This window comes from Leucoraja erinacea, chromosome 5 (genome assembly GCF_028641065.1).
Source record: "Leucoraja erinacea ecotype New England chromosome 5, Leri_hhj_1, whole genome shotgun sequence".
NCBI lineage: Eukaryota > Metazoa > Chordata > Chondrichthyes > Rajiformes > Rajidae > Leucoraja > Leucoraja erinaceus.
In genome coordinates, this window is record NC_073381.1 from 39,742,906 (window position 1) to 39,887,084 (window position 144,179).

A 144,179-nucleotide genomic window follows, 5' to 3' on the forward strand; every position below is an offset into this window, starting at 1 on the left:
ACACACAATACCCCATAATAAAAAAGCGAAAGGTGTTTAGAAATTTTTGCAATGTAATTAAAAAGAAATCACTGAAATATCACATTTACATAAGTATTCAGACCCTTTACTCAGTACTTTGTTGAGGCACCTTTGGCAGCGATTACGGTCTCAAGTCTTCTTGGGTATGACGCTACAAGCTTGGCACACCTGTATTTGGGTCATTTCTACCATTCTTCTCTGCAGATCCTCTCAAGCTCTGTCAGTTGGATGGGGAGCGTCGATGCACAGCTATTTTCAGGTCCCTCCAGAGATGTTCGATCGGGTTCAAGTCCGGGCTCTGGCAGGTCACAAAGCCACTCCTGCGTTGTCTTGGCTGTGTGCTTAGGGTCTTTGTCCTGTCGGAAGGTGAACCTCCGCCCCAGTCTGAGGTCAAGAATGTTCTGGAGCAGGTTTTCATCAAGGATCTCTCTGTACTTTGTTCCGTTCATATTTTCCTCGATCCTGACTAGTCTCCCAGTCCCTGCCACTGAAAAACATCTCCACAGCATGATGTTAACACCACCATGCTTCACCGTAGGGATGGTATTGGCCAGGTGATGAGCGGTGCCTGATTTCCTCCAGATGTGAGGCTTGGCATTCAGGCCGAAGAGTTCAATCTTGGTTTCATCAGACCAGAGAATCCGGTTTAGGTGCCTTTTGGCAAACTCCAAGTGGGCTGTCATGTGCCTTTTACTGAGGAGTGGCTTCCTTCTGGACATTCTACCACAAAGGCCTGATTGGTGGACTGCTGCGGATATAGTTGACCTTCTGGAAAGTTCCCCCATCTCCACAGAGGAACTCTGGAGCTCTGTCAGAGTGGCCGTCGGGTTCTTGGTCACCTCCCTGACCAAGGCCCTTCTCCCCCGATTGCTCAGTTTGACTGGAGGGCCAGCTCTATGAAGTCCTGGTGGTTCAAAGTTCTTAGATTTAAGAATGACGGAGGCCACTGTGCTCTTCGGGACCTGCAAGACGTGACCAAAAAGGTTGATGAGAGTAAAGCTGTAGATGTTGTGCACATGGATTTCAGTAAGGTATTCGACAAGGTTCCTCATGGTAGGCTGCTCTGGAAGGTTAGATCGCATGAGATCCAAGGAGAGATAGCTGAATGGATAGCAAATTGTCTCCATGGAAGGAAGCAGAGGGTGATGGTGGAAGGTTGCTTCTCGGACTGGAGGCCTGTGACAAGTGGTGTGCCGCAGGGTTCAGTGCTGGGCCCTTTACTGTTTGTCATCTACATCAATGATTTGGATGAGAACATACAGGGCAAGATTAGCAAGTTTGCTGATGATACAAAAGTGGATAGTTTTGCAGATAGTGAAGATGGTTGTGAACTATTGCAGCAGGATCTGGATCGATTGGCCAGGTGAGCGGAGGAATGGTTGATGGAATTTAATACAGAGAAGTACAGGACCTAAGTCAATGGTAGGCCTCTGGGTAGTGTTGTAGAACAGAGGGATCTAGGAGTACAAGTGCATTGTTCCTTGAAGGTCTAGTCACAGGTAAATAAGGTGGCCAAAAAGGCTTTTGGCATTTTAGCCTACATCAGAGTATTGAGTATAGACAGGGCTGTCAACTCTTACGCATTGAGCATGAGACTCACGCATTTGACAAAATTCTCACGCTCTCACGCTGATGACAGAAGTTCTCATGCTCAAATTTTAAAATATATATATAAATAAAGTCACACTCCTCCACACTCACCAATGAGAATAGTTTTCTGTTGGCGGGTTTTCAGTAAAGAACGAGCAATTTAATTGGCTTAAGCCCATCGCACACTATTTAAAATGGCAATGTAGACAAAAATGCTGGAGAAACTCAGCGGGTGAGGCAGCATCTAATTATGAGTTTGACCCTTCTTCAGACTCAAGCATTTCTCCAGCATTTTGTCTACCGCTCTAGATAGATGGGGGGGGGGGGGGGGGGGAGAGAGGGAAATGGGAAATCGCTCCCGGACATCGCCAAGTCTCCGCTCACTCCGGGTGTTGTCGCCGCTTCACTGACGCACTGACGCACACTCTCACACACAACCTAACACACACCCTTACACACACGCTGCCACACACAAGGTTTAAAGGGATATGGGCCAAATGCAGATAAATGGGACTAGTTTAGATGGGGCATCTTGATCTGCAAGGACAATTTGGGACGAAGGGCCTGTTTCCATGCTGTAAGACTATGACACACTGTAGAAAGGGTGCAATTGCTCTGCAGAGGATCCAGGGGCGATTTATGGACATATTGGCAAAGCTGGAATTTTTTTTTCACTTTGAAGAAAGATCTGATAACTGGGATTGTATTTTCTGCATCAATGGAGATGAAGAAAAAAGAATTAGTTGAGGTGAATAATATTATGAGAATAGGACCTGTTTCGCTTAACAAAGAGTGTAGGAAGGAACTGCAGATGGTGGTTTAAACTGAAGATAGACACTAAAAGCTGGAATAACTCAGCAGGACAGGCAGCATCTCTGGAGAGAAATAGGTGATGTTTTGGGTCAAGACCTTCAGACTGAAGGGGTTGAAAACCAACCATAAAACATGATGACTGGAGTTGTGTGTTATCCAACTAAAGGGGCTGTCCCACTGCGGCGATCTAATCCGCGAGTTCTGGCGAGTTTGCCCTCGACTCATACTCGCAGCATGGTCAACACGAGATCCTAGGAGGTCTTTGTAACTCTCCTTCTTGCTCGAGAGTAGTCCCCGCGTACTGGAGGCCTCAGCTAGGTCGTGGCGTATTTTTCAACATGTTGAAAAATGCCCACGAGTAAACAAAGATCGCCATGGAAAAAAATCGATACTTTTTTTACTCGTAGGTTTAGTCTTAGTAGGTCGTAGTAGGTCGGCATGTTATTCGTAGGTATTCGAGGGTAGTCGAAGGTGATCGAAGGTAGTCTAAGGTAGTCGTAGATAGTCTTCAACATAGTCGAAGGGAGGTCGAAGGGAGGTCGAAGGAGATCGAAAGAGGTCACCTTCATTCTCCACTATTCGGTATCCAATTTTCCCGAAGCATAGAAACATAGATAATAGGTGTAGGAGGAGGCCATTCGGCCCTTCGAGCCAGCACCGCCATTCATTGTGATCATGGCTGATCGTCTCCAATCAATAACCCGTGCCTGCCTTCTCCCCATATCCCTTGATTTCACTATCCCCTAAAGATCTATCTAACTCTCTCTTAAATCCATCTAGTGATTAGTGCTCCACTGCCCTGAGGCAGGGGATTCCACAAATTCACAACTCTCTACGTGAAAACGTTTTTTCTCATCTCAGTCTTAAATGGCCTCCCCTTTATTCTTAGACTTTGGCCCCTGGTTCTGGACTCACCCAACATTGGGAACATTTTTCCTGCATCTAGCTTGTCCATTCCTTTTATAATTTTATATGTTTCTATAGAATCTCCCCTCATCCTTCTAAACTCCAGTGAATACAAGCCTAGTCTTTTCAATCTTTCCTCATATGACAGTCCCGCCATCCCAGGGATCAAGCTCCCAGGAAACAAGTCAAAGCTAATCTTCAACATAGTCGAAGGAGGTCGAAGGCGTTCTTCTACATAGTCGAAGGTCTTTAACATTACATTTTTTCAAACCCTCCTAAACTCTTCTAAACTCACCAATTAGGTCGCCGCAGTGGGACAGCCCCTTATGGGCAGAAATGAGAATCATGTGTTCATCTTTATTGACATGACACCATAATAAATATATTACGGAAAAAAAAATTTAATGGGGTGGCACGGTGGCGCAGCGGTAGAGTTGATGTCTTGCAGCACCACAGACCCAGATTGGATCTTGACTATGGGTGCTGTCTGTACAGTATTTGTACATTCACCTTATGACCACATGTTTTTCTCTGGATACTCCGGTTTCCCCCACATCCGAAAGAAGTGCAGATTTGTAGGTTAATTGGTTTCTGTAGGTTAATTGTCCCTGGCATGTAACCATATAATATAACCCTATAACAATTACAGCATGGAAACAGGCCATCTCGGCCCTTCTAGTCCGTGCCGAACACTTAGTCTCACCTAGTCCCATCTACCTGCACTCAGACCATAAACCTCCATTCCTTTCCCGTCCATATACCTATCAAATTTATTTTTAAATGATAAAATCAAACCTGCCTCCACCACTTCCACTGGAAGTTCATTCCACACAGCTACCACTCTCTGAGTAAAGAAGTTTCCCCTCATGTTACCCCTAAATTTTTGTCCCTTAATTCTCAAATCATGTCCTCTTGTTTGAATCTTCCCTACTCTCAATGGAAAAAGCTTATTCACGTCAACTCTGTATCCATCTCATAATTTTAAAAACCTCTATCGTCCCCCTTAACCTTCTGCGCTCCAAAGAATAAAGACCTAACTTGTTCAACCTTTCTCTGTAACATAGGTGCTGAAACCCAGGCAACATTCTCGTAAATCTCCTCTGTAATCTCTCTATTTTGTTGACATCTTTCCTATAATTTGGCGACCAAAATTGTACACCATACTCCAGAATTGGCCTCACCAATGTCTTGTACAATTTTAACATTACATCCCAACTTCTATACTCAATGCTCCGATTTATAAAGGCCAGCACACCAAAAGCTTTCTTTACCACCCTATCTACATGAGATTCCACCTTCAGGGAACTATGCACAGTTATTCCCAGATTCCTCTGTTCAACTGCATTCCTCAATTCGCTACCATTTACGATGTACGTCCTATTTTGATTTGTCCTGCCAAGATGTAGCACTCACACTTATCAGCATTAAACTCCATCTGCCATCTTTCAGCCCACTCTTCCAAATGGCCTAAATCTCTCTGTAGGATACAACTGGTGTATGGTAGATTGCTGGTCGGTGTGGACTTGGTGGGCTGAAGGACCTGTTTCCATATATATGTTTTACATATATATCTTAATTTCATTGAACCATATACGGTAGAATATGTGGCATTATTTTTGTCTTGCTCCCTATAGTCAAAGGGTAAGGATGAATGATTTATTTGTGCAGAACAGTGATGGAAGTCTGACTCCTCTTGCCTTGTTTCTATGTTTTTATTTATCTCTCTATATATATATATATATATATATATATATATATATGCATAACAGCATGAATTATAATCTGATTTCCATACATGAATATACTAAGGTCATTCATGTGCTGCACCTGTTGATCAGAGCCTGGCTGTACTGTGGAATTTAATTAGGAATGTACTTTAGCCTAACCTTATTCATACCTAATCCAATTTGAAGCATAAATGTTGCATTCAAGTGTAAGTTAAAAGACTCACTACAGTATACACCAGATTGCACAATTTCAAGCTGAAAAATGGAAAAACCCCCTACCGTTATGCTCCCTCGCAATTTATCACCATCAACTCTCACCCCCAATGTTGGCAGCCCTGGTATAGAAGTTGGGAGGTAATGTTACAGTTGTATAAGACGTTGTTGAGACTGCATTTAGAATATTGTGTTCAGTACTCGGCACCATGTTATAGGAAAAATATCGTCAAACTTGAAAGGGTTCAGAAAAGACTTACAAGGATGTTGCCAGGACTAGAGGGTGTAAGCTATGGGGAGAGGCTGAGTAGGCTCCATTCCTTGGAGTGCAGGATGATGAGGGAAGATCTTATAGAGGTGTACAAAATCATGAGAGGAATAGATCGGGTAGATGCACAGTCTTTTGCCCAGAGTAAGGGAATTGAGGACCAGAGGACATACAGGGCTTGAAATTAACAGTTGCCCAGGTGCCACTGACCACTCAAAATGCAGCCGGGCAACCTAAACGGCAAGTCATTTTGCCCGGCTTGGCAACCTGGTTTATACCGTAGACCGAAGTGTGGTGCGACGGAGGGTCGGAGCGAATGACGGGCCCCGCGCAGCAGCAGCAGCGGCCGCGGCTCCATCTCCATCTCCACCCCCTCCTCCTGCTCCTGCACCCCGCCCGGCCTGTTAGCGGCCGCTGCTGTCACTCTGCTTTCAAAGCAAACCCTTGGAGGAGGGAGGTGTTGGTCAGAGGTGGAAGGGGAGGGAGCGGGGGGCTGAGGATAGAGCACGGTGATTGGAGGAGGGAGACGTGCCAAAACACTCTCAGCAGCCCTGCATTGCAGCCAGGACCGATCCGGCGCTGCAAACACTGCCGAACCGCCACTGGACCATCCCCGTTCCCACCCGCGGGTGGCCAGAGGCGTTGGGAGTCAGACGGGAGCGGTGCCCCTAGGCCCACAGCCAGCGCAGTGAAGCAGCGCTAAACCCAGCTCAACTGTGCCTGTCCTGCCAGCTTGAGACAGGGCTGTAGGCGAGACAGGCAGTTGAGCTGCATTTAGCGCTGGATTGAGCTGAATTAACAGTTCACGGGGCCTCCGAATCCTCACGTGTGAGTGTGCGCATGCGCTAAGATATTCTGTCCCCCCGTCCCCTCTATATTTTGATTGCGATTTCCGTGCCTGACAGATGTTGTCCAAGGAGCGCTGGCCTTCCCTCTCTCCATCCCGCACTGATCCCCATTACTGCCTCTATTCAGTCCTCACTGACATCCCCTGTGCTCCCCTCCTCATCTGCTCCCCCCCCCAATCTATTCATCCTGCACTGATCTCCCTATCCACCTCGCATTGATTCTCCTGCCAATCCCCATCAATCCTACCACTGGTCCCCCCAATTGATCCTGTACTAACCCCCCTTCCCATCCATCCTGCACTGCTCCTCCCCTTCATCCAGCACAGCTCCCCTATCCATCCTGCACAGATCTCCCCCCATTCAACCCACTGTCATCCCCGCGTTCTCCCCTCACAATTTTGCCTACTCCAACCAACACGCACTAATTCCCCTGCCTCAATCTATCCAATCCACACCGATCGAAGAAAGAGATTAGTTAAAACAAATGTAGGTCCCTTGCAGTCAGAAACAGGTGAGTTGATCATGGGGAACAAGGATATGGCGGACCAATTGAATAACTACTTTGGTTCCGTCTTCACTAAGGAAGACATAAATAATTTGCCGGAAATAGCAGGGGACCGCGGGTCAAAGGAGTTGGAGGAATTGAGTGAAATCCAGGTTAGCCGGGAAGTGGTGTTGGGTAAATTGAATGGATTAAAGGCCGATAAATCCCCAGGGCCAGATAGGCTGCATCCCAGAGTACTTAAGGAAGTAGCTCCAGAAATAGTGGATGCATTAGTAATAATCTTTCAAAACTCTTTAGATTCTGGAGTAGTTCCTGAAGATTGGCGGGTAGCAAACGTAACCCCACTTTTTAAGAAGGGAGGGAGAGAGAAAACGGGGAATTACAGACCAGTTAGTCTAACATCGGTAGTGGGGAAACTGCTAGAGTCAGTTATTAAAGATGGGATGGCAGCACATTTGGAAAGTGGTGAAATCATTGGACCAAGTCAGCATGGATTTACGAAAGGTAAATCATGTCTGATGAATCTTATAGAATTTTTCGAGGATGTAACTAGTAGCGTGGATAGGGGAGAACCAGTGGATGTGGTGTATCTGGACTTCCAGAAGGCTTTCAACAAGGTCCCACATAAGAGATTAGTATACAAACTTAAAGCACACGGCATTGGGGGTTCAGTATTGATGTGGATAGAGAACTGGCTGGCAAACAGGAAGCAAAGAGTATGAGTAAACGGGTCCTTTTCACAATGGCAGGCAGTGACTAATGGGGTACCGCAAGGCTCAGTGCTGGGACCCCAGCTATTTACAATATATATTAATGACCTGGATGAGGGAATTGAAGGCAATATCTCCAAGTTTGCAGATGACATTAAGCTAGGGGGCAGTGTTAGCTGTGAGGAGGATGCTAGGAGGCTGCAAGGTGACTTGGATAGGCTGGGTGAGTGGGCAAATGTTTGGCAGATGCAGTATAATGTGGATAAATGTGAGGTTATCCATTTTGGTGGCAAAAACGAGAAAGCAGACAATTATCTAAATGGTGGCCGATTGGGAAAGGGGGAGACCTGGGTGTCATGGTACACCAGTCATTGAAGGTAGGCATGCAGGTGCAGCAGGCAGTAAAGAAAGCAAATGGTATGTTAGCTTTCATTGTAAAAGATAATCCATGCCTTTGTTACCACCCGGCAGGATTACTGCAATGCACTGTATCTGGGGGTTAGTCGGTCCTCCATCGCCCGTCTCCAGATGGTACAGAATGCAGCTGTTCGTCTCTTGACTGGCACCTGAAAGCATGATCATGTTTCACACCTTTTGGCCTCTCTCCACTGGCTGCCTATTCAGTATAGGATTCGTTTTAAAATTCTTTTATTTACTTTTAAATCTCTAAGTGGTCTTGCCCCGTCCTACCTATCTGAGCTTCTTCACCCTTATTCGCCCTCCCGCTCTCTCAGGTCAGATGATCAGCTGCTCCTGATTGAGCCAAAGACTAAGCGGAAGCTCAGAGGGGACCGTGCCTTTGCTGTGTCGGCTCCGAGATTGTGGAATGAATTGCCTCTGCACGTTAAACAGGCCCCTTCTCTAGCTGTTTTTAAGTCACTCCTGAAGACATATCTATTCTCCATGGCCTTTGTAGACCAGTGAGGTGTTGAATTGTTTATTAACTTTATTTGCTTCGTTTTGCTGCGTTGTTCGTACTCGTGTTTTATGTTTTTTAATTTATTGTTTGGATTTTTGTATGTAATTTATGCGCCTCGTGTTAGTTGTATGTTCTGTTGTTCTGCCTGTTTTATGATGTCTTGCTTGTTTTCTTTTTTCTGTACAGCACTTTGGTCAGCTTTGGTTGTTTTTAAGGTGCTTAACAAATAAAGTTATTATTATTATTATTATTATTAAGGATTTGAGTATAGGAGCAGGGAGGTTCTACTGCAGTTGTACAGGGTCTTGGTGAGACCACACCTGGAGTATTGCGTACATTTTTGGTCTCCAAATCTGAGGAAGGACATTATTGCCATAGAGGGAGTGCAGAGACGGTTCACCAGACTGATTCCTGGGATGTCAGGACTGTCTTATGAAGAAAGACTGGATAGACTTGGTTTATACTCTCTAGAATTTAGGAGATTGAGAGGGGATCTTATAGAAACTTACAAAATTCTTAAGGGGTTGGACAGGCTAGATGCAGGAAGATTGTTCCCGATGTTAGGGAAGTCCAGGACAAGGGGTCACAGCTTAAGGATAAGGGGGAAATCCTTTAAAAAACCGAGATGAGAAGAACTTTTTTCACACAGAGAGTGGTGAATCTCTGGAACTCTCTGCCACAGAGGGTGGTTGAGGCCAGTTCATTGGCTATATTTAAGAGGGAGTTAGATGTGGCCCTTGTGGCTAAGGGGATCAGGGGTTATGGAGAGAAGGCAGGTACGGGATACTGAGTTGGATGATCAGCCATGATCATATTGAATGGCGGTGCAGGCTCGAAGGGCCGAATGGCCTACTCCTGCACCTAATTTCTATGTTTCTATGTTTCTATGATTGCTCTTAATATGGATTATCAGTGCTGTAGTTATTTATTGAGCAACATTCACTAACTATATGTTGGATTTATCCGGGTTTTACTTCTACAGTCAGTCATATACATCACAAATTTGGTCGGGAGATGTTTCAGTTGAAATGTTAAAGTTAATTCTGAAGTGGGAATGATGGAAAAAGCATTTATCAACAATTTAAAAAAAAATTGTTGCTTACAAACTGGGTATCTTCTTGCTGTTCACAACACATACATCTGATCTGAATGTCCGGTAATGTGGCATCTTGACACCTTTAAATATATTACCAAAAGAACATTTGCTGCATTTATGTCCTTTGGCCATCTCTTGTTAGTTGGTGTAATGTTTAACCTGTCAGATGGATATAGTCAGTTTTAACAGCTATTATCATAAAATGCCTTTAGAAAATTCCTGTATATTTTGTTGTGGATGAATTATGTGGGAAGCGAGAGTATTTCTGTACCAATAGCTATAACGACCCATGCTATGGCCATGTCATGATAATTTTCGGTCCTTCACAGAAAACATACTTGCACCAATCTGTAGCAATTATGGTTAAGCATATATGTTATCAAGGTCCAGGATTTATTGACACAGGTCAAGTCAAGTCAAGTCAAGTCAAGTTTATTTGTCACATACACATACGAGATGTGCAGTGAAATGAAAGTGGCAATGCTCGCGGACCTTTGTGCAGGTTGATCATACGCTGAATAATCCAACCACATTTTTGTTTGGAAGTGGAAAGAAATAATAAAAATTGCATTAATTGCAATGTGTAAAAAGAGTTGAGATACTGTATTATAATTTTGCCACATGTCATTGTGGTATATATCATGTCTTGATTGGTGAATTTGTTAGTTTGTGACTTTATTTGAAGCAGTAATAATATGTGAATGCTTCAGTGAGCATAATTCCGACTGGTGACTACGCACTTGGTCCGAGCACACGTCATGCAAGCCATCTTAAATGACCACCTAAACTGTAATTTGGCAACCTAAAAAGCTTGCAAGGTTGCCCGGCTGGCAACAGGGAAAAAAAGTTAAGCGAGAGCCCTGACATAGGTTCAAGGTGAAGGGGAAAAGATTTAATAGGAATCCGAAGCGTAACTTTTTCAGACAAAGGGTGGTGGGTGTATGGAACAAGCTGCCAGAGGAGGTAGTTGAAGCTGGGACTATCCCATCATTTAAGAAACATTTGGACATGTACATGGATAGGACAGGTTTGGAGGGATATGAACCAAGACCAGATGGGACTAGTGTAGCTGGGACATGTTGGCTGGCGTGGGCAAGTTGGGCTGAAGGGCCTGTATCCACACTGTATCACTCCATGACGAACCAATGCCACATGGAGTGATACAGTGTGGAAACAGGCCCTTCAGCCCATGGACAGAATGATGGCAACCATGCTGCCCGCCGGTTGGCCAGAAGCCTCCTACCTCCTCGTCCTTTGATTGGCTGGACAACAGCGAGCCGCTGGGCGGTGATTGGTCGGCCGTGGTTGCCAGGAGACGGGGCCTAGCGACGACAGGCGCGGCCGGTGATCGAGGAGCGCTACCATGTTTATCTATTTGTGCAAGAAGGTGAGGCTGCCGCCGCTGTCCTCCGACAGGCTAGATTGAAGCTGCGGGACGGGGCTGTTGCGGGACGCGGACACGGACAAGACGGGGCTGTTGCGGGACGCGGACACGGACAAGACGGGGCTGTTGCGGGACGCGGACAAAGCTGCGGCGGCGACAGTCCCGGGTGCGGGGAGAGCAGCGCATGCCCACTGCCGACACTCCGCCCACCCAGCCTGTTTCTCAGTCACCAAACTGTTTATGTTTTCGGAGTTACTTTGAAATGCAATTCATGAAACCGTGTAGGAAGGAACTCCAGATGCTGGTGTACACCGAAGATAGGCAGCATCTCTGGAGAGAAGGAATGTGTGACCCATTGCCTTCTCTCAGGAGATGCTCGCCTGTCCCGCTGAGTTAGTTACTCCAGGATTTTGTGTCTATTTTATGAATGGGTGACGTTTCGGATCGAAACCCTAAGACAGTCTTGGTCGTAGTATCCTTACCTCGAGAGTGGGCATTGTTCAAGTTTATAAACAACTCTCAAATTCAACAATATGAGACATTATCAGTAGATAATATGAGTTGAAATAAGGGTCTCATCCCAAACATCACCTATTCCTTTTCTCCAGAGATGCTGCCTGACCCGCTGAGTTCCATCCACAATTTTGTGATCTTTGGTTTAAACCAGCATCTGGAGTTCCTCCCTACACAATAGAATACATTATGATTGTTCCTCTTCATCTGTCGACCGATTTATCTTACCTCGCCCCGTTAAACTGACAAAATCTTGCTCGATTGGGTAGATGTTTACTGGGTATGAGCAGCCAAAGAAACTTAGAAATGTGCAGGAAGAAGTAAACACGGTTTGAAAAAGATGTACAATGTGTTGATGGCTTGCTGTGTATGTGGTTTTGGAGAAATGTTTTTTCTTTCATTGTAATTTTTATTTGCAAATGAAACCTGTAAGAGTCATAACATGAAGCAGTCCCTTTGGCCCAACTCACCCATGTCAACTACAATATCATGTTAGTTGGACTTCAGGCTTGAAGTGCAGTTAAGACGAAATAAATTCCAATCCCTTTCCTATAAATACTTGGCTGGATGTCCTGTTTTTGGCAGTACCAGTCAGAATCACAGCAATATTCTGAAGATCTCTCCTGGTCCGAGAACACTGATGCAATTATCAAGAAAGCATATCAGCGACTCTACTTCCTGAGTAGATTATGGAGAGTCGGTATGTCAAGGAGGACTCTCTCTAACTTCTACAGATGCACAGTAGAGAGCATGATGACCGGTTGCATTGTGGCTTGGTTCGGCAACTTGAGCGCCCAAGAGCGGAAAAGACTACAAAAAGTAGTAAACACTGCCCAGTCCATCATCGGCTCTGACCTCCCTACTATCGAAGGGATCTATCGCAGTCGCTGCCTCAAAAAGGCTGGCAGCATCATCAAGGACCCACACCATCCTGGCCGCACACTCATCTCCGCGCTACCTTGAGGTAGAAGGTACAGGAGCCTGAAGACTGCAACGTCCAGGTTCAGAAATAACTACTTTCCCACAGCCATCAGGCTATTAAACTCAACTGAAACAAATCTCTGAACATTAATAGACCATTATCTGTTTATTTGCACTTTACCTGCTTATTTATTGATGTGTATATATATTTATATAATAGTATATGGACTCACTGATATGTTCTGTATTCATGCCTACTATATTCTGTTGTGCTGAAGCAAAGCAAGAATTTCACTGTCCTATCTGGGACACATGACAATAAACTCTCTTGACTTGACTTTTGCTTGAATGTATATTCTGAATTTGTGTAGGAAAGAACTGCAGATGCTGGTTTAAATCAAAGGTAGACACAAAATGCTGGAGTAACTCAGGAGGACAGGCATCATCTCTGGAGAGAAGGAATGGGTGACATTTCGGGTCGAGACCCTTCTTCAGACTGATTCAGATTCTGAATTTATCGCTAAACCACAATGACAGACTTAAAAGAAGTGACTGAAAACTTTGGAAAATAACTTCTAAGAAGACTTTTAAAGACAAAGAAAGATAGATAATAGGATTTTGTTAAGTTTCGGAATATAGCACAAAACCTAATCCTCTCACATGAACACTATCCTACACACTAGGGACAATTTATACAATTATACCAAGCCAATTAACCTACAAACCTCTACGGCTTTGGAGTGTGGGTGGAAACCAGAGATCCCGGGGAAACCCACACGATCACAGAGAGAACATACAAACACTGTACAAACAACACCCGTAGTCAGGATCGAACCTGGGTCCCTAATGCTGCAGCAGCAACTCTACTACTGTGCCACCATGCCACCCTAAATTGGCAAAATTTGAGAAGAGTTTAAAACCATGTGACATTATTTGTCAGAAAGTTATTTTACTGACAGGTGAGTTGGAAAAGTAAACATTGCAGGAATGGATAAATGGCTGGGTAATGTTGAAAATCAAGGTTGATGTGAAGTGGAGACCAACATGAGTGTTTTAACTTCAGAGTTGGGGCAACAAAGAACCAAAGTAGGTCAGCAAGTGTAAAGATGCCCTGGTGCTCATCAGCATATGATGGCAGCACCTGCAGTAATTTGATTACTTTATTTAATCCATGCCAATCTAATTTATTGTACAATGTTCCACTTTTGTATTTCATTCAGATTGCCATTCCAAGTAACATTCAATTGAGATGTGTTTCCTGGAATAAAGACCAAGGATTTATTGCCTGTGGTGGTGAAGATGGTCTCTTAAAAGTGCTGAAGCTTGAAACACAGACAGGTAGGGAAAATTTGAACGCCAAGTAGCGTGCAATAACATTTTGAAAGAATCTTGTTATTCACAATCATTTTATGATCTCTTAAATGTGTGTGGGAAATGTGTCTAGAGACAAAACTAATTTGGTGTTCAAGTGATCTACCTTTTCAGCATGAAAAGAGTTGTTTCACTTAAAAGTCAAGGTTTGGATTGTAAGACAAGAAATTGGGCTCGAAATAAATATAGGAAATGTTGGAAATACTCAGCAGTTTATGAAAAGAGAAATTAAGGAAGCTTTCAGCGCAATTACCTTTCATTTCAACATTCATTTTGATTCTTGACAGTTTGGATGAAAGATCACCAAGTTGAAATTGTAGTATTGTTTTTCTTCATGGGTGCTGCCTGTTTTGCTGAGTATTTCTGGTACTTCCTGTTTTATTTTAGATTTCCAGAATCTGCAGTTATTTGCTTTTGGAAAATTGAGGCAGTTTCGTATATTTTTGGGTGCAATGAACATCTACTAGAATATACACTCCCAGCATTGGTTGCATTATGACTATGTATGTGTTATATACACAGTACGAATTTAGTGGCTGCTTTGGATCATTGTTGATTAGGGTATCTGTCAATATTATACACAGAAAATCTGTGTAATGTGGGAGAGTGGATCTGGGAACAGAATAATTTTTAGGTCTAATTTTCAGTTTGACTCCAAAGAGGAAATCACAGACAATTGTGGTTCGGAGAGAAATAAAAGGAGAGAGAATGCACTTGGCACTTTTGATCCATTTGAATGCTTCTAGTCTGCTCTTGATTTTCATAGTCTACTCCTATTATCTCATTGTATAACTCCATTTACAGCCACCTAAAATAGTAGTATGAAATGGCATTTGGTTTCTAATTTAGCCATTATGGGTTTCTGTAGATGATACAAGACTAAAAGGATTGGCAGCACCTAGCAACCTTTCTATGAATCAGGCATTAGAAGGACACAGTGGTAAGTTTTCTTTTCATTCCATATATTTGGTGAAAAATGAAAGCTTGGTATAGAATGTATAGTTCTCACTTGTTGGCTGTTTATAAAATAACATTTTAAGTTCTGCAAAACTGTTAGAATGTAAAACCAAAATTAATTGATTTGCTAGTGTTGATGCCAATTTTAAACTATTGTTTTATTTTGTAGTACACTCCAAACTGCTGCACTAATGGACATTATAGGTTTATAACTGTTGCAGTTGTTTATATTGGTCAGCAGCAATAAAGTGGACATAAAAAAGTAATGGGTATACTTTTTAAGATATTTGGCACATCATTCCTAACTTAGTTCTAATTCAATTCCATATAAATGATCACGTTACTTGTTACTTTATTGTTGTAATGAGAAAATAATGTTTTTTAAAATTTGACGGGTACAATCGATAGTTTGCTTGTAGTATTGAGTCTTTCTCTGGTAGATTTTTTGACTTAATTATGAAATATGGCTTTTAGTTTTAGACACCCCTACCCTGAGAAAGAGGCTGTATCTCTCCACCTTATCAACACCCCTCAGGATTTATGCACTCTAGAAGGTTGTTCCTCAATCACCCATGTTCCAGGGGAAAAGTTCCCAGCTTACCCACTCTCTCTCCTTATAACACACACCATCCAGTCTGGGTAACATCCTTATGCACCTTTACTGCACCCTTTCCAACTTAATTATATTCTTATAATTAGGCGACCAGAAAAATGCACACAATACTACAATACTCCAAATGTGACATTGCTATTGACTTGTATAGTTGCAACATCCGGTAGGCGGCGCGACTCTGGTCAGCGGCGGCCTCTGCAGCCTGTCCGCGTTTTTATTATTTTTTGTCTGTGTTTTTATGTAGTTTTTGTTATTTTATGTTGGGGTGTGTGTGTGGGGGGGCGGGGGGAAACTTTTGAATCTCTCCCTGCACTGGAGACCCGACCTTTTCTCGTCGGGTCTCAGTTGTCGTTGGGGCCGCAACGAGGAGCGGCCTCCAACAGGAAGAAGCCGGGGACTCTGGTGCCGACGACTCACCGTCGCCGTCGCGGGGCTGGCCGAGTCCGGAGCGGGTGGAGCGGTGGAGGAGCGCTGCCGCTGCCGCTGCTGCTGCTGCTGCTGCTGCTACTGCAGCTGCTGCTGCTGCTGCTGCCGGCCGCCTGCTGCTGGTGCGGGGACTGCTGCTGCAGGTCTGCGGACGGCGGCACCGGGAGCCCGCGGATCCCTGGAGGGAGACCGCTTTTCGGGGCTCCTGCAACGGCGACTTCTCCCGCCCGAGATGTGGGGTCGAAGAGCTCCTGGAGCGGGGCCTAACACCACTGCCCCGCGCGGCTTGGAGTGGCTGCGGGACTCTGCGGGCGCGCACCGGGGTCTTTAACGCCGGGGCCCGGTGTGCGGCCTCGCGCCACCCGGCGTGGCTTTGATGGCCGCGGGACAATCGCCATCGCCAGCCGGGGGCTTTGACTTTGGCTCTGACATCGGGGGGGGGGGGGTGGAGAGTGCAGTGGAGAGATAAGTTTTTTTGGCCTTCCATCACAGCTATGTGATGGATGTTTATGTAAAATGTAATTATGTTGTGTCTGGGGTCTATTTGTGTGTAATGTATGGCTGCAGAAACGGCATTTCATTTGGACCTCCAGGGGTCCAAATGACAATTAAATAGACTATTGACTATTGACTATTGACTATTGACATGACGTCCCAACTCCTGTAGTCAAGCGTCTGATTGATGAAGGCAAACCTGCCAAATACTGCCTTCACTGTTCTTTTGTTTCTATTCACTATATCTAGTTACTAATTTAAAAGATTTTAATAAGGTTTATTTTAATATAAATGATCATTTTTTTAAATTCCTGAGTAATGAAGATTTTGGTTGAAAATTATCTTTGGTTGGACTGTTAAAGTAATTAAACTCTGTTGTTAGGTGCTGTACAAGTGGTGACTTGGAATGAGCAGTACCAGAAATTGACAACAAGCGACCAGAATGGTCTTATTATTGTGTGGATGCTGTATAAAGGTCAGTTAACTTCTCTTTTGGTTCCCTAGATTGACTCTGGAGTGATTACAGGTACGTATTGTAAGCATTCTAAACTCATTTTCATAAAGTGCTATAATCAAATCAGATGTCAACTTTGGTTTGATTAATAAGCACAGGAGGATCTTGTCAGGAGCCATAGCAGGAATCCCTAAAAAGTAATTGAGGTGTCAACACAGTGATTTTGCAGTACTGGGCTACATGTGTGATAAACAATAAAAATAACATGCAATAGACAAGTCCAAATTATCCCATATCAATGGATCAAGTCGGGTCTGCAGTCAAATAAATGAATAAAAACACAATGCATATTTAAAATTTGGAAGAAAATGTCGAACAAGTAGCAATATTATATGATTGATATTATATATTGGATGGTGACCATTGCAGCAGTTTCCTAGTATTTCTTTACTGCTATTGATATTTTGAAAGTAGACCTTGTGAATTGATTTCAGGTTCTTGGTATGAGGAAATGATCAACAATAGGAATAAATCTGTTGTTCGTGGTATGAGTTGGAATGTTGATGGACAGAAAATCTGCATCGTGTATGAAGATGGTGCTGTCATTGTGGGTTCTGTGGATGGTAATGTATTTTTTATACAAAGAAAATGTAAAAGATTTTAATATATTTATCTGATGATTTCTCATGGATAATGTATTTTCATTTAAACTCTTCATTTTAGAATAAAGGTGCAATAGATATTGGTTAATTAATTTGTCAGTTAATACATATTACATATAATGAACCAACATTAAGAAAATAAGCACATAATTATTCTCAAAATACTTTGATGTATTATAAATGTTGCCTTTTTTGCAACTATGGTAAGAACTTTGGCTTTGCATACCGGCACTAGACATGTGAAAGAATGTTAGTCATCGTCATCATTGGATCCATAGGGGCAGCCAACCTACATATATATATATAGCACTAACTGCAAGGAGATATAAATTTTGATTTATCTTTGAAATTAAAGTTTGTTTTAATAATTTCAAGAGCATCTCATTGCTTAACATTTTCTTAATGATGGATAAAAATTTTCTGTGCTTTCTTAGGTAACCGAATCTGGGGTAAGGAATTGAAGGGCCTCCAACTCAGTCAAGTTGCCTGGTCACCAGACAGCAAGGTTCTTATATTTGGCATGGCTAATGGAGAAATACACATCTATGACAGCCAAGGCAATTTTATTGTACGTTAACTACTTTTTATGATTCCTTCAAATTATTAAATGTTGTTGACATTTTTATAGACCTACTTGGTTTATTTCAATTTTCATAGGTTGAATTCTAAATGTGCTACATATATTTTTAATCATTTGTAATGTTTTAGGATCATTCAGATTGGCAGAACTTACTGTCAAGAGGGCTTTATTTTGTGTAAATGGGTGAAACATAATTTATATTTTGTCCTATTAAGGAATATTCCATTTTAAAATTTGTAATTCAGCTACTGCAGATATTATATTATTCACATAGACGAGTACAATTGCAAAATATATCAATTTAATTTGCGCTGCAGCAAAATTTGAGAGGATTTTCATATTGTAATTATTTATGCTTTCCTTGTACATCTGTAATATGATACCAATGTATTCAATATATCTTTAAACGTTTAGGTGAAGCTTTTACTCCAATGCCTTATTAATGTCACTGGTGCCGTCAGTATTGTTGGTATCCATTGGTATTCTGGAACGGAAGGCTACGTTGAACCAGATTGTCCCTGCTTGGCGATCTGTTTAGACAATGGTCGTTGTCAGATAATGCGCCATGAGCACGATGAGAGTAAGTACAATCACGCATAAGTTGGGATGGATACAAACTCTGGTGGCCTAGCCTTCTCTGTCTACCTGCTGGATGAAGTGGTGAATACATTCCACACCCCATGCTTCCCCATAGCCACAGCATTTTTGGAGTTGGAGATCTATTGTGTCCTAAAGTACTGTACTAGAATGAACATGATTCCCCATGCCACTGTGAGGCTAACAAGTGTCATTTTCCTCTCTGTCCGTATCTCTGACCGACATCTACTATAAACCCACTGACTCCCATGGCTATCTGGACTACACTTCTTCCCACCCTGCTTCCTGTAAGGACTCCATCCCCTACTCCCAATTCCTCCGCCTACGCTGCATCTGCACCAAGGAAGAGGTGTTCCAAATGAGGGCATCGGAGATGTCGTCATTCTTCAGGGAACGGGGGTTCCCCTCTTCTATTATAGATGAGGCTCTCTCCAGGATCTCTTCTATATCCCGTAGCTCTGCTCTTACTCCCCATCCCCCCATACGTAACAAGGGCAGAGTCCCCCTTGTCCTCACATTCCACCCTACCAGCCGTCACATACAACAAATAATCCTCCGACATTTTCACCACCTCCAACGGGATACCACCACTGGCCACATCTTCCCATCTCCTTCCCTGTCTGCTTTCCGTGGAGACCGCTCCCTCCGTAACTCCCTTGTCAATTCATCCCTTCCCACCCAAACCACCCTCTCCCATTGCACTTTCCCTTGCAACCGTGGGAAATACTACACTTGTCGCTTTACCCCCCCCCCCCTTGAGTCCATTCAAGGACCCAAGCAGTTTTTCCAGGTGCGGCACCTCCTCCAACCTCATCTATTGCATCCGCTGCTCTAGGTGTCAGCTGCTCCACATCGGTGAGACCAAGCGTGGGCTTGTCGATTGCTTCGCCCAACACCAATGCTCGGTTCGCAATAACCAACCTGATCTCCTGGCAGCTCAGCACTTCAAATCCCCCTCCCATTCCAAATCCGACCTTTCTGTTCTGGGCCTCCTCCATGGCCAGAGTGAGGTCCACCGTAAATTGGAGGAGCAGCACCTCATATTTCGCTTGGGCAGTTTACACCCCAGTGGTATGAACATTGGCTTCTCCAATTTCAGGTAGTCCCTGCTTTCTCCTCCCCTTCCCAGCTCTCCCTCAGCCCACTGTCTCCGCCTTTTCCTTCCTTCGCTCCATAGATGCTGCCTCACCCACTAAGTTTCTCCGGCATTTTTGTCTACCTACAATTTTCTGGCATCAGCAGTTCCTTCTAAAACAAAACACTAACTGGTGTACACCTACAAATGACTGAATGGCTAAATATTTTTTCAAACCAACTCAACCTGGTCATTTTCAATGATTTCACAGAAGAATGCTTATTTTTAGGTGAATACATTGTTGCATTGTTGTAAATCACGGAACTGCAATGTGTAATTGTCTTATTTCAGCATTAGATTTTACATATGTAGTTTTCTAATGCATCTCATTGGAAACTTGAACTGTATTTCAAAGAGAGTAACTTTGCTTGCAATTTCCTGATTGCAGCTTGGGTGGATTCTCTATCTTGTGTATAGTGTGGATAATGGAATTTTGTGATTTTTTTTCCCTACCAGATCCTGTCCTGCTTGATACTGGTATAAATGTGGTTGGCATTCAGTGGAACTATTGTGGGAGTGTGTTGGCTGTGGCTGGTTCCCAAATGTGTCCTGGTCAAGACAAGCAGATCAATGTTGTGCAGTTCTATACTCCTTTTGGTGAGGTGAGAACTTTTCTCTTTATCATTATTTTATTTGGTGAAACTTATAGTTACCTATTTAAGAAAGAACTGGTCATTTAGAAAAAGACAATGTCTGTTCGGAAAATTCCATTAAAATGCCATAAAATTCCATTAATCTATTTTCTGATTGTTTAGAAAGTCCAGTGAGTTTTACTGGGTCACTCCTTATTTCAGTGTTTGGCTTTCAGCTTGCAGGGAAGGCTCTGGAGTGCAAGTCGGATGTGTGGTATGAAACCAAGAGTCCAGACTAATATGCTGGGTAATAGGCTACAGGTCACAGGAGGTCAGAAACCCACTGAAAAACAAGCTGAAACTCGCCAGCTTCAAAATTTCACTAAAAATCACCATGCTCAGTCTCTTCATTCATTTTAAAACTGAAAAGTATATTTTAATGTTTTACAACATAAAAATAAAATGAAATAAATATGTCTATTAGTAGGTATTAACATGAGTAACATCTAATAGTCCAGAAAATCTCCTAGTCTGGCACCACAGCATTCCAACAGTGCTGGATTAATGAAATTACTGTAAACTAAATAAATAATTTGTCAAATGACAATTAATTCATTAATATAAAAATCCTCTTCTATATTTAATTAAAAAGACCAGGATCTCAAGTGATTGGGTGTGAAATGTTTTCACAATCAGACAAAGGTCTTTGAGTTAGATTTGATCTACTGCAATTCCTAGTGTGGCCTGCTGGAGGCATATTCCACCTTACACAACAACCGTGGCAACATAACCCATTATATTGATCTATAATACTGTTTTTTTTTTGCAGTGGAAGTGAAGACTATGTGGGAGGATGGGTTGGGTCATTGGAAGGGGAAGAAATTGAATGAGGTGTTCAGATAGAGTTATGGGTGTTAGAGAATGGGGAAGACGGTGTTGGAAATAAGAAGAAGAGATACAGCAGATACTGGATGAGATCAGGCAGATAATTGAGAGGGATAGAGTATGCTATCAATCAGTAACAGTGGAAATTTGGGATGGGAGATTTTCTCCAGAGATGCTGCCTGACCCGCTGAGTTACTCCAGCATTTTCTGTCTGTCTTCATGTCATTGTATATACTCAGTGATCTCTGTGCACTACCGTGACATGTATACTAAGGTGCTTGTAGCAATTTCATTTGATACCACTGTCCCAACTTGAAAGTAGCCATAATGGAAAGGTTTGGTGGTGTATAAAGGAAGTGAAACTTAGAACTGGGTTTTTAAAGATGTAGATAAAATGTGAAGGATTAGAAGTGTGGTGGAGATTCAGAAAGGAAATAAAGAAGTTTGTCAGGTGAAACATGCTTCTTTAGACCTTGAAAAAGCTTCTCACTCAGATATATTGTATACAAAATAACTCAGATGGACATAATTCTCAGAAGAAAAATGCCTCCCTGAAATTTGAGGAATGGTATAATTCTTAACTTATTTTCCTCTTTCCCATTTCTTTAAGCATTTGCGTACATTAAAAGTTCCTGGCAAACAGATGTATGCAGCATCGTGGGAGGGAGGAGGGCTGAGAATCGCACTTGCTGTGGATTCGTTTATCTATTTTGCCAACATTAGACCCGATTACAAGGTAAAACCTCTTGACTCAAATATGTTTTAAATGCATTTTGAGGTAGACAAGGTGTTTATTATTTTTTTCAAATAGAATGCTTACATTTGATGGTTAAGAATTAAAAAGGAAGCAATTGCTTTGCTGAGGCTGACATATTTTTGAGGTATTAGTCATTGTGGTAATATGTGATGCAAAGTACTTTTGCAAATTTTGCAAAACAAAAGAGTAGGTAGCTTATTATTTGTGAAAATTGTTTGTAAAATTTGAGACGATGGAATACCTTTGGTCAACCAGTCTCTCATTGAACTGATTAAGTGAAGATTCTCATCTGTATTAAATTGAAAAATAATGAGTGAATCAAATATGCATTTGGAAAAAGATAGTTTACAGTGACTTTGTGCCAGTTATAAGACAAACAAGATCTTGTAATTTCAAGTAACTTGCTTTCAATAGCGTGTTCTTGGAAATACAAGGCATAATAATTCAGGGCCTGTCCCATTGACACGACTTTACAGTGACTGTCTTCGACCTTCAAGCTCGAGGGTACTCGCCTGGAAAACCTCGAGCTAGATCAACCGTCAGCGATGAAACCGCGGGCTGGATCGACCAACCGCACACGCACACACACACACACACACACACACACACACACACACACACACACACACATTGCAAAGGCCGGAGCCAGGGAAAGCGGGGGAGCGCTGTCTGAAATTCACACCCGCGATGAACAGGAAGGTAAAAGATGGCTGCACAGTGTACGGTTAGTCCTTTAGAGAGCGCGGGAGGGGGGGGTTGGGGGGAGAAGGAGTGGAGGCACTTTTAAGAAGCCAGACAACTTATAATAAAGTTTAGCGGGCATTTAAATTACCGGTCGGTTTTCCTTGGTCCTGAAAACTCCAATGAGCCAATTAAAATGCCCGGTCAGTGAAGGAGATTGCCTACGGCTGCCCTTGACTGCTGTTGACTTTCCAGCATTGGGCTGGAACCGACTCAAGCTGTACCCATTTAAATTCTACTTAGGTGGAGTAACAAGCTTTGCCAAAACCTGGTTGAACTGAGTTGACGCAGTGACGGGTCCAATCCAGAATTGTTCAGATTAATTTCCCCTGGAAATAATCTTTAAAAAAGGCATTCCATAGGGATTAACATTGTTACGTATAAACTGAGATGCAAAATCACTAATCCATGCAAGTACAGGTCATGTTCTGAAGTACTCACTGAATTTCTGGCTGGTGGATATGGAAGAATATGGAAGAAATTAATTTAGAGGGAAATTAAAGGAAAATGAAAAGCAGAGACTTTACAGGTTTGCTTCAAGAGACTTTATTGCATGATATCATGGAGAGGTGGCGGCAGTTAACTGCTCACCAGTTCTCTGAATTCACAGCAGATTTAGCCGACAGTTAGACTGTGCAGTAAACAACTTTTGTTCTAAGTTAGATAACACTACAAAATATACTTTATCCTGTTATTACTATCTACTACATGGGTACCAATTATTTCATTAGTCATAACATTAGTTTTGTTTATGTTATTCTTAATCACTAACAGATGGTTAATACAAGTCAAACATAATACAAGGACATCTTGACATTATTCTATCTCGCCTTTAGGTAGACTGTGCCACCATCCCCTTTCCAAGCCAATCATAAACCCCTCATTTACTGCAACATTTCTATGCTACTAGCAGTAGGGGCCGCGGGTGGTCTACTGCAACTTCCCACAGGGGAAAACAAGCTTCCTTATCTCCAACTACTATTTCATGTTTACATTAACTATCCACCCTTCAATACATTCCTAGTCAAGAGGTTATATGTCTAATCTTATTTTGCCGACTCCCACGAACCTCTTCTGCACCTGGTCAACGAGAGATGCCAATTGCCACCCTTTCGTTACCTTGTTCAATTCCAATCAAAATTAAGTAAGAAAAGATATTAATATTTTCTTCCACACTCAACCATCATGTTCTATATTAGAAAACAATGTTTGCATGTTTGTTAATAAAGCTGATGAATGGGAAATTTCTAGGGCAAAATGTAATACAAACAGAAAATGAAGAAAATGCACAGATTACTGAATTTAATATTCTCAGAAGATCCTTTGGCATAACCGATTGCTGAAATGGATTCCTTCTATAAGACTGACCAAAACAAAATATTTAGAAAGTAGACAAAAATGCTGGAGAAACTCAGCGGGTGAGGCAGCATCAATGGTGCGAAGGAAATAGGCAACGTTTCGGGCCAAAACCCTTCTTCAGACTGATGTGAGGGTGTGGGTGGGGGGGGGGGAGAAAAGAAAGGAAGAGGAGGCCTATTTAGACATCTTCTTTCTGCCTTGTTCAATTTGAATGAACAGTCCCAATTGAGACAGGCTTTTTGACATTCCTGTTTTATTTCAGATGTCTTTAATTCGCAGTTCTTGTTTTTAACTTTTTTAATGTTTTCGAATCTCATTATCATTATCACAATTGACTATATAAAAGGAGAGATGAGATTTACTAATACATAAAGCATTGTTGAGACTATCTTGAGTTGCAGCAAGACACCATATCTCTGAAGTGAAGTCAAGGAAACATAGAAACATAGAAAATAGGTGCAGGAGTAGGCCATTCGGCCCTTCGAGCCTACACCGCCATTCAATATGATCATGGCTGAAATAGTAGGAAAGTCAAAATTAGTGCATGAAAATGATTTGATTGATATTTATTTATCAAGAAGAATTTTAATAACATTTACTTAAGAGGCTTTTTGAGAATATTTAAACTTGTAACAAATGCTTTTACACTAGTCATGCGAAGCACAATGTTATAAATTTAGAAATGCAAACAATGCAAAATAAAGAAACTGAAGAGAAGAAAAGTTGATTAACAGAATTACACAAACAATCTTTTGATGCACGTTTAAAAATAATTTATGAGGGTAAAACAGCACAGTTTTATTAAATAATAAGCTGGTTTGTTTTCAGAAATTGTACTGATTCTTTTTATCTTTTGGCAGTGGGGTTATTGTTGCAACACAGTAGTATATGCATACACCAGACCTGATCGCTTGGAATACTGTGTAGTCTTTTGGGACACCAAGAACAATGAAAAGTATATAAAGTATGTAAAGAGTCTGATTTCAATAACCACATGTGGTGACTTCTGTATTTTAGCAACTAAGGCTGATGAGAGTTCTCTTCAGGTAAGAAATTATCGTTTTTGGCATTATATATAAATTTAACACCCTCAAAAGGAGACCATTAGTATTGTGACTGAACTATTTAATCAACTGTTTAGATGGCATTTCTTCATAAAGTAAAAAAGTGTATTCAAAATGTGTACTGGAAAATCTTTGCAAGGTGTGGCACAATAAACAGCAAATTGTTGAGATACAGAAAATAATGGAAAGGGTGCTGCAGGTTTGAAGAGTCAAGTAGAGTACTCCTGCAGTAAAAGTTATGTGTTGTCATAATCACAGCTGAGAATGGCAAGATATAGGACAATGGTTAATTCTCTAAACTGAGAGGAATGCAAGCTTCAAATATCCCAACGGATGTATAAATATAGATATTAAAATAAATATACATAATGTATACTGCTTGTGCCCAACCATGGGATCATCAGGAATTTCTCTCCCAAGCTATATCTAAACTCCTAGCTTCTGTGGAGCTAAAAATATCTCAATCCTCTTTAAGAATTCTGGCGATGATAGTGAGGTGAGGATTATTGGATTATTTGGGGATGGGGGGGGGGGGAGATGCTGACTGCCTGACATTGATGTTTTAAGATTTTAATGAAAATGTTATGGCAGTACCTCTATCTGTTCATATTTCTTTGGGGTTCCCACATATGTTCCATACTCAGTGATCCAAGTCAAGATCACCATTATTTTTTCTGGGTGTTCTCGTACTCATTTGACCCAGATAATTATTTTTTATTTGATCTGTGCATTTGGGAGCTGGGACCAAATTACTATATTTAGATTCATTAAATATTTCCCATGCTAATTTCAATATTTATTGCTTATTCAATATTTATTGCCTTTTCAAATTGCTTTTTCATATGTCTGGTGTATTCACTCCTATCCTTTCAATAATTGTTTCCTCCTGATAATTCCTATTGCTACAGTTTTAACTGCCTTTGCTCAATGCATTACAAAGGGGCAGAAACCATCCACAATGGAGAGCAGTACTGAAAAAGGTGACGAGAATTTGGAAGAGAAATAGAATACTTTTCGAGGCGGTCGACTTTGATAATATATTAATGAGCCCTATTTGACAACTACTTAAAACATTTAAAGTGGGAATTAGAAAATTACAACAGTTTTCACTGCAGGGCAGCAAAAATGCTATGCTCGCTGGCACTGACATAATGATAAAGAGATTTATTTAAATAATTATTTTGTAAAGTAGAAAGAGCCCTAAAATAACTGACACAAAATATGACATGGGTAAGCGATTTGGTGAATTTTGTTTTAGTCTATCATAATGAGGATCATCAGTGGAACATGTATTCTGGCTTTGGGCCAGTCAGATCAGTCAATACCAATCATTGGATAAGACTGTAAAGAATTAAATGACTATATGCATGTTCCTGATGCATAAACAAAATTTAAGGACAGGACTAATATCGACTTTTCATGCGATAGCTGCAGTAAAGTTTTGTTAATCTAGACTTGGTGGTGCCGATTGGCAAATTTCCAGACCATCGGGTTTACACCTATCAGTACCTCAATACATTTTAAATTCATTTTTTAGACGTTATACGTTAGTGTAATGAATTTTCCAGTCATCCTGGTAAGTTTAGGGAGGAAATGGGTCATAGAAACATAGAAAATAGGTGCAGGAGTAGGCCATTCAGCCCTTCGAGCCAGCACCGCCATTCAATATGACCATGGCTGATCATCCAAAATCAGTACCCTATTCCTGCTTTCTCCCCATATCCTTTGATTCCATTAGCCCTAAGAGCTATATCTAATTCTCTCTTGAAAACATCCAGTGAAGTGACCTCCACTTCCTTCTGCGGCAGAGAACTCACTGGGTGAAAAAGATTTTCCTCATATCAGTCCTTAGTGGCCGAGCTCTTATTCTCAAACTGTGACCCCTGGTTCTGGTCTCCCCCAACATCTGGAATTTTTTTTTCTGCACCTAGCCTGTCCAATCCCTTAAGAATTTTATATGTTTCTATAAGATCCCATCCTTCTAAATTCCAATGAATATAAGCCCAGTCGATCCATTCTCTCATCATATGTCAGTCCCGTCATCCCGGGAATTGACCTGGTGAACCTACGCTGCATTATCTCAATAGAAATAAGTCCTTCTTCAAATTAGGAGATCAAAACTGCACACAATACTCTAGGTGTGGTCTCATCGGGGCCCTATACAACTGCAGTAGGACCTCCTTGCTCCTATACTCAAATCCTCTCACTATGAAGGCCAACATGCCATTTGCTTTCTTCACTGCCTGCTGTACCTGCATGCTTACTTTCAGTGAGTGATGTACAAGGACACCCAAATCTCGTTGCACCTCCCATTTTCCTAATCTGACACCATTCCAATAATGATTAGGAAAGAACTGCAGATGCTGGTTTAAATCGAAGGTAGACACAAAATGCTGGAGTAACCCAGCGGATCAGGCAGCATCTCTGGAGAGAAGTTTGAAGAAAGTTCTCGACTCAAATAATCTGCTTTCTTGTTCTTGCCACCAAAGTGGATAACCTCGCATTTATTCACATTATACTGCATCTGCCATGCATCTGCCCACTCACCCAGCCTATCCAAGTCACCCTGCAGCCTCATAGCATTCTCCTTGCAGCACAGCCACCCACCCAGCTTTGTGCCTACAGGGAACATGGGTAACCTACTGAGCTAGATGAAAAAACCTTGAGAATTTCTGAATTATTGAACAGCACATTATCAGAACATATTGATTATTTCATATGTCATAATACTTGGTTATGTTTTGCATTTCAACAGCAACTATAAGACTATAATATCTTTATCTGTTCCATAATTATATACTTGTCATTGGTTGATAAGATTTTTTTGTTTTCTGTTTCTGTGCTGCTCTTGGAAGGATGAGAACGAGGTGGATCCTGTAGGTGCTATGGTAATCATTTCCAAAACCGAGATTTTAAAACAGTAATATTAATATATGTGGGTTTGTTCTGATTGTCAGTCTATTTTGCATAATTGCTGTTAATTAACTTTCCAATTACATAACTTGAATATTTTGAAAGTATTTATTTTTACCTTCTATTCCCTTGTTTTAGTATGTGCTTGTACTGTGTAATTCCATTGGAACTCCCTTGGATTCAAAATATATCGATATTGGTGAGTACACAAATTGAATTTGTTTTTAAGTTATGAAAGGTATTGATTCCATTGGGCTTGTTTGATCTTACTTTCTTTCTTTGCGACCTATAAAGATTTGTTAAAACTCTGACAAAACTGGCATCTGATTTTTCAGAAATCCTAATGGTCTGGTTCACTCATTGTTAGCTCGAAGGCAAGAAACTCATGCAACCAGAGCCAGGGGTTTAGAACGTAGGCTGGGTTTGCAGCTGAAGCCAGGATTGGGGTCTGGAATGCCAGCAGTCAGGAACCTGGATAGGTTTGTAGCTAGTGCAGGGATCTGGAGTGTTTTTGTATTTTCCATGTAAAGAGTTTTCATGGAAGGTGTCACATATTCTTGGTGTTACTATATTCAGGCTGCTCTGTGTTGGTAGAAAATGGAACATTAGACTCTGCTTCCCAGCATTAATTAAGAGTGCTGTTAATTGTGGTGTGTTTTGAACAGCATTCTGCTCTTTTGATTTTAGTTTAAAGATACAGTGTGGAAACAAGCCCTTCGACCAACGATCACCTATACACTAATTCTATGTTATCCCAGCTTCGCATCCTACCTACTAAGGGCAATTTATAGAAGCCGATTAACCGACAAACCCACACGTCTGGAATGTGTGTGCAAATTCCGCCGGAGCACCCAGAGGAAGCCCACACAGTCATGGGTAGGACATACAAACTCCGCACAGATAACACCCATTGTCATGATCGGACCTGGGTCTGTACGAAGTTTGTATAGTTTCCTTGTGACCGTGTGGTTTAAGGCAGCAATTCTACCATTGCTTCGCTATGCTACTCTATCTTTTGTAAGGTCATGAAATCTATCATTTGACAGGTAGAATGTGTGCATGCAAATGGCATTGTTCTTTGTTCTGAATGTGCTACAGTCAGAATCATATAGACCATTAATATTTTTCACATTTCTCTGAAATCAGTTTGAATTATCTTTAATAACAGTGGAACATATATTATGTTGACATTAATTTTCAATGAAAGTTTTCTATTCAATAAGAATTCAAACAGATTAGAAACAAATCATTCTCAATCCTGAAAATGATTCTGAAGTCACATATGTTTGAAAATTTCAAAGCATTGATAAATTGAATTGTCCACTTCTATCTAGAGGAACCAGACCCATAATATGTTATTTATAGATTCATGTGGATTAATTTTCAGTCAGCTCATTTCTTCTGCCTTGAAAGATGACTTTTAGTGATGCTCAGCATTATGAGAGAACCATTTAACTGCAGACATTTGATTACCAAATACATTTAACTTGGTTGAAAGGTAAATATGTGAGGTTGAGCCTACATTTAGTCTTGAGCAATGAATGACTTCTGTTATTTCACTAGTCTACGTTTTACAGTGAGACCTTTCAACAGCATGATTTAGATGCAGCCAAGTATTCTCTTTTTCTGTCTCAGTGACATCCTGCAAAATTCTTTTTCAGTGCGCTAATCTATCCGTGCACAAGAGTTCTCGGATGTTTAAAAAAATTGATGTGTTTAGCTGACATAATGCTGGAATTCTAAGCCACAGACATTTGAAGCCTGGCCAATTCCATATCTAGGCATATTTGGGCTCCAGCATTTAAGGATACTTTTTTGAAACTTTCTTGGAATTTTATAAAATTCTGTGATATATTTTAAAATGAAAGTCAAATTTCAACAAAAAATTTTGAAAGGGATTACAAAGTGAGTTATACTTTTTTTCATTGTGGCAAAACGTGCATTCAAAAATAACAAGTTGTTTTATTAAATGTGATTTTTATTGTAGTTATTATTCTGGCAAATCAAAATTTAATGCAAATTAAAGAACCATATTTTGAAATAATTAATACATCCCATAATTGTATTAAAATTGTAATGATACCATGAAAAGCACTTAAGGTTGATAAGAAAGCCATCAAAATACAACACATATTCCAAAATTTCCAAGCATTTTATTTCCTACCCCTGAACTTCCTAAAGAACATTTATAAAAATGCTTAATCCAGAAGCATTTGAATGCTATAATTCCTCATAATTTTATCTTGCTAGCAGAATGTTTTGCTGTATTTATCAGTTGTTTAGCACATTGATAATAACCTTTTCTGATGATATATTTGTAGCAGTTAGTAGGGCATGGGGAATTTGGTTAATTTTATTTATTTTTTCTGAATTGAGGATTGAACATCTAGTAGGGAAAGTGAGCTAAATATGCATTACCTTTGCTATACTGTATCTATCATTAAATGATATTGTGCCATGTTTAATATCTGACTTTTTTTAGTATTAAATTTATATCACTTTTGTAACAGATCCCTTGTTTGTAACCATGACAAAGACACATGTCATTGTGGCCTCCAAAGAAGCATTCTATATCTGGCAGTATCGTGTGGCCAAGAAACTGACTGCAATGGAAATCAACCAAGTGGCACCAACAAGAAAGGAGGGTCGAGAAAGGTTAGTATTATAAGATATTAGAGATACAACTAATTTTGACTTGCCAGAACAATAACAGCAATGCAAATGTAACTCAATAGTAGCAACAGTCACTGTGCCTCTTTCCTAAACATTGGCCAATAACCCCACTAAAAGATCAACATGTGTCCAACATGGATAATGGCAAGATCGGGTATGCCTGTGCTATGAGAGGAATAATATTCCTGAATGTCTCTTGTCATTTAACTACAAATTCCCATTAAACAGGGTTTTTACCCTTGGGCAATTTATGGATTATGTTATGGGTTACACTGTTTGCATGTTGAGAAGTGCCAGATAATAATCAAATAGGAGTAGAAGGTATTTGGGGTGTTCAAGTTAGGGATCAAGCAAGTGTAGCCTGTTGTGCTTGGTGCTTGCTAACTGCATCCTACTGCACCACAGTTCTTTTGCTCTTATTTTTAATTATCGGGTGAGCAGCAATTAATCAAATGTGTTAAAATAAAGGCAAATATCAGGTGAGAAGCATTAAAAAAATGTGTTAAAATAAAGGCAAATATCCTTTTACTCTAATATGTAAATTACAAATTAATTTCCCACAAGTGTATTGGTAGCTCATACAAGTCAGCATGTTCAAGCAAAGTTCCAATCCTTATTTTGTTTTGAGTCTGACTCCATGTTGCTCATTTTTGAGAATTCTGGTTGAACCCAATATCCCTGTGATCTTTTATATCTTTTTCTTTCCCTCCCCCCGTTGTGAAATTCTCTTATGAAATACATAAATTGTTATTTTGTGTTACGACATCGAGCTTTAATCAGATAATGAATCTATTGTGTAGGAAAGAACAGCAGATGCTGGTATAAGTTGAAAGTAGACACAAAATGCTGGAGTAACTCAGCTCGAGTAAGGCAGCATCTCTGGAGAGAAGGAATGGGTGACGTTTTGGGTCGAAACCCTTCTTCAGACGGATGTCAGGCGAGTGGGCGGGACAGAGATAGAATGTTGTCGGAGACAGTAAGACTAGTGGGAGAACTGGGAAGGGGATGGGATGGAGAGAGAGGGAAAGCAAGGGCTATTTGAAGTTAGAGAGGTCATTATTCATACCACTGGGGTGTAAGCTACCAAAGCGAAATATGAGGTGCTGTTCCTGCGCTGGGCCTCACTCTGAGAACGGAGGAGGCACAGGACAGAAAGGTCAGATTAGGAATGGGAGGGGGAGTTAAAGTGCTGAGCAACCGGGAGATCAGGTAGGTTAAGGCAGCCTGAGCGGAGGGGTTCAACGAAACGATCGGCGAGCCTACGCTTGCTCTCACCGATGTACAGAAGTTGACACCTGGAACAGCGGATACAGTAGATGAGGTTGAGGGAGATGCAAGTGGGACCTCTGCCTCACCTGAAAAGACTGTCGGGGTCCTTGGAAGGAGTCGAGGGGAGAGGTCAAGGAACAGGTGTTGCATCTCCTGCAGTTGCAGGGGAAAGTACCTGGGGAGGGGGTGGTTTGGGTGGGAAGGGATGAGTTGACCAGGGAGTAAGAGAGGGAATGGTCTCTGCGAAAAGCAGAAAGGGTGGAGATGGGAAGATATGGCCAGTAGTGGCATCCCGTTGGAGGTGGCGAAAGTGTTGGAGGATTAGATGCTGTTGTTCTATTGTTTTCTTTATAAATTGTAAGTTTGACAAAATGCTTTGAGTTTGATTTATTTTTGCTGTTGGGCAAATATAGGCTATAATTAGACAATAATTTTATATGGCAGATATTAACTTCAATCAAGCATCTTTAACAAAAAAGGATATTTTGTTATACTCTGGCACCCTTCCAATTATATTTCTCCAAAAATAACTCATATTTGTTTTTGTTTTGAATGTTTTAACTTGATTATTTTGTAACAGAAATTTGCCTATTTCTTTTCCTGATAGAATTTATCACATCGATGATGAAACATCAATTACAGGAGATGGAAGCCTGGATTTCAGTAGAGCTTTTTCAGTAGGTGTTTCTTTCTAATTTGATTGAAGGGCATCCTGCATATTTGGAAATTATACTAGAAATATTAGAGTGCCATATACCATCACTAAGTTGAGCTGTTAAAGAGGATTGCTAGAATGCCTTATACAATCAAACAAAGTGAAGGCACACAAAGCCTGATATACTTCCTGAGAACGGATTCACTCCTTGCTGTTTGCATGTTTAGCACACATGTTTGCATGGAGTCTTTCAGCACCCATCTAAGGGTTGCTTTTCTCTTCAATGGGGATTACAGCCTGAATTTAATCAACATTCTTTTCACAGATTGTAACCTTCTTTTGCTAATTCTGCCTTAATTGTTACCGCTGTCCATGTCTACGTGGATTCATTTATTCCTGTAAAGTGTTATCCGTTTTTGTGGAATATATCTAATTTGCAGCATTGCTGAGGTGTAGCGAGAATGTAATTTATTCTGAATATAATTTAAACTTTTATTAAGGATAGTATATTATTTTGTTCATGTTCATTGCTTGTGATGTTTAAAACCTGGCTTGATTTTTAAGTTTGAGCATTAACAGTGACTCCTGCATTACAGCTGTTTGGGTAACAGAAATTGATCTGTACATCACATTATGAAAAATTGTGATATGTATCGATTTCCAGGAATTCACAAATCATTCACAAAAAAAAAAGCAAATATGAAATAAAATTTGCTCTTATGGAGCAATTCTAACACAAAGTCACACAAAGCCCGATATACTTCTTGAGAACTCCTCGCTGTTTGCTCTTTTGGAATTGATATGGAAAAACGTAAATAACCAAACACACCATTTATATCGGTTTCATCTTGCGTTTCTTAATGTGATAGGGGTTGCCTGTTAGTAACTATCTGAATCTGAAATTAGCATTATTTGTGAAAATGTAGAAAACGCAACATTAATAGGGAGTAAATGAATATATATGATTTAATTATTTAAATTTATGGTATAAAATCCTTTTGTACTGTTTTTCTCCAGGCAACAAAGGATGCGATCTGCTGCATCACGGCATCTGATAAGATATTGATCATGGTGATTACATTTGTTTATTTAGTGTAGAAGTATTTTAACATGGCACTCTTTTTAATATAAAACGTAATTAATATGTTCGTACATATTGAAAGTTCTTATCCCTATTCTTCCATGATTAATGTTGCTGATTGAGTTGCACAAATTTGGTAATTAATGCCTTTTTTAAAGGTGGGGTGAGTGGCAATAGATATTTAGCTTGCAAAATAACCAGACTATCATTGTATATTTCTGGATAGGGATCATGCTAGGGAGGGAGGTACCAAAAATGTGCACAGGCCAATTGTCATGAGTGAAGAATGTTTTGCAGATTGCAGTCCTGCTTGCAGGTGATTTAAAAAAAAAATATTCCAGCACATACTATTTGCCCCCATATGACACAATGTGGTTCTTACTGACAGAAAAGCTGTTATATTCACCTTGATCTGGAGCCAGCACTCCATGCTTGTTATTAGAAATCAAAGTTTTTCATTAACATTGAACGTGAGGCATGTCTGGAGATCCAGTTCCTGGTGTTTCAAATAAAAACTTGACAAATCCAGAAAAGAGTACACGAATATTGGAATAAAAGAGTGCAGTTAAAGGTTAATTTGCTTGTATCGAAGAAAATGATTTGTTAAATGTGGAGAACGTTTATTTCCCTGGGAAGACCAAGTGGTAATGCGTAAACCAAGTAAATTTGTTCAAAACTGGTGCTGTGAAGTAAGTGAAGGGTTTAACACAATGGTATCTCTTTTGCTAAATGGTATCTCTTATGAAAGCCAGGCAGCATGGGTGTAATCAAAAATTGCTATCATAGCTTAGTTCTACTGTTGTGATGCGTTAAAGATCTTTCATATTTGAACAATAAGGCAGATTCACTATTTTGCCAAAGATATCTGTTCCCATCATTTGTCCAATTTTCTAAATATTTGAAGTGTAAACACTGGATTTCTCCATTATATCCTTATGATGTGGACCCAAGACAAGGTGATCGTGAGGTGTCATTTAGGAAGTGTAAATGAAAACAAAATACCTGCTGCAGAGAATATTAGGAATGAAATAGTTTTGACTAGTTATGAACAAAATGAGTTACATTGATTTATGTTTTCCAGGGTCGTGAATCAGGAAAACTTCATAAATACAGTTTACCAAATGTTAGCCTGCTTCAAAACTATCAGTTGAACTGCAGAAGTTATCAGTTGTCATTGAACTGTAATTCCAGGTGAGTTTCTCACACAAGAGCGAAGGGTAGAATTCTGTCATTTCTTACGGGAGATTATTTTTCGGGAAATAAACTCTTAAGGCATCCAGCGTAAATATAATCCCAGAAGCAACATCCTGCAGATTTTGTGCTATACTTTGCTGGATTCCACTGCACAGATCAAAGGGCATTTGTTCATGATGGAACAGGTGCACGGAGAAACCTGGAATGATAAAATCAAAGACATTGTGAACCATATACATACCCGAGTTCAAGTAACAATGAACAGTTTTCCTATGAATGATGTATCACAAAAAAGCATAACGCAATGCAATCTAATTTGTAGGCAAAGTTGTGAGTTACAGTTATTGTGGTATGGTGGTTATCTAGGAATTTATTTTGTTTTTATTTTTGACGGATATTTATTTTCTGTAAGGAAAGGAACTTTTGAACTCATTGATAATAATTTTTTTTTTTTTTTTTTTAATTGTTGCGTAATTTGGTTGCAATATTTTCCATTTAAATTTTATACCTCAGGATGTTTTACTTTACTGTAGGTGCTAGAAGTGGCAGTCTGAACCTTTTGGTAAAGCTGTATCCAACTCCAAGTTAATCATATTACTGGAGTAGTTTGAAATATATCAAAATGGTAGTGATATAAACAAATTGAATAATATTAAATTGATGTACTAATAATATATTTTTTGTCCGTCTAGCCGCCTTGCCATCATTGATATTACAGGTATTTTGACATTCTTTGACCTTGAAACACGAATAATGGATAGTACGGGACAGCAAGTAGTGGGCGAGGAGATGAAATTTGAGCGGAAAGATGTTTGGGATATGAAGTGGGCAAATGACAACCCAGATTTGTTTGCCATGATGGAGAAGACCAGGATGTATGTTTTCAGAAACTTGGACCCTGAGGTGATTGTTTCATACAAATTGCTTTATATATCTCTTAACTTAAAAGTAATGTGAGATTTCAGAAAACCAAAACAAAATGCTGGAAGGATTCATCGGGGAGGGGAGGGGAGCAAGTACAGGGAATCAGGTTCCTAATAAAAATATATGACACTGTTCCTTGTGCCCGCATTGAGTTTAAATGAAGCAGTACAAAAGGCAAAGATAGATGGATCTGAGAGGCGATGAACAGAAACATGAAAAAGCAAGTGACATAGCAAGGAGTTTGTAAGCATAATTTTGTGGTAAGTTTTCAACAGAACAGTCACCATTCGGTAACGAGCAGCAAATATTTAATTTGTGTGTATCATAGTTGCTGCTTAACTTGCTACTTTGCCTGAAAGCAGCATATGATGTTCTGATCAGAGGTGTGGTAATGAAACAGACTAATGCCATATGCCTTTATAGGACAGGGAAAAAAGGAAAATGTGATAAAGACATAGCTGAAGGTAAGACAGTGTAAGGATTCTCCCTGATACCTATTCTGAGTTTAGTCTGAACCTGTCATGTCAGGGTAAAATCAGATTTGGAACAGCATGATCCAGAGCTCTTATTCTTTAAAACGATTTTTAAAACTAAGTAAAAACTATAATGAATATTATAGGGAGTTTTACATTATAAACATTGTAAGATTGTACAAAAAAATTGAATGTAATCATCCGATGTAACATATTATGGACTGACACCTTTGTATTTCAGATAACCTTATGCAGCTTAAACTGTAACTTGAACCAGCATGATTTCCAAATCACCCTTGCAATCTCTCAAATGTTTGCATTTCCACTGGTGACAATCCTGTCCATAGTCTCTTGCAAATTGTCTCTAGCTTGCCCCGAGACACAGTATAATACAAAAGTAACATTAATAACTTAATGCAACAATCTACGTACAGTACCAGGTGTCCAAATAAGTGCATGGACTAAGCAAAAATCAAAGTGCTGGAGGAACTCTGTGGGTCAGGTGGCATTTGTGGAGGGTATAGACAGACAATGTTTTGGGTCAAAACCCTCTCTTCAGACTGATTGATATAATTAGTTCTAGTTCTGGTCATCAATTTTCAGAAGCTTTGTTTTGAGGGGAAATAAATCATGTTTATCAGCACCTTGAAAGGTTCTCGCTTGTGTGACACATCTATTGAAATGGAAATTCAATGGAAATTATGCCACAGAAGCGCCAAAGAGGAACAAGTTAAACTAATTGTCATTGGACTAGTTTGCAGATTCTTCTGAATCACAGACAGTTCTTGAATTAAAAACAAAATCCTGTTATGGCATAGTGAGATGGAAATTTTGGTTAATTTTCAGTCAACAGGTTAACGAATATGTTAGTTACTGATTTTATCATTGTGCATTCCAAATGTTTTTTTGATGTATTTGGGACAGGTTGTGTTATGAAAATGTAGTTGGTAATCAGTTGAAATGTGTAGAAAGTTGTAGTTTAAAAATGAATTTTGGAGTTTTGATGTTTTAAATCTGGCATCTTACTATTCATCTTTATAGGAACCAATTCAAACATCTGGGTATATATGCAATTTTGAAAATTTGGAAATCAAGTCTGTACTTTTGGATGAAATTCTGAAGGTAAGTTTTGGTGTAATATTTATCAAGTGAATCAAATAAACAATTAGGAAGCTATTTAACATAATGTTTAGTTTAGTTTAGTTTAGAGATACAGCGCGGAAACAGGACCCTCGGCCCACCGGGTCTGCACCGACCAGCAATACCCGCATATTTTACACACACGAGGGACAATTTACACTTATTCCAAGCCAATTTACCTACATGTCTGTGCGTCTTTGGAGTGTGGGAGGAAACCTATGCGGTTATTGGGAGAACGTACAAACCTCGTACAGACAACATCCGTAGTCAGGATCGAACCCGAGTCTCTGGCGCTGTAAGGCAGAAACTCTACCGTTGTAAGGCAGCAACTCCACCTTACCCATGCTGCACTAGGTGATATGCTAACAAATATAAAGTTAACAAAGATATGTTAACAAAGAAGATTTTTATAATATTTTTCCATTTTCATTTTTGATTTATCTAATATTTACCCATTGCATCCTATGGTCAGATCATTGTTGTTTTATGGCTCTTTCTGACTGGACAGTTTTGAATTCTCAACCTCAATCAGTCATATCAAACTTGCAGGAGAGTGTGGTGGTATGCTAAAAACCCAGCAAAAGAAATAGTTTGGTAGTATTAGGTCATGTGTTCAAAGCCTCACAGTTAAGAGGGATGAAGTTGGGTTGAAGGGACAATTTCTGCCAAAGAGCCTTTTTCCGTGCTAATTTAAAACCCATGTGATGAAAGGTCTCTCTGTTGCCGGACCAGCAGGTCCAGGAACAGCTTCTTCCCAGCGGCTGTCACTCTACTCAACAACGTACCTCGGTGATTACCAATCCCCCCCCCCCCCCCCGGACACTCCTCCCACAGGAAAAACACTATGTCTGTATATATGCTAATGTAAATATTTATTCAAATCATATGCTATGTCGCTCTTCCAGGGAGATGCTAAATGCATTTCGTTGTCTCTGTACTGTACACTGACAATGACAATTAAAGTTGAATCTGATCTGAATCTGAAAAGGAGAAAGGACAGAAATTAAAAATCATGGGATTAAAAGAAGTGCCAACATGGATAGAAAGATAAAAATCTAGACGGCATTGTGGGCAGTTGTTTTGCAAGTCTGGCCAGAGTGTACAGTGTTGTTCAGCTGTGAATAGATGTAGGAACATGGTTTCCAATGAGTGAACTGGCCTTGGTGCAGAGATGTGCGATTTCAAAGTTTGCAGATGAGCTTCTTCTTGCTTCTTGCGAATGAAACAAAAACCAAAGGAATAGTTAGACCTCAAGCCGGGTGTTGAGCAGCCAGTTTGTTGTCTCTACGTCAATGTCTGCCAGGCCCTGAGCTCCAATTGGTGGGTGATAGAACGGGCACCCAGAGATGACATGGTTGGCTGTCTGTTGTTCTGCAGATGAGCTAATAAATATACAATGATATGGCCAGTCACTAATCCACTTTGGTAGGAAAATAAATTAAATTAGAGTTTTAAAAAGTGAAAGCCAAGGAAGAGCTGAATTGATAGCTTTTAAGCACTTAGCTGAGCAGAAAGTCAGTATTTTTTAGTACAAGTTGAACTACAGTTTTTCACTCCTGTTGACTACCAGCCCAGGACACTGTTGCACTGATTGACTCCTTGTGGAGTTCAGTGGGACACCCAAATCTTCCAGATTTTCCAGTACTCTGGCTATGAAACCGGTCCTTTGAGTCTGTGCCAGCTTAGACTAGTGCAAGGACAGCAGCCTCATTGAAATCTATAGGAAGAAATGACTGCCAGGAAAATGGTACGTAGACCCTATTTTATTTGCTTCAGTTAAATATATTTGTTTAAATATATTAATTATTATTTTCAATTTAATCTTTACTATTTTTGATATTCACAGGTATTTTTGAGTACTTGTGAATATCAGCATTAGCGTAATCAATTTGCACAAAAATAGAAAATGCTGAAAATACAAGTAAGTCAGGTAGCATCTGCAGAAGTAGAAACAGAATAAAAGATTCAGGTCGAATGGGCTTCATGGGAAATAGGAAAGCAGAAAAGAAAGTTAGTTTGAAGTTGCAAGGAGGGCAGAGGAGGCATGGATGGGACAAAGGCAATATCTCTGATAGGACACCTCACTCATTTTTATTGGTCGTACACTCACACTCAGTCCACCAAGGCCTGCTGGATCACCCAGTTTGTAACCCTCTTCCCATTCCCAGACCGACCTTTCTGCCCTTGGCATCCTCCATTGCCAGAATAAGGTAAACTAGAGCAAACTAGAGGAACAGCACCGTATATTCCACTTGGGTAGGTTATAACCCAACAATATTAACATTTGAATTATCAATTGTAAGTACCATCCTTCCCCATTTCCTGTCATTGTTTGCTGTGCATACCCCACCTTGGCACACATCCATTTCTCCCACTACATTGTCCACGTTTCCCCCTCCACCCCTGTACCCATCCACCTACAGTGCCCTCCATAATGTTTGTGACAAAGACCCATCATTTATTTATTTGCCTCTGTACTCCACAATTTGAGATTTGTAATAGACAAAATCACGCGGTTAAAGTGCACATCGTCAGATTTTAATAAAGGCCATTTTTATACATTTTGGTCTCACCATGTAGAAATTTCAACAATGTTTCTACATAGATCCCCCAGTTCAGGGCACCATAATGTTTGGGACACAGCAATGTCATGTAAATGAAAGTATTCATGTTTAATATTTTGTTGCATGTCCTTTGCATGCAATGACTGCTTGAAGTCTGTGATTCATGAACATCACCAGTTCCTGGGTGTCTTCTCTGGTGGTGCTCTGCCAGGCCTGTATCTTTAGCATATGCTTGTTTAGGGGGCTAGTCCCTTTCAGTTTCCTCTTCAGCATATAAAAGGAATGCTCATTGGGTTCAGATCGGGTGATTGACTTGGCCCCTCAAGAATTGACCAGAGGCAAATAAATAAATGATTGGTTGTCCCGAACATTATGGAGGGCACTGTATTTCCCTCCTTCAGTCTTTACAATTCACTCTGCTTCTCTCCTTTTGTCTTTTCATCTCTAGCATGTGCCAGTCAAAACCCCCCATCACTTGTCAGACTTTGGCCTGGCCCCAACTCTTTTTCAGCTTTCTCCCCCTACTGTAATCAGTCTGAAGAATGTCCCCGACATGTTGCCTACCTGTTCTTCCAGAAATACTGCCTGACCTGCGGAGTTACTCCAGCACTTTGTTTTGCTCAAGATTTCAGAATCTGCAGTTTCTTATGTCTTCAACTCATTTTATATTTATTTGCTCATGTGCAAACTTTGAAATGGCACAGCATAGTAGGTCAGGTCATTAGTTGATAGCCATGATCCTGAAATATTCCCTGGGGATCAACTTTGCACACATTTTTCAGACCTTTAGTTTTGTTTATTATCTTTTTCCACGTATCACCTACCACCTTTTTCAAATCTCCCCCTCCCCCCTTTGCGTACTATCCATCTCCTCACCTATCGCCTACCAACCCCAATTTCATCTTTCCCTCTCATACCCTTTATATTGGCTACCTTGCCTCAACACTCTCAGTGCTGATGCAGAGTTTTGACTCAAAGTGTCGACCATCTCTTTGCTTCCACAGATGCTGTTTCACCTGTTGACTTCCTCCAGCAGTTTCTTATCTTTGATAGCATGATGTCATTGATGCCACAGAGTAAAGCTGTTAAAAAAAAATCTGGTTGATAATGTAAGATTGCAGTTAGACAAAGCATGAACACAAACGAAGGAACATAAAATGTGAACACAAAGAATCAAACATAAAATCATTTTTCTGTTATATACCCGTATGGCTTCTTTCTTTGTCATTTGGCCTGTTAGAAACATAGAAACATAGAAACATAGAAATTAGGTGCAGGAGTAGGCCATTCGGCCCTTCGAGCCTGCACCGCCATTCAATATGATCATGGCTGATCATCCAACTCAGTATCCCGTACCTGCCTTCTCTCCATACCCCCTAATCCCCTTAGCCACAAGGGCCACATCTAACTCCCTCTTAAATATAGCCAATGAACTGGCCTCAACTACCCTCTGTGGCAGAGAGTTCCAGAGATTCACCACTCTCTGTGTGAAAAAAGTTCTTCTCATCTCAGTTTTAAAGGATTTCCCCCTTATCCTTAAGCTGTGACCCCTTGTCCTGGACTTCCCTAACATCGGGAACAATCTTCCTGCATCTAGCCTGTCCAACCCCTTAAGAATTTTGTAAGTTTCTATAAGATCCCCTCTCAATCTTCTAAATTCTAGAGAGTATTCTAGAGAGTCTATTGAATCTATGCCGATCTCAGCATAATCCCATTCCCCAATTTACTTCCTAGTAATCTATTTCCTCGTATATTAATAACCCCTGATTCTCCCACCAGATACCCGCTCTAGAGGCAATTTACAGTAGCCATCTAACCAAGCTATTAATCAGTCATATAGCATGGAAACTGGAAACGGGCCCTTCGGCCCAACTTGCCATGCAGACCCAAGATGTCCCATTTACAGTAGTCCCACCTTCCTGTGATTGGCTTACATCCTTCTTCACATTTGTATCCATGTACCTGTCCAAATGTCTTTTAAACATTGTGATAGTACCCACCTCAACTACCTTCTCAGGTAGTTTGTTCCATATTGCCACCACCCTCTATGAAAATGTTGCCCCTCGGGCTCCTATTAAATGTTTCCCTTCTCACTGTAAACCTTTGTCCTCTGTTTCTTGATTTCCCTCCTCAAGGTAAAAGACTCTGCATTCAACATATCTCTTCCTCTCATTATCTTATACGAGGATCACTTCTCATCTTCCTGTGCCCCAAGGAATGAAGTCCTAGCCTGCACAACCTCTCCCTATAGCTCAGGCCCTCAAGTCTTGGCAATGTTGATGTCCTTTGGGATGTGGGAGGAAACTGAAATGTCTAGGGGGAACCCTTGCAATTACTGGGAGAGGCAGCTTACAGGTACAGCAGGCAGTGAAGAAAGCTAATGGAATGTTGGCCTTCATAACAAGAGGATTTCAGTATTGAAAGAGGTTCTTCTGCAGTTGTATAGGGCTCTGGTGAGACCACATCTAGAGTATTGTGTACAGTTTTGGTTTCCTAATTTGAGGAAGGACATCCTTGTGATTGAGGTAGAGCAGCGTAGGTTCACGAGATTGATCCTTGGGATGGCGGGACTGTCATATGAGGAAAGATTGAAAAGACTAGGCTTGTATTCACTGGTTTAGAAGGATGAAGGGGATTCTTATAGAAACATACAAAATTATAAAAGGACTGGACAAGCTAGATGCAGGAAAGGTGTTCCCAATGTTGGTGAGTCCAGAACCAGGGGCCACAGTCTTAGAATAAAGGGGAGGTCATTTAAGACAGGTGAGAAAAAACTTTTTCACCAGAGATTTGTAAATTTATGGAATTCCTTGCCACAGAGGGCAGTGGAGGCCAAGTCACTGGTTGGATTTAAGAGAGAGTTAGATAGAGCTCTAGGGGCTAGTGGAGTCAAGGGATATGGGGAGAAGGCAGGCACGGGTTATTGATATGGGACGATCAACCATGATCACAATGAATGGCGGTGCTGGATCGAAGGGCTGAATGGCCTCCCCGTGCACCTATTTTCTATGTTTCTAATGTGCAAACTTCATACAGACTATATTGAAGTCAGACTATACAGAATCAACCCCAGTTTATTGGATGCCGGGGAGTTATGGCCCTCTCCCTTATTGTTGTAAAGGGAGTAGATATAGATAGATATGCCATTTATTGTCACTATACATGTACAGTGAAACTGAAAGCTGCTCGTACTCAGTGCATACATACAATTTAGCACAACAAACAAGAAACAGAAAAAAAAACAGAAGGGAGATGGGGGGGGGGGGACATATATACATATATCATATATACATATATACAGATGGAAGTCCGTGTTGGGCGGTGTAGTCAGTGCATGTGTGAATTTGAATTTATGGTAGATATAATTCTCGGAAAGCAACTATTCCTGAGTCTGTTTGTCCTGGATTTGATGCACCTATAGCGCCTTCCAGAGGGCAGCAGGTCGAACAGTCCAAACGCAGGATGGGAGCTGTCTTTGATGATCTTCTTTGCCCTGCTAAGGCAGCGGGAGGTGTAGATGTCCATCAGGGAGGGGAGAGGGCAGCCAATGATCCTCTGCGCTGTCCTGGTTACCCTCTGAAGCCTCTCCCTGTCTGCCATGGTGCAGCTGCCATACCATGCTGTAATGCAGTATGTCAGCAGGCTCTCGATGGACGAGCGGTAGAAGGTCAGCAGCAGGTTAGAGTCCAGGTTGTGCTTCCTGAGGACCCTCAGGAAGTGCAGCCGCTGCTGAGCCTTCTTGATGACCGCTGTCGTGTTGTCCGTCCAGGAGATGTCGGCAGCGATATGGACACCGAGAAACCGGAAGGTGTTGACCCTCTCCACACACTCGCCGTTGATGTGTAGGGGGGCTAAGTCGGTGCTGTGCCTCCTGAAGTCGACAATGAGCTCTTTTGTTTTCCTGGTGTTCAGAGCCAGATTGTTTTCTGAGCACCAGGTTGTCAACTTCAGTGGGGAAACCTTTTGCACAGTACCTGAAGGCCATGTGCAAATGGGGATGTTATTGTAAAGAACTTGCTCACACATTCTACCAAACATTACTGTTTCAGAGTTTGCAGTTCCATTACAGCATACTGCAAACCCACAGTACAAAAAAAGCTGTTCTCCTCAGTCAAGGAGAAGCTGCCCTTATATTTGGGCGGGGGGGGGTGCAGAGTTAATGGTAAGGGAAAGGGAGAAGAGCAGGAAAGTAGAGCTAATTGGATAGCTATCTCAAGGAGCTTGTGTAGGTGGTGGATAACGAGTAGCCTCCTCAATACCAGCTGTTGGCAATTCTGATTTGAATGTAGGTGTTTTGTGTGTATTGATTACAATAGGAGGCAGAGCAAGGTATTTAATACAAAGACTGCTGAATTAAGAATGTACCAGTGTCGTTGCAGAATCATATCTTCTAGAGAAGAATATATATTGTAATAAAGATAGACACCAAATGTGACATCCAGAGATGCTGCCTGTCCAGCTGAGTTACTCTAACTCAGCTGGACAGGCAGCATCTCTGGAGAGAAGGAATTGGTTCATTCTGAAGGGTCTCGACCCGAAACGTCACTCATTCCTTCCCTCCAGAGGTGCTGCCCGACCTGCTGAATTACTCCAGCATTTTGTGTCTACCTTTGGTTTAATCCAGTATTTGGCAGTTCCTTTCTGCACAATATATATTGTATTGCTGAGTGCAGTCTGTGTATATTTACTGATTTCCTGCTAATGTTGCACAAGTAATCAGTGCTACTTCCTTCTCTTACTTAGCTGCCATTCTGCAGACTATGGTTTAATTCTTATTGTTGTATACCAACTTTTATTTAGCTTTTGGAACTATATTCTGATGAGGCATTGGCATTTAGTACTGCACATACTCCAGAATTTGTTCTCTGAATGACTGAAAATAGTAGGCTAATATATGAAATTCAGGGCCTGTGTAACCTTTTCCCATTATAAAGTCTGATCCTGCTTTTCCTCCCTATTTAAAGCCAATAAAAATAACTGTGGTACTCATGGTACATACTGTGGTCAGGTTCGATCTAACGTTGAACGGGCAGTGGAAAGGCATTAGATTTCTATAGGAAGTGGATTTATTGCTGGATTCAACTATGTGATTCCAGGTGCTATTTCCAATTTTTGGTTACTCTAGCCTAACCAACCTGCTGAGCAGGTGCAGAAGTGATGTTGCTCTCACTGCATAACAATTTTGTATTCATCAGCAATTGTTTCTTTATTGAATTATGACCAATTTACACAGTTTCTTGATCTACAGTACAGTGCAATTTTAAGACATGTATTTGATTACAGTGCTTAAGATGTTTTTCTTTGGAATTATTATCAGCATGCCTCACAAAAGCACTGGGTGGCGCCAGCAATGGCTGCCTCGCCGACTGTCTGTCCCCTCCTTCTCTGTTGTTTCTTTAGTATGTGTTAAATGTATGTTTTAGTAATCTTTAGTTTGTTTTAAGTGGGGAAACTTTTTAAAAATCTCTTACCTGGACGGAGATGTGATTTTTTTTCCTGTATCGTATCTCCGTCCGCACTGCGGCCTAACATCGAGGAGCTGGAGGCCTCTGCTGGAGACCGACTTTGGGTGCTCCAACACAGGAGCCTACATGACTTTAACATTGTGAGCGTGCGATCCCTTTGCCGAGGATTGATCTCGGAGATCCAACCATGGGTGCCTGCGGACTTTAACATCGTGGAGCTCGCGGTCTTTGGTTAGAGACCTACTTCGGGAGCTCCAAGCAGCAGGAGCTTCGATCACCCCGACGCATGGGGCTTCGATCGTCCTGACGAGGGGGCTTCGACCGCCGGCTGCGGGAGCTTCGATCGCCCTGCCGGATGGTTCCACTGCCCCGACCGTGGGAGAAAAATGAGGGAAGAAGATTAGACTTTATCGCCTTCCATCATAGTGAGGAATGTGGAATCCGCTGTGGTGGATGTTTATGGTAACTTTTACATAGTAGGTGCAGGGTAGGCCATTCGGTCGAGCCTGCACCGCTCTTGTCTTGTTTTTTTTTTAGTATGGCCGTAGGGTAATATGAATATCACTCTACCTGAATTGGTACAGCCGACAATGAAAGATCTTTGAAACCTTTGAAAAGCATTAACGTGACACTGAAATATTTCCCACTTTTTCTTGCTTTCAGTCAGCATTAGGAATCAATTATTGCTTAACTATCCTTCTTGCATTAAACAAAGAAACATAGAAAATAGGTGCAGGAGGAGGCTATTCAGCCCTTCGAGTCAGCACCACCATTCATTGTGATCATGGCTGAATGTCCACAATCAATAACCCGTGCCTGCCTTCTCCCCATTCTCCCCTTCTCCCCATTCTCCATTTCTAACAAAGAGGAGCAATTATCTTCCCACCAAAGACTAACGAAGGCCATCAACAGCGTAATCAGCATAATGAAGTTGTTTCCATATCTACCACGCAGCATTAATACATCATTTTCTGTTTCTGCAGTCAGAGTAGTTTTAATCAAGAAAAATCTCACTGGTGATTATTCATCTTGTGGATTCTGTTAACTCAATGCACATTGCCTTTATTATTCTTTCAGGAGCCAAGCCAACCCAACAAAGACTATATGATCAATTTTGAAATCCGTTCACTACGTGATAGTCGAAGCCTGATTGAGACTGTAGGCATTGAAGATGCCTGCACATTCATCGAGGAGAACCCACATCCTAGACTTTGGTGAGAAGTATATCTAGACAATAAATGGTTCACTACTAATATTTTATTTTTTTTCAAATTTTACAACCAAGTGTATTTTTGCTGCTCTCATATACAACCATTTTGTAGCCATCCCATGGCGTGAGGGTAGGCAGGAAGTGGATGATGGCAGGATATTGTTTGGGCATGATGATGAAAATGATTGTCTTTTTCTGCAGTATACAAAGACTGGTCCAAAAATACATTCCCAGCATTGTTTTCCTTGTGACTCCTGTCCCTTTTGAATTAGGCAAGGTTTTTCTGGAAAAAATAATAATTCTCTAAAATGCAGAACTGGTTCAAGGGAAGTGCTATCAAAATAACATTGGGCTTAACCTACAAACAATATCTACTTGAATCAATAACAAATCTGTACTAATGATAGTTCAGCACGGCCCTTTAAATAAAAATCAACTTTATCTGCCTTGTTCACGGCAAACTAAATGATAAGAGAACTCAAGTAGAGAGTTAACATTACATTAGATGAACAAATTACTTGTATTGACGTAGTGCATTTTAAAAACTGTTGAAAATCTTTTAACAGATGGTATGTTGTTTATTTATTGTCACATGTACAGAGATACAATGTAAAGCTCGTTCTTCATGCTATCCAGTAGTTATACTACGCATGAGTACAATAGATCCTCTTCAGGAGCAACATGCAGAGAGTGGTCACGTTCCGGTGCCATCTTGTCTGAAAAGTCCGACTTTAATCAAAGGAGATAAGCAATTTGTTATTTCCTCACTGAAGCTCCATGACCTGGCAGCATTGGATCAATGAAGCAGGAGTTAATCTGGCCCTGTGCAATGGCGTCAGCTCCTTCCACTGCTGCTCCATGCAGCTGCCACAATCAACACTCGATCTACTTGTTCACCCTGGCAGCTGTAGTCTCCCGTGTCCTCCTTCGCCAACACCACATGCCCTCTGCAACCATAACATCCACCACCACCCGCAGCCGTCCCTTTATGTCTGTGCGTTGAAGTTGCCATGTCCCATATATTTGGTTATTTCCAAGACAGCGGGAGGTGAGTTTGCGGACCTTGCTTTCCTGCTCTACAAATGAAGCTACATCCTGAAGATCTCTGATGCAGCGAGTCAACTCATCCCACTGTCTTATCCCCTGGATAAATTAAATGCCTTGGAGAAAACTCGGCATTGGGCCAGGTCCATGAAGACAGGACCCATTGTGGTCAAATGAGCTGGTCAGAGACTTGTATCTTGTGGAAAACAACTCGCCTTTCAGTTTCTATCAGACACAAGCCAGGTTTGTGATGAAATACCCTCCCGTTTCCTGGATGAATATAGCTTCCACAACACTCAAAAACTCGACACCACCCTGGATGAAGCAACTCATCTGACTGGCTACACAAGCACAATGTTCGCCACTGACCTGTGGCTGTTGTCATAGTGATCTAGAACATGCCCTACAATCACTTGTCTAGCCAACTCCTTCCAGATGCTCAGCCTCTTCCATGAGAATGGCCAAGGATAGTATGTATATGATGAAGCCATGACTTGCCCTCTCCAATGCATACACCATAATGGTCTGGAAAGACATCGCAGTTCCTACAATAATTCCTGGAACTTCCTCCAGCACCGAGACCACATACATCATTTTAAGATGAGCCCAAGAATCTGATGCCAGAACTGGGAGTTTATAGATGTCTGGAAATACAAGTTAAGGAAGAACTAAGTCATGTACATTTTGTCCTTAACATAATGCCTGGAATGTGTGTATTTTATCTGTAAGGAATTTGATGATTTCATGCCAATGATATGAATCCTTCAAGAAACCATATTTGACTTGGTTTTTTTAAATTATTAATTTGTGGAGCATGGGCAGTGCTGGCAGTCTAACATTTAAATTGACCATATGTTATTGTCCTTTTAATGGCAGTGGAGGGCCATACCTTGTGGCACTGTAAACTAATTAGTTATAATATAAATAACTGTAATGGAATATGTTTAAAAAAATGTAAGTACAAATGCACCTTTGTTTCTGAATAAGAAAATGGGAAAAATAAGTGAGAGAAGTGTGAACGATCACAAGAAAATCTTGGCAACCAGCATACAAGGACAAAATTATTTAATTGCAGTCATTCAGTTCCCTTCTTTTATTTGCTGTACAGTATGTAGCCATTGGAGACAATATTGTATAAATGTATTACTTCTAACATTCTTTCAAATGCATATTTGCTGTTGAATGCATAATAGTACCTAGTATATCATTGTAACAAATTATTGGTTATTTTAAAATACACTAATAGTTATGCTTTTTATTTTGCTTGTATGTATAAATGATAATGAACTTTCACTTTACTACAATTATGTACATTTTTAATATTGTAAAATATATATACTGGTACATAAATAGATGTATCTAATTTTTTGCTTGCTAATGAGCGGCTTTATCTTGTATCTTAGGCGCCTACTTGCAGAAGCTGCTCTACAGAGACTTGACCTCAAAACAGCGGAGCAAGCATTTGTCCGATGTAAAGATTACCAGGGGATTGAGTTTGTCAAACGTCTAGGAAATCTTCAGAGTGAATCCATGAAACAGGCAGAAGTTGCAGCTTACTTTGGAAGATTTGAAGAAGCTGAGAGGATGTATCTAAACATGGATAGAAGGTGTTTACTGTACTGATGAGTATCCTTCAGATGCATGTTTGGAATTCTCTACTGGTTTGGCAGCTAGGTCATTAAATTTATCAGGACAATGATAGATTTGGGGACAAGAGGGATATAAAGTATGTGGGAGGAAACTAGTTAAGTTGAGACACCTTTGGACCCTGACCCCAATTTCATATGTTCTTAATTATTTGATTAGCTTTGGGATGGGTGAATCAAGTTTATGTTGAATGTACTCATTAATGCTGAATGTACTCCATGTAACTATTGTCAATCCTACGTTTAGAGATCTGGCCATCGATCTAAGGATCAAGTTGGGAGACTGGTTTCGAGTATTGCAATTACTAAAGACTGGTTCTGGTGACGCTGACGATGCTTTGCTTGAGCAGGCTTACAATGCTATTGGAGACTATTTTGCAGATCGCCAGAAGTGGTAACAAGATGTTTACACTAAATAATTTAAATAAAACTAAATATAAGAAGTTCTGGTGCTGTATAGTCAAATTCTTACCAAATCTATGCATGATTAATAGAAAGCCTACAAAGAGGTCAATATCAGGCATTTATACAATTTCCCCACATTCTATTTGTCTTCTGATAGGAGTTTTGCCAGTTGTCCATTATAACTTAAAACTTTCAGGAACCATATATATTTGAATTGAATTGAATTTATTTGTCATTCAGACCAAAAGGTCTGAATGAAATGTTGTTTCCCTGCAGTTTCATATAATAAATTTTGGCAGTTGCAGATCATTGCTCCGTGTTAGCTGCCATTCCAACACCTTTTACTCTTCCATATTGCACATCTGTTGTCAATTTCACCGTATAGCCTTTCCCAATAGAATTTGTAAATTCACTATTTTTCTACACCCACTATAGCTTTCCAATCAAACAAGCCCCAGGGAATAAAGGATTGCTAATTGGCACAACTAAGTTGTTAAAAAAATTAACAAATATATTACATTTCACCAAAATTTGTATCTATAAGGATGTAATGAAATAACACAAATATTATTGGAGAAAATGCATTTTGTTATTTTTTGATAGTTGAGGCCAAATATTTAAATGGATACTGTTTACTAAAGAAGATCATTCAGAAAGGATACAATTTGAAGTTATTTTGATATTTGCAGGATGAATGCCGTTCAATATTACGTTCAGGGTCGGAATCAGGAACGACTGGCAGAGTGTTACTACATGCTTGAAGATTATGATGGTTTAGATAAACTGGCCAATGCCCTTCCAGAAAATAATAAGCTGCTTCCAGTAAGTGAAAATAATGTATTCTTGTTGGAATGAAATATTCAGGTTCATCGCAGTGCAAAAGTAGGAAAAAATAAATCTGTGAAGTAAATTCAAAGGTATGTTACATTTTAAAAGAAGTACTAGAAGGCAAAATGTTGTGGTAACTGGTGAATCAAATTACAAGTGCAATCCAATAAATGATCAATTCATTATTTGGAAAAATATCATAATTTAATTCTTTGTTACATTGATACAAAGGGAATGTTGTGAAAGCTTGTATGTTACTCATTAAATCAATATAAATTATTCAAACAAGGTGATTTTGATATATAGGTTTGTTAAACAGTAATATTTGGTGGTTAATTTTAATTGACTGGTTGAATTAGTTGTTAACTTTTTTGTTAGCTGCAATTTAAAATGGGGAGTGGTTTGAGATAATTGGAAATGGCATATTTAACAGTACCTAAGCATGGGGGAGAGCAAGATGCATTGGTAGAGAAATTGGAAAGGAAGAAGGATCTTCTATCCACACAAGATGGGGGAAGTAGGGGATGTGATGTAAGCTGTCATGTCAGTGGGAACAGCGAATCATGTAACTTGGAGTTTAACCGATTTCATAGTGAGAGAATTTGAGTATAGAAGCAAGGAGGTCCTACTGTACAGGGACCTGGTAAGACCACACCTGGAGTATTGTGTGCAGTTTTGGTCTATTAATTTGAGGGAGGGCATTCTTGCCATTGAGGGAGTGCAGCGTAGGTTTACGAGGTTAATTCCCGGGATGGCGGCACTGACATATGATGAAAGTATGGATTGACTGGGCTTATATTCACTGGAATTTAGAAGGATGAGAGGTGATCTTATAGAAACATATAAAATTCTTAAGGGATTGGACAGGCTGGATGGAGGAAAGATGTTCCCGATGTTGGGGGAGTCCAAAACCAGGGGTCACAGTTTAAGAATAAGGGGTAGGCCATTTAGGACTGAGATGAGGAAAAACTTTTTCACCCAGAGAGTTGTGAATCTGTGGAATTCTCTGCCACAGAAGGCAGTGGAGGCCAATTCACTGGACGTTTTCAAGAGTGAGTTAGATATAGCTCTTGGGGCTAGCGGAATCAATGCATATAGGGAAAAAGCAGAAACGGGTACTGATTGTGTATAATCCCTATCCACATATTGAATGGCAGTCCTGGCTCAAAGGGCCAAACGACGTACTCCTGCACATATTTTCTATGTTTCTATGACCCGGATGCAATGCTGGCTGTGTAGGTTGCTTTAAGTACTGCCACTGCTCCATGTATGATCTGCAGTGTTAATGTTACTATGATAAAAACATAACATTACTCTTCCAAGCTTCATAGGTGTCTTTCATAACGGTTCCTTCCTAACAATGTTGGCTGCTACACTGCGAAATCTCCTCAAGCTATGCCTACTTTTAAGATGTTCTCCTCTCTCCAACAGGAGTTTTGCAACATCCTCTCTCACTACTACTTTGCAGTCTGACAAAGGGTTTCGACCCGAAATATCACCTATGCGTTTTCTCCAGAGATGCTACTTGGCCCGCTGAATTACTCTAGCATTTTGTAAACCAGCATCTGCAGTTCCTTTCTACACATTTATTTTTTATCTCCTTTTCCATTGATTTCCTTTTACTTTCAGATGCTGGAAATAATTTTCTTCATCCATCAAAATCTATACTAGTTTCTTTTAAACAGTTGTTCAGACATTTTGGTTTATACAAGATTCTGTGAATTCTTTGATTTTTTTTTTTCAGGAAATAGCTCACATGTTTGTTACTGTAGGTATGTGTGAGCAAGCTGTATCTGCATTCTTGAAGTGTAACCAAGCCAAAGCTGCAGTTGAAACTTGTATCCATCTGAATCAGGTAGGATAGTAATAAAGACCAGCTATGTTGTAATTTTGTGCTATTGTTTTCCAAATAAGTATCTTAATTTTAACTTTACATTTACTAAAAAATAAATGTTTAATCTCATTATAAAATTCAGCCTTGTCATCCTTCTTCAGAGGTTGTTCTTATATTCTGTTATTTATCCAATCTTTACAATGTTACAAATGTTTCCTTCCATTAAGAGGCAGTGTATCCAAAAACAAACAACTTGCTTATAATGCTTTATAAAGTTTTCTCAAAGCACCAATTTTATTTTTGTCAATCACCAGTCTTCTGATGAGGAATTATTCTTCCACTAAAATTAGTTTGTTTTTACTTTAATTCAACAAAACTTAAGATTTTGAAAATAATATACAGGTCCGCCGCATCTTTTCTGGCAACTGGTGGCCGCTTCCCCTTTTAAATTAACTATACAACCCCCCCCCCCCACCCCACCCCAAGAAGTCCTCGCAAAAATGTGGCACCCAGGCTGGATGAGACAGCCGATCTTTACCTCATTGGGACTTCAGCGCTGATCGGCGGTTTGAATTTGCCCCCTGGAGCAGGGGGCTTTAGAACTTCGGACCGCTGAAGCCAAGAGATGTCCCCATAGCTAACATCCGCAGCCATTCCGCAGGACGAATGTGCCCCTTGTGGCCAGGGCTCTGGAGCTGGTAGATCCGTTCCCAGAGCCGACTTCCAGGGCTGATTGGCGGGTTGAATTTGCGGCCTGTAGCCAGGGCTCTGGAATTCTGACCTGGCCGGAGCCAGAAGATCCTTTCCCATAGCCGACTTCCGGGACCGACTTTGTGGGCCGGTATCTCAGATCCCAAAGGCCATGACTTCTGTTGGTCTGGCAAAGCAGATAAACCAGAAAAGTTTGGAACCAAGGGTGCTGGAAAATCGGTGGTGGTCTTGTTTCAAACTGCTTCTTGAAGTTTTGGGTTGGAGCTCTTCTTCAGACTCTCCATTTCCCTACACAAATGCTGTCTGACCTGCTGAATTTCTCCAGCACTTGGTTGTTTAATCAGGAGTCCAGTATCTGCAGTCTCTTGTGTCTCCACTTTCTGTGCTACATTGCATCTGAATGTTTTTGCACATTAAATCAGTCTCTTTAGTTTCTGGGTTTTTTTCTCCTGCTTCTCTGTTATATTTGAGCTTTACCCCCATCTGCAAAAAGAGTTCATCAGCCTCTGAAGACTGCATACTGTTCTCTGTATGAAAAACTAGCATTGACCAAAGGTCTTCAGTTTTGCGAACAGTAATTCTAATGCATTTCCTTTGTTTATATTGCTGTAAATTTCTAATAATTGTACTTGATATTGCTCTTGTGTTGAAAAGTTCCAGTCTATTTCTAGATTAAGAATGAATGATTGATATGGATTGAGTACAAATTATAATATACACACAATAACCAAATGAAGGATTGGAAATTATCACTGTCCCACTTTGTAATTGGCTTTGCCTTGCCAAGCCAAAAGAAGAATAGCTCCAATTTCTTGCCAGATATCTAGATGTGATAGAGAAGGAAAGAAGGAATAATGTCTGATCGCTAAGTCTTGATGCATTTGATTTATCAGAAGGAATAACTAATATATTTGTTGCGTTCTTTTAAAACAAATCAGTGGAATAAGGCTGTTGAGCTGGCCAAAAATCACAATATGAAAGAAATTGGATCTCTTTTGGCAAAGTATGCGTCTCACTTGTTGGAGAAGAATAAAATCTTGGAAGCCATTGAGCTTTATCGAAAGGCCCACCATTTTCTCGATGGTGCAAAGCTGATGTTTAAGGTAAAGCAGCAATCTCATATTGTTTGCATAACTGAACATATGTTTGATTTCTTGGAAGTAATTAAAGTATTTTAACACTGTTATTTAACTTGTCACATGAGCAAATATTAGAAATGTAGCACTAAATGAATTTCTTAATTTAATTGTGAAGATCTTGTACCGTACTATTGTCCAATTTAAATGCATTATCTTTTGACACGATGTGGTAATCAAATGATGCATGTTGAATATCATTTCACTGTGACTAATTGATGCACAAATTATATGTGACTAGCGGTTATGTATGAGTCTTTTGAACAGAAAAATAGGTTTTGTATGCATTCTGGATTATGGGACAGAATTGGCAGGGCCAGTGTGTATTGCCTGTCACTAATTACCTTTCAGGAGGTGTTGGTGAATTATCACCCTGAACTGCTGTCATTAGTATGGTACAGGATCAGTGAGAAAATATTCCAAAATTTTGTATCAGTGCAGTGGAGTTTCCATGATTTTTTTTCATGTCAGACTGGCACATTTGCAAAAGAATGTACAGGTGATAACTGATTCCCTTGTTGTTCTTGAGGCAAATATTGGTGATTAACTTCACCATTGCTTTAAGTGGGCACAACGTTCATGATCTATTGAGCTCCATGAACCGAGTGCTCCTGTTTACCTCCAAATCATAGTCAACCTCAAAATCATTGGTTACCTCCAAACCATAGACTACCTCCAAATCATAGGCAGCTCAAAGTGTGCCAAGGATTCCAATACAGTTTGATAGGATAAACCAGGATTAATATCCCGCCCAAAGCAACAAGGTCTTAATTAGACTAGATAGACTCAAAATGCTGGAGTAACTCAGAATGAGGAAAGAAGGAACTCGACCCGAAACATCACCCATTCCTTCTGTCCGGAGATGCTGCCTGACCAGCTGAGTTTCTCCAGCATTTTGTGTCCATCTTCGGTTTAAACCAGCATCTGCAGTTCCATCCAAAGATCTTATAGCAGAGCAAGATAGGCTACTCCTGCTAAATGCAATGGGCTGACGTGTAGTACGCTATGGAGGGGATCCTGGGCATTTTTCCATGCCCATTTTAGCAACCTGAGCCTACCTGATCCGACCCGACTCGCACTGTAATCAATGTTGCGTGGCAACTGTTTGTGTGGGTTAGATTCATAAATCTGTCAGTTCATGCTTCTTGTCAAGAATAAAATTTGACTCTGGTAATTGTCTTTTTTAATGTTTTTTAAATCATTTCTTTTTAAATGGTTCACAAACAGTGTTTGAGTTGATTTTGTAGTAACCGGAACCGACCCGACTCGCAGGGTAATTGACGTTGCGGGGGAAGTTTGTGTGTGTGATATAGGGTTAGATTCATAATTCTGTTAGTTCATAATTCTGTTAATTCTTGTTAAAGAATAAAATGTTTATAAACACACATACATGAAAATTATATAAATGTATATAATCATATAACACACACAATTATATTCTGATCCAATAATGAACTTTATTTCAGACTAGACACGGGACATTAAATAAGAAACATTGTAAATAAGAAACATTGTAAACCTCCCCGCAACTTCACACACACTAGGCCTTATCCCCTCTCCCGCTGCCCCGGGCCGCGCACTGTCTCTCCCGCTGCCCCGGACCCCACACTCCCTCTCCCACTGCCCCGCACTCTCTCTCCCGCTGCCCCGGACCCGGACCCCACACTCCCTCTCTCGCTGCCCCACACTCCCTCTCCCGCTGCCCCGGACTCCACACTCTCTCTCCCGCTGCCCCGGACCCCACACTCCCTCTCCCGCTGCCCCACACTCCCTCTCCCCGCTGCTGATCCAATCTTTGGCCGGAAGCGAGATGGCTGAGCAAGATGGCGGAACAAGATGGCGGAGGCAGGTTGCTAAAATGAGTCATAAAATCACCCATGAATCCGCCCATGAGCGTACTACACTTTTGCGTGAGAGTAACCCATCTTGCTCTGCTATAGGATCTTTGGTTCCATCCTACGTAGGATGGAACCAAAGATCCTACTTAATTAGACTCTTGTCTCCGATGGGTAGGTCATTTTGCTTTCATGCCTGACAGCAGACTCCTTCTTCTTCTTATCGAGTCCACACACAAGATTAGAAGTTGTTCAGCCGGAGCTGAACACACTTCTCGGCATCTGCACAATGGTGTCTGTCTTGCGCTTCTTGTGCGTCTTGTGTGTGGTGGTGGAAAGATTGGTTGAAACAGGGCCGCAACGTGAACGCTCTTTCCTTGACACCAGCAGACTCCTAAAACATGCACTCGTATCTGAGCTCTGTCATGGCAAGAGATTAAGGTACGTATAAAGGAAATCATCCAAGGAAGCAAAAAAAAGCTTGTGGGTGTCCCTGGCCCATGGCAGTACAACATGGAGGTTGTGGGGGGGAAGGCAGGAGAACGGGGTTAAGAGGGAGAGATAGATTAGCCATGATTGAAAGGTGGAGCAGACTTAATGGGCCGAATGGCATAATTCTGCTCCTGTCACTTCTGACCTTATGGAAAAAGAGCAATCAGCCTGGCAGTGGGCACCTCTTGAGTCTTTTTTATCAGGAGCACATAGAAGACCAGTGAAAATGACAGGAGTGCAATACAACCCTGACTACTTTGCTCTTACAAACACATCCTAATCTGCTCCTTTAAAACCTAAAGAACTGGAGTGGAATCAAGTCATTTTATCCTAGGGAATAGCCAAAGAAAAAAAATGATGGCCACCACTTTACCGTTAACCAAGCTTAATGTAATACTCTATTAATATTGTGAATTGTCTTGTGAGTGGTGATTGGGAGTTTACAAAATACACCCGTTTGCCCAGTTTATATTTTAGTACATTTAGAAGATTATTTATTGCAGGTTTTTTGTTCTTCTAAATTTAATTACATTGCTTTTGTTTTTAGATTGCTGAGGAAGAGGCAAAAAAGAGAACCAAACCATTACGTGTTAAAAAACTTTATGTACTCGCAGCACTGCTCATAGAAGATTACCATGAACAGATAAAGAATACACAAAGAGCAAAATTAAAAGGCAAAAGATCCGAGGTAATGCATTCCAAATTGATATTAATTCTGGATTATGATTAGTTTAGAGATACAGCGTGGAAACAGACCCTGCAGCCCACCGAGTCCGCGAAGACCAACAATCTCCCGTACACTAGTTCTATCCTACCCATTTACAGGATGAGGATAATTTACATATGTCAATTAACCTACAAACCCGCACTTCTTTGAAACATGGGAGGAAACCGGAGCACCTGGAGAATACTCTTGCCGTCACGAGGAGAACGTATAAACTCCCATGCAGAAAGCACCTATGGTCAGGATCAAACTCGGGTCTTTGGCGCTGTAAGGCAGCAACTCTACTGCCGCACCACCCTACAGATTGACTGTATTTTTCACCAATTTATAAAGTTAACAGCCCAAATTTCAATGTGAAAATCAATATACTGGAAATACCTGAAATCCGAAATAGCCATAAGATGCTGTTAATACCTGGCAGCATCTATTAAATTAATTGTTGGATTTGGGCATTTAACAATACATTTTTATGGTTACAGGCTACCACAGCTCTGGCTGGGTTACTTGAAGAAGATGCCTCATTTTCAGATAATCGTATCATTGACAATGCTTGGCGCGGAGCAGAAGCCTATCACTTTTTTTTGCTCGCCCAACGTCAGCTTTATGAAGGCTATGTAGATGCTGCTATGAAAACGGGTACGTGTAATTTGATATCAAACAAAACTGACCTATTTTTGGCATGCATTATTCAATCATTTGGGGGCAGGGAGTGATCCAGAATCATGCCCTGATCCAGAAATTCCATCGAAGTCTTTTGAGTTGCTGTTGCTTCTGCCTGCCATTGTATTTTGAGATGGGCTGCAGTTGTCTCTACTGCATAGGATCCCATTCATAACTGATTAGTTTCCATTGGAAAAACAGCACACTGTCACGTAGGGTTGCCAACTTTCTCACTCCCAAATAAGGGACAAAAGGTCAAAATAAGGGACAAATTCCTGACAGCAATTCGTTGACCAACTCGGCTTTGGCCAGCTGAGGAGTTTTGGCCCTGGTGCTGGACTTTGCGTGCGACGTCGCGTGCAAAGTCCGGTATCCCATCCACCGATAATCGGCCATGAGAAGGAGGGGTGGTGGTGTCAGCGGTAAGCGAAGGTCCACAGCTGGCCGGGCTGTACAGTCCCCTGCAGCCCCCTCGACCAGAGAGGTAGCAGTCAAATATGGGACAAGAGTGGGCCCATACGGGACAAACCAATTTAGTCCAATATATGGGATGTCCCGGCTAATATGGGACAGTTGGCAACCCTACTGTCACGGCAAGGTCACCAGCATAATCAAGGGCAAGGCTCACCCTGGTCACTTCCTCTTCTCCCATCTCCCATCAGGCAGAGATACAGGTGTGTGAAAATTCATACCTCCAGATCAAAGATCTTTGCTCCAGATTCAGGGACAGTGAATCAGGGCTGTTATCAGGCAACTGAACCATCCTATCAGAGAGGGGTCTTGACCTACCATTTACATTATTGGAGACCCAAGACTTTATCCTGCACTAAACATTATTTCCTTTATCCTGTATCTCTCTCAGGCCAGATGACCTCTGAAGATATACTCCAAAACCCTTCTTTAGCACAGTACCTCAGTGGCCCACATTTTGGTTAATCAAATGATGTGATCCTGTTTGCATGTGTTGAAAATATAGCTAGGCAAATGGAAGGGCAGACTATAGCATAGTATAGTTTAGACAGCAAGTGAGGCTACCAGCAATAGCCGTGTTCTCCTTAAAACCACAATATTTATGATTTTAACACATTGGCTATTTTGTTTCATGAAAAGGATGGTGGCTCAAGCAATTAATGTAACAGATTTTGTTTGGGGCATACTATAGGTAATGAAAGACATTTCCAGGCAGTTTAATCATTATATTTATACAGTACTCCTTGACGGCTTCAGTTCAGTACATCAGGAACCTCCTGTAACATTCCCTTCAATCATTTTTTTCCTTGTATAACTAGCCTGAGATACATTTTCTCTTACAAAAAGAAAAGGACAAGCTATAAAGAGTCAAAATATCAACAATTTTTCAAACAAAATTTTGGTGAGCATGGATCGAATTTATGTTCTGTCGTTACTTTCTTGTCATCCCACATATACCCTCTCAATTTTTCATCATAATTTCTGCCCAACATAACACTTTCAAAAAATATTAGCCTTTTTTAAATAAGCAATAAGGGATGATGGATATGCTAGTGATTGTGGTTCTTGCAACATTCAGGAGTTTTCTAATCCAATTTCCAGCAGCACAGTTTCCCAAAGGCTGTATCTAGAAATGTGTTTTGACAAAAATGTATTTGAACCATCTAAAATGGAAACATGAACACCATATAAAAGGTTAACACCATATAATATTCATAGCAAAAGGATTTGAGTATAGGAGCAGGGAGGTTCTACTGCAGTTGTACAGAATAGAATAGAATAGAATAGAATAGTTTCTTTATTGTCATTGTAACATGAACCATGTACAACGAAATTTAAAATGTCAGCCAGTCAGTGCAGCATTCAAACATTTCTAAAAGCTAACGATACATACAAGGTAAAATATTAAAAGATAAACAACTAAATAAATATCACGAACAAAGCACGCATACACACCCAACCCTCCATCCTTCTGTCGATTTCACAGTGTACCACAGTCCCTTAGTCTGTATCGCCCCTGCGTTCCTTGGCGGCTACATTTAGTGCTTTTATAGCAGTGGGGTAAAAACTGTTTTTTAGTCTATTTGTCCTTGTCCTTGTAGATCTGTACCGTCTGCCTGACGGCAACAGTTCAAACAGGGAGTGTCCGGGGTGGGAAATGTCCTTTATGATATTCTGGGATTTTTTGGTGCAGCAGGAACTGTGTAAGTCCTCCAAGGTAAGGAGACGGCAGCCGACAATCCTCTGGGCGTTGTCAATGGCCCTCTGGAGCGCTTTCCTCTGAGCCGCTGTGCAGCTGGTGTACCACACGCATACACAGTATGTTAGTATGCTCTCAATGGAGCACCGATAAAAGGACAGCAGCAGTCTCTGAGTGATGTTATTCTTCCTGAGCACCCTCAGGAAGTGCAGTCTCTGCTGGACCTTTTTCAGCAGCGCAGTGGTGTTCACGCTCCACGTCAGGTCCTCCTCAATATGGATTCCCAGGAAGCGGAAATCCGCCACCCTCTCTACACAGTCCCCTCTGATAGTCAATGGTACCATGTCCGTTTTATTCTTCCTGAAATCTATTATTACTTCCTTTGTCTTTAAGGTGTTGAGGAGCAGGTTATTTTCTTCACACCACACTGTCAGCTGCTCCACCTCATCCCGGTAGGCGTACTCGTCCCCCCCGGAGATGAGTCCCACCACCGTAGTGTCATCCGCAAATTTGACAATGGTGTTGCTGTGGTGGGCGGGGGTGCAGTCATGTGTGTAGATGGTGTAGAGCAGGGGGCTCAGTACGCAGCCCTGTGGAGAGCCGGTACTGAGGCTGAGGGCCGTGGATGTATGATGGCCCACTCTGACTCTCTGACTCTCTGGCTGCGACCCGACAGGAAGCTATTTATCCACGTACAGGTGGAGTGTGGAAGTCCCAAGTCCCCCAGTTTGTCCACCAGTTTGTGGGGAAAGATGGTATTAAAAGCAGAGCTGTAGTCCACAAAGAGCATCCGCACGTAGCTCCCCCGCTGCTCCAGGTGAGAGTGCAGCTGTCTTTGGTGAGACCACACCTGGAGTATTGCGTACAGTTTTGGTCTCCAAATCTGAGGAAGGACATTATTGCCATAGAGGGAGTGCAGAGAAGGTTCACCAGACTGATTCCTGGGATGTCAGGACTGTCTTATGAAGAAAAGACTGGATAGACTTGGTTTATACTCTCTAGAATTTAGGAGATTGAGAGGGGATCTTATAGAAACTTACAAAATTCTTAAGGGGTTGGACAGGCTAGATGCAGGAAGATTGCTTCCGATGTTGGGGAAGTCCAGGACAAGGGGTCACAGCTTAAGGATAAGGGGGAAATCCTTTAAAACCTAGATGAGAAGAACTTTTTTCACACAGAGAGTGGTGAATCTCTGGAACTCTCTGCCGCAGAGGGTAGTCGAGGCCAGTTCATTGGCTATATTTAAGAGGGAGTTAGATGTGGCCCTTGTGGCTAAGGGGATCAGAGGGTGTGGAGAGAAGACAGGTACGGGATACTGAGTTGGATGATCAGCCATGATCATATTGAATGGCGGTGCAGGCTCGAAGGGCCGAATGGCCTACTCCTGCACCTAATTTCTATGTTTCTATAATATGCTTGGTATTTATGCAGTCTGCAAGATGATAAATAACATTTTTGGAGAATATGGAGCTGATAAATTCGCTTGTATAATTGTGGATCGGAAGAGGTTTGGATTTATTGTTATAATTACTGTGCTTATAAACTTTCCCTGATCAATAAGTAGCGCTTTCAGCATTGGATTTCATTTTGGGCATTTCAAGCTTGTGATTTTTTTTTTTATTGCTTCAATTACTTTCAACCTACCCAATTTTATCCTCATGTTGATGCCATTTTTATTGAATCTTGCCACTTAGCCATGTGGGGTCACTGAGATTAGCAGGAGATATGATTAGTTTAGTTTAAAGATACAGCGTGGAAACAAACCCTGGAGCCCACCAGGTCTAGGCCAACCAACGATTACCCATATACTAGTACTATCCTACACACTAGGGACAATTTACAGAAGCCAATTAACCTACAAACCTGCACATCTTTTGAATGTGGGAGGAAACCGGAGCACCCAGAGAAAACCCCCGTGGTCACAGGGATAACTTGCAAACTCCACACAGACAGCACCTGTGATCAGGATTGAACCTGGATCTCTGATGCTGTAAGGCAGCAGCTCTACTGCTGTGCCGCCCTAAAGCTGATCTAAAGCTTGATCAAAAAAGGTTTGTTTTAGGAGAATCTCAAAGGTGAATGAACAGGTTTATGGTAACAACTCCAAAGCTTAAGGCAATCTTAATTTAATTTATGTCCCAGGATAAAGGCTTGAATGTGTAGAGCAGTTTTGTCTTTGCAACATTTGTCTGGGCCAAGTCAAACACCATGGCCCATCTTTTCTCTAAATCTGCGTACTATTCCAGTATGTTTCTGAAAAAAATCTCTTTGCCAGCTCCACTCAACCTTCAACAAGATGAAATAAATTATGGAATGTCATTAAGATTAAGGCCATCTGTTCAGCTGTCTCTTCTATTTCATTTTGAATTCATTTGGGAAAATTTGACCTGGTGGGTTTCATTTCACGTCAAGTCATAGAGCAGAATGTGTTTTTCACTGTCATTCTCACCTCGTATCCTAACTCGGTTCACCCAACTTTTCTTTCATTATATTAATTAATATGATTAACAAGATTCTACAAATGGTCCATTTTATTCTCTTCCCCATCTCCAGCTCCTCAGACTTGCACCCTCAATCCTCCCACACATCAGTCTCATCTGCAAATTTCAGTCTGTCATCAGACCCAATCACATAATTCCCTTGTCGGATGCTCCATTCCTTTTCCTTAACCAGACTGTTGCCGGCTTTGCTGCACTTTTTGATCCTGCAATGATCTTTCATTCTGCATTTCAGCAACGCTATCTGCATTTACTTCTGAAATATTATTTATTATTTCATCAGCCCAACATGGCCTCTGTTAACTTGAACAAGTCATCAACCTGAAATAATAACTCTCTTTTTCCCCTCTGTAGATGTTACCTGACATGTTGATTATCTCACATATTTATGTTTTTTTCTTAAATATCTCGAGGAAGATTCAAAATAAAGGTTCATTTCTAAAATATGTGAGGAAATGTGAGAATAGCAGATTGATAGAAGCAATTAGAAGAATCTGCTGTGGATTTGGAAATAATTCTACAACTAAAATTAGAAATTCTGGTTTTGTTATACAAATAAGCTTTTGTATATAATATTTTGTTAAGGCAAAAGGTTGCAGAACAATAACTTTAAATTGCTCTCATTTATTTCCTGATTACAGTCTTAATCTGAGTGTTGAGTAAACTGTGGGTTTATGATTAAGGCAAGTCAAGGCAGATTTACTTCTGGTTGAAAACTGGGTCAAGTGATTTCCCTAAGGATCGGGAAAGGGACATATTTTATGTTCAGATTTATACATAATATGAAGAAGATGGTGATGTATGAAAGGATGTGAACTTTTTTTAAATCTTGTGGTTAGCTCCAGTTTATACATTTGTGTCTCGATGTGAAAGAAGTATTTGCAGAATAAATTATGTGTTCTGTTAGCACTATACATTTCCTGCTTTGAGTACCTTCTACAGTACTGTCATGCTGTTAATATTGTGCCTTTCCACCTCAGTGGAATGTCAAATGGATTTTTTTATCAATTGTCCTATTTTACTCTGGTAAACCATCATGGAGACACCGATTTATTTTGTTAAGCAGTCTGCTGCATTTTTGGCCACTACAGATCCAAACGGAACATCCAAGTGAATAAGTGGCAGGTACCATAACTAAAAACGGCTGGAACTAAGAAATAAATGTTTGCTTGAGGTTTTATGTGCATGACATTTGTTTTCTTTACTGTAGAGCACAGCTTTGAACATTGAACATCTAAATGTATGTCAATCAGGAATGCTTTCTCAGAACTCATTTATATTAAAATTAAAGGAAAAATTGCATTCCTTTTACTTCCTAATTTCCTGACCTATCGACGAGAGATTGGATCCTGTGGAAAATCTGACTAGCATTAATAGCAAAATTGGTGTAATACAACATCAATAAACATACATATCCTATTTTTCTGTTGTAAATTATCCCATGAAAAAAAACAGATTTTAATTTTCTTTCCTTGTAATGAATAGGTTGGCATGAAACCAAATGTAATCTAATTTTGTAAATTTGCAGCACTTCATTTGCGGGACTATGAAGACATAATCCCATCGGTGGAAATTTATTCTTTACTAGCACTGTCTGCTTGTGCTAATCGGGCCTTTGGGACATGTTCCAAAGCTTTTATCAAGCTTGAATCTTTAGACATGTTGACATCAGAACAGAGACAGCAGTATGAGGATTTGGCCCTTGAGATCTTCATCAAGCACAGCCCGAAAGATGGCAAGAAATCTGATTTTGACAGTATCCCTGAAGGGTGAGTACAAAACATTTGTTAGAAAAATATTGCAGGAACATTTTGATTCTGCTTATAAGTATAATTTAGATTCCTTATTAATAAAAAATAGAAACGAAAACAGTAGAGGGAAAGATAACTGAGTAAATTGAAGGATGGCCAGAAAGATACAAATATTTTAAAAGGTGCAAACCATTGCTACAATTCTACTGAAATGTTTTTGATTATTTGTAATGATAATAAATCATCAGTGAAAGTCAGCATGACTGTGAAATTAATGTTTAATGGAAGGGGAGCTTAATTGCCATGGAAGAGGCTTCAAAAAAGTGCAGCTTGGTAATTTAGTTTAGAGATACAGCATGGAAACAGGCCTTTTGGCCAACCATGCCAACCAGCAATCCCTGTTGCCTAGCACTATCCTACACATTAGGGACAATTTACAATTTTTACTTAAGCCAATTAATTGACAACCCTGTACATCATTGTAATGTGGGAGGAAACTGGAGCACCCAGAGAAAACCCACGTGGCCAGGGGGAGAACATACAAACTCTGTACAGACAGCACCCATAGTTGGGATCAAAACTGGGTCTCTGCCGCTGCAAGGCAACAACTACTGCTGCCCCACCATGCTGCCCTAGTTGCTGCGGAAGAGGTGAGGCAAAGAGACATCTCAATCGCAATAATACTTTATTAGCCAAGTCTGTTTTGCAACATACGAGGAATTTCATTTGCCAAGTCATACAAATAAAAAACAACAGAACACACAAAATACATTAACATAAACGTCCACCACAGTGACTCCTCCACATTCCTCACTGTGCTGGATGGCGATAAAAAGTTAAAATCTCTTCCCTTCTATGCTCTCCCATGGTCAGGGGCCTTGAGCCCTCCGTTGATGGGACGCTCTTGACTCCCGTAGTCGGTGGTCGGGCCCTCTACTTTGGGGTGCTCAAGTCCTGCATCGGAGGGATGTCAGCTCCTAGCGATCGGAACCCGCGTCGGGGCTGGTCGAGCCTCTGCATCGTTGGAGCTTCCCGACTCGGCTTCTCCCAAGACTGCGAGCTCTTGATGATAAGTCTGCAGGCCGTGGTTGGAGCGATCCCAGGCAAGGGATCAACTCCGATGTTAAGTCCACGCCCCAAGGTGGGGCTCAAGTCAGTCCAAGGAGTCCTCCAGCTCCATCGATGGTAGGCCACAGGGTGACTGGAGATGCGATCCGGAAAACAATCGCATCTCCGGCAAGGTAAGAAACTGAAAAAAAGTTTCCCCCTCCCCCCACATAAAACTGGAGAACATTTACACAAACTTTTAAGACAATAAAAAATGTTAAAAAGACTAAAAAAGACAGACTGTTGATGGGGTTGCCACTCGTATGGCGCCCCTGGTCGTTCTATACCTTTCTTCAAACTTACGTCCATATAATACATAGTGGACTATGTATTACTACAACCATTGGACAGCATTTGATTAAAACTTATTTTTAATGAAAATGTCAATCATTCTTTCTTTCACAGAGGAGAAGGAAAACTTCCGACGTGTATTGTGACAGGACGGCCAATTGCAGATTACCAGTTCTGGATGTGTGGCGTCTGTAAACATTGTGCTCATGAACAGGATATCAGTAACCACAATTTCTGTCCCCTATGTCATAACCCTGTGGGGTAAATTGGCAGAGGCTAACCAATTTTAGCCTTATTTCTCCACTGAACAGTAGTTAAAATGCCTGATGTATAATCACTGATATTTCCAGTGAATTTATCTGTCTCCATCTCTTACTGAAAATGTATTTTTTTCCAATGCATCTCATGGAAGCAGCGGTACAGAGAAATGTAATTTATTATATCTTAAAAAGTGTTGTTATAACAATTTGATAGAAGGCAAATTATTTAAACCTTAATTAAAAAAGGTGTGCACAAGTGAATTGCAGTTTCATTATTTCCAAGTAGAAGTAACAGCCGTATTTTAACCTTTCCCACTAACCCCTCATAGATACACAAACATACCCTACTTCCTCCCCACTGTTCCCCTCCCCCCGACTTCGCCACACCCACCGTTGAAACGGCTGCCGGGCTCTGGGCGGAGCAATGCGAGGAAGTGGAGCAGTAAATGCTGTGGAAGGGTTGTGTGGGGAATGGAGTGTCGGGCCGTCCTGGCAGAAGCGAACCTGCAGTTCCAGAGGCAGGACTTGATGCGGGCAGAGGAAAGCTACTCCAGGTTCATTCACATGTGCAGAGAGCGGCAGCAGAGAGTGTGAGTGAGACTCGGGGCACAGGCAGCATCGCTCGGCCAGCGGGGCATTTAGTGACCAGCAGACCTTTGATCGGGCCTTTCCTTGCAACCTCTCCGCCTCTTGCAATATAAACAAACACCGCAGGAGTGAAATAAAGTCAGTGCACGGTCGCTTAATATCATGGGATCACCGCATCACATCACATCCCACCGAATTACAAAACCTCTGTAGATCAGTGTACTTTTTAAACCACTTAGACACACGGACCTTAACACTGTTTGTATCACGATGGCATTAATCGGAAAACCCAACTCCCAGTTTTTGTGACCAGTTTACAAAACAAAAAGACAAAGTGCTGGAGTAGTATCAGTTGGTTAAACAACTTGTAAGGAAAACAATTTTTTCGCCGGCACATTAAATCCAACAATTTTGGATACCAGTAACAAGTATTGATAAAGATTTAATGATTCTCTTTATACTTATGTAGGCTTTGTTTTTGTGCCACGAATTGCCCCTGTACAATTTAATTTTACGTTATAACATTTTCCCTTTTTCCAATCATTGACCTTTGTCCCTTTCCTCTTCACCGTCCTCTGCAATTTTCTCTGTACTCACATGGGTTACAAGCCAGGGCCATTAACTCTTCCCAGAATACTCAAGGAGGTGGCCCTAGAAATCGTGGATGCATTGGCGATCATATTCGAATGTTCTCTTTACTCTGGATCAGTTCCTGTGGACTGGAGGGTAGTTAATGTAACTCCTATTTTTAAGAAAAGAGGGAGAGAGAAAACGAGGAATTATAGACGTTAACCTTACATCGTTAGTGGGGAAAATGCTTGTCGATTATAATAATAATAATATTATTATAATAATATCTTTTGTCATTGCACATAAGCGCAACGAGATTTGGTATGCAGCTTCCATCCGATGTCATAACTTAAATAACTAATAACATTTAGATTTAGATACCCCGAGAACATGGTTTATAAAAATAACTAAAATAGTCAAAACAGTTCAAACAGACTAAAATGCAGATGTGTCTGTGCGACGTGACCATCCGAGGGAGACAGTCCATGGGGGGGCTCTCAGCAGGGCCAGTTCAGAGCCTCTATAGCTTTGGGAATGAAGCTGTTCCTGAGTCTGGAGGTTCGGGTGTAGAAGGCCTTGTAACGTCTGCCGGAGGGAAGTAGTTTGAACAGTCCATTCAAGGGTATGAGGAGTCTTTATGGATGCTGACGGACTTCCTGGGGCACTGTGTGTGGTAGATGCCCCCCAAGGCTGGTAGCCTTTTTTAAAGATGTTAAATATTAAAGATGTTATAGCAGCGCATTTGGAAATCAGTGGCAGGATCGGTCAAAGTCAGCATGGATTTATGAAGGGGAAATCATGCTTGACTAAACTTCTGGAATTTTTTGAGGATGTAACAAGTAGAATGGTTAAGGGAGAGCCAGTGGATGTGGTATATCTGGACTTTCAAAAAGCCTTTGGAGAGGTCCCATACAAGAGATTAGTGTGCAAAATTAGAGCACATGGTATTGTGGGTAGGGTATTGACATGGATAGAGAACTAGTTGGCGGACAGGAAAGAGTAGGAATTAACAGGTCCTTTTCAGAATGGCAGTGACTATTGGGGTGCCGCAAGTCTCGGTGCTGGGACCCCAATTATGTACAATATATATTACAGAATGAGACGAGGAAATTAAATGTGACATCTCCAAGTTTGGGGATGACACAAAGCTGGGTGGCAGTGTGAGCTGTGTGAGCTGCTATGAGGCTGCAGGATGACTTGGATAGGTTGGGTGAGTGGGCAGATGCAGTATAATGTGGATAAATGTGAGGTTATCTACTTTGGTGGCAAGAACAGGAAAAGCAGATTATTATCTGAATGGAGTTAGATTAGGAAAATGGGAGGTGCAACGAGACCTGGGTGTGCTTGTCCATCAGTCACTGAAAGTAAGCATGCAGGTACAGCAGGCAGTGAAGAATGCTAATGGCATGTTCATTGCAAGAGGATTTGTGTTTAGGAGCAAGTTGGTCTTTCTGCAGTGAGACTGCACCTGGAGTATTGTGTGTAATTTTGGTCTCATAATTTGAGGAAGGACATTATTGTTATTGAGGGAGTTCAGCGTAGGTTCACAAGGTTAATTCCCGGGATGGTAAGACTGACATATGATGAAAGAATGGGTCGACTGGGCTTATATTCACTGGAATTTAGAAGGAAGAGGGGAGATCTTATAGAAACATACACAATTTTTAAAGGATTGGACAAGCTAGATGCAGGAAACATGTTCCGATGTTGGGGGTGTCCAGAACCAGGGGTCACAGTTTAAGAATAAGGGGTAGGCCATTTAGGACTGAGATGAGGAAAAACCTCTTCACCCAGAGAGTTGTAAATCTGTGGAATTCTCTGCCACAGAAGGCAGTGGAGGCCAACTCACTGGATGTTTTCAAGAGAGAGACAGAGATTTAGCTGTTTGGGCTAAAGGAATCAAGGGATATGGGGGAAAAGCAGGAACGGGGTCTTGATTTTAGATGATCAACTGGCTCAAATGGCCTACTCTTGCACCGATGTTTCTATGTTTCCCAGATCCTACCTTAACTGATGAGTATTTCCATCAGTTTGTTTCATTTTCCAATTTTTTTGCTTTTATTACCTGTATAAATGAATTTTAAAATTTTAATTCTGATCAACGGCTCATTCTTAAGTTTCTGTTAGTCACACACCAAGTAGAATAAATCATAATATAATTTCTACTGTTCTTCCATGAAATATACCACGCTTGACATTCCCAGATTATAATGCAGTTGATTATTTTAAGACATCTAAAATGTAGCTGCTTCTTGGTTTAGACAGGCAGCACCCCTCATACAACCCATCCATGTTTGAGCTACTTCATTTATGGGAAGCACACATGCTATATATGATTTTACAGCCATTAATAACTTCAAATCAGAACACAAAATTGTTGTTGATAACATCTCTGTAACCTGTAGTATTGTTCTTTGTTATGCAGCAAATGTTGTGCTCAGGACTTGGCTAATGCATACAACAACAGAGGCCAGATCAAGTACTTAAGAGTAGACTTTTATGAAGCTATGGATGATTACACATTAGCAATTGAACACAAGGAAGACTTTGAAGTTCCATATTATAATCGAGGATTAATAAAATATAGATTAGGTAATATTTGTTTTTCTTTTGAGTCTGTATGTGTTTCCTTAATAGATTAGTGACATTAGATCAGTTGTCTTTCTATGAGGCATATGTTATATACTGTTTTAAAGTTGGGTATTTAATTTGTACTTACAATCATGCTGTTTGTCTAGCTTTGATGAAAAACTTTGTGTTCTTGATTACTTTTCAGGTAATTTTCCCATTGCCAGCAGAATCTTGAAGTATGGTTTATCTTTATGTGGGTGTTGGAGTAGAACCTCTTTGATATGAGGCTCAGCAAAGAACTCCAATATTGGCCTTGACAATCAACTTGCAAAGAGAAATAGAGATTTTGTCAACAATGTTTCCTTTAGCAATTTCCTCAACAGTTTAAGTTTACGAACTATATCATTTGAAATAAAATTCCAGTTTATTGGCAAAATAGTGAGCATCTGGTTAGTCAGCACGCCATCTTCCAGATGCCTCAACATCCTCACAATTAGAGGCTTTAAGAGAGCATTTCATCATCCTATTATTTAGACTGGTGACCTGATACATTTTTTTCTTCAGAAATACATTCAGTATTCTTGAGGAAGATAATAGCTTAGACCTGGGTTTATGGATGATTCCATTTAGTTTCATCAGTGGATTTCTTCTGACACCACAAACTAGTCCAGTTATTAAAAACAAAACTATCGTTGACCTTTTATTCAGCTTGGCCACATATTTATTTTTGATCGTTTCCAAGAAAGTATTGGAAAAAGCGATTTGATTTAGTCAATGGGTCTCCACAAATGGTCTGATACTTGATGCATGTCCAGAATCAGATTTGGATCAGTTTATCATCATATACACTAAGATGCAATGACATTCCTTGTTCTTGGAACTCGAGTAACGAGCATACATGATAATGACTGATACAATACATTCAACAAATGCCACACAAAGATTGTGATCTGTGGTTAACCCCCAACCACAAAAGGTAATTAAGAAAGTTGTTGATAAATTAATTGTGGAGGTTTATCAGAAATAAGTAAATTGCTAGAAAATGTCACACTATTTGATATGTGAAAGACATGAACACAATTCTACTAGAAAGCCCCAGGGAGCTTGTGAGAGATAGAAACATAGAAACATAGAAATTAGGTGCAGGAGTAGGCCATTCGGCCCTTCGAGCCTGCACCACCATTCAAAATGATCATGGATGATCATCCAACTCAGTATCCCGTACCTGCCTTCTCTCCATACCCTCTGATCCCCTTAGCCACAAGGGCCACATCTAACTCCCTCTTAAATATAGCCAATGAACTGGCCTCGACTACCCTCTGCGGCAGAGAGTTCCAGAGATTCACCACTCTCTGTGTGAAAAAAGTTCTTCTCATCTCGGTTTTAAAGGATTTCCCCCTTATCCTTAAGCTGTGACCCCTTGTCCTGGACTTCCCCAACATCGGGAGCAATCTTCCTGCATCTAGCCTGTCCAACCCCTTAAGAATTTTGTAAGTTTCTATAAGCTGGGAATAGACACCCAAAGGCATAGAGAATGAATTATTTACTTTCCTGTCTTGTCTTCACCAATACCCAATAGTGGAACCACTAAGTATTTTTGTTATATTAATTACTCCACATTTATTGCTTCTACATCTTATTCTGTTCCTAACTGGAACTTGCATATCTTTTTGCTGAACCCATCTCCAAAATGATCAGTACCTTGCATTATTTTAAACTGTCTTATCTTCCACAACTCCCCTCAAGCATAGCTTGATCTATGATGCAAACATTCATCTCATAAAATAAAGGTTAACCATATAACCATATAACAATTACAGCATGGAAACAGGCCATCTCGGCCCCAGAAGTCAGTGCCGAACAATTATTTTCCCCTAGTCCCATCTGCCTGCACTCAGGACCATAACCCTCCATTCCTTTCTCATCCATATACCTATCCAATTTATTTTTAAATGATAAAATCGAACCTGCCTCCACCACTTCCACTGGAAGCTCATTCCACACAGCTACCACTCCCTGAGTAAAGAAGTTCCCCCTCATATTACCCCTAAACTTCTGTCCCTTAATTCTGAAGTCATGTCCTCTTGTTTGAATCTTCCCTACTCTCAATGGGAAAAGCTTGTCAACTCTGTCTATCCCTCTCATCAATTTAAAGACCTCTATCAAGTCCCCGCTTAACCTTCTGCACTCCAGAGAATAAAGACCTAACTTATTCAACCTTTCTCTGTAACTTAGTTGCTGAAACCCAGGCAACATTCTAGTAAATCTCCTCTGTACTCTCTCTATTTTGTTGACATCCTTCCTATAACTGGGCAACCAAAATTGTACACCATACTCTAGATTTGGTCTCACCAATGCCTTGTACAATTTTAACATTACATCCCAACTTCTATACTCAATGCTCTGATTTATAAAGGCTAGCATACCAAAAGCTTTCTTTACCACCCTATCTATATGAGATTCCACCTTCAGGGAACTATGCACAGTTATTCCTAGATCCCTCTGTTCAACTGCATTCCTCAATTCGCTACCATTTACCATGTACGTCCTATTTTGATTTATCCTGCCAAGATGTAGCACCTCACACTTATCAGCATTAAACTCCATCTGCCATCTTTCAGCCCATTCTTCCAAATGGTCTAAATCTCTCTGTAGACTTTGGAAATCTACTTCATTATCCACAACACCACCTATCTTAGTATCATCTGCATACTTACTAACCCAATTTACCAAACCTTCATCCAGATCATTGATGTACATGACAAACAACAGTGGACCCAACACAGATCCCTGAGGCACCCCACTAGTCACCTGCCTCCAACCTGACAAACAGCCATCCACCATTACTCTCTGGCGTCTCCCATTCAGCCACTGTTGAATCCATCCAAGGTTCTCCAACAATTGTGTAGTAGCTTAAGACAACAAGTAAACTACCACTTTTACGAACACCAGTTCAATCCTCGAGCTTCCATCTGTCCATCTTTCTCTTTCCACATATCAATATTTCTAAGATTCTGACTTCACTTAAGTTTTCCATTGTATACAAGCTCTAAATACATTTACCTTGATGCTTTTTTCTTTCTACATTAACCATGAGCTCAGAACATTTACTCAATTCTTGCAGGTTGTAACCTGGAGTTACTTTTTATACATCCACCTTAATTTGGTCTTAGAAATATTAAATTCTTGAAATAATCAACATCTGTTAGTTTAACTTTTCTGTCACTCTTCCCATTTTAGTTTAGTTTTTAACTTTATGACCCTTGCATTAGTTTCTATACACTGTACAGATTAGAATTAGCTTTTATAATGTAGGACATATTGTGACAAGTGTATAGTCTGCCACCTAGAGGCTACAAAGAAGTGTTATCCAGTGAAGGTTCGGGGTTCCAGTTTCGGGTCTCGTCCCGAAACGTCACCCATTCCGTCTTTCCAGAGATGCTGCCTGTCCCGCTGAGTTACTCTAGCATTTGTGTCTACGGTTTAAACCGGCATCTGCATTTCCTTCCTACACATCCAGTGAAGGTAAGTAGGTTTATACAATGAGGTAGAGTTGTGCACCATTGTTGGAGATGCACTATTTAATATTTGAAATATAATTTTAAGATAAATGGATCGTTTTGTTGCATTAGTTTTGCATTTTCATATAAAGAATACTCAATTCATTTTTTAAATATTTGTATATAATTTGCTTTTGCAACAGCGGACATCTCTTGCAGATAGTATTTTCAGGGTTCTCTGTACGTCACAAATTATCTTCAATCACACACATTGTAATTTAGTTCAAAGGTCAGTTTATTGTCACGTGTATCAATTAAGGTACAGTGAAGGTCAGTGTTACTTTATCAATATTCGGGAATTTACTGCATCTCATTATTGTGTGATTATCATCACCATATTATCTGTTGAGAGTAACTACGTTCAGAGTGATTAAAATAATCGATAATCTCTCATTACATATTATTGTTTTGTTACATCAAATCTTAACACAGAAGATTTTAGTAATTATTTTAAACACAACACTGGGAAAGTTGACTTTTCAGGCCAGTAACTTCATCTGAAGTATCAACCTACCATTGCCTCACCACATCAGAGACCCAGGTTCAAAACTGACCTCTGCTGCGGTCTGTGTGGAATTTGTACTGTACATTCTCCATGACCACATGGGCTTCAAAGACATACAGGTTTGTAAGTTAATTGGCTTCTGTATATTGTCCCTAATGTGTAGGATAAAACTCTTGTACCAGTGATTGTTGTTCGGCGTGGACTCAGTGTGTTGAAGGGCCTGTTTCCATGCTGTATCTCTAAATTAATAGACAAAATGCTGGAGTAACTTAGTAAGTAGAGCAACATGCACGCAGCAGGTCAGATGCTGCCTGACCTGCTGAGTTACTGCAGCACGTTGTGTCCTTTTGTGTTTTAACCAGCATTTACAATACCTTATTTCTACAGCCTATATTAGTAATCTAATTTTGCTTATTTTGGTTCCACATTTCAATTCTGCATTTTCTTGTGAAAGTTGTGCACTTTACATTTTTTTTTTTTTAAACTTTAACAAATAGAAAACTGAACTTACTTGCAACATTTTCCTTTGTAGGATTTTTTGACCAGGCATTGGAAGACTTCAAGAAAGCATTGGCCTTGAATCCAGATTTTATAGATGCGAGACTGAGTCTTGATCAGACACTAATAGATAAAAAGAAAGGAAGAAAACAGTGAAACATCGCAGTTTGGCCACAAACATTAGTTTTGTGTTTGCACAATTTAAGTAAATAATATCAAAAATACACTTCTAAAAAAATATTTTGTATGGGTTGATTGTTGAAGTTGATATTGCTTGTATCTGCTGTGAAATTTAATACAATGAAAATTACTATGGTGTCCAAATGATCACTCTTATTTTTGGATTGTAGTTACCATCACAGGATTAGAGTCTGAAGTCACATATTGTCCAGGAATAAGGATAACATATTTCTCTCCCTACAATTTATGACAATCTGCTAATTTCATAATTGTCATTACTGTTTATTCCAGAGTTGTTATGTGAATTAAATGTATATACCATAATAGGAATTGACCTGGCATCTTTACATCTAAAGCATAGGTTTCTGAATACCCAGCAAGTTACTTAACCATTATGTTGTTAACCATGTGGTGATCTTTTTTTAAACTTAAAAACATATTTAGAATATTTTATTTTCCAAAATAAAACTGGTAAGTCAGTTACATAAATGCAGATGACACAAAGTTGGATGACAGTGAGGAGGATGCTATGAGAATGCAGGTGACTTGGACAGGTTGGGTGAATGGGCAGATGTATGGCAGATGCAGTTTAATGTGGATACATTTGAGGTTATCCACTTTGGTAGCAAAAACAGGAAGGTAGATTATTATCTAAATGGTGTCACGTTGAGAAAAGGGGAAGTACAACGGGATCTGGGGATCCTTGTTCATCAGTCAATGAAAGTAAGCATGCAGGTACATCAGGCAATGAAGAATGCGACTGGCATGTTGGCCTTTATAACAAGAGGAGTTGAGTATAGAGGTCCATCTGCAGTTGTACAGGGCCCTAGTGAGACCACACCTGGAGTGCATTTTTGGAGTGCATTGTGTGCATTTTTTATCTCCAAATTTGAGGAAGGACATTCTTGCCATTGCGGGAGTGCAGCGTCGGTTCATAAGGTTAATTCCCGGGATGGCGAGACTATCATATGCTGAGAGAATGGAGCGGCTGGGCTTGTATAATCTGGAATGTAGAAGGATGAGAGGGTATCTTATTGAAACATAAGATTATTAAGGGTTTGGACGCGCTAGAGGCAGGAAACATGTTCCCGATGTTGGGAGAGTCCAGAACCAGGGGCCACAGTTTAAGAATAAGCCATTTAGAACAGAGATGAAGAAATACTTTTTTTTCCACAGAGAGTTGTGAGTCTGTGGAATTCTATGCCTCAGAGGGCAGTGGAGGCCGGTTCTCTGGAAACTTTTGAGAGCTAGATAGGGCTCTTGAAGATAGCGGAGTCAGGGGATGGGGGGAGAAGACAAGAATGGGGTGCTGATTGTGGATGATCAGCCATGATCACATTGAATGGCGGTGATGGCTTGAAGGGCCGTGTGGCCTACTCCTGCACCTGTTGTCTAGTGTCTTACCAGTAAATCATCAGAAATCTCAACTTAACAAACCATTTGGTCGTTTGGGAACATGCAAGTCAGTAACTGACTTTAGTTGAATCCCACTTACCTGCTTCTATGTGCACAACCTTGAAGATTATGACCCTTCAACTATGCAGCCAAGTACATTAGACTTAATAGACATTTCTACATCCAGGAGTTCCAGTTCCAAACTACTGGTTGAGCAATTGGTTATTGGTTTCTTCTTTATTGTCACAGTTTTCCTCACTGTCACCCCATTACACGATGGATGTGGAGGCTTTGAAGGTGGTACAGTAGCGGTTCACCTACCTGGATTAGAGGGCATTCGCTAGAAGGAGAGGATGGCCAAATCAGGATTTTTTTTTCTTTGGCATAAGAGTGGCTGAGGGGAGACCTGATGGAAATATATAAAATTATGAGAAGCATAGATAGGGTAGACAGTCCGAACCTTTTTGCCAGAGTGCAATTGTCAGACTAAAGTGAAAAGGGGAAGGTTTAACAGAGAAATATGGTACAAGTGTTTTTCCTTTACAGCGAGCGATGGATGTCTGGAATTCGTTGACAGAGGTGATGGCTGAGGCAGATACAATAGTGGCATTTGTGAGGCTTTTGGATAGGCATATGGAAAAGCAGGGAGTGGAGAAATATGGATCATATGTAGACAGAGGAGATTAATTTAACTCGGCATTATGTTCTGCAAGAGCATTGTGGGCCGAAGGGCCTGGCCCTGTGCTGTACTGTTTTATGTATTATCTTTGTGATCCTGCTTCTCAACCTCCAAATCTCTATATTTACTCCGTCGGACTTCGGTCCTTTGACAACCCATGTTGTTGATACCAATGTATTTGACGACCTCTGGCTGCTCAGCGAGTATAGACGTTGGGAGGTCATGTTGCAGTTTTATAAGACATAAGTGAGGCCACATTTAGGGTAATGTATTCAGTTTTGGGCACCGTGTTGTAGGAAAGGTGTTGCCAAGCTGGAAAGGGTGCAGAGAAGTTTTAAGAGGATGTTGCCAGGACTCAAGGGCCTGAGCTATAGGGAGGCTAGGACTCTATTCCTTGGAGCATTGGGGGATGAGGGGTGATGTACAGAATCGTGAGAGGAATAGATGCGGTAAACACACAATCTCTTGCCAGAGTCGCGGAATCGAGAACCAGAGGACATAGGTTTAAGGTGAGGGGAAGAGGAGGACGGACCCGAGGGGTGACTTTTTAAAAAAAACACATCTTCGCACTTTGCGTCTGTAGATGTTTGCATTGTCCCGTTTACCTGCTCCGAGAAAGGTACATTCGCGAAAGGCTTGAATTACTGATTTGAAGCAGAATGAATACAAATCCTTCTTTAAAACAGCTGGAATGCAGATATGCCGGTCTAAATGTCGACAATCCTCAATTATGTCAAAATGAAAGTTAGCGCAGTCGTTTAGTGAAAGCGGATGTTGGATACTTTTGTTTGAAAGACTCGCTTTAAGGTCACCTGGAGTTGCAATGTGAACGGGCTGAGCGTGGATTGGTGTACGGGAGTTTAGCGCGGTGTTGTTGGAAACGAGTGCAGGTCGTTCAGGTGGAGAGTGGGTGCCTGGGGAAAAGGAGCCGATCCTGCGATCACAGTGAGTTGTAGCAGCGACTTGGACGTTGTCAGCCAACGAGCTTTGGCGGCTCTTCTGACAACTCAATTTTACAGACACCCACTGCATTCGATATTTAAGAGCCCACTTATAAAGGGACAAAACCTTCCGTCTGTTTGCATATAGTCGTCCATTTCGGGTAGATATCCACGTTACCGTGTTATCTCTGAACAGAGTAAGGGGTGCACTGTTTAACCCGGCTTCATGGGCTAAAGAGCTGTTTGCCGAGAGACAAGTAGGTGGTTTGTAGAGATGTGTGGAAAGGAATCAGAGGCATTAGCAATGAGTCTTCTGGCGAGCAAGACGTTGGATGTCATTGGCCTAGAAAGATGCAGAAAAGATTTACGAGGAGCAAACTACAAAGAACTGGAATAACTCAGCGGGCCAGGCAGCATCTGTGGAGGGAATGGACAGGCGACGTTTGGGTTCCTTCTTCAGACAAGAAAAGTCTCTGTCGTCAGACTAAGTTGCTAGGGTTAGAAGGACTGAGTGAAACAGAGAAGTTGGGCAAGCTAGGATTATTCTTTGGAGCGTCGGAGACAGATGGGAGATCTTATAGAGGTGTATATAACCACGAGAGGGATGGATTGGATAAATGCATGCAGTCTCCCCCCCCCCCCCACAGTACGGGAATCAAGAACTAGAGGGCATGGGTTTAAGGCGAGAGGGGAAAGATTTAACAGGAGTCCGTGGGGCAACCTTTTCCACACAGAGGGTGTGGTTGAGGCAAGTGGAATAACATAATTGAAAAAATATTTCATCATGTTTAGAGGGATATGGATGAAATGTGGGCAAATGGTGCCTAGATTAGGTGGTGTGGATGGATGGATGGGTTAAAGAGCCATATGACACAATGATTTAATGACTCTACATATTACAGTCATCACTCTTATTTTCTTCCTATTCCATTCCTGCCACATTCTGAACAGTGTTGTGTTCCTTCCCTTGCTTTCCAACCCGATTAACCCCTTTTAACATTCCCCGTCAAAGAATGGATGGCACAGGCTGAGATATTTTCTCTCTCTCAACATCTTTCCCTTGTACGTGCTCAGCATATCTCTGAATCCAACAAACAATTCCGCTCAGAATTAAACTTTGATAAAGATGAAAATCAATTAAAAATGGGAAAATGTTCCATCTTTCACCAGCCTCTATCTTTTGTTAATAATGTTTTGGGAATCAACTTTTCCCAATTGCTATCAATTGCGGGTGAGGAGGCAAATTACCACGTTTTTCCTGCTGCCACCAATGTAGACGCATTGTGAGTACAGAGGCGAATAAAAAGGGGCTTCAGTGGATACCGAGTAGACAGAACACAAGGTGGAAAAATGTGAGGCCAACCTCATTGTTGAATTAGTGAAAAGCAGAGTATTTGTTCAACAGTGAGAGATTGAGTAGTGTTGATATTCAGTGGGGCCCCGAGAACACTTACACATACAAAAAATAGAATGCTAGAAAAAATTAAAACGACCCAAAAGGGCCACATAGTCCACTCTTGCTCCTATATCCTGTGTTTATAATCACTGAAGATCATTTCAGGCAACAACATAGGTGGATGATTAACCATTTTTTAATTTTTTTTTAAATACATAAAAGTCAGGACATGGGGGAAAAATATGAATTATGGAATCCTGTCAATTTGATGAATTTTGTTGTGTCTCATAAACAGCACAATGACTTCCTATATTTTCAGTCTTGACCACAAATTACTCTGTTCAAAATACTTCCTTAAAATCATTATAATAATAATACATTTTATTTATGGGCGCCTTTCAAGAGTCTCAAGGACACCTTACAAAAAATTAGCAGGTAGAGGAAAAACATGCAAGGGGAATGAAATAAATAGTAGAGACATGACCAGCACACAAAGTAAATACAGAATTCAATACAAAACACAGTACGAGGCAATTAATGCACAGATGAAAAGGGACGGCACGTGGGGCTAAGGATAGGCAGAGGTGAAGAGATGGGTCTTGAGGTGGGACTGGAAGATGGTGAGGGACACGGAATTGCGGATCAGTTGGGGGAGGGAGTTCCAGAGCCTGGGAGCTGCCCTGGAGAAGGCTCTGTCCCCAAAACTGCGGAGGTTGGACTTGTGGATAGAGAGGCGACCAGCTGATGTGGATCTGAGGGACCGTGAGGGTTGGTAGGGGGAGAGGAGGTCAGTGAGATATGGGGGGGGGGGGCAGATGGTGGAGGGCTTTGTAGGTGAGGATCAGGATTTTGTAGGTGATCCGGTGGGAGATGGGAAGCCAGTGAAGTTGTTTGAGGACTGGAGTGATGTGATGCCAGGATTTGGTGTGGGTGATGAGTCGGGCGGCTGCGTTCTGGACCAGTTGAAGTCGGTTGATGTAGGTGGAGCTGATACCAAGGAGAAGTGAGTTGCAATAGTCCAGTCGGGAGGAGATGAAGGCATGGATGAGTCTTTCAGCAGCGGGCGGTATGAGAGAGGGTCTGAGTTTGGCGATGTTGCGGAGATGAAAGAAGGATATTATGACCAATATAGACGGTTAACCAAAATTTAAGTATTAAAATTTAATTGCACCATTATTTAAATTTTCACTGGACTGACACAGAATATCATCAAAACACTCGGCTGGGGGCTAGATTTCAAATCATACAGTAATAACCTTCACTCCAATTCACATGGTGGGTATATGGAATGAACTGCCAGGAGATACTTCAGGCAGGTACAAAAACAATATTTAAAAGACACTTGGACAGATATGTGAATAGGAACGGTTTTCAGGGATATGGACCAAATGCTGGCAAATGGGATGAACTTAGATGGGGCATCTGTGTCAGCATGAATGATTTGGGCTGAAGGGCCTGTTGGAAGTGCTATATGACTACAGTAACTATGGAGCGTTATACTATGTGAGATTTCTAACATTGTATCACACGACTGATTTCAGTAAAACATACCCACCCTCTCCCAAACAGATTGATTTCTATAAGCACTAACACCATTTTACATATTGAAAGAATAGAAATTAGGTGGAGTAGGCCATTTATCAATATGATCATGGCGAACCTGGCTGCTGCTACCATTTGTCTTCCTACTCGCCTTTACTCAGCTTTGGTACAGCTGGGTATCCAGTACAATTTGATGCCAATGCTGGTGAAAGGGCACAAAAAAGGGTTTTGTGCCCTTGCTGTATTTCTTCTGAATCTGAGTCTACGGCAGTTTCTATGATTTTGGCTGCACTTGGTCTTCAAGGGAGCAGAGGTCACACAAACCAGACATGCAGTTGGAGTGAGCTGTCAGTGTAGCTAAAATGGAATGCACATAGAAAATAGGTGTAGGAGTAGGTCATTCGCCACTTCAAGCCAGCACCGCCATTCAATCTGATCATGCCTGATCATCCACAATCAGCACCCTGTACCGACCATCTCCCCATATCCCTCGATTCCGCTAGACCAAAGAGCTCTATCCAACTCTTTTGAATGCATCCAGTGAATTGGCCTCCACTGCCTTCCGAGGCAGAGCATTCCACAAATTCACAACACTGGGTGAAAAAGTTTTTCATCATCTCAGTTCTAAATAGCCTACCCCTTATTCTTAAACTGTGCCCCCAGGTTCTGGACTCCCCCAAAAAAAGTTTACATTCTTCCACAGGGCTTGTATTCACTGGAATTTAGAAGGACGAGGGGATCTTATAGAAACATAAAATTATTGAGGGATTGGACACATTAGATGTAGGAAACATGTCCAATCCCCAATCATTTTATGTTTATATAAGATCCCCTCATCCTTCTAAATTCCAGTGAATACAAGCCCTGTGGAAGAAAGTCAACTTTTATTTACTTTGCATCCATCTGAAAAAAGTTTATTTACAGCATAAACTTGCAGTACTTTAGCTTCCTGTGCTAACTCTCATAGGCTGATGAGCAACATGGAGGATTGGTGTCGACAGCATTACCTGAACGATAACACAATTAATCAGCTAAAACACCAGGTGCTTTTCACACGTGAAGGCATAAATAGCCTGACCAGGAATGACATTGAAAACATGAACATAAGCTTGGGCCAGAAAACAGCATTAAGACATCTATTATGCTCAGAAAATGCCCAAGCTAGGATGAAGCAAAGCAAGTAAGTTCTGTGTTATGAAGGGTTTAAGTAAATACTGTGTGATTGGTGCTTCATTTGTAATGAAAGATGAATATCTACATCCAAACAGAGACAAAAAGAAACTGCAGATGCTGGAATGAGCAAAGAGCTGGAGGAACTTAGTGGTTTTGGCAGCGTATGAGGGGGGAATGAGTAGTGGCATTTCAGACTCTGAAGTCAGTCTGAAGATGGGTCCCAACTTGAAACATCATCTGGCCATTCCCTCCCCAGATGCCGCTTGGCTTACTGAGTTCCTACAGCACTATGTGCTTTGTTCAAATCTGCATATTACTTGAGACTTAAATTAAGTATAAATTAAGTCTAGTTGAAAGATGCGAATGACCAGCTGAGGGGGTCCTGGTATGTAGGAAATAAACCATCCGAAGCAAACCAAAACGGTAATGCATGCAGAAGAATCCAAATCATAGCCATTTCAGATTGCAGATACTTTAATCCTTAATGGGACATCAGGGTAAAGTCTTAAGTTACTATCATCCAGATTCAATTCTTAAGTATTGAACAAATGAGGTGATTCCAGGAATAATTTAAATAGAAATAAATTCAGAAAACATTAAAAGCGAAATTCCATATATGTAAATAGTTAAGCCCAAGCAATAATACAATTTCTCTGGCTTGATAGAAACAGAAAAACTTCAAGAAATTAACCAAATATTTCTAAAATATGAAGTGCCTTTTAAAATTACATGAAAATAGCAGCAAAGTTTGTCTTCAAACCTTTGAATGAGAGATTTGCGAGAGATATATCGATATTAGTTTGATTGCTTATCAAACTATATCGATTTCTATCTCTCGCAAATCTCTGATCAAATCAATGTTGAGAATCAATTGATCAAGACATCCAAAAGTTAGGAAATACATTTTAATAGTGCAAAAAATAAACAAAATTGAGAATTAACAAATACTGCCATAATTACAGAATTACAAAGTATTTATGCAAAAATATGCTTCATTGAATTGTGCTCAATTTTACTATGATAAAGATTTTAATGTTATTAAAAATTAAAAAAATTCCATGATTTTAAATGTGCAAAGATAAATTTAAAAATCAATCGACAAGCCTTATCAACAACTGTATCTGATGCATTCACTGCAGGCAATAGGAAAGTTAAGATGTTCTATCAACTGTCACTGAGGAACCAGATCTTTTCATTATAAATTTAAACAGAGAAAATAAAAATTTATTTAGTTGTGTTCTTCCATTTACCGAACAGTACAGGAACCATTCCTTCGACCCACAATGCCCGTGCTGAACATGATCTTAGGTTAGATGGACACAGATTGCTGGAGTAACTTAGCAGGTCAGGCAGCAACTCAGGAGAAAAAGGATAGGTGACATTTCGGGTCGGATGGGCCTGACCGCTGAGTTACTCTAGCACTGCGTGTCTATCTTGGATATAGACCATCATCTGTTGTTTTTGCATGATGCCAGGTAAATTAATCTTCTCTGCCTGCATGTTATCCATATCCCTTCATTCCCTGAATTTCCATATGCTTATTGTATCAATTTACTCCACCACCCATGGCAGCACCTTCCAGGCACCCACTACACTCAAGAGTAAAACAAACTTGCACTGCACATCTCCATTATAGCTTATCCCTCTCATCTTAAAGTTATGTCTTTGCCATTTCCACCCTGGAAAAAAAGGTTCCTTTTTTTTAATTATTTTTTTTTTATTATTATTTTTAAAAACTGGTTCCCCCTCAGCCTCTGTGGCTCCAGAGAAAAGAATCCATCTTTGGAATACTAATTCTGATGTTGGACTGAAGAATGTTGTGAATCATTGCAATTTTCTCAGTCTAAATTTCACAAAAAAAAAATTAAACAAAGAATGTTTCTGTAAAGCTTTATTTGAACATCCAATAATTACAAAGTCAAATTTCACACATTTAATGCATCTTAATATCTTTATGCTGAAGTTAATAACTCCAGAGTAAGAAATTGCACACCATCCGTTTTATTTATATTGGAATAATATGTCACTAACAATTTTTAATACTTCAGGATTCCACAAACAGATTATATCGATTATGGGTGGATACACAACATTACTGAACTCTTCATTTTGTAAGTGCTCTCAAATTATTAGTTATTTAGTTTATTTTTGGATCTATGAAAAGTGAAATGCAACACTAAAAAAATAAAAAACTTTTCCCATGTTCGTGATAAGAAATGAAAACTTTACCTTATTTTTCTTTTGTGGCAATCCTCTCTTTACTTCAATAATCGCATGATGTTTGTGCTTCGGAGGAAGTTATATACACATTTTAAAAATTGGAGCCAAAAAAGTTTTTGTATACAATGACTAACTGCAATCTCTCATTACATAGAATTGTGTTGCGTTAATAATGAAGCACATGTTAAAGAATTTATAGAAACAACTGCAGTGACCGGATTCTCTTCCATGATCAAAATAGGTGTGACGGTTGTGGAATAGACCCAATTATAGGCACCAGATTTGTGTGCAACCAATGTGACAATTTTGACTACTGCTCTACCTGCTTTCACACAAGAAATCATAAAGACCATTCATTTGCCAGAATTGATTATCCAGGTATGTTAGAGTTCTGTCCAGATACCCAATGTCTAACATGTGATGCAAAGTTGCACTAAAAAGGAACTCCAACACATAATTCATTTAAAATCCTGGAAACATGCATAATATTGATCGACAAGACATTTATTTTTGTAACCATTGCTGACCCGATCTTGCTCAAGCTGGCGTTTCAGAACATCAATCTCTCAACTACTCACGGAATCTAATCCAACCTATTGTAGATGGAACCCAGAATGTCAGATTAAAGCACCTTGTCAGCTCTAACCGAATGGCTTCAGCCCCTGCCAAAGGCTGGCATGGTTGTGCCTGGACAGCAGTTCACTTGCTCAGGCTGGTTCACTGCGGGGTGCGGAGGGTCATATTTGGTGTAGGAGAATAGACCTCACTGTAAATCTAGAGCAGAATGTACGATTTAGTTGGATGCAGATAAACAAGGTTGGTGGATGGAAAGAACTGCAGATGCTGGTTTAAACCCAAGCCACAAAAAGCTGGAGTAACTCAGCAGGACAGGCAGCATTTCTGGAGAGAAGGAATGGGTGACGTTTCGGGTCGAGTCAAGTTGACCCGAAATGTCACCCATTCCTTCTCTCCAGAGGTGCTGTCTGTCCTGCTGAGTAACTCTAGCTTTGAGCCTAACAAGGTTGCTGGTCCAGGATGAAATGTTTGAGTCAAAGCTAAACGATCCACAAACACAGCTGCCATGATTTGCTTTTATTTAGCTTCCCCCCCCCCCCAAAAAAAAAGTACACTTTGCATTTATGTTAGCCAAACTAGTTTGAAGTGAAAGACTTCAAGTGAAATCGGCAAGCCGATTTTACCACCACAAAAATAAATGTCAGGTACACAGGCTTGACCACAAGCAAATTCAGTCTCCAACATGGCCCCTTAAGAACGACTCCCAAGCTATTCAAATTGAGAAACCCGCTCCTCACCACCACCAGCATTTAATCCATGGCAAACGTTGCAGACTGGGAGAGGAGCAATGGGCAAAAAGAACATACTATTGGAACATTGCATTCTAAAAGAGATTAATCTTTTAAATTGCGCATGTTCATTAATTATACGTGTTCAAATATGGGTCTTTTGCAAATGGCTAATTTTAAATTCCTGCCCCTTTTACAGGAAAACTGTCAGCACAAAGAGGTGGTAGGTTTGGATGATTTTATCCTTGTCATTAGACCAACCTTTAAAATCGCCCAGTTTCCCCCAAAACATTTGACTTTAGACCAAACAAAAAAAAAACTAAGATAATCTGATGTCCCGGCAATACAATACCAAATTCTATCAAAGAATACTGCTCGTGGGCTGAACTGCAAAAACAATTAATCACTGTGTACATAAAACATGCAACAATAGAATGGTTGATAATTGGACTCAAATCTTATAGCTTTGCTCTTTGATCAGAGCTTTAGTGATTATTTTTTCCCTCTCTCTAGGGTCACAATTAATTTATGTTGGAAGATCAGGCAACAAAATACCTCAACAGAAAGATTTTTTACAGTATTGAAAGATAACCGTCAAGATTTGATGTATTGAATTAAAGACAAAACTAATCAATAAAATAGAAGCTTCTGGGACAATACCCATGTTTAAATCAATAAGGAAACAATGTGAAATAAATGGAAAATGTTGGATGAAGAGCTTTTCATGGAGTAAAATGGATGAATTAAAATAATGTTTTTAAAACTGCTGCTTGTTTTCATCTTGCATTCATAAACAGGCACCAAAAGAAAAAGACACTGCAAATAGCACCTTAATTGAAGATTAAAAATTGGGCGAGTGTATTTGACTATCAAGGGCGTCATGAGTTATGGGGAGAAGGCAAGAGAATGGGGTTGAGGGGGAAAGAAATCAACCATGATTGAATGGTAGAGTAGACTTGATGGGCTAAATGGTGTCATTCTGCTCCTAAAACTCATGAACAAATTTATGGGAGTATAGATGAAGATTAATCACTTTTTCCTTTCTCCCAACCAAAATTGCAGCCGAATCAATACAAATGGCATACTATAGGGAGGCACAGGAAAATACGGTGGTTTTTTTGGGGTGTAAGAGGAAAAAAAAAGTTCTTCGGAAGAAAAAACCAAGTCAAAATTAGCCACTTGCCAGTCTATTTTAAACTAAAAAAAATGATTGGAGAACATTCACTTAGATATCACAAGGTTTTGCAGATTGCTTAAAATCAATATGCAGGTTATGTGATGGCAGACTCTATGCATCTGTGACCTGAATCTGCATTGTCTAGCATGGTAGCAGAAATATGAACATTTTCCTCCCACCACAGGAGGGGAAATTCATATTTGTTTAAAAAACACACTGGATCACTTGCATTTGTCACAGATGATAATTTTGGCCATGGCAAGATACACTAGGTTGTACCAGCACTACTTTTACTAAGGTCCTGTAGGGTAGGAGATACGACAGGGTGGTAAAAGTTTATTTAAAAAATAAATAAATAAAAGGCACTAAAAAGAAAAAACAGCTTCATAGTAAAGATACTGAAAGCCGATCTAACCAAAGCAGAGTTTCACCTCCAATATTGCCACATGAACCTTTACACTAAAATAATACAATTGTTCCATGGGACTTGTACAATTTCCAATGTCAGTAAAACCAATTAAGGGTTATTTGCCTGTAATCTTGAAAGATCAACACCAATCCTATAATCTGTTCAATTGAAAGTTGAACTCCTTTAACGAGTTGAAGGTTAACAAACACAATTAAGATCCTGGCTGGTAGATAGATGTGGTAAAGACCATGAAGCTAGTATTTTCCACTGTCAGAGGTGCAGAATTTGGATTGCAGTTTTGCAGATATATCAATTCATGACTTGACCACAAGATTTGTCAAGTGCAGTCTTGCAGATCAAATCTGCTCAAAGCAGGTAGGGATACACATTCACTACAGAAATCTTGCCCAGCTATTTAAAAACCTAAAAATAGTAAGTTGCTTGCAATGTCATAATATTTAGTTTAACCACTTTTGCCAACCCATATTAGTCAATAATTCATAGGACAGACGGTTCAAAAGTACCTGGAATTAAGTGGGGCATGCAAAGTGGAGATTTGAGATCCACATAAAATATGGTATTAGAGCTACCATGGACTGTATCTACCAGAGAATCTGAAGGAGAGGATGAGACAGTTAAAGGGAAGCCAGTTTAATCAATATACTTTTATTTGCCTAATGATACACATGCACTCTTACAAGAATTATTGCAACAATCAAGAAAATTGCCAAACCGCTTCCTAGCACCCATTGCCAATACGATCGTGTTAGTCCACCTGGAAATCAAGAGAAGATTGAATACTTTCATACTTCACATGCCAGTTCCCATGCATCTGCCCAACCCACTGAAATGTTATATTAGCAATGGATCTGAAAAAAGTACATTCAAATTCATCCAATTTCAGACTTGTGACTTGCTTTATGGGGTTGTGTGCAATTGCAGCCACTCTTTAGTGCTCAGTTTGCAAGATCACTTATTTGGAAAGTTCCCTCTCCACCCCAAATCAGACTCGGATGGCTTTCCCTCCACCAAAAAGAAATGCAATAGTAACAAGTCAATTTCAATGCCGGAAAGCACAAACCTTCAGAAAACAATATTGTATGTCATTGATAACTAGAAAAAGCTACTCCTCCAGTAAAAAGTCTGAAGTACATGGGCAGTCTAGCAAAGCATGCCTTCGCAGGAATGTCAGCAAATATATGGAATGGTCATAAAGTGTGTGTTGTAGTGTCAGTCCCAAGCTTTGCAGAATCAAAACTGCCAATTTAAAATCACTGCCACTTGTAAAGTGCCCATGAAATTCAGCAATATGCCATTCCAAAAAGAAAGTCAACTCGCCTTCAGTTTTTGCATGTTCCAACCTGCCAGCAAAAAGCCAAACTTCTCCAAGTGACACATATTCTTTGTGCATGTTCAGGTAGGTACTCTGGCCTGGAAAAAACACGTTAAAATCTTCACAGAAAATTCAAATTTAAGTAAGCAATATGTACATTAGGTCTCATCAATTACCTTTTTCTACTGTGCATTGTCCATCGCAAGAAAAATTTGTATCTGGATTATTAATGCAGATCACAACACTGCAGTGGCCATATATCTACAAATACAATGACAATATCCATTTGGTGAATCAAACTACATGTGGTTTCTACATGAAAAGTCAGCAATGTGGACAGATGAAGCAAAACAGTGTTTACTATTAAATTCAAATGGGTGAAGTTTTGCAGTCTCCAGACTTACTTTTTCAGGCAACACCGTTTCTGGTGGGAGAGATAGTTTCTGTATTTTTACTTCAAATCTTTTCAGCTGGTGAAAGTTCTGGGTGGTGTTGGATGCAGGATGGAATGTAGTGACAAATATTTCTTCATTGCTTGCACAACTGTTCAGAAAACAAATTTAGTTTAGACAGATTAGGCATGCAGGTGCAGCAGGCAGTAAAGAAAGCGAATGGTATGTTAGCTTTCATTGCGAAAAGATTTGAGTATTGGAGCAGGGAGGTTCTACTGCAGTTGTACAGGGTCTTGGTGAGACCACACCTGGAGTATTGCGTACAGTTTTGGTCTCCAAATCTGAGTAAGGACATTATTGCCATAGAGGGAGTGCAGAGAAGGTTCACCAGACTGATTCCTGGGATGTCAGGACTGTCTTATGAAGAAAGACTGGATAGACTTGGTTTATACTCTCTAGAATTTAGGAGATTGCGAGGGGATCTTATAGAAACTTACAAAATTCTTAAGGGGTTGGACAGGCTAGATGCAGGAAGATTGTTCCCGATGTTGGGGAAGTCCAGGACAAGGGGTCACAGCAAGGATAAGGGGGAAATCCTTTAAAACCGAGATGAGAAGAACTTTTTTCACACAGAGAGTGGTGAATCTCTGGAACTCTCTGCCACAGAGGGTAGTTGAGGCCAGTTCATTGGCTATATTTAAGAGGGAGTTAAATGTGGCCCTTGTGGCTAAGGGGATCAGGGGGTATGGAGAGAAGGCAGGTACAGGATACCGAGTTGGATGATCAGCCATGATCATATTGAATGGCGGTGCAGGCTCGAAGGGCCTACTCCTGCACCCAATTTCTATGTTTCTATGAGGACCAGGGACAGTAACAAGGGATGCACACTTTTTCACTCCTTACCCAGCCCTGATAACATGCCATTGCGGTAGGCTGTTGCGATCAGGAGTTGTAGTCATCCAGCAATGATCTAACACCAGGTCAGTTTGACGATTGTTATTGTTCAGAAGCTCAACTTCAAAATAAAGGGTTTGTGTCCAATTCAAAGCCACTGGATATTCTTCATCCTTGTAAAAATCAAAGTAATCAGCAGCTATGGAAACAGAAGGATTGTGTTTAAAATGGGCAAGTGTGGGGAGTAGCAAACTCATCTTGCTTTTGCAAATAAACATTTTGCTTACTTTTGTAAATCTTAGAGTACAGTTCTGAAGTATGCCTTGGTCTCTTGACTCCTGGAAGAGGAAATAAACAATTTTTCCACAACAGGTTGACAAGCCAGCCTTCTGTATTCACAACAGACTGGTATACAAAGTGTCATAGATGTCTTTTCCAGAACAGGTAATTGAAGGGAGCATAAAGCAATATTTTAACAGACACCAAAATACATTCCCTTGTGGCAAGCTAAATATATCAAAGCATTCAATTTTAATGTACAATATAATTGACCAGAGAGCACTTTTCCCTGGATCTCAGTATATATGTGACAACAATAAGCCATGACCATGGTGGTAGTGTGTCTATTGTAGAGTTATTTTCAAAGTACTTCACTAATTCAAGCCATACTTACCCCTCACTATTTGCAAATTGGCAGGATGCCGGGCATCTTTCTGGTATCTCTTCACAACCCCAACAGACAGAGTATTGTTCACTTCAAATCGACAGGTAACTGTTAAACTACGGTTAGGGGAAAGAAAGTGTTACTACTCGCATCTACATTTAAGTATCGATTTTGTCTAATTCAACCTACCGATAATCAGGGTCTCTAGTTATCACTGGGAAGTTCACAGGAATAACTTCTCTTGGGTATGAAACTTCATTCTTATAGATCAAGTAATTCCCACGAATCTAAGAATATTACATAACCACAATTAAAAATTGGATTATTGAATTTTGGAAGCCTTAATGAGACACGTACAAGGGAGCCTCCCATCCACTCAACTGTTCTGGTGGTGCCACAACTATTAATGTTGAACTTAAAGAGTGCTTTATGATCGTTAAATTCTTTTGGTTGGCATTTTCCATCATTTAGAACCATTTTACCAGGATCCAGGTCAGGTAGTGTATCCACAACTGCCGTGATCACCATTGTTCCATTTGGAAAGCACACTAACAAGGAAATTAAATAGTTAGATACTTGCAAGATTTGAAAAACACACACCTTCATTTTATTTTTTTGAAAAACCCCCCAAAAATAAATAAATCGTGCCTGCAAGATCTCCAGGAAGAAAATTGCAGGCTACAGAAAAGTGAATCTGAATCTTCATTGTATTTTTGTCCTTCAATGTCAGGTTGAGTCTTGCTGCAATTCTTTGAAGACTCAGTTCCTGAGGAGGAGCCAGAGAACAAGTTACTCAGAAAATTGGGAAATAAAAGTGTGGAGGCACAAAATAAAAATTACATACCTCATAAATCACACTCCTTCCAGAAAGTGGAACACCAATTAAAATATGGGTTGCATTATCCACAAGCAAGTATCCATAATTTTGTGAAGATTGTTGTGTTATCAGAAGGTCATCAATGAATGGAAGCCAATAGTCGACTAAATTTCCTTGAGTTACTAGTAGATACAAGTTCTTATCATCACAGTACCCAGTAGCCTTGGGCAATACTGGAGGAAAGAGAAAATAATTAAACTACAGATGAACTCTGCTTCAACATGAAGGAAGGAAGTGTTTGATTACTCACCAATATCTGGTATTTCATGTACTATTTTTACATGCTGATGAAAAGGTTCATTTTCTGGAATTATTTTGAATATATAGATGACATCAAATATGTAGAGGCGAATGTTAGTATGTAGGTGCTGGAAGACAAAAATGATCCACTTGGCATGTCAAAGCAAGTTGTTTATTTGTTGTACAAAAATGACCAAACATTTTCCTTTTGATTATCCTTTATCATACACCTTCCAAGCAAAAGTTATGAACAGTCAATCCAAGGTTCATATCAACCAAGTTATTTACATTTTAAACATTATTAAATGCCCAAAAGGAGAGAATGAAATAGATATTTTGGTGATGCAGTTTCTTTTAATTCCAAGAGTGGGAAGCTTATTCAGAATTGTAATATCCTTTTCAGCATCGTGTGGCAAAATGAGAAAAAGTCTGGCAATCCCATCATGGAAACACTGAAGCAGTCAGATCTGATGACAACCTTGCCTTTATGAGCAAGAGAGTTTCAATACCAGGGCAGATTTAATAACAAAGTTAGGTACCTCTGTGGCACCATCAACATGTTGGATGGTGTGCAATGTTTTACCCCATTGACACAAAAGTAACCCAAATCAAAATTTGAATTAGTGCTAGTGCAAATTTACTCTCAAATTAATTGCAATTTTGTTTAATAGCTCAAAGTAGTGAGACAAGCTTCACTGCGTTTACTTAGTTCAAGATTACTCGATCAGCAAATGATGAATTCAACCAATCGTTATGTAGCCTTGCAATAGTAGGACCTCAAAGATTATGGGATAACCATCCAGTCAAGCATTCAATTCAGAATTTGAAAGTTAGATTGGTTACTTTACCTCTTGCTCTATATTTTCATTCTCAAATGGAACTTCCACTACGTAGACTTTGGTGTTGTTAGGCAGTGGCATTTCATAGATTGTGAACCCAGTCTTGTTTGCCTCATCCACTGGGATTATCTGTGTACCTACAGTTAAAGCTACAAGCTCTACATCAGGAAGGAAGTTTCCTACAGAAACATTGAATGTGCGCTTTTCTGGAATGGTATCTGCAAGGGGAAAAAAATAATAAAAAAAATTATTCATTGCATTATTCCACATAAGTAGTCCTACTCACAATACTTACTATTGGTCACAATTGGTGGCCGAGGCATGAAGGGAGAGGCAACTGGATGGATGATTGTGTATTTGGTCAGCTCCCATTGATGTTCTGCAAGCAGTTCTATCGAGTACACAATGCCGTACTGTCCTTGAACTACATGGCTCTAAAACACAAGTTAATGATGGATTAAGTAGCAGTCACAACTGCACTTTACGAATTTAAAACCTCACTGATAAGTGTACAAACCTTATAATTTCCACCTTTTGCTCCAATAGGAATAGTGACAACAATGTTTGTGTCATTGTATGCCAGTGGATAATTCAGCTCTGCCATTTTATCTGGGGTTAGAGGAACACCATTAACTCCCAAAACAATAGAGTTATCATAGAACTGTTCTTCATGAGAGGAAAGTGTTGGGATGACTCTTGGTATTCTCCAGATGATCTCATCTTCAGTGTAAGTAGTGCCACCTGTTAAAGAGCAAGAATGCCTTTTAGCTTTTATACTTCACCTATAGGTGATGACTAACATGTCCAACACTCAACCAGATAAGCAATATTGGTGGACAAAACCACAATTCAAATTGATCAAGATTGCATGCAACACGTCTTGGCATCAGTTCACCATATTGATACACAAAGGCCATCTACACATGCTGGTTTAGATTACATGTAGAAGAAAATCATTAAGGGTTGTGGCACTTTAACTGTATACATGAGGGGTGGGGTAAGGAAAAAGGGGGAAACTTGATAACCAAAAAAATATTCACCTGTAGGACAGGCCACTGTTGTGTCAATCAAGAGGATCATCCATTCTTGTTTGTAGAAAGTAGTTGATCGAATGCTTGAAATGGGGCACATTTTCTACCTAGCAATGTATTATAGAGAGTTATTGCAGAAATAGATTTGTCAAATTACTTTTTGTAAAGCAATTTTGCACTCACCAGTAACAGTTCAACTTCAGTTGCATTGTAGGGAGCTCTTAACAATAGACGTGAAACTGTAGTGTCAATTCTGTAATGATTACTCAATGTTTCATTGACAGTCATTGTCTCCATTCCTTCAGGAAGATGAAATACAACTTGCCAAATGGCATTTTCAGCTTCTTGAGCCTAAATAGTGGAGAATAAAGTTAATGCAAGCAGTTTGTGCTCAACAGAGGGGAGAAATGAAAACAGTAAGCAACTTACAGATGGAACTGCTGCCATCCAATCTTCATTGTGGTCATTCTCAATTCCTGGTATTACTCTTTGTACTGAAACCTAACCAAGAAAAAAGCAAAAATGTTGCAATTATACCGCAAAACTCGTAATGTGTACAACTAAATTTCCCATCAATTGTTGAGCCTCCCAGAGGCATCATGGGACCCCAACTCAATGAAACACCAGTGATGGGAGGCACATTTTAGCACTGTATAGGCAGTGCCCATCTTTTGACCTATATTCAGAGATGTGATTGAAAATGAACATTAAATTAGAATTATTAGTGTGAATAAGTGACTTAGATCCCCTTTAAAGAGAATCTTGTTCTACAGGTCAATATCCAAGTACAATATCACAAATTAATTGATTAACTCAAGGACAAGCAAGATCAGAAAATTAGAAAGCAGAGAAGGCAATTTTAGTTTTAGTGCAATATCTTTAATTGACAAGATGGCAGCTCTGAACAACAGTACATAAATCTAAGTGTCACTTTCATACAAAGCATACCTCCATGTAGTTTTGCTCACACAAGATTTCTCGTGCTTGCCATGGAAAATAGGAACAGCTCATTGTATGCAAGTAAGTTGATGCTCGCTCCATGGGACCAAACTGAATTTGTAGATTCAGGCTAAATAAATCATCACCCTGGAAATAAGAGCAAAAAATAAATAAACATCCAAGTCAGAGCATTCTGGCTGCAAATAATGATGCCAAGTATTAGATTTCTGCTGTTACTGAAAATTATTTCAAAATGAAGGGGGGGGGGGGGGGGGGGGGGGGGAGGGGAGGGGGGGGAAAGAAGAAGAAGAAGAATGAATAGGAAAATCATGAGACAACTTGTGTCTGTGTGGAACAAATTGCAGAAGTGGTTGGGTGCAGGTACTATAACGGCATTTAAGAGACGTTTGGACAGATACATGGTTGGGAAAAAAAACCCAGAGGAATATGGGCCAAATGTAGCACAGACAAGTTGTGTCAAAAAGACTTGTTTTTGTTCTGTACGATTATAATTCAATCTAAGAGCATTTAATAACAGTTTAACTTATATACTATTGTAATTTATTGACCCCAGTTGCCAACAAGCTGAGAGTACAATTTCAGGAATGTAAAAACTACTTTGGTAAAATGAAGTAACAAGCATGAAAAATGGCAGAATGCAGAACACATTCTGAAATGCTGTAAATCTTGTAATGACAGTAAATGCTGAATGTCTACAAGTAACGAGACTTGCATCTAAGCTTTGCAGTCCAATGCCGAAAGCCACTATTTTACAAGACTATAGCCCAGATATTGCAGCCAGTAAGACGCCCTACAAGTTGTTTAAGAAGGAACTGCAGATGCTGGAAAATCGAAGGTAGACAAAAATGCTGGAGAAACTCAGCAGGTGAGGCAGCATCTATGGAGCGTAGACAAAAATGAAGGGTCTTGACCCGAATCGTCGCCTATTTCCTTCGCTCCATAGATGCTGCCTCACCTGCTGAGTTTCTCCAGCATTGTCTACCTACAATATCTCGTGGTCAGTTGTACAGAAGTTTCCGAATTTAATAAAAGTAATTCTGGTCCGTGAGCGCTTAAATTTCATTATGTTTCCTAATCAGGACGACCTCGCCCCTGGCCTTCCGCAACAGTGTATGCACTCACCTCGTTAACTACCATACAAGCCATAACAGATGCACGAACTAGCACGTTACCAAACGGATCCTGCGATACAGTGTAGCCGCATTCAGTTGCGAACGACGGGGTGAGCAAGTAGACTTCGCCTGCTGAACCTAGTAATCGGAAAATAAAATGAGAACGGGACAGAGCAGAAACAAAAACAAATGTGGACATTAGTTGTAGGTTTACCGGTGACTCCGAGACTCCACGGCTTGTCTTGCAGAAAGGAAGCATTCAGACGAATCCAAAAGAGGCGTCCATAACAGTGACCCTGTAACAGACCTACCAGCAAAACAAGAACAAAAAATAATAAGAGCGAGAAGAGAGAAACATGGAACTGCATATGCTGGTTTATAAAAAAAGGTGCAGGAGTAAATGGGTCGTGGCCCACACGTTATAAATCAGTACAAGAAAACTTGCCTTCAGGGGGCGAGGGTTGCATCCATACATCATTAATAAACAACGCCCAAAGCAACGTCAACCTAGAAAACACATCAAACGCTTGTTTGCATTGGGGAAGTTGCCAAGTAAGGAGAAAAAGTTGCACATTATCCAGGATAATGCAGCCTGTCTACCAACCTCAGCCAAGCAACCATCCTGCAGCCCAGAACACAACCACGCCGCCAACTGCAGCAGGATCTATAATCTGGTAGCCGTGGTCGACTTTTAATCTTGTACTTCACTTTACCCACAATTAAAACAAATTAACTCCAAGGCCATTGCCAGCCAATGGCGGGGGCGGGGCGGAATATTGTCCCGAGGAAACGCAGAGGGGAGTTGGAAAGTGAACAAAATAGTTTCCCTCGTAGACAGACACAAAATGCTCAGTTAGAGCGGGCCAGGCAGCATCTCTGGAGAGAAGGAATAGGCGACGTTTCGGGTCGAGACCTTTCTTCAAAATCCTCTCTCGCTGCTCCCCTTCTGTGATTACTCTTTCATACACAATAGCTATACTCAACAGCCGAAAGTCTGTAGTCTCCTCTTGCTGTGGTATTTTATTTAATTCTTCACATGTTTAAATTATAATGTTTTATTTTTAATTGTCTACTGTATATCGTGTTCTTACTTGCGAGCAAAGCACCAAGGCAAATTCTTAGTATGTATAAATACTTGGCTAATAAAATGTATTCAATTCAATTAAATTATTCAATTCAAAACAGTTTCCCTCCCTGTCAAGTTGATCTTTACTTGCTCTTCTATATAAAATCATGAGAGGAATAGATAGGATGAATGCATTGTTTTTATCCAGCGTAGGGGAATCAAAAACAAAAGGACATATATTTTCAAGGCAAAATTTAATGCAAACCTGAGGGACAACTTTTTCACTCATAGGATGGTCAGTATACATTAAGTAAGGTGCAAGTGTAGGCCATTCAGCTGATCATCTAAAATCAGTACCCCGTTCCTGCTTTTTCCCCATATCCATTGATTCCTTTAGCCCTAAGAGCTATATCTAACTCTCTTGAAAACATCCAGTGAATTGACCTTCTGTAACAGAGAAATCCACAGATTCACAACTCTCTGGGTGAAAAAGTTTTTCCTCATCTCAATCCTAAATGGCCTATCCCTTATTCTTAAACCGTGACCCCTAGTTCTGGACTCCCCCAACATCGGGCATTTTTTTTCCTGCATCTAGATAGTCCAATCCTTTAAGAATTTAATGTTTCTGTAAGATCCCCTCTTATCCTTCTAAATTGCAGTGAATACAAGCCCAGTTGACCCATTCTTTCATCATATGTCAGTCCCGCCAAGTGCGGGAATTAACCTGGTGAACCTACGCTCCACAACCTCAATAGCAAAAATGTTCTTCCTCAAATAAGGAGATCAAAATTGCACACAATACTCCAGGTGCGGTCTCACCTGGGCCATGTACAACTGCAGTGGGACCTCTTGCTCCTAAACACAAATCCTCTCACAATGAAACATAGAAAATAGGTGCAGGAGTAGGCCATTCGGCCCTTCGAGCCGAGCATGCCATTTGCTTTTTTCACTGCCTGCTTTATCTAAATGCTTACTTTCAGTGACTGAAGTACAAGCACACCCAGGTCTCATTGCACCTCCCCTTTTCCTAATCTGACACCATTCAGATAGTCTGCCTTCCTGTTCTTGCCACCAAAGTGGATAACCTCACATTTATCCACATTATACTGCATCTGCCATGCATCTGCCCACTTACCTAACCAATCCAAGTCACCCTGCAGCCTCATAGCATCCTCATCGCAGTTCACACTGCCACCCAGCTTTGTTTCATCCGCAAACTTGGAGATTTGTTACATTTAATTCCCTCGCCGAAATTGTTAATTTATATTATAAATAACTGGGGTCCCAGCACCGAGCCTGGCGGCACCCCAATAGTCACTGTCTGCCATTCTGAAAAGGACCTGTTAATTCCTAATCTTTTCTTCCTGTCTACCAACCAGTTCTCTATCCATGTCAATACCCTACCCACAATACTATGCGCTCTAATTTTGCACACTAATTTCTTGTGTGGGACCTTGTCAAAGGCTTTTTGAAAGTCCAGATACACCACAATCATTGGCTCTCCCTTATCCATTTCTACTTGTTACATCCTCAAAAATTTCAAAAGATTAGTCAAGCACAATTTCCTCTTCATTAATCCATGCTGATATTGACTGATCCTGTCACTGCGTTCCTAATGCACTGCTATTACATCTTTAATAATCGACTCAAGCATCTTCGCCACTACCAGTGTAAGACTTCTTCTTCTTATCAAGTCCATACACAAGATTAGTTGTTCAGCCAGAGATGAACACACTTCTCAGCATCTGCATACAATGGTGTCTGTCTTGCGCTTCTTGTGCATGGTGGTGGAAAGATTGGTGGAAACAAGGCCACTCTTTCCTTGACCCCAATGTAAGGCTAACTGGTCTATAATTCCCCGTTTTCTTTCTTCCCCCTTTCTTAAAGTGGAGTTACATTAGCTACCCTCCAGTCCACAAGAACTGATCCACAGTCTATATAACATTGGAATGAGGAACAAGCTGCTATTGGTAGCGATGTTACAATACCTACCTTCAGTGGCACTGCAGTTCTACCACTGGCCGTGTGCGCGACTTTGCTGCCTTTGAGGGGGGGCAGGATTAAAATGACGTTTTGTACTGCATATCGGAGGCGGACTTCCTCGGGCTGCTAGCTGCTGCAAATTAATCGATCCGCCTCCCGTTCGCACTATATTTAAAAAAAAAGAAATCGCTGGACAATTTAATATTTGGATTAAATTAAAAAACGACTTTGAACGCCCTCAACGCCTACAACGTGACGGATCGCAAGAACGGGATGAAACAAATTGTAAGTCGTTATTTTACATATAATCTTGCTTCCTGGGATGGCTTTAATCTAATTTTAAATTGCGAAAATGTGATTTGGGCCACATACGAACTGGCAGTGATTTTCCTGCTGATATGGGGTTCAAATTCACCGCAAATGCAACGTTTAAATCGATCGCGTTCCAGAAGCAAGATTATTAAAATGCCCATTGTTTCTGTAGATAAGCTGTCTAAATTCTCCATATTTTGTGTTATTCTCTCTCTCCATGATCATTATTTTTAAACTAAATATTCACAACAGTTTGAGTCACATGTATAGTGCAAAAAGCAATAATTTGATTATATATTGGGTGGATGCTTCTAGATTAATTTATGGGAATTAAACATTAAATTCCTTCCATCTGGGATATAAATTCATGACAGTGAGATTTGAAAATCATGTTATATTGTGAATTCCTGTGTGAATGGGATTAGTTTGTTATTTGGATACTTAGGCTATTTAAAAAAATATATCCTTTTCTTAAGAAATGGAATCTACAGGACATTGTTAATGGGAAAGTAGAGAAAGGCATCATGTGCGGTTTGAAGAGCAAAAACTTGTAGTTTACAATGCCAACATTGAAAAGTTGAGGAAAAACAAGGTGTTCAGAGTTGCTTTTTGGTTACAATCTGAGGAATATGATGATGCTACTGATTATGATATGCCAATGTACCAGCTAGCAACTGATCTTCTCCATAAAGACTTGATCTATTGGTAGAAATTGTTATTTATTTACCCATCTGTTATGGACTTACAGAATATAATACAATAATATTAAAGTTCTGATCTTGAGAATATCACATTTTTGAATTTTCAAGGCTGGCTGTTTATTACTATTTCCGTCACAACGGTCAATTTTGTAATTAGCTACAATTAGGTAATTAACTAATTATATGCTTTAATTTCAGGTCATCCAAGTAAGATGTTTTATATTTGTTTCAGAATGCTTCAATCGAAAATGCCATTCCGTTCTCTTAATTTTTAAGAAAGTTATGGGCTTTTGACTGTCCTCGATCACAGCTTTTGTGTTAAGTCAATGGAAAAGCAATAGAAAACAAGATGCTAATTTCCGAGTATCAAAATGGCCATATCTTTTTTTAATACTGAATATATGAAAGTGAATTAGGTGTCAAATTAAACTTATTTTTATGCTTTATCTGATGAGATAAATTGCAGACTTGATTTTTTTAATCTCAAAATTTTGTAACATTGCTACTATTGGAGGTAGTGGAAGCTGATACTATAACAGCATTTGAGAGGCACTTGGAGAGGTTCATGGATATGAAATATTTAGGATGTAAACTATTTGCGGAATTAGCTTAGAGGGGGCATCTAGGTCTGCCTGGTCAAGTTGGGCTGGGCTGAAGGATCTGGTTTGGTTTTGTATTGTCCCCAGACTAAAGCACTCTTTAGACACCAGTAAAATCTGTTATCTTTTAGAGAATTTTAAAGATATTAATAACATGCAAGCATTATTTCATATTCTGAGATTAGACCACCTGAATAGCATTAACTCGTTTATATTTGCAAGAACATGCGTTCTGTATGATTCTGTAAATTTATCGGTGCTTACAATGTGATAATGATAGACCCTACCCTTCCCGTCTGACGGTGATTTCAGGGTATTTTCCCCGATCTCGTTACTACACTACCATGACATTTTGTGAATTGGGTAAAAAAATCTATTGGGCTCCATTTCTGAGCTGTGATGGCTTTGTGAATAATTTGGGCTATGGGGAATCAGTATCAGACAAGGGGGAGGATGAGGATAAGCCACTCATCCAAGACCAAGTGGTCCGACTACAGACAGACAAATGACATACCAAACTGGGGTTCATCCATGGCCCTGCAAAGGAACCACGTTCCTACCTGGTCGATGTCGGTGGTACCATCTACAGACGCAGCCGCCAACACTTCCTTCCAGTGAAGGAATGGCGCCCAGCGCTCCAGGGTCCTGACGCACCTCCACTCAACTTTAAAATGATCGCTGTTCCAGCCGTTCCAGTACCTGTAGCTGCTACCACCACACACTCCCTGCGTCGGTCTGTTCCCCCTTCCTCTTTTGTAACCGGTTCACCGGTGCCCCCGAGACGGTCTTCCCCTGTGGTATCTCCCCAAAGCCCCTTGGGCTCACCGAAACGCGCCCTCAACTTTTCGGAGGAAAAGGTTGATGAGGCAGCTCCTTACCGTACGAGGACCGGACGGGTTAGCAAGCCACCTGCTAGACATGGTGATTATCTTTAACCCCTTTATTATTAGATGTGGCAATTTGAATTTAACAATTTATTTACTCAATGTAGTGGTAACGCTTTATTTACTTTTCATTTATAGAAGAAGAGATGTAGATTGGCTATAGCATGTTTGCCAATTAGAATGCTTAGTAATTATAACGCCGCCTAATTAGAACATTCATAGTGTAAGATCCTACCCACTGTCTACCAGTACGAGTAGCAGTGTGAACGTGTGATGACCTGCGTAGTAGTTAATGACCTGAAAAAATAAAGATGCTTGTGTTTCAACCTGTATGAGTTTGAGCTCTTTACACAGGATAAATTAAAGGATGATATGAGGCTCAGAAATACGTTTGTTCACACCAGAGGAGATGATCCCCAAGATCACAGTGAAGCAGCGATAGAGTTGATGCCTTTCAGTGCCAGAGACCCTGGTTCGATCCTGACTACAGGTGCTATCTGTGCGGTGTTTGTACGTTCTCTCTGTGAGTTGGGTGGGTTTTCTACAGGTGCTTGGATTCCTCCCACATTCCAAAGACGTGCGTGTTTGTAGCTTAATTGGCTTTTGTGAATTGTCCCTAATCAGTGTCCTTAATTTGTAGAATAGAACTAGTATAGGTGATCGTCTCGGTAAGCTGAATGGCCTGTTTCCACGCTGTATCTCTAAATTCTAAACCCTAACCTGATAATTGACAGCTACGTGTATGTAGGGTGATCCATTATCATAGTTGCATATCACCCAGACACCACCACCTATTGTACGATACGATAGAACTTTATTTATCTCAAGAGGGAAATTGATCTGCTAATTCATAAAACCACAAAATACATGAAACATGAAATTAAAGTGATGAGTGGAAAGGATTGGGGATGTGCAAGGATTGGGGGAGTCAGTCTACCCCTCGCCAGAAGGGGGAGGAATTGTACAGCTTGATAGCCACAAGGAAGAAGGATCTCCTGTGGCGTTCTGTACTGCATCTTGGTGGAACCAGTCTGTTGCTGAAGGTGCTCCTCAGGTTGTCCAGTGTGTCATGGAGGGGGTGAGCTGTATGGTCCAAGATGCTCCACAGATTGAGGAGCATCCTCCCCTCCAAGACCACCTCCCATGAATCCAACTCCGCCCCAGACTAGAGCCAGCCTTATTGATGAATTTGTTAATCCTATTGGCATCCGCAGCCTTCGCCCTGCTGCCCCAGACTCTATTATTCAAAGTCTAAACTGAATAAGATCTTCCCAAATGTTTCTCCTATTTGTGATAAATGTCTTCTTCAGGAAGCAACTATAACCCATTCCTTTGCCTCTTGTATAAAGTTACATAATTTCTGGAGAGGAATTTTTGAAATTTTTTCTAAAACACTTAAAATAAAATTGGACCCCGACACTGAACTGATCACTCTAGGTACGTCAGAATCCTGTTCTGAGCTAACACTATTTCAAAGACGTTTCCTTAATTATGGCCTGATAATGGCGAAAGAACTAACACTTAAATTTTGGAAACGCACATCAGTCCCTACTGTTAAGATGTGGATTACAAACATGTCCAAGAGACTACATCATGAAAATATTAGACTTGTTTTGGCAGAAAAACCAGATCATTTTTCCAAGACATGGACACCCCTCACCGAATTCTTACAAGGATAGTTTGGCGCAACACAACTTTGGATTTACATCCAACTATGGGTTGGGTGAGGTGGGTGGGGAGGGACGAGAGGCAGGTATATCTCCACTTTTTTTTCTCTTTTTCTATTTGTTCTTTTTTTCCCTTCTTTTCTTTCTTTTACCCACTCTTTGGCTACGCTACTTTGGTAGTCTACGGGTCCTATCTTTGCACCTCTCACTTTTTCGCTCTCTTGCTCTTTCTCTTTTCTTTTCCTCTATTTTAAAGTTAAAAAGTTAAAATTGAAGCTGTACATTAACAGTATAATTTTATATGCCGTTTGTTTTACTCTTGTACATTTGCTTCTAATAAATAAAAATAAAAAAATTAAAATTAAAAAAAAGGAACATAACTGGTGGTAACAGGTGCAGAGGGCGGCAAAATGGCCGGTGGACGTCCTCTACGCCACGGATTAGCCACCGCCACCTGGCTATCCTCGTCGACGTGTGCTGGCTTAAGGCGGCTCACGGAGACGATCACCTCCTTGCCACCCATGTCGAGGTACCAGTCCTCAGCACCCTGTACGGACCCTCGTACACCCGCGGTAACGGCGAGCGGTGAGCATCCCTACGAAGGGAAACATAAGCACAATCCCGTAACATAGTAGGGTCATGCACTGCGGACGACCCATGCCGGGAAGTGGGAACCGGGACCAAAGTGCGCGCCAGCTTGCGAAGGTCAGCTAACACGGCCGAAGCCGGGACCTGCTGATCCCGGGGAATGGGCAGCAAATCCCCAGGTACTCGCAAAACTAAGCCATAAACCAGCTCGGCCAAGGAGGCTTTGAGGTCCTCCTTAGGCGTGGTTCTGATGCCTCGGAGGACCCAAGGCAACTGGTCGACCCAATCTGGGCTGGTGAGTCGAGCTTTCAACGCCGACTTGAGGTGCCTGTGGAAACGCTCAACCAACCCGTTGGACTCTGGATGATACGCGGTGGTCTGATACAGCTTCGCTCCATACAGCTGTGCCATACCGCACCACAGGAAGGACATGAACTGGGCCCCTCGATCAGTAGTGATATCGGAGGGAATCCCGAAACGAGCAATCCAATGTGAGACGATAGCCCACGCATAAGCCTCAACGGAGGTATCAGTTAACAGTATCGCCTCCGCCCACCTGGTAAACCTGTCCACGATAGTCAGTAGGTGAGTGGCCCCGTGCGAACACGGCAAGGGACCTACCAAGTCGACATGGATGTGCAGGAACCTGCTGTCCGGGACAGCGAAATCCTGCACGGGCGGGCGCACATGCCTCTGTACCTTGGAAGTCTGGCAGGGGATGCAAGAGTGGGCCCATGCTGCGACCTGCTATCGTAACCCATGCCAGACAAACTTGGCCGCGACCAGGGCAGAGGTGGCGCAAATGGACAGGTGTGCTAGGCTGTGGATGGTGTTGAAAATCCGACGCCTCCAGGCAAGCAGGACAATGGGAATGGGCTTTGCCCATGGAGACATCACAAAGGACCCGCACGCCGGCGGCGCTGCAGGGCACCTTAACCAGCTTAAGTCCTGATTCAGCATTGCTGTAAACCTCCATACGGGCATCTACCTGTTGGGCAGCGGCCTGCTCCTCATAATCCACGCCTAGACAGAGCGGAAACCTCGGGGGCTGCCGGACGGGACAGCGCGTCAGCTACAACGTTCAGCTTCCCAGCCACATGCCGAATATCAGATGTGAATTCGGAAATGTAGGCGAGGTGCCTCTGTTGCCGGGCAGACCAGGGATCGGACACCTTGGTCAAAGCGAACGCGAGTGGTTTGTGGTATGTGAATGCGGTGAACGTGCGCCCCTCTAGGAAATAACGGAAATGGCGGATCGCTAGGTAGAGCGCGAGGAGTTCCCGATCGAAAGCGCTGTACTTAACTTTGGGGGCTCGCAGCTGCCTGCTGAAAAATGCCAGCGGCACCCAGCAGCTACCTACTCGTTGTTCGAGGACAGCATCCACCACGACGTCGGATGCATCCACGGTGAGGACCGTTTGGGCTGACCGCCTACGGTGTTCCAGCATAGTGGCGTTGGCCAATGCAGTCTTAGCCCCCTCGAACGCCGTCTCCGCCTCCTTGGACCAGACCAGGTCCTTAGGTTTACCAGCCAGACATTGGAACAACGGCCGCATGATGGCGGCTGGTGATGGTCGAATTGGTGGTAGAAATTAACCATTCTGATAAACTCCTGTAGACCCTTGACTGATAGCGGCCTCGGGACAGGCGACGGATAGCATCGACTTTCTCGAGCAGCGGCTGTGCGCTGTGACAGGTGATGCTGTGATCCAAGAATGAAATGGAATGGAATCCAAACTGGCACTTCGCGGGGTTGATCACCAACCCGTGTTCGCGCAGCCGTTCGAAAAGCAGGCAGAGGTGCTTGACATGCTCCGCCTGCGAGCTGCTGGCCACCAGAATATGAACGGCAAACCCCGACCGACCTGATTCATTAACCTTTGGAACGCCTGAGCAGCGTTCTTCAGGCCAAAAGGCATCCTTAGCCATTCGAAAAGGCCGAAAAGGGTGATGGTGGCCATCTTAGGGACGTCGTTGGGATGGACCGGAATTAGATTATACCCGCGAATGAGGTCGACCTTCAAGAAGAAGGTTCCGTCCTCCAAATGCGCCGAGAAATCTTGGATGTTCGGGACTGGGTACCGATCTGCCATGGTTATGGAGTTAAGGTGCCAGTAATCACCACAAGGTCTCCAACACCCGGACGCTTTAGGTACCATGTGCAGCGGGGAAGCCCAAGGGCTATACGACCGCCGGACAAACCGCATGTCCTCCATAAGCTGGAACTCGTCTTGTGCGATGCGCAGTTTATCGGACAGGAGGTGGCGTGCACAGGCGTGAACCGGTGGGCCCTCGGTGGGAATGTGGTGGACCACGCCATGACGGGGTGCGGCCCCGTTGAATCGGGGCATGAGCAACCCTGGGAAATCGGCAAGCAGGGCTGCAAAAGGTTGCTGGATCTCAGCTACCTCGTCGAGTTGCTGTAGGGGCATGGACGGATTACGCGGCTTGGCAGGTCATAGGTCCGACACGGGGACCATGCGCCCGCCTCGCGCATCGACTAAGAAGGAGAACGCGCGCAAGAAATCGTCCCCCAGGATCGGTTGGGCGACGTCAGCAACGGTGAACTTCCACCTATATGGACAGGAGTCGAAATTTAAGTCCAGGGTCCGCGTACCATAAGTGCGAATGTCGTTCCCGTTATCAGCCGAGAGGACGGGTCCTACCTTACCGACGCGAGTATCTCGGGCGCTCGGCAGCAGGATGCTGGCAATGGCACCGGAGTCCACCAGGAAACAGTGGCCGGAATGGCGATCACGTTAGTGCCGATCGCGTTCGCCTCTATGGACGATCGGCCGAGGCATTTCCCTGAAACGAGCAAATGCTCCGGCATCTTCGGGCTTCGGGGCCATAGTGCTGATGGTAGTAGCACCAACAACGTCGGCTGTAGACCACTGGAAACGGTGATGCTTCTTCGGCGCTGGGCTGGGCTTCTTCTTCCTCCCGATGTTGTCTCGGTTTCACCCGTGCCCATAATTTGTCGGCTCTCTCTGTGTGAGGTGCTGGGGGTCGCTGAAATCAGCTCCAGTGAGCATCAGTCGGACTTCGTCGGGCATCTGCTCCAGGAACGCCTGTTCGAAGAGCAGACATGGTCGGTGCCCATCCATCAGGGCTAACATCTTCGCCATGATGGTAGATGGTAGATGGCTGCCGATCGTCGATGCTAGGATCTTCCCCGCCCTGTCTCTGCGACTGAGACCGAACGTGTGGAGCAGGAGCCCTTCATACTTGACGATGGTCGGCGGGTCTCTGATGTAAGGCATCGGGATCACCAATTTGGCGGTCACAAGAATGACAACTGAGTTTTCAAACGTATTTTTATTCACAAAATAACTTCTCAGTTCACAGACTCTCACATACGTTTGGCCACATTGGTGGTCAGCACTGACCTGCCACACAAAAGCAAAACCACGTGAAAACAAGCAGCCCCTCCCGAGTCACGTAAACCGCGGCTTCCGAACGCCGGGTTTGATACCTGCGTGCGCCAGCAGATGCCGCTACATTAGCGCCCATCAGCGGGACTGCAAACCCCGGTGCTGCTCCAAAACCCTGCCACCGTCGCATTGCAAAAACTCACCCAAATATCAGCGCCATGGTCCAGAGTTCGCCCGTCCAGGCGGTGTCTGTCTTGTGCTGTTGCATCGTCCCCATTTGCAAGAGACAGCGCGTGAACCCGCTGTGAGTGGAAGCAGTGGGCGGGGGGGCGCGCTGTTTTGACCTGCCGCTGATTGCAGGCGGGCACGTGTCCCATGTCCAGGTGATGCGGGCCGAGGCATTGCCCTCAGTCATTAACTTTTGCGTCATTTAGGGCATCAATCCAGCGGATGGAAACAAAGTCCATCGCAGGGATTTAATTGAAGCACTGAAGATTGGTGCAGCCAAATGAATGCCCTATGGAGAAGACCCCACCCCATTGTCCTTCGTTGTTGGATGAGGGGCTGAGTCCGGTGGGAGCATCCCTCAAACAAGTGAAGTGATATGACCCCTGGGGACAAACGGAAATAGCAAGGGTGTTTTGTTTAAAGATAGGTGCGAGCACCACTGAGTATGACACTGCACACATTCACTAGGATGCAGGGTGACTTGGACAAGTTGGGTGAGTGGGCCAATGCATGGCAGATGCAGTATAATGTGGATAAATGTGAAGTTATCCACTTTGGTGGAACAGGAAGGCAGATTATTAGTTGAATGGTGTCAGGTTAGGAAAAGGGGAAGTACAACGAGACCTGGGTGTCCTTGTACATCAGACACTGAGAGTAAGCATGTAGGTACAGCAGGTAGTGAAAAACGCTAATGGCATGTTGGACTTCATAACATGAGGAGTTGAGTATAGGAGCAAATAGGTCCTTCTGCAGTTGTACAGGGCCCTGGTGAGACCACACCTGGAGTATTGTGTGCAGTTTTGGTCTCCTATTTTGAGGAAGGACATTCTTGCTATTGAGGGAGTGCGGCATCGGTTCACGAGGTTAATTCTCGGGATGGCGGGACTGTCATATGATGAAAAAAATGGAGCGACTGGGCTTGTATTGACTGGAATTTAGAAGGATGAGAGGGAATCTCATAGAAACATATAAAAATTATGAAGGGATTGAACAAACGTGTTCCCGATGTTGGTGGAGTCCAAAACCAGGGGCCACAGTTTAAGAATAAGGAGTAGGCAGGTCATTTAGAACTGAGATGAGGAAAAACTTTTTCACCCAGAGAGTTGTGAATTTGTGGAATTCTCTGGTAAAGGAACAATTTAACAGATGTTTAATAGTGAGATAATTGAATTGAGTTTGTTGTGGATCCAGAGCACAGGTTACCTGTTATTGGTGAGGGAGAAGGCTGGTTCACCTCAGGTGCACGATCAATCATTTGTGACATTATTTTCCTTGCATACTCATTATATGCTTTCTAAACCCCTGCCTGGAGTTCTTCTGCCAGAAGTTTCTGTTTTTTTTTTCATTTATGGCATTAGTTACCATAGAGATGGCACCAACAGCATCCTCATCATCTTGAGTTAGCGCACACCAGTCAGGCATGATATTTCTATTGTATAATACGTCTCTAAACTACTTTCTCTCTGTCCACATTTGTGCCATGGAGTCATTGAGAGATACACATGTTAACAAAGCCCCTCACTGAGTCGTGTAGACCATAAACACCCATTTTTACACTAATCCAATTTTAACCCATTTTATCCACCCATCAACCTCCTCCCCAATTCTAACACTGAACTAGTGACAATTTGCATCGTCAGGTGAACTGCCCAACAAATTTAGGATTTGAAAAGAAACCAGAGGAGAAACTGGAACAATCACCAGGAGAATGACTCAATATGACTTTAGTATTGAAAGTATTATTAAAGATTAAAAAGCAAAACTGTACCGTAAAGTGGGCAGCCTTTAAAGAGGAGATGATTTAGGTATAGTCTGGGTACATTCCACCAAGATGAAAAGTAAAGAGACCAAACCCAAAGCTTGGCATCAAAAATAAAGAATAATATCAAGCATAAAAGGGGGTATATGACAGATGATCAGTTGATACATAAGATAATCAGGCTGAATATAGAGATATCAGCAGGGATATAAAAAAAAATGAAAGTGCAAATATTGTTCATAAGATTAGACCGGCAATTATCATATAATGGTATCAGAAAGACTTCTTCAGGAATGGGTTTAAGAAGGGTTGGGGCTGATTAGGGATCAAAGGGAAATGTACTTTATAAGAAAAGACAGAAATACAAAATGGTGCTTTGGCAATGTCTTTATTCATGATAAAGCCATCCTAAAATCATTTTAAAATAAGATAATTGAAATCATTGGTGAGACAACACATGAGATATTATGCATCAGTCTGGTTCCCTGGCAAACAAACAATATAATTGAGATAGAAGGAATGGAATGAGGCTCACCAGATTGATCCCTGGGTCAGGTGTGTGTGTCTATATATGTGTGGAGGGGGAAAGGTGGAGTTATCCTGAACAACAGATTAAACAAATAGGGCCTATACACTCAAATTTCAAAAATTACATATTCTAAATGTAGAAAAATCTTATGGGTCTTGACAAAGTTGAAGTGGAATTAAGGTTGATCCAGCTGCTGTGTGTAAAAGTGAAGGCCTCAGGCTCAAAATAAGTGATCAGCCATTCAAGATTGAGAATAAATTACTTCAATTGCAGAGTACTGAATCTTTGCAATTCTCTGTCCAAGAGGGTTGTGGTGCCTCAGCCGAGTATACATATTCAAGACAACGATGGACATATTTTTCATTTAGTAATGAACCAGGGGCAGGAAAATAGCACAGAAGTAAACAAAATCAGCCTCAACCTTGTTGAATAATCAAGCAGGTTGAATGGAAGAACCAAAAGGGAATTAAAAAAGGTAGATTAAGATATATGGCAAATAAATCAGGTTTGGATTGGGTGCACTCTAGATTTCTGGGCAGTGGGCAGGTGCTATAGACCTGCACGGGAAGGTAGACGCTCCCACCCCCACGAGTCACGGGCAGATGGGGCTCATCAGTCTGGGAAGGCAGTCCATCTAGGAGAGGGAAAATTCTGATTTAAAACCTCCACTGCCTTGTGGCCATATCCAGTCATGGAAAAGACTCCTGGAGTAAACCTCAAGAAAATCCGGAGTCGGAGCCCCTAAGGCAGTTCGTCATTGTCTACAACCTTGCTCAGGCAGCTCCTGTAACAGCCTTGCTGTTCCTTTGGATCGAACAGCGACGTGGAGAGGGGGGACGTGCTGCATGGGCAACAGCCGATCTTCCACATGATATCACCAGGCTTGCATCTGATCAGGATGCATCACCCATGGTCAGTCTTAACTGATAGGGGCCTACTACTAGATTTCCGAGGGAAGTAAAATTTTGACACATTTCCAGACCTTGTTAGGGGCATAGGGTTGGAAAATGATACCATTTTAAATTAATGTCAATGATCCCGGCATTTTAAAAGTGGTAAACAGTGAGGAGGATATTGTTTTGATTACAAAATTGGGGAGGGGGGAGTGCTGGAGGAGCTCAATGGGCCTGCCAGCATCTGTGGAAGGCATGGACAGATGACATCTTGCATCAGAACCTTGTTCTAACTGAATGGGAATCCACATGGCAGATCAAATTCAATGCAGAAGTTTGTGATATAATGCACTTTGGTAGGAAGAACAAGCAAAAACAAGAAGGTTTTTGAAGTTCACAAATCTTCGCTTGACTGCAATCAGATTATTGGTGTCCATTCTGATGGTGCCCTTCACGTGTCTCAGAAAAGATGGGAAAGAATAGAACCAGCAATGAGTACTTTGGATCAATTTGAAACGCTTTGAGCTAGAGAAAAGATGGCAAGAAGAGTTAGAAGTGTTTGGCATTAAGGTTGTAGAGAAAGTGAATAAAGAGGAATTATTTCCCTTGGAGGAATACTAAGAGGATACTAAGATAGGTGGTGTTGTAGATAATGAAGTAGATTTTCAAAGTCTACAGAGAGATTTAGGCCATTTGGAAGAGTGGGCTGAAAGATGGCAGATGGAGTTTAATGCTGATAAGTGTGAGTTGCTACATCTTGGCAGGACAAATCAATATAGGACATTCATGGTAAATGGTAGCAAATTGAGGAATGCAATAGAACAGAGGGATCTAGGAATAACTGTGCACAGTTCCCTGAAGGTGGAATCTCATGTAGATAGGGTGGTAAAGAAAGCTTTTGGTGTGCTGGCCTTTATAAATCAGAGCATTGAGTATAGAAGTTGGGATGTAATGTTAAAATTGTACAAGGCATTGGTGAGGCCAATTCTGGAGTATGGTGTACAATTTTGGTAGCCTAATAATAGGAAAGATGTCAACAAAATAGCGAGAGTACAGAGGAGATTTACTAGAATGTTGCCTGGGTTTCAGCACCTAAATTACAGAGAAAGGTTGAACAAGATAGGTCTTTATTCTTTGGAGCACAGAAGGTTTTGATTGATGTCTTTAAAATTATGAGAGGGATAGACGGAGTTGACGTGGATAAGCTTTTTCCATTGAGAGTAGGGAAGATTCAAATAAGAGGACATGATTTGAGAATTAAGGGGCAAAAGTTTAGGGGTAACATGAGGGGGATCTTCTTTACTCAGAGAGTGGTAGCTGTGTGGAATGAGCTTCCAGAGGAAGTGGTGGAGGCAGGTTCGATTTTATCATTTAAAAATAAATTGGTTAGGTATATGGACGGGAAAGGAATGGAGGGTTATGGTCTGAGTGCAGGTAGATGGGACTAGGGGAGAGTAAGTGGCCGGCGCAAACTAGAAGGGCCGAGATGGCCTGTTTCCATGCTGTAATTGTTATATGGTTATAGAAGGGATAAGAACTAGAGGACATGGATTGCAGAGAGCTGGGAAAACAACAAGGGGTAATAAATAAAATATTTCACACAGAGAGCAGCTAAAATCTGAGAAGCAGATTCTTTTTTTTTTTTTTTTTAATTGGCAGTACAGTAACTTACATTAATACACATCACATATATCTTATTACATTATGTTGTACCACTTCATTTTTTGAGCTTTAAAAAAGATAGAAATAAAAGTAGTAAGGAAAGTAAGCAAGAATCGTGAAGGTGCAGGAAAGTGTTGGGAGAAGAAAGCCCCTTAGGGAAGGAATTAGAGAAGGAAGTAAAGAAAGGAAATAAGACCCTAGAAAGAAAAGAAAAAAAGAAGAAAGGAAAAGCAATCGCTCTATTGTAACACAAAACTCCGCAAAAAAGGATATACCAACTGTGTTTTTATTTTTAAATTATTTTATACCCCCCGTTACCAGATCCTGGTACCCTTTATATTTTAACTTACTATTGCACCTTATGAGAAGCAGATTCTCAAATGGATAAATGATTGTTGGAGAAAAATAATTCTGTTCGGGGAACGGCTGGATCATTCTTGTAATGGGCAGACATTGGTCAGTGCTTGCTTAGCTGCTTATCTGAGCTGCAGTGATTTATAGTCAGCTGTTCAAACACTAGAACCTTGTGATTCCATCTCAGATTGTGTAGGTGCCAACAGTCTGTCCCTTCCTTCTTTGTTTTTCAATGGTATGTGTCAAATGTATGTTTTTAGTGTTCATTAGCTTGTTGTATGCAGGGGGAGGATTGGGGGAAACATTTTCTAATCCCACCTCGACAGAGAGGCGATTCTTTTCCGTATCGTATCTTCATTCACACTGCGGTCTAACATCGAGGAGTCGGCGGCCTTTGCTGGAGACCGATTTTGAGAGCTCCACCGCGGGTGCCGGCAGGACTTTAATATCGGAGCTCCAACCATGGTGCTTGCGGACTTAACATTACGGAGCACGTGATCTCTAGTCAGAGACCGACATCGGGAATTCTAAGCCTCGGGAGTTTCGACCGCCCTGACGCGGGCGTTTCGATCGCCCCAACTCGGGAACTTCGATAAAGAGGAAGAAGATTGGACTTTTTTGCCTTCCATTACAGAGGAAACTGCTGTGGTGGATGTTTATGTTAACGATCATGTATTTGTGTGTCTTGTTGCGTTTTTTTTGTATAGCTGTATGGTAATTCGCATATCACTGTACCTTAATTGGTACATGTGACACTAAAAGACATTTGAAAATATTAAGGCTGCATCCGAGCCGCTCTGATCAGTATTGGTTTATTAACATCACACCTACCGCGATAGTGAAAAACGTAATGTGCATGCTATCCAGTCAACTCATACTGTACACAAGTATTATTAACCCATTACATGACAGGCAGACTAAAGAGTAAAATACCAGAGTGCAGAATATACTTATAGTATTATAGCATTACAGTTACAGAGAAAGTGCAAAGAACACAATGTGATTGGGAGAACAATCTGCATTTTTTATCTTTTAACAGGACCATTCAAAGCAGTCTGATGATAATAGGAAATAGGCTGTTCCTGAGACTAGTGGTATGTAGTTTTAAGCTTTTGTATTTTCTGCCACAAAAGATGAAAAAGAGGGAATGACCAGGGTATAAATTGATACGTCTGAAGTAGGGTCTCGACCTGCAATGTCACCCATTTCTTCTCTCCAGAGATGCTGCCTGTCCCGCTGAGTTACTACATTATTTTGCAGGAAGAAATGAGTGTCCTTGTTCTCCAGATAATGCAGCAAAGAATGTAGAGCCAGGGAGATGGCATCTGCCATGGACCAGTTGCAATTGTAGACAAACTGAGTGGATCAAGACTGGCTGGATTAGAAACATAGAAATTAGGTGCAGGAGTAGGCCATTCGGCCCTTCGAGCCTGCACCGCCATTCAATATGATCATGGCTGATCATCCAACTCAGTATCCCGTACCTGCCTTCTCTCCATACCCCCCTGATCCCCTTAGCCACAAGGGCCACATCTAACTCCCTCTTAAATATAGCCAATGAAGTGGCCTCAACTACCCTCTGTGGCAGAGAGTTCCAGAGATTCACCACTCTGTGTGAAAAAAGTTCTTCTCATCTCGGTTTTAAAGGATTTCCCCCTTATCCTTAAGCTGTGACCCTTGTCCTGGACTTCCCTAACATCGGGAACAATCTTCCTGCATCTAGCCTGTCCAACCCCTTAAGAATTTTGTAAGTTTCTATATTAATATGACCAACCTTTTGAAACACTTCATAATGAAGTAAAATTTGTGGTCGATGTTTCTAAATTACTTTTTAAATAATGCTCCAATTGTACATTGAGTAAGAGAATTTGAATAGCTTTGAAGATATGGTTGTCAAGGATCTGGAATATCCCATCTCCTCCCATGTGAATAATATTGCAATGCAGGAGGGGTAAATCTGATTAATAAATTGAAGTTGATGGGTCCAGAAATAAAAGTCAAGAATTGGTGTGTATTTTATTGGTGAGCCACTGGAAAGACAGCTTGTCCAGCAAAACAGCTTCTATTGTATCAACAAATCAAATCAGACAATGAGGTGTTTTTGTAATAGTTTTAGGAATCTCTCAGAGCATTTAAGTGCTATCAGTGAACCAAATTAAGATTGAGCCTACAATAACTTTTTTGCTGTGGGTGCAACCTGTGGTCAGAACATGAACCATCTCTGATACTCAAGCATTTATCACCATTGCATACAAATTCAATATAATTACTACAACTTGCTATGGTATTAAAGCTGGAGTAACTCAGGCACTACCTCTGGAGAACATGGGTGATGTTTCAGGTCAGGAAGATCTGAGAAAGATCCCAACCTGAACCACCTCTACACATTTTCTCCAGAGATGGTGCCTGACTTGCTCCAGCAGTGTCAATTTTTGTAAACCAGCATCAGCAGTATTTCAGTGACCACTTGCAGTTAAAGTAGAGTCAGTTGCATACTTGAGACAATTGTTTCCGATTACTGGGGGAAGGAAGCAACATTTTCTCCTCTTGTTTATTTCCAAAACACTCTTAAGTGGTTCTCTTATTCCCAATTGAAATTGTATTACCTGTATAGCCAATTCAGTTCAGATATAAAATCTTCCTAAATTAATTGTATATCAAAACCATGTTCTGGAGATATGTAAAAGCAGAACTTCTTGTATACTGTTAATACTTTGGAGAAATAGAAACTGCATTTCTTGCAGCTCTATGCAACTGCACAAATACAACCACAAATATGACAAGCTCTGATTTATCATGTTGGCAGCTTCTTGTGAAACTGCCAGCATTTGCATCTATAGGTAATTGTTCCAAATTTTGAAATCAGCAAGTTGGAGGTTTAACATAAGGTAAGAAACACTGAGCTACATTGGTAGATCATGTAACTTTAATGCAATAACCTAGATGTATTTTTCCAATACTAATGATCGGTAGTGCAGTTTAATGATTGGTATAGTCAAATTAAAAACCTAGCTTACAGCAAACCTCTGGGCAGTAAAGATTTTATTGAGCAAACAAGCCTTCAATGCAAAAATGTTCATCCATTGCTGCATAATGCTACTCCAGGACCAATTGCTACAACTAGGTTATTACAGATGCATTCTGCAGCCCAAATTTAAAGGATATTTTGATTGTCCCTTTTAACTTATCCCTACTAGGTATTACAATATGGAGAAAGTGGCAAAAACAGAATTAATTTAACAACAAGTGCCTTTGCTTAACTGTCCATGAAATTATCTCAATAAGACACGACCCAGAAATCTATCACATGACTTATCCAGGAAGCTTCAAATAGGTGCAATCTCTTGCCAAGAACTGGTGTCAAATAATAAAACGGAGTATACAAATTAAGGGAGACAAAGTTACAAATCAAAATAAAGCAGCATGTAGTGAGGAGATTGAAGTTTGTGCAGTGCCCAACTATGTGAATACCCATTTTGAAATTTGGCAAACTGTTTCTGAAACCGACTAATCTGTCCCATTAAAATGGGCCAAGGTTTACAAATGGATAAGGCAGTAAAGGACAAGGCAAACCCAGGGATATTCATGGGATTTAGGTACTTTAGCCTCAAGGAAAAATTTAGGATAGCAGAAAATGGCCAGCAAGGTTATGCAATACCAAACAGGGCACCAAGTCAGTAATAGGAATCAAGTCCAAAGGGCCACTACCTGAAATGTTACCCATTCCTTCTCTCCAGAGATGCTCCAACAGGAGTTACTCCAACATTTTGTGTCTATCAAAAGTTGAGCTTGAAAGTTTATTGGAATTAGCACAAGTGACAACATGGAATTCAATGGTACTTTAGTTCAGGATAGTGGCACCTCGAAAATTAGATTAAATTAAAAAAATCCACATAAACACCAAGCCAGATGCAAAAGGCAACAGCCCACGGACTAGACATTGATGGAAGTTTTTCACATCTTTCATAAAACCCAAAGTTCAAGAAAGTAAATTACCTTCACAGCAAACTTACACTAAAAGGCAACTGAAGACTCGGGTAATAAACATTTCAATTAAGAGCTTGTTTTAATCAGAGTCACTGCTTTTTTGACATACACGACCAACAATTCCAAGTGCAATTGAACTAACAATAATTGTTGCACCTCCAATCAGCAGCACTGGCCAGGAATAAAATTCCATTTGGGCATCTGTGGGCCAGGGAAAATTAACAATTACAATTTTGAAAATTATGTTGCCTTGTAATAGCTCAAGAATGCTACCTCACCTCTCATGTCATGCTCTACATTTGGAAATTTTGCTACGAGCACTGCTCCCGACGATACAGATCCCTCCAAATGGTGCACTCCATCTACACTCCGACCTGCAATGACACCATGATCAGCACCAAGCTACAAGCCACAAACAACCTTGCCATATTGTTAACTTACCCATTCGTTGTTTTCTTGGCATACATTTACCAGGACAGAGAAACTCGTTAATTGGGTCCTTCTTGCACAAAACTACACTGCAATGAAAGTACACCTGAGGGAGGAAAACATTAGTGAGACACTGCTCACTGGGTTTGAACATAATGTGGATAGCAATTCTCACCTCTCGCAACAAGGTATTGAGATCTCCCAAGATGAATGCAAATGTCTTCACTTCAAATCTTTTCACATGGCTAGGATATCTCACCCTCTCATTCCTCACAACACGATGGAAGATGGTCACTTGCAGATCAGCTTCATACTCACAGCTATTAATAAAACAAATTAGTCCATGCCAATTATTAATTGCCAACTATCCTTCATCAGCAATGGTCACACTTACCTTTGGACAATGATGGGCCACTGTGGAATACTGTCTCTTCCTGGTGAGGCAGTTGCCCAGCAGGATTGCAAGAACAACTCAATTTGTGGATCTTCATTGTGCAGCAGTTGCACTTCAAAGTAGAGGGGGACAGCCAGATACTTCACTACTGGATATTCATCTTTTTTGTACAATGTAGTATAGGATTCATCTGCAAATTCAAAGGAAAATGTGGGTAGGTATCCAAAATAAAGTTGGGCCAGGAGAGTCATAAATCCCAGTGATCACTATTGAGAGTCAGGTCATTGTAAAGACTGAAAATATACCAAAGACTTTTACCTTTGGCAAGTTGCATAACCAAGACGATGGGTCCCATCCCAGGTACAACAACTGGCAGAGGATTAATTTGGTGTTCAAACTGAAGATGCAGAGAATCATTTATGGGGTAACGACAAGATATTGCAAGTCTAGGAGGAGAAAATGTATAATTTATTCATACACACATGGAATAAGGCAAACCCATTTAAATCGTTCTTACTGAAAGGTTGGCTCTTTAGTTGATTTGGCATCCATGTACACCACTTCATTCTCATAGATCATGTAATTCTTCTCAAACTAAGAAACAAAAAAAAAATGTTCAGCTATTAAATGGTTGTCCAGGACTTCCTGCAGACTCCACATGCCATTTACACACCAATTGTTTACCCTTCTCGTTGTGCCACAGGAATCCACAGAAAAGTCAAAGACTGCTTCGAACTTGCTTTCCTTTGCCTTGCAAGTCTGGTCTTTCAGCACGATTGTGCTAGCATCCATTCTCAACTGTCTTCCAAGTTTCACAGCAGTAATCATAATCCAGCCATTTGGGAAACATCCTGAAAGAGGAAAGGTTCATCATCACCAAGAATAAATGATGGCATGCAGCTATTAGTTGGGAAGTAAAACCAAAAACTTACTTATGAAGTCAGCAGTAGGAAAGCTGCAGGAAAGAGAAAAGTTCATCAGCACCTCGAAGGTTTTATTATCCCTCAGTTGGAAGTCAAATCTGCTCCGAAGGCCTTGGTGATTAATTGCCTGTGATGAGATAGCAATTGATTAATTTTGATTCCATTCTAATAATTGCAAGACAGACCATTTGTGGAAACCACATACCTCATGGACAACTTCAGGTGAATCATGTGGAACAGTGATTGTTAAGTGGGTACCATTCTCCCTCAAGATATACCCATCATGTTCAGAGTGTAGAGAGAGCTGCACGTTTCCAATGAAAGGGATCCAATATTGATCCAAAGTTCCGTGTGTAATCAGTAAAGTCACATTTTCCTGGTCACAAAAGCCACTTGCCACTGGAAGTACTGGAGGAGGAAAGAGTTCCTTAATCAGTCAGGGGATCTCGAAGTTACAAGAAGAAGGCCAAAACAACTCACCTATGTTGTGCTTGTGTACTAATTGAGCTACATAGGTGAACATTTCATCTTCTGGCACGACAGCCAAGGTGTAGATGATGTCAAGGGTATATTGTTCAACACCATCTCCTATATACTAAAATATAAAGCAGAGACTTAGCAGCTGGTCAGATGACAGGGACATTTTACAAATAGGCCATTACCTTCCTATCAACGACTGGAGACTCCATTGGAACTTCAAGAACAAATATTTTATCAAGGGTCGTCTCATTTGGGGTAGTCGCATTGTAAACATCAAACAACTGGTTTGGTTCATCCACAGAAAAGGACTGAGAACCAAGAGTGAGTTTGTGCAGTTCCACATCAGGAAGAAAATTGCCCAATGATACATTGAATAGCCATTGTTCAGGTTTGGTATCTGAATAAGAGAAGTAGAATTAATTCTTGGAGATGCAGGTAAAATATTTCTACCAATTGGTATGAACAGTCTTCAGACCACAATCTTTCACTTTGATTCTAGATACTAGACATTGTTTTTGATTATAGTTGTAAGATCACACCAGATCATTTGGATCCAGTCAATTACTTCCAAAATATTTGGTTCAGTCAACCAAGATTTCAGCAAAAAGAGCGAAAGAATACAGCAAGATGGAGTCTCTAGTTATTCACCCACAGCATTGTGTATGGTCAAACCCTGCAAAGTCAAGTACATTGCTTTCTTCTTTGTATACACTAACACATTGTTTCACTTATAAGTGGTGCCTCCCATGAATGGCAATAGCATTTTTCCCTTCCCTGGTTCTATTATTGGCAGCCATATTTCATTCATGTTCTTCCAATAGCATTTGGATAGTTAACCATTTCCTGCTTTGATAGGAAATCAATCCTGAATTTAAACAATTCTCAGTAACTATAGAATGATTGAGAACCTTTGTCAATAAATAGCTCAAGTTTACATTAACGACCCACAGTACCTACCATCAGTGAGAACCAGAGGCTTAGGAATAAAGGGAGTGGTGGCTGGATATATCACATTCATTTTATTCATTCCCCAGGTTTCATCTTCCCACACGTGTTCCAAAAACAGATTAATGCTATACTTGATGCCATACTGGCCATCCATTACATGGCTCTGAAATAAAACATTTAAGTTATTAGAACCAAGTCACTTAAAGCTTCATTGGTAGACATTTAAATGTTTCTGATTGCGCATTGAGCCCTTCAAGTTCAAGTCTTCAGCTACATGCAGTCAAAAGTGGATGTGCAATTATGTAGAATGCTAAACTGGGTAGGGGCTTTGGTAGCACTATAGACTGCCAAGCCCAAGATATATTTGAAGTATGAACCACATTGCTCAGCGTACATGTGCTCCAGCCTCAAGACCTCAATCTTACTAATTTAGCAAGATTAAGATTAGCTTCTATAATTAAAATTGGTTAATATTTAGATGGATGCATTTAAATGTCCAGAGGGCCAAAGGTGATGTCTTCATTTGATACTTATGGACATTCATTCCAGCAGCAAATTCAACTAACCTTGTAGTGTCCATCTTGTGCTCCAATTGGAACCTTTACAGCAAGTGCAGTGTCATTTTTATCCAAAGAATAATTTCTTTCTGTCATTATTTCAGGATCCAATTTGATACCATTTACTCCCATAGAACTGTTGTCTTTAAGAACTGCACTGGTCACAATTGGAGTGAATATTCTTGGCAATGTCCAGGTGATTAGGTCATCCACAAATGAAATATCACCTGGCAAGTGCAAAGAGAAAACTCGTTGGTTAAGATGCCACATACCCAATTATTTTAGACAAAGATTAAATAATGTCCTTTAAAAGATAAACTAGAATCTAGTGTTGTGGATCATTTCAAGGATGTGGTTTAGGATGCACTCATGGTGGGAAGCATATGGTCGATTATTGTGCAGAAAACATCCAGAATTTAATTTCAAACATGTCATTGGTAGACTTGTCTTTAGACTGATAAGGATTTGTTAAAGGCAAGGTAATCTTAGATCAACTTCACACCCAATTCAGCCAAATCAAATATTACTTAAAGCTTCAACCATTCTGCATGGCTTGATATTTCATTAAAGACAGGAAAATGACTAGTATCTGCTCACATTGGTAATAATTACCACAGATTACAAGAATGAAATTTTATATCTATTACACCTCCAAGACCACAGGATTGAAGTCCAGGCTCGAAAGAAAGCTGGCCAACATGTAATTTAGTTGAACATAGTTTTAAATAGAATGCAAATCAGTCAAATACAATTAATAGAACTGTAAAAATATTTTTACCAAGAGGACAAGCCACTGCAGTGTCAATTAACAGAATGATCCAATGCTGTTTGTAGAAGCTTGTTGATTTGATAACAGACAAGGGAACACCTTGGACCTAAGGGAAGAAAGTTAAAGTATTATCTCACTCATCAGTGTTTTGAAGCACCACACACACACACTGCTACTAAGTGGAAAAGTAATTTGTGAACTCACCAAAACGACTTCAGCTTCTTTTGTATGATAAGGAGCACGGAGCAAGATACGAGACACTGTGGTGTTGATTCCGTAATTTAGCTGATGTGCTTCTTTCACGGTCTTACTCACTTTACCACTGGAAGTGTGAAATACCACTTGCCATATTCCAGTTTCTCCTCCGACTGCCTGCATGGAACACCAGGGAAACATGAGCAACTTGAAAGTAATGAAGCAAATTCAGAAATTAATAACTCCAATTGCATTTCACTTTTGTTCCCAATCAAAACAATGTATTTTATGGATAAATATCAGTTTGAGAAAGTCCTCAACTTAATCGATACACTTCTTATTTGTAGAATGAAACTGTTGCTATTCATTAAATTAGATTTAATTTGGCAAAACAGGTAGAGAAAAAGGTGAACCTACTTCAGGAAATGCTAAAGCCCAATCTTCAGCATCTTGAGCGTAATCCTCCTCTATGGTCGGTATCTTTCTTTGTACAGAGACCTGTGCACAATTGCAAGATTAGTGCATTGCAATAGAAACATTTGTACTCGAGTACAAACATTAATTTATATTTAATAGAATTGGCCAACACTTTCTCACAAGTTAGTGGCAAGGTACATTTTAAGATCTTTATTTATTTTGAGTGTTTTCAGTGAAGTTAGGTGGAAAGATGAGATTTAGACATGTAACTAGGGACAACCCAGGATTGTTTTGGTGTTGCAGATCATGCTCTTTGTCAACTATGGCTATAGTTCTGATCTTAAAAAACAATCAATGGAGTGGCAGAAATTTTGTTCACATTAACTACACATTGTGGCACATGGCTCCATCTTGAACAAACAATTTTCTAAACTAATCATGTAGGTCAACAATTTCACAACTTCAATTTTGATGAAAGAATCTCAGCAATGTCTACAAATCAGAAGTTCAAATGTAATAAAATTTGATGAATTGTAGAACAATTCCTGTATTTGAGGTATGTGCAGAAGCCTCTGATAAAGTTAGTCTGATCAACTCATCTTCATCATATAGAATGGAGTTTACCTGCATGTAGTTTTCTTCACAGAAGATTTCCCTTTCAGCCCATGGAGAGTACATACAAGATAGAGTTTCAATGTATGTTGCAGCTCTGGAGGCAGGTCCTGACACTTGTATTTGTATGGTCAGATTAAACTGCTCATCATTCTGCAAATGAATTGGAAATGTACAAGTTATACCAAGAAAAGCACATGGTGATAATCTTGTCATCCATTGACACCACATGTGTACAATGTTGGGCTTGCTTTAGCATAGATCCATAATGCCATAAGCACTACTTCCAGCTCACCTCCTACTTCAATGGCAGATCACATCCTTAGGATATAGTACTTAACCAAACAGTTGGACATCTAATTTTAAAGCAATCCCCATCATCTATGCTGTAGCCATGTGCTCAAATATCCCCATGAAGTACCAGGGAATAGAGTTCAAACCTGACCTTTAGGAGCTCTCTGAAATTTACACATTCTCCTGCAACTGTGGGTTTGTTCCAGGAGCTCCAACTTTCGCACATCCCAAAGATGTTCAGGTTGGTAGTTTTTTTTTTGGCCAATGCAACATTGTATAGGGAGTGAATGTGAAATAGGTACAACAGAAATAATGCAAATGGGTGATTGATGGCCGACATAGTTTGGGACCAAAGGGACTGTTTCCATGATGGATCTTGCAATCAAAACCGTCATCTTCCTAGTAATTACTTACCAGTATTTGCACACCACAGCTGAGGACAGATGCACGGAATTCAACATTCCAGTAATCTACTGAAATTGTGTAACCACACTGCGATGCAAATCTTGGTGTTACGGAGAATATATAACCCGACTGATCTGAGACAGGAAAACAGGATAAGTTAAACAGAAGATAGACAAAATGCTGGAGTAACTCATCAGGACAGGCAGCATCTCTGGAGAGAAGGAATGGGTGATGTTTCATTTAGAGACCCTTCTTCAGCATCTGCAGTTCCTTCCTACACACAACAGGATAAGTTACTGTATTTAGTAGGTAGACACAGAATGCTGGAGAAACTCAGTGGGTGAGGCAGCATCTATGGAGAGAAGGAATTTGCAATGTTTCGGGTCAAGACCCTTCTTCGGAATGTGTATATCGCTACACATAGAAAAAAGCATTGGAATGAAGGACACAAATCCAAAAATTCAGGGAGTAAAGAACCAAATAATTACAAATGTTACAAATGGATTAGGAGAATTGTTGCCCCAGTACAGGTAGGAAAGCTGTTGTACTAATTGGTAGGGAGTCAACCTGACAAAGTAACTGCCAAACCATTACAGACAACATATCAAATGCAACCAAGACAAATTCTAAGACTACAGCAGTAAACTTAAGACTTTATATTAAATTTTTCATAGGACAAGGTGTTAGATGATTAATGTTGCACTGAACATCCTGATCATCAAATGAAATCATGTTCAAGGATAGATGTGAGATATATTAGGACAAGTACATGGATGGTTTAGAGAGATATTGGCCAAACAGACAAATAGGACTAGCTTAGAGGAGTATCAAGGGCAGTTGGGCTGAAAGTGTTCCACATGTGTATCTGTACAAAATTGGTGTGAATAATCTTGCAAAGGGATACTATCTTGTTTCTGCTTAAATCTAACCTAATCACAAAAGCTTAATAGCTTATACAAGGTATTATCTTGGACAAAAGGACAGATTTCCAATTCAAACATTGATTAGACAATTACAAACTCTGGTAACAGATGCCCTTATTCAGGATTGTATGCTTTTGAAGCTTCTCGGACTGAAAGTGCAAAGTGGCTTAAATCACCAATGGAAGTAGAGTGAAACTGCAGCAACATTTAACTAACTTACCCAAAACTTAAATTCAAAGCGAGCAATATTTTCATTGTATCTATATCCCATCCTTGGGACAATAAACTGAATTAGAATCTGTTCTATGAATGTTGTATTCAAATTAGATATACTAATCTACTCCCAACATCCACCTTCAGGTGTAATGTTTTGCGCATAATTGTGAATTGTTTACTCCGCTAGTAATGATCAGTAACGTGGACAATAAACGTCGAGTCAGTGTAGTATCGTTCAACGCGGTTATAGCTCACGGAAAACTCACCGACGACGTTAATCTGCCACAGTTTCCCAGCGAGAAAGCGCTTGTCCAGTCCGACCCAAAATACACTGTCTCGGCATTCAGTCTTCACAAAGCCTGCAGGAAAGTACAGAACACTCCAGTGTTAAGCGGACTGACCCGGCGCCTTTCCTGCCCTCCCCTCCCTCTAGTGCCACCCGGACACTGACCTGCAGGCGCACTTTGTATCCCCCTGTCAGGAGCTGCCGCGACCGTCGCCACCACCACCCTGTAAAATAAACGAGCGCCCATCAGTGGGACGGCAAACCCCGGCGCTGCTCACAAACCCTGCCACCGTCGAATGACAAAAACTCACCCAAATATCAGCAGTACACGCGCCATGGTCCAAAGCTCGCCCGTCCGGGCGGTGTCCGTCTTGTGTTGTTGCATCGTCCCCGTTTGCAAGAGACAGAGCGTGAACCCGCTGTAAATGGAAGCAGCGGGAAGGGGGCGCGCGCTATTTATCCGGGTCCGGGTGGGACAGCGCGGCGGACACCTGGCGCTGATTGCAGGCGGACATGTGACCCGCGTCCAGGTGATGCGCCGAAAATGAATGATACCGGGGTATAGGATTGACCGTAATAAACACCGCTAGTGGAATTGTTTACTCACCGCTCCAGTGAACCGCTACCTAAGTATACTGGGACTTGATGTAACAGCAGTAGTTTTGAGAGCATTGCACCGGTAAGCCAGCATTGATTTTCATGTTCAGGTCTCATGGTGAAAGTGGATCCCACAACATTCTGACTCAAATGCAAGGAACTTTCAATTGACTAAGGTCAGAGTACCAATTGTTAGATATCAACATTTCCAACATAAAATACTGTAACGTTAATTTGCAACTGATGTATAAAAATCATGCTTTGTCAATATTTCTCTCACTTTATGATGGCATAAAGACTCTTAACAACATTGATGTAAAATTGATCTTCACAATTCACAAGTGCCCAGCTCTTTGAAAGTGGCAATACAGTGGCAATACCCAGATTTTAAATACTCTAATAAATGAGTGATTTTTGATATCCTAACATACTCTCACACATAAAACAGCTGACATTGTACATTTCAGATTATAGGTTTGATATGTGAACTGAAATTCCATTTAAATCTGCTACAATTGTCAAGTAAATTGACAGTTTCTAACAACTTTTTACCCTGCAAAATGAGGAAGTTAAACCATACAAATTCTGAAGAAGGATCTCGACCCAAAACATTTATTCTCTCCAGAAGTGCTGCCTGTCCCTCTGAGTTACTCCAACATTTTGTGTCTACCATGCAAAGTTACACAATCTGTGCAAAGTTATACAATCGATCTCAACTGAAAAATTATCTCTTGTGCAATGGTTAGGCTTAAATATTAGGTATTATTTATTTTGTTTTGTTTGGGAAGAGAGTTATTGCAATAATATTATTATACTAGTCCATCTAACTAAATACCTTTAGTAATTATTTTCTTGAATAAAAGACACAAATTATATTAATACAGTGGCAGTGTCCTTTAATAATGTAAGTGACTGGAGAAGTTAAGTGACGTGCCAACTCAGTGTGACTCACAAAGAGATGACTGATATTTCTCTATTCACCAATAACTTTAAACATCCATGCAATAAATCAGGAGAGGAATTGCATCGGGAAGTACACCATCATCAGGATTATTGGCTTAAGTAAACTAATACAAAGGAAAAGCATTACACTAAATAAGAAAAATGTATAAAGCAATATGTATTTTGCAAGGGAGAATCACCATATGTTTAATAATATTTATACACATTTTTTCACAGTAAGAATACAACTTGAATTGTGCTGAAATCGTTTGAATTCACAAAGTTTTGAGAGATGAGAGTAGTTACTTTGCAATGTTACCAAACATCTATAACTTTTATATTTACATGTTTCCTGAAATGTAAATAAATGTTGTGTATTTCCAGGAAGAATATGACTTTGGATAAAGCTAATGACTTTTCAATTTTGAACATTTGCAATGTGAGAATCCTCATCAGCATACAATACAAATAATTATGACCGGTTCCTTCCTCAGCTTAATTGGTATGAACATTATTTTGCAATACACAATCAATGCACCTGGACTTAATCTTGGTTGAGGTGAAGGTCATTAAGTTAAAGCTGGTAATTGGCCTCATGCAGTGATTCTATATGATAATCTCTTTCATATCACCGGGATCTGCAGATACCAAATGCATTCAGGTGACAAATGAGACTGCAGATGCTGGAATCTTGAGCAAAACACAAAGTGTTGGAGGAGCTCAGTGGGTCAGGCAGCACCTGGGAAGGGAATGGAAGTGATATTTCAGGTTGGGACCTTTCTTCAGACTGAATGCAGGAGACACAAGAGATTACATATGCTAGAATTTTGGGCATCAGTTTGAAGAAGTGCCCCGATTCAACATATCATCTCTCCATTTCTCCACAGATGCTGCCTGGTCTGCTGAGTTTCCCCAGTAGTTTGTTGAATACAGGTCTGAGCTTGACTGTGATTTAAAAAAAAGAATGTTACCCCACAGCGCTCTTCCAAAACACTCCTTGCCCACATATGACATTGGGGGTGGCACAGTAGCACTGTAAAGGGCCTGTCCCACGAGCATGCGACTGCATGCGGCGAGTGCTACCAAACCGGAAGCGGGGGCCACACGGAAGTCGAGTGATGCCGTACGAGTTGACGTGAAGTTCGAGCAAAGTTCGCGATAGGCATATGCCGTCAAGACGTTGCGTACGGCATCGAGACGCTGAGGACGCCCGTCAAGGCGGTGCGTACGGCCTCAATGTGGCTGTGGGCCGGCAAGCCGTTGCCGTGCTGAACTGACAGTGCCAGCTCCGCACAACTCCATACGGCTCCGGCGAGGTGGGACCGGCCCCACGAGGCCGTACAGCTCAAGCGACCATGTTAGGTCGTGCTTGCTGCATGCAGTCGCATGCTCATGGGACAGGCCCTTAAAGTTGTGCACCTGTCTCACAACTCCAGTGACCTGGGTTTGTTTCTGACCTCTGGAGCTGTGAGGATTTTGCATTTCTCCTTGTGTCTGGATGGATTTCCCCTGAGTACTCAAATTTCCTCCCACATCCCACAGATGTATTAGCTGTTAGCTATAAACTAGCTATTTGGATGAGGAACTATAAGGAGGTTGATGTTCATGAGTCCACACCAGAGGTACCTTCTGAAATGCAGGGTGATATACCAAAGTAATGAATGAGATCGACCATCTGCATTTATTTAGCCTTAATTCAACAAAAAGTCCCAAGATATTTCACAGACACATTATCCAACAAAATCCTACTGGAGACCACACAAAATGTTATACTCTACGGTAAAGTGTTTGGTCAAATCATCTATTTTTCTAAAATACTTGAAAAGCTATTTGTGAATAGACTTGATGACTTCATTGAGAAATATGAGTTATTGAGTGATCATCAATATGGGTTTAGGAGTAATCGATCGACATCTTTAGCGGTGATGGATTTTGTAGAAAATATAGCAACAGCAATAGATAAGAAACTACACACTGTGGGTGTATTTATTGATTTACGTAAAGCATTTGATACAATTGATCATTCCTTACTTTTGCAGGAATTGGAACTTTATGGTATAAGAGATGTCACACAAAATTGGTTGGGAAGTTATTTAAGTAATAGGTTTCAGTATGTAAAAATTAATAAAATTGAATTTAAATGGAGTTGAAATTGAAAGAGTATATCAAACAAAATTCCTGGGAGTGATTATAGATCATAAACTTTGTTGGAAGCCACATATAGAATACATCAAACGGAAATTATCTAAATCCACTGCTATTCTTTACAAAACAAAGGATCTGTTGAATAAGAAGTGTTTGTATATATTGTACTGCTGGCTTATAATGCCATATATGTCATATTGTGTTGAAGTTTGGGGAAATGTATATAAAACAAATATAGACCCTATAATTAAACTCCAGAAAAGAGCTATTAGAATAATAAATAAAGCTTCTTACCTTGAAACTACAAATCCATTATTCATAAAGTCCGGTAACTTAAAATGTTTTGATATTGTGCATGTAAAGACATTAGAAATACTTTTCCGAGTTAGGAATAAAAGCCTTCCTGTTAGTATTCATAAACATTTTTAATTAAGAGAAGGACATTATAATTTAAGAGGGTTGTGTATTTTTGAAACATGCAAAGTGAGAACCAATGTAAAATACAGATGTGTCTCAGTTTTGGGAGTCAAATTATGGAACGGGCTTAGTGATGAGTTGAAATTTTGTAGCTTTCTGTCGAGTTTCAAAAAAGCATTAGAATGTAAAATAATTAAGAATTATAATGTAAAATGTTTAAAATGTAAAATAAGTAAGGATTACAATTTAGAGTAAATTTTATTATATTTTTCTTTCCTTTGTAATACTGATATTCTGGGTTATCTTATTTTATGGATTGTATAGGATAGGCAAACATAAGCTTTGTGGCTTCAGCCTATTCCTTTTTCGTTCATTGATTATGTGAACGTTGTGTGAAATGGATACAGTGTTGGTTCATATTCACACAGATTGTAAAGTTTTGTTCTTTTTAATATATGACCGAAATAAATCATTCATTCATCATCATCATCATTCATTCATTTCATTCATTCATGCATACATTCATTCATGTTAAGGAATATCTTAAGAGGATAGAGAAGCAAAGGTTTATCCGGAAGTGGCGGCGCTGGGAACGGCTGCGGCTCGCCTGCAGTCCGTTTGTCTTTTACTTTTTTGTGTTGTTTTTTTTCGTTTTGTCTAGTTATGTTTTTGGTTTTTAGGCTGTGTTTATGTGGGGAGGGGGGTGGGGGGTGAAACGGGGGCTGCTGTCACTCCCTTCGGGGGAATACGACCTTTTTGTCATATCCCCCTTCTTTGCCTCCGTCTACGCTGAGGCCTAGCGGAGCCGGCGACCTCGGGACTCTGGAGGCAGCTGACAGGACTCGTCCTGGGCTCGCTCCCGGCCCAGCCCGGGATGGAACGGTGCTCCCGTGAGAGCGGCATGGTGAGGGGCTGGAGTGGCCCAGCCCGAGGGAGGAATGGCACTCCCGCTGGAGTGGCCCAGCCCGAGGGAGGAACGGCACTCCCGCTGGAGTGGCCCAGCCCGAGGGAGGAACGGCACTCCCGCTGGAGTGGCCCAGCCCGAGGGAGGAACGGCACTCCCGCTGGAGTGGCCCAGCCCGAGGGAGGAACGGCACTCCCGCTGGAGTGGCCCAGCCCGAGGGAGGAACGGCACTCCCATCGGAGTGGCCCAGCCCGAGGGAGGAATGGCACTCCCGCTGGAGTGGCCCAGCCCGAGGGTGGAACGGTACTCACGTGAGGGCGATCCGGTCAGGGGGCTGGGACGGTGCTCCGGTGGCTGGGACGATGTTCTGGCGGCGGTGTCCAGAGTCCTGGGTTCAGCCGCGGGCCGGCGGCTGCGTGTGCTGGACTGGAGGTGCGGCGGCTTCGACCACCCCGGGCCGCAGTGTTTGAACCGGCCCGTTCGCGGGGTTCGGTGAGCTGCGGGACTGTTTGTACCATCGCCCGGTGGGGAATTGCCTCAGCGCAGAGGGAGAAGAGGGAAGAGACTGCAGCCCTAAGATTTTTGCCTCCACCACAGTGAGGAGGTGTTTGGAGGACTCACTGTGGTGGATGTTAATTTGTGTTTATTGTTGTTTATTATTGTATCATTGTATGTATGACTGCAGGCACGAAATTTCGTTCAGACCGTAAGGTCTGAATGACAATAAAGGAAATTCAATTCAATTCAATTTAGGGATGCATTTTCAAAGCTTTGGCCCTGAGACATTGAAGGCACCTATAAATTGAAGGAATATATATTTCTCAGTAGCTTGTAAGGCTGTACAGGATTGCAGAGTGGGAAAAGACCAGAGTGGGATAAAAGCATTTGAAAATAAGGAGGTTTTAAAGTCAAGCCACTTCTTACTTGGAACAAATGCAGGTCAGAAAACATGGAAGTGATGGGTGAGCAAGACTTAGCTTGTGTTTGGACACAAATAATGACGTTTTGGCTGATAAGTTAATAGTAAATATAATTCACTAAGTTTAAAAGCCAATTGGTGAATAATGTAAAACATAGAATAATTGTTTAACAAAGGACAGAAAGTTGGACAGAAATGAGAATGTTTAGGCACAAAATGCTGGAGTAACTCAGCGGGGCAGGCAGCATCTCTGGAGAGAAGGCATGGATGACGTTTTGGGTCGAGACCCTACTCCAGCATTTTGTGTCTACCTTCAATTTAAACCAGCATCTGCAGTTCTTTCCTACACGATGAGGATGTATAAGCAGAACTGATCAATTTTGGAGCATTGCTATTTCTAATTAACACCAACTACGTAGACACTTGCAGACTGGTCTAATTCATCAGTTTGAAAATGCTTCCAAGCTAGAAACAATAGTTGAATCTAGAAAGGAGCTCATGAGTTCCAAGGTACATTAAATAAAATCTATTGGTGATGGAGAATTAGCTAATTGAATGTAATATAGTTAACCACATATTATTATGCATTTAAAATTAATGGGTGATATAAATTTACTGTGCATGATGCTGATTTAAAGTTGTAATTGGCTACAGCACAAAATCAAAATGGAATCATATCTGAGGATGCCTAAAGTACTTGTTGGTACTTTGAAAGATTTTGTTTTTTACAGTTCTGGCCTTTGAGAAAAATATGAATGTGTGAAGATCATGGAGCTACTTTGTAGAGAATGGAAAGGTAGATTCCACATTTTTACAAGACGTGCTGAAGAAGTGCTGGAAACCTTGCACTTTACAGCTTTGAAAGGTAGTGCTGAGAAGTCATATTATAATAAACCGAAAGTAAGTTCATTCAAGTTGAATAATTGAAGTTGAACAAATTAGTTATATTCGTGGAAATACAAAGCAAATGCAAGACCAAAGTGAAGATTTCACAAAATTGTGGAACATTGCTTCAGAAATGAATCAGAAACAATGGCATGGATATACTGGAAGATGCTGGAACCTTGAACAAAGCACAAAGTGCTGGAGTAACTCAACAGGTCAGGCAGCATCTGTGGAGGGAATGGATAGGTGATTTTTTGGGGGGTTGGGACCCTTGTTCAGATTGGAAACTATTGCAAGTTGTTATATTGTGATTTTAAAGGGCCTGATTAATAACAATAAGGACATTCCTCATTTATTTACAATATCACTGTGCAAATAGATGAGAAGGATGAAACAGGATGAATTTTTTTTTAACATTAGATGATTTTGCACAATTAATTTCATTTTATTATGACCCAGACTTTATGATTCTTATGAAATAGCTAACCCATCCTCATATATATTTGCTTAACTTCTATTTATATCTTCCCCGTAATTATCTTTATTTAATTTCTATTCTATTTGCTTGCTTATATTATAGTTGCACCACACAGCTATGTATTTTAGTTGATTTGTACTACGATAGCGTGGACATGTTGATTTGTATTTGTGATTATCTGTATAGGCCTCTAGAGGGAGGCAAAACATTTCATTTTCTACAGTTACCGCAGAGCAAAATAATCCATTCTAAGCAGAATTACCATCATTTACAGAATAAAACCAACTGGAATAAGGAGATTACAGGAAAGCTAATACAATCATTGATATGATAAACTATTTCTCCTGCCCTTTTCAAATCTTGAGTCATTTTCACTCATAATAAATTGTCTGCGACTGCACCCAGCTGCTGACCTTGTAATTACCTGCCTGATTACTAATCCGTGCAAAATGAATCCATGGAGCACACAGAATACTGACAGACTCGAGTAACTGTTACATTCATGAGAAAAGACTCTAGACTTTACTTGGCCATACTGGATTACTAAATTTGTCAAAATGAAGTTACCAACATTTCCAGTAAAACTGAATCGCACAAGACCAAGATAAACTTACAGAGAAATTGAGCATAGAAATAGACGCTTTTTTTACACTGAGTTCAAAGATGACCATCAAACACCTATTTATACTGATTCTATGCTAATCCCATTTTGTTATCCCCATGTTCCCATCAATTCTCCCATGATTATCCACTCACCTGTACAATTAAGTGCAATTTACATGGATTAATCAACCTACCAATCCTCATGTCTTTAGGATGGGGGAGGACAATTGACCACTTTAAGGAGATTCACGGGTCGAATGTGCAAATTCCACAAGCAACATCAGAAGCCAGGACTTAACGCAGGTCACAGGAATGGTGAGGCAGCCGCTTGCTATATTGCCGCACCACTGCACCTCCCATGAATCAATACAATCAAACAATGCAAAGAGTAAATAGGAGAGGAACTGCCAATAACAGATCCATTTTCACCTTTTCCAACAATTGATATTTTTGCAGCTTGAATTGATCGCTTGCCTCTTTTGATCTTCAGTTAACATTGATATTTCTGCAGCAGTAGAGAGGACTTGTAGCATCAGTTGGCTGATTTAATGCTCAGACCTACAACTTGCTAAACTAATTAATATTTCTGCGGTGGCAAGAAAGATCTCTGGATTCGGTTGACTGCTACTCACTATGGATGGAGTGATGAACACCATCTGTTAATTTTTACTACATAGTGATAAACGTCCAACACTCAATATCACTTCTAACCCCTTCAGAATTAATACAATTACCAGAAACATAACTCTTTACCGAGAGGCATGACCAGGTTTGCGTGAGTGAAAGAATTAATGACACAAACGGTGGTGGGTATATGGAGCTGCCGGAGAAAGTTGTTGAGGCAGAGACTATCGCAACATTTAAGAAGCATCCAGGTACATGGAAAAGACAAGTTTAGAGGTTAATGGGTCAAATGTAGATGGGTGTGACTAGTGTAGATGGGATATGTTGGTCTGTGTGGGCAAGTTGGGCCAAAGGGCCTGTTTCAACACTAAGACATTGTGGCTACAAAATGGTGTTTAAAACATTTGGAATACTAAGAGAAAAATCAAAAAATTGTTGACTTTAGAAAAGTTATACACGTTTCAATTATTCAGAGAGTAAGATATAAATGGAGGTATGTAAAGACAGAGCAAACAATAGATTTCCAGATAAAGTTACAATGGAATGGTGAGAAAAATACTTCATCAAATACAAAAAAAATCACAATGAATATTCAGTTCAGGAGAACCAACAGATGGCAAGGTCCCGTCCTGAATGATAACCTATTTATGTTCTCAAGAAATGCTCCTGATCTGCTGAGTTACTCCAGCACTTTGCATCTTCTTTTGTAAACCAACATCTGAGGTTCATTGTTCCTAAATAGCAAACAGATCAACTGGGAGGGAATAAGAAGAGGAGATACTGAAGAGGAATATGAAGAAGAAATTCATAATTAAATGATGAATTTAATTATGAATTTATGCACGTTCTGTTGGGAGATAAATAGAAACATTGTGGACAAGGACTGGTTGGAATAAGTAGATTCTGCCTGACCCACCGAGTTACACCAGGTTTACTTTAGTTTAGAGATACAGCGCTGACCAGCAATCCCTGCATATTAACACTATCCCTACACACACTAGGGACAATTTTTAATTTACCAAGCCAATTAACCTACATACCTGTATGTCTTTGGAGTGTGGGAGGAAAACAAAGATCTCGGAGAAAACCCTCACAGGTCATGGGGAGAACGTACAAACTCCGTACAAACTCCGTACAGACAGCACCCGTAGTCGGGATCGAACTCGGGTCACCGGCGATGCATTTGCTGTAAGGCAGCAACTCTACCGCTGTCTATCTCTGGTTGGAATAAGGTTGAGTGAGAACTAGTGGGGGGGATCCTGCTTGCAGATCTCAGAAAACAGGTAAAAGCAGACTGTGAGTGGTTAGTCTGTGGAATTGGATGCTGTGGAAGGAAGATCTCCAGAGGAAATAATAGTCAAGGAGTCATAGGCAAGGAAGCAGTCCCTTTGGCCCAACTTGCCCATGCTGACCAACATGCCCCATCCACACTAATCCCACCTGCCTGCATTTGGCCCATATCCCTCTAAACCAATCCTATCCATGTACCTGTCCCAATGCTTTTTAAATGTTGTAATAATAGGGATTGTAACAACTAGTAAGGGATAAGACATGAAGGGCAAAATGGGGTTCAGAGAAAGTGAAGAGAAAGCAAAACCCAGAGATGTTTAAAATTCAGGATTTTTTTGGCATCTAAAGGGAAGGAATATGGTCTCTTCTGAAAGCACCATGTGCAACAAAGGAAGAAGTGGGAGAATAAAACAGGACAACTTTGAGGAATTTCCAGTTGGTGCTGCTGTAGAGTGAGGAGAATGTTGATTAAAGGATTTCTGACTCTCCTTTGCCAATCTTTCTCTATGACTTGCATGAAATACGAATCCGCTTACACGCTGGGCATGAGTGGAATAGGCATTTCTCTCCCTCATAATCTTAAACGGGTTCCCATATGACTTTTGGAAAGCAGAGAAACTCTTGCAAGTTTTTTGAATTACATACATTTGAAACGATTTTAAAATGCTTACTTTGTGTTCTTTCCTTCCATGAAGTTCTCCTTCATGTAGAATTGTGCATTGATTAGGTATGCATGGTTGGCAAACAAACATTCTGTGGCACCAATAACTGTTTGGTTATTTACATTAATAGGTATTGGGTGCATGGGGCATATTCTGTAAAACAATTTAAATTTAAAACCTGACTGTTTTTGGACCATGCATTATATACACGTGTATCCTGAGCATGCTTCATGAGTATTGGGATCTCTGCTCAGTGTCCCTCCCAATCTCCATCACACCTCTCCCCGGGCAATCCCTCAGGTGAGAAATTAACACAAATTTGCTACTAGATCATAATGGGATGGTCAGATATTTCAAGAGAATCAGGGACTATGGACTTCGTGCAGTAAAGGGGGGCTGAGAAAAAAGACTAGTCTACTTTAATGAATAGCAAGACATGCATACTCCTGTTTCAATTTTTTCACGTCCAGCAGTAAAATTGTGGAGAAAAGTATAACAAACAGCAAAAGGCACAGCACATCATATTATGCTTGGGTAGCTTGAGTAGCAGTATGAACTTTGAATTATCTAATTCTAAGTGACTTCTACCAACACTCCCCATCCCCTCCCCTCTTGCCCCCTTCCTCCACCCTAGCCATTTAACCAGCTCTACAGTCCATCACATTGTATTTCTCTTGAGATTACATGATACGATTAATACGATACGATTTAACTTTATTTATCCCAGGAGGGACATTAACACTTTACACAGGGGACACCTTCCCCAGCCAATAATTGGCCTACCAGGGTTATTTGTTGCCAGCCTTGATTGGTCTTGGTCTTTTCTCCCCACCAGCTCTTCCCCACCCCCTACTTTCAGTCTGAAGAGGGATTCTAACTCTGAAATGTCACCTATTCTTGACTATTGGTGTAGAATATGGTCTGTGTCACCAACTGAGTTACTCCAGCACTTTTTGTCTGTTAACTATTTGCATCAACCTGGTAAGCATTAGTAGTTTTTTTTTGTTTTCGAGATACAGCACGGAAACCGAGTCCGCATCGACCAGCGATCCGTTAACTAGGGACACAATGGTCAATTTATACCAAGATGTCTGTAAGACGTTATACCTATTTGGAGTGTAGGAAGAAACCAAAGCTCTTGGAGAAAACCCACGCGATCACGAGGAGAACGATCAAACTCCGTACAGACAGCACCCGTCGTCAGGATCAAACCTGGGTCTCCGGTGCTGCAATCGCTGCAGGGCAACAACTCTACCGCTGTGCCACGGTGATGCTGTGAATTATCGGCACTCTATAGCTTTCCCTTGCCTTTACCAATTGTATTTGAGTTTGGCCTGATTTGTATTTATGTATACCGTACTGGAAAATTATAATATGCAAAACAAAGTTTTCCACTGTACCTCAGTAGAAACATAGAAACATAGAAATTAGGTGCAGGAGTAGGCCATTCGGCCCTTCGAGCCTGCACCGCCATTCAATATGATCATGGCTGATCATCCAACTCAGTAACCCGTACCTGCCTTCTCTCCATACCCCCTGATCCCCTTAGCCACAAGGGCCACATCTAACTCCCTCTTAAATATAGCCAATGAACTGGCCTCAACTACCCTCTGTGGCAGAGAGTTCCAGAGATTCACCACTCTCTGCGTGAAAAAAGTACAAGTGAGAATAATAAACCTAAACTTAAATTAACGCAATGGAAAGGAAGGACATTAGTTTGGAGGATGTGGAATCGGTATTGGTAGAGCTGCGAAACACTAAGGGGCAGAAAACGCTGGTGGGTGTTGTGTACAGGCCACCTAACAGTAGTAGTGAAGTTGGAGATGGTATCAAATAGGAAATTAGAAATGCGTGCGACAAAGGCAAAACAGTTATAATGGGTGACTTCAATCTACATATAGATTGGGTGAATCAAATTGGCATGGGTGCTGAGGAAGAGGATTTCTTGGAATGTATGCGGGATAGTTATCTAAATCAACATGTAGAGGAACCAACGAGAGAGCAGGCTATTTTAGGCTGGGTATTGAGTAATGAGGAAGGGTTAGTTAGCAGTCTTGTTGTACGTGCCCCCTTGGGCAAGAGTGACCATAATATGGTTGAGTTCTTCATTAGGATGGAGAGTGACATTGTTAATTCAGAAACAATGGTTCTGAACTTAAAGAAAGGTGACTTTGAGGGTATGAGACGTGAATTGGCCAAGGTTGACTGGCAATTAATTCTAAAAGGGTTGACGGTGGATATGCAATGGAAGACATTTAAAGACTGCATGGATGAACTACAAAAATTGTACATCCCAGTTTGGCAAAAGAATAAATCAGGGAAGGTAGTACATCCGTGGATAACAAGGGAAATCAGGGATAGTATCAAAGCGAAGGATGATGCGTACAAATTAGCCAGAAAAAGCAGCATACCGGAGGACTGGGAGAAATTCAGAGACCAGCAGAGGAGGACAAAGGGCTTAATTAGGAAAAGAAAAAATAGATTATGAAAGAAAACTGGCAGGGAACATAAAAACTGACTGCAAAAGTTTTTTATAGATATGGGAAAAAAAAAGAGATTAGTTAAAACAAATGTAGGTTCCTTGCAGTCAGAAACAGGTGAGTTGATCATGGGGAACAAGGATATGGCGGACCAATTGAATAACTACTTTGGTTCCGTCTTCACTAAGGAAGACATAAATAATCTGCCGGAAATAGCAGGGACCGCGGGTCAAAGGAGTTGGAGGAATTGAGTGAAATCCAGGTTAGCCGGGAAGTGGTGTTGGGTAAATTGAATGGATTAAAGGCCGATAAATCCCCAGGGCCAGATAGGCTGCATCCCAGAGTACTTAAGGAAGTAGCTCCAAAAATAGTGGATGCATTAGTAATAATCTTTCAAAACTCTTTAGATTCTGGAGTAGTTCCTGAGGATTGGCGGGTAGCAAACGTAACCCCACTTTTTAAGAAGGGAGGGAGAGAGAAAACGGGGAATTACAGACTAGTTAATCTAACATCGGTAGTGGGGAAACTGCTAGAGTCAGTTATTAAAGATGGGATAGCAGCACATTTGGAAAGTGGTGAAATCATTGGACAAAGTCAGCATGGATTTACAAAAGGTAAATCATGCCTGACGAATCTTATAGAATTTTTCGAGGATGTAACTAGTAGCGTGGATAGGGGAGAACCAGTGGATGTGGTGTATCTGGACTTCCAGAAGGCTTTCGACAAGGTCCCACATAAGAGATTAGTATACAAACTTAAAGCACACGGCATTGGGGGGTTCAGTATTGATGTAGATAGAGAACTGGCTGGCAAACAGGAAGCAAAGAGTAGGAATAAACGGGTCCTTTTCACAATGGCAGGCAGTGACTAGTGGGGTACCGCAAGGCTCAGTGCTGGGACCCCAGCTATTTACAATATATATTAATGATCTGGATGAGGGAATTGAAGGCAATATCTCCAAGTTTGCGGATGACACTAAGCTGGGGGGCAGTGTTAGCTGTGAGGAGGATGCTAGGAGACTGCAAGGTGACTTGGATAGGCTGGGTGAGTGGGCAAATGTTTGGCAGATGCAGTATAATGTGGATAAATGTGAGGTTATCCATTTTGGTGGCAAAAACAGGAAAGCAGACTATTATCTAAATGGTGGCCGACTAGGAAAAGGGGAGATGTAGCGAGACCTGGGTGTCATGGTACACCAGTCATTGAAAGTAGGCATGCAGGTGCAGCAGGCAGTGAAGAAAGCGAATGGTATGATAGCTTTCATAGCAAAGGATTTGAGTATAGGAGCAGGGAGGTTCTACTGCAGTTGTACAGGGTCTTGGTGAGACCACCCCGGAGTATTGCGTACAGTTTTGGTCTCCAAATCTGAGGGATATTATTGCCATAGAGGGAGTGCAGAGAAGGTTCACCAGACTGATTCCTGGGATGTCAGGACTGTCTTATGAAGAAAGACTGGATAGACTTGGTTTATACTCTCTAGAATTTAGGAGATTGAGAGGGGATCTTATAGAAACTTACAAAATTCTTAAGGGGTTGGACAGGCTAGATGCAGGAAGATTGCTCCCGATGTTGGGGAAGTCCAGGACAAGGGGTCACAGCTTAAGGATAAGGGGGAAATCCTTTAAAACAGAGATGAGAAGAACTTTTTTCACACAGAGAGTGGTGAATCTCTGGAACTCTCTGCCACAGAGGGTAGTCAAGGCCAGTTCATTGGCTATATTTAAAAGGGAGTTAGATGTGGCCCTTGTGGCTAAGGGGATCAGAGGGTATGGAGAGAAGGCAGGTACGGGATACTGAGTTGGATGATCAGCCATGATCATATTGAATGGCGGTTCAGGCTCGAAGGGCCGAATGGCCTACTCCTGCACCTAATTTCTATGTTTCTATGTTTCTAAAGTTTACTGTTATTTCAAACATAACATTGGTGAGTTTAGGCAATCGTTTTGATGGTGCAGTCAGATAGGAAGTGTGATTTGACATGACACGTGACAGTCACAATCTCTGCTCCTTGCATCAAAGTGGTCACGCCCTGAAGATTATGCTAAGAGGAAAACCTATAAATGATGAACATGTCTCGCAGTCTGAATCTATTCGATTTCACGTTTCCATTATTTATGCAGATTATTAAGAAACCCCATATATCTGTCATAACTTTCCGATGCCAGGTCACATTGCTCAAATAGGCGAATTCTTCTGATTTCCACCTTGTAACTGACTCTGTTCTTCTCTAGATGAGGAGCCGGAGCAAATGAGCAGTGGGAGAATCGACCCGAAACGATGCTACACAGAAGATGCCTGATTCAGTTGATCATCCAGTTCTTCCAGGAGTTTGTTGGTTTCTAGTGAGTAATGGTTCTTTAGACAGATTAAGTTACACACTGCACCATTTGCAAGCTTGTAAATTGAATATGTCTGCCTTTAATGTTCTACTGAGACGGAATTACGTGATATATTGCAACCTGCATGGGAAATTGCCTCGGAGCAAATTTCGTGATATTCTTGGCGCCTCTACTGATGAGTGTTAGCATCCAGGTATTTTCACTGTTGACATCCGAAATGAATGAGTAAAATATAGTTATTACTAATTGCTTGCAAAACCACTCACTGCTGAACCTTCAATCACCCCAAAGGTCTTGTTACTGAAAACGCTGCACTTTTTCCAGGCACTTTTTGGTTCAATTTGTTCTGATTTGTCTCCATTCTGTACTGATTTCGGTACTGCCCAGTGTTTGCAATTGAAATAAATGATTGTTAACTACAACCAAATGATGTTTTTAACTGTGATGCAGTTTTGCTGTTACTGTTTTTAATGTAATGGTCATGACAGACTTTATGAGCCGCGATGAAATAACTCAATCGCGCGTAACCAACGTCCTTCTACATTGTGTGACCTGATTGTAGATGATCATCCTGTACACAATCGGAATATATAAATGGAAGAAGAAACATTGCGTATTGCTGACAAGTCTGTTAACTGGTGACGGATAGATATCTGCGAAAATGCCTTGGAGTTGGACAGTTCCACTACTTTTATCCAGTCTTGTAGTCGCAGTAGCGACACCTTTTTTTCGCAGATACAGCCTCCAGTTGTAAATCGGCGGGGCTGTTGAAACTCTTCAATTACACCACATTCCCCCGGCGAAATTGTAATCGACCTTCCGCCGAGATACTAGCGATTTAGATCATCGCAATGAATGTCTGTTTGGTGAAAGGGACCACAGAGCCCTTCTACAGCAATTTGACCAATCAAACCCAGCAGACAGGCGGGAGAAAGCCAACCAGCGAGCGAACGAGTCAAATCCCGCCCCCGTTTCTAATTCAGTGATGGGACTGCAACAGCAGCAGTGCTCGGAGCCCGAGGCATGTCACGGAAAGCGGCATGCTTCAAGTCAGATTCGCCTTGTTTCAGTTAAAACCAACAGGATGGACTTTAAGTGTGTTTGTATATTTTTTCACCTGCATGCTGAAAGTGTACTTTTGGACACAAAATCTGACATCAAATTGCTGCGCAAGGTAATGAACATTTATTCTGCTATATTTAATTTCAAAGTTATCAATACCCTCATTTTAGTCGAATGCTCGCATTGTTAATTTGGGTGGATTATTTTATGAAACATTTGTGATTTTTCCGCAGCATAAAACTAAAACAGACATGTATACTGGATATAATACAAAGTTACTGATTCAATTACAAAATAAATTCGTAGCAAGGTCTATTCACTTGTTCTGTGTTTCCTGAACGTTCTTTGATTTTATACTATTATAATAATAGATAACTGCATTTTCGAAGTCGTATTGCATCGATTTCCTGTTAAGTATATGCGTAACTGCCCTATATGTTACATGGGGCATGCCATTATAAGATTAAAGTAAACCATATTATGATTTACTGTTCATAACACTGTCATAGGGTGACTCCTGTCCCTGTTTTCTATGTTTTTATGTGTATTGCTTAGTCTCATTACAATTATTAAGATACATATACAAAACTCTTCCTCAACAGCATACATTTCAAATTCCCGGTCACATTTTCTATAAATCACCCATTCGCTTAAAACTGTTTGTTAAAAAGAATAACGTCCTTTGTATTTAATTGTTCAATATATATTTAAGTTTGGGATTTGCATTATCTTTGCAGTCTAATGGTATATCTAAAGCCTCTAATTTGTGATGTCGAATGAAAGCACGTTGAAAGTTATCTTGCGGCACAATTTGCATGGTTACATGCTTGGGCATGGGACACTCTCATTGAATAGCAAGGCGAATGGCTTCACACAATATTTCATGTCCAGACTTAGTAAACGTTAACTTTTCACATATATTCACGTCTAACATTAGATTAAATGTTGGCGTTATTCTGCACAGCATCAGCCTGCCTGACATTTCTACCGAAATTTGCAGAAAGTGATCTCGAAGCAATGGCAGCGAATATTTGAACTTCAGCGATGTGCTCCCACGGGTCCCTTCTGAAGCATCGCGTCCCATCAACTAAATTCCATCGACAATTTGCTGAGATGGCCAAGTAGGTTGATGTATTTCAACGGCATGCCGGACTCGAAAGAGAAACACTATTGCCAACGCTATTAACTCATATGAGCAGAGATGACCCGGTGACAAATTCATGTAAAACATTAAAATAATCGGGAGATTGGATTTCGAGAATATAATTTCAGTGGCTTATGTGGATTTGTATTTGTAATGATGCATAGAGGCAGTTATTCGGCATTGTAACATAACTCCGTGCATTCGCGTTTGGTGCATTACATACATTATTTTTAGATTATGTACTTCGTGGATATTTTGCATAAACGGCGCCGTGCGTTGTTGATTTGTTTTATGGGTTTCCACTGATTCTTGTGTTTCCAAACAATCGATGAGCCATCGATCGAGTAAAATGTCCAGTAACTCCCATTTCATCATTACCATCTTGTCATTTATCAATGGTGCACAATTATGCTTCTTGTATAACCTATTTTGGAAACTGAACACTTTATAAACTTCACATGAGGTTGATTGGGTGACTAAAACAGTTTGGGTTCTAAAACAAATTGCTTTCTATTATAATAACAATCTTGTTTTTTTTCATTAGGAAAATGTCCCAAAGAAGAATATTGCACAACTAGAATGGTGATTTTGAAAACCATGTTTAGTCCATCCCATTCAATTTATAGTATAGTATAGTATAGTATATCTTTATTGTCATTTTCCTGAGTACTCACATACACAGAGGAAACAAAAAAAACGTTGCTCAACCAGTGTCCATTCAGTGTGCAGTAAAAAATAAATAGAAATAAAAATACACATATCATGAACGAATTAAACACTCTACTCTCTACTAAACATCAACAGGCGTTCCGATCGGCAGCGGCACGACAGTGGCTCTGCTGCAGTGTGTCCAGGTTGGTGGTTGGGGCGCGATACTTTGGCAGGGGGCAAAGTCCGTTTATCAGTCTTATAGCCTGTGGGAAGAAGCTGAGGAGCATCCTGCTGGTTTTTGCAGCTAATGCTCCTGTACCTCTTCCCAGATGGCAGGATGGAGAATATGTTATGCGATGGGTGGTAGGGGTCTTTGATGATGGAGATGGCTCTGCTGATACATCTCTTCCTGTATATGTCCAGCAGGAAAGGGAGTGGAGCACCAATAATCCTGCTGGCGGTCTTCACTATCCTGTCCAGTTGGTGCCTTGCAGCTCCCGAACCAGGAAGTGATGCCATAGGTTAATGTGCTCTCGATTGTCCCCCTATAAAAAGTTTGTAGGTGTGTAGTGGGGAGACCTGCATTCCGTAGTCTTCGGAGAGGGTGTAGCCGCTGCTGGGCTCTCTTGACCAGTGCTATGGTGTTGGTCGTGGACGTCAGGTCATCTGACAGGTGGAGTCCTAGGAACTTCACGCTGCTGACCCTTTCCGCATCAGCTCCATCGATGTGCAGAGGTGTATGGTGTTGTTTACCCGCCCTCCTGAAGTCAACCACCATCTATAATTATAATTGTTGCAATTCAGCTGGAAAAAATATGGCAAGCCACAATAAATGTGGTTATTAGTTCCTGGCCAACAAGCAACTTCTGGTCATCATCATAATCATATTTTATTAGCCATGTTTAGCAAAGTATGAGGAATTTGATTTGCCATACAGACATACAATTAAAAAGCAACAAAACACAACCAAATACATTTTAACATGAACATCCACCACAGTGACTCCTCCACATTGATCATTGTGATGGAAGGCGAAAAAAAGTTCATTCCTTCCCGTTGTTCGCCCGCGGTCAGGGGCCTCGAGCTTTCTGTTGATGGGACAATCTTGGCTCCCATAGCCGGCGGGCGGGCCCTCTGCATCTGGGCGATCAAGCTCCTGCATTGGGGGGGATGTCAGCTCCACCACGCTGGGCGATCTGACCCCGGGTCGGGGCTGGACGAACCTTCTGCGACTGGAGCTTCCCGACTTCAGTCTCTACCCGAGACTGCGAGCTCCACGATGTTGAAATCCGCAGGCCGCGGTTCAAATCCACAGGCCGCGGCTCTGATGGTAATTCCTCGTCCTTGTGTTGGGGCTCAAAGTCAGTCCTGAGCAAGGCCTCCAGCTCCATGATATTAGGCCGCAGAGCGACCAGAGATACGATACGGAAAACATTCGCATCTCCGGCAAGGTAAGAAACTGAAAAAATGTTCCCCCGACCCCCTCCCTCACCCCCCACATAAAACAAACCAGAGAACATTAACACAAACTTTTAAAACTCACTAAAAGTAACAATAAAAATATGAAAAAAACAGACGGACTGTTGGCGAGCGAGGCTGCCACCATGCGGCTCCCCCCCGGTGATGATGTTTCTGAATCATCGCAAACTTCTCAATGCGGTGTGATGCTCTAATGTTTGCCTTGAGAAACAGGGAGCTTAGCAACAACCTTTCAATGATTCAAAGTGCATTTCTGGATTTAGTTTAGTTTAGTTTATTGTCACGTGTACCGAGGTACATTGAAAAGCTTTTGTTGCGTGTTATCCAATGAGTAAAAAGACAATACATGATTACAATTGAGCTATTTATAGCGTACAGGTACAAGATAAGGGAATATCATAGTTGAAGTAAGACATTTTGCTGTAGGAATAGTGTGGAGTGATTGAAATATGTTTGTAGATCTGCTTCTGTGGCTAGCATGCAAATAGTCACCTTGGTTGGGTGCCATGTTGGTTTTCACCATGTTAATGATGTTGTTCCATGATTTAGAAATCCTAAGACTGGAATAATTTATGGTCCAGATGTGACCACAAACTGTGGAGACCCACAGGAGTATGGATTTGCCACTACATAAAGTACATTCTTTCTTGAACTGTTGAAAACCTTTAATTTTTACGTCTTTGTTCTTACTTTTCAATCTTCATTTCTCTTTGTTTCTTTTCCGTATTAATTCACAGATTGAATCAATTTTCTTCTCTACACATTGTTGTTTCTTATCCCGTCAAAACATGGAGGGTGGGATCTGCCTGAGGATTAGGAGATTTTAATACTCGGCTGAGGATGACCAAGACATTAGCAAAGAAAGGCCAGGCAAAATATGAGAACAGACATGTGCCATTGTAAAAGTGGATTGTAAGAGCTTTGGAAGGCATGTAAAATGGAAAAGACTAGCAATGGTAAATGTTGGTCCTATTCAGCCAGATACCATAGAATTTATACCAATGTATAAGCTAATGGCA

General features: G+C 41.0%; 4 protein-coding genes across 8 annotated transcripts; 2 read left to right on the plus strand and 2 right to left on the minus strand.

Moving 5' to 3' along the window:
• The first annotated feature begins 10,867 nt into the window (after positions 1-10,867).
• wdr35 (WD repeat domain 35) lies at positions 10,868-66,311 on the plus strand. Of its 2 annotated transcripts, XM_055635402.1 has the most exons (28): positions 10,868-11,003; positions 13,655-13,772; positions 14,674-14,745; positions 16,679-16,771; positions 17,245-17,373; positions 17,847-17,980; positions 18,407-18,572; positions 20,181-20,326; positions 21,792-21,917; positions 24,899-25,084; positions 27,958-27,990; positions 28,154-28,214; positions 30,526-30,670; positions 32,565-32,634; positions 33,630-33,683; positions 34,775-34,884; positions 35,580-35,790; positions 37,326-37,406; positions 46,531-46,667; positions 49,111-49,314; positions 49,601-49,747; positions 50,448-50,580; positions 52,331-52,441; positions 54,070-54,234; positions 57,142-57,282; positions 57,798-57,954; positions 64,175-64,415; positions 65,910-66,311. In XM_055635402.1, exons 1-28 carry the CDS (start codon positions 10,980-10,982, stop codon positions 66,058-66,060), a joined length of 3,546 nt encoding a protein of 1,181 aa, XP_055491377.1. In that variant the 5' UTR covers positions 10,868-10,979; the 3' UTR covers positions 66,061-66,311. The 2 variants fall into 2 exon arrangements, with proteins under 2 accessions (XP_055491377.1, XP_055491378.1); XM_055635403.1 differs by lacking the exon at positions 27,958-27,990.
• A 135-nt stretch (positions 66,312-66,446) lies between these two features.
• Positions 66,447-85,849, plus strand: ttc32 (tetratricopeptide repeat domain 32). 3 transcript variants are annotated; one of them, XM_055635404.1, is made up of 5 exons: positions 66,447-66,645; positions 81,448-81,660; positions 83,702-83,764; positions 84,115-84,251; positions 85,691-85,849. In XM_055635404.1, exons 1-5 carry the CDS (start codon positions 66,527-66,529, stop codon positions 85,759-85,761), a joined length of 603 nt encoding a protein of 200 aa, XP_055491379.1. In that variant the 5' UTR covers positions 66,447-66,526; the 3' UTR covers positions 85,762-85,849. The 3 variants fall into 3 exon arrangements, with proteins under 3 accessions (XP_055491379.1, XP_055491382.1, XP_055491381.1); XM_055635406.1 differs by lacking the exon at positions 66,447-66,645 and adding an exon at positions 77,225-77,546; XM_055635407.1 differs by lacking the exons at positions 81,448-81,660; positions 83,702-83,764; positions 84,115-84,251; positions 85,691-85,849 and adding exons at positions 69,639-69,805; positions 74,382-74,660 and having other exon boundaries at positions 66,451-66,645.
• On the minus strand, positions 85,849-94,231 carry LOC129697654 (uncharacterized). The gene is made up of 17 exons (XM_055636366.1): positions 93,982-94,231; positions 93,463-93,534; positions 93,191-93,384; positions 93,043-93,116; positions 92,520-92,770; positions 92,298-92,436; positions 92,012-92,220; positions 90,891-91,121; positions 90,695-90,812; positions 90,428-90,651; positions 90,236-90,333; positions 90,037-90,162; positions 89,874-89,889; positions 89,392-89,771; positions 88,501-88,639; positions 88,273-88,357; positions 85,849-88,194 (listed from the first exon to the last, which is right to left on the minus strand). The coding sequence occupies exons 1-17, from the start codon at positions 94,072-94,074 to the stop codon at positions 87,887-87,889; spliced, it is 2,757 nt and encodes a 918-aa protein (XP_055492341.1). The 5' UTR covers positions 94,075-94,231; the 3' UTR covers positions 85,849-87,886.
• Positions 94,232-115,273: 21,042 nt separating this feature from the next.
• On the minus strand, positions 115,274-124,264 carry LOC129697151 (uncharacterized). Of its 2 annotated transcripts, XM_055635409.1 has the most exons (21): positions 123,705-124,263; positions 123,520-123,612; positions 122,124-122,248; positions 121,428-121,568; positions 120,804-120,884; positions 120,396-120,563; positions 120,201-120,297; positions 119,432-119,649; positions 118,875-119,028; positions 118,100-118,314; positions 117,918-118,032; positions 117,643-117,845; positions 117,447-117,564; positions 117,199-117,365; positions 117,032-117,108; positions 116,833-116,960; positions 116,515-116,704; positions 116,296-116,440; positions 116,133-116,226; positions 115,970-116,065; positions 115,275-115,892 (listed from the first exon to the last, which is right to left on the minus strand). In XM_055635409.1, the coding sequence occupies exons 1-21, from the start codon at positions 123,784-123,786 to the stop codon at positions 115,771-115,773; spliced, it is 2,829 nt and encodes a 942-aa protein (XP_055491384.1). In that variant the 5' UTR covers positions 123,787-124,263; the 3' UTR covers positions 115,275-115,770. The 2 variants fall into 2 exon arrangements, with proteins under 2 accessions (XP_055491383.1, XP_055491384.1); XM_055635408.1 differs by having other exon boundaries at positions 115,274-115,892; positions 116,133-116,440; positions 123,705-124,264.
• Positions 124,265-144,179: the final 19,915 nt, after the last annotated feature.

Coding starts and splice junctions, on each gene's coding strand:
- wdr35 (XM_055635402.1), top strand. CDS start 10,980: ATGTTTATCTATTTGTGCAAGAAG. Junction 27,991..28,153: donor TGGATCCTGTAGGTGCTATG/GTAATCATTTCC, acceptor CCCTTGTTTTAG/TATGTGCTTGTACTGTGTAA. Junction 46,668..49,110: donor AACCCACATCCTAGACTTTG/GTGAGAAGTATA, acceptor CTTGTATCTTAG/GCGCCTACTTGCAGAAGCTG.
- ttc32 (XM_055635404.1), top strand. CDS start 66,527: ATGGAGTGTCGGGCCGTCCTGGCAGAAGCGAACCTGCAGTTCCAGAGG. Junction 66,646..81,447: donor AGAGAGCGGCAGCAGAGAGT/GTGAGTGAGACT, acceptor TAACTCTCATAG/GCTGATGAGCAACATGGAGG. Junction 84,252..85,690: donor TGCCAGAATTGATTATCCAG/GTATGTTAGAGT, acceptor CCCTCTCTCTAG/GGTCACAATTAATTTATGTT.
- LOC129697654 (XM_055636366.1), bottom strand. CDS start 94,074: ATGGAGCGAGCATCAACTTACTTGCATACAATGAGCTGTTCCTATTTT. Junction 93,535..93,981: donor GTGAGCAAAACTACATGGAG/GTATGCTTTGTA, acceptor TTTCTTGGTTAG/GTTTCAGTACAAAGAGTAAT. Junction 92,221..92,297: donor GCCACCAATTGTGACCAATA/GTAAGTATTGTG, acceptor TTCCCCTTGCAG/ATACCATTCCAGAAAAGCGC.
- LOC129697151 (XM_055635408.1), bottom strand. CDS start 123,786: ATGGGCGCTCGTTTATTTTACAGGGTGGTGGTGGCGACGGTCGCGGCA. Junction 120,885..121,427: donor GTGAAGAAAACTACATGCAG/GTAAACTCCATT, acceptor AATTGTGCACAG/GTCTCTGTACAAAGAAAGAT. Junction 119,029..119,431: donor CACAAGATGGACACTACAAG/GTTAGTTGAATT, acceptor GTTTTATTTCAG/AGCCATGTAATGGATGGCCA.